General features: G+C 42.8%; 1 protein-coding gene across 1 annotated transcript; it reads right to left on the reverse strand.

Annotated features, from left to right (window-relative positions):
* Nucleotides 1–75,856: 75,856 nt before the first annotated feature.
* Nucleotides 75,857–118,995, reverse strand: LOC147423644 (ras-related protein RABH1e-like). The gene is made up of 6 exons (XM_086502351.1): nucleotides 118,730–118,995; nucleotides 118,410–118,480; nucleotides 76,604–76,692; nucleotides 76,414–76,525; nucleotides 76,243–76,333; nucleotides 75,857–76,140 (listed from the first exon to the last, which is right to left on the reverse strand). The coding sequence occupies exons 1-6, from the start codon at nucleotides 118,856–118,858 to the stop codon at nucleotides 75,994–75,996; spliced, it is 639 nt and encodes a 212-aa protein (XP_086358477.1). The 5' UTR covers nucleotides 118,859–118,995; the 3' UTR covers nucleotides 75,857–75,993.
* Between the last annotated feature and the right edge of the window lie 25,184 nt (nucleotides 118,996–144,179).

A 144,179-nucleotide genomic window follows, 5' to 3' on the forward strand; every position in this document is an offset into this window, starting at 1 on the left:
TCGTGCATATTAAAATACAAAATTGATTAATTCCTAAACAAGCTACGGGCTTGGTGTATGTCTTTTGTAACATACAACTTATGCATAAGCCAGCGAAGTTAGCCACACGTGCCACAAAAGAAAGCTTCTGACACTTCCAAACACACGAAGCAATTGCAAATGAGCTCAACTCTGATGATAAAATCGAATGCAACCCGCATGATATTGATCCGGAATGTTCAGATGTCGAAGAAATTGATGACATGGTGACTGTGATTGAGGGGACGGATGACTTGTAAAGTTTGTACTATATTCTCAATTAATTTTGCAATGCGAAAGTTACGTGGAGTTTAGATTTACAATCCATACCTTTTCTCTCTCTCTCTCTCTCTCTCTCTCTCTCTCTCTCTCTCTCTCTCTCTCTCTCTCTCTCTCTCTCTTCCTCTCTCACCGTCTCTCTTTCTCTCCATCTGCTCTCTATCATTGTTAAAAAGAGGATAGAAGAGAGAACATAACTTACACAATTGCAACAACATCTGTCACGTCCATTTGTTCCAACAAATAGAGATTTACATACCAAAAAGAGGTTTTAATTACAAATCTTGAGATTTAAGATACAAAAAGAGCTTAGTATTGTTTGGGAGTTTAAATTAAATCATGGGCTTGTTCTCCAAAGAGATTAGATACACGAAATTTTGAATTGCCAACTGAATCACTTGGACCGGCATATATTGCCCATCTCTTCTTCGTTAACAGGCCCATACCTTGCCTCGTACCATGTCAACTTTCTTTCTAGCTCTGCTATACGAGTGTGCAACATGGCTGGGATCTCTCCTTGACTTGCCAAATCCACGCCTTGGGTTGCAAGCTTCTCAATGACTACGATTTCTTTGGGCAAATATGTGTAACGTCTCTTGCGAGGAGGGTCTTCTTGATTAGCTTCCCGTGCATGAATCTTCTCGGTTGGGCTCCCTTTGCCAACAACTTCTGTAGTGGGATGATCGTTCCAATAAACTTTGAGCTGCAATACATAGTAGCAATAGCATTGTTGCACAAAGTAAATTGCCACTTAATTATTACTTGGTGGCGATCTGTACACTTGGATAAATCTTGCAAGGATATTTATCGCGAGGACACTGTGTTGCAAATCTGAAACCTTCAAGGGAGCAGAAGCCTTAGCATTTCCACTGACTTGAAATAATGTGTTGCGTACGAAGTGATTCAGGCAAAGCTGTCTGCATTGCCTATAATTCAGTGGCTCCCCTTGAAGTTCTGATTTGTCTTGTTGGGTTGTAGGCAAAGCGCTGAGATCTCCTTGAGCCACCAAAATCTCTTCCTCTTTGTAAATTTGTTGAGACAATGCATGATTCAGCAAAGAATCATTAGGCCACTATGCATTCTGATCGGGAGTAATATCTTCCATAACTGAAATGCAAATTAATAAACTATAGTGAGACAGGTCTTAGCACTTGAAAAAGAGAGATGTTTTAGAGAATTGAGCGATCCAACTTGAAATACTTTAAAACCTCAACTTGAAGAACTTTAAAGACGTAACTGAAAAATATGATTAAAGATGTAGTTTGAATATCACCACACATTGCACACCATTAATGTCAAAAAATTTGATTACTGCTTTAATCATCAATAGGCCTCAAGCCAGATTTAGTTACAATATGATAGCCAACATTATGGCCTCCATTCAAACAAAGGATTAAATCCCTTATCTTTGGTCTATCTAAGGGTTTGGGGGATTTTCCACTAGCAAGATATTTGTTTACATTTTGTAATAATTCACGCTTGAGAACCTCAGTGGGCTCTAGAATACACGCAAGCAAGAGTCTAAGAATATATGAGAGACTATATATATCAGATGCCTTGGTGAATGGAGGAGGATTGGTGCTAATATTTTCACGGGCAGTGCATGGATAATCTCACTCAAATTGAGCTCTACAATGAGGGGTGAGGTTTGGCAGCTTGGAAAATGTTTCCAAAGTGCTTGATGGTGTACTTTGTCCCCAGTCCGCAATGCCAACATACACTCCTCACTCGCCAAAATGGAGTAGAATATTTCTAGTGTGTAGATCATTGTGAATGAATTCGTGACTATGCACGAATTTAATCGTCTGCAGAAGAGCATTGTAGATTGGCAAAATGTTGTCTGGGAACTGTTGTACAGTTCCAGACGTGTGTTTGAACTCTCTGATTGCAGGTTTTCTTCCTTCATGATGACATGCCTGAATCCACTGATGAACTCCATTCCAAATCTTGAAGATCAGCATAGGTCTTTTGCTATACCAAACAAGAGCACGGGGCAATATCATACCACAATGCTGAACAGTTGTAGCAGTTGCCTCCTCTAGCACGATCTATAATGTTGGCTTGCTTCCTATTTGGTCTTTGTATAGCTTCGCCGCATAGACAGGATCTTTGAAGAGAGGATGAGCCACTGATACTTGTTTCACATTTGCAAAACGTCCCTCACCTAATTGGGGTGCTTGCAAATGAAAGATGGAACGCTCGCCAAGTAAGTGTAGGACAGGAGGACACATCGTATCATCCAAGTGTAGAGCTAAGGACTAAGCACCTGATGGAGGAGGTATCCTCTTCTGTCCTAAGATGTTTTGAAGATCCTTTGATCTTATCTTTGCTCTTCAATTCTGAATGTAGTTGTGCTACAAGCTGCATTCACTCTTTGATTCTAGGTTTGGTTTTGATTTATGAACCATACTTTCAAAACTTCTAGTGACCTGGCCTAATAATTGCTTTACTGTGTTATGCATCACTCCATTAGTGCTTAGAGTTGGGTTAAACAAAACTAGGAATGCATTGCACACCTTCAGCCAACACTGTTCCACAAGTTCAATCACAAAATCATCGAACTTTGCCTACAGTGGATCAAATTCTTGTCGCAAATGATCGTCTGAATCTCCATAGAGAGACAAAATCAGAGCATCACTAATGATTTTGCGATGCTGATGCGTTAATTTTTTCTTCACCATGACTGAAGCCTGAAAATACATGAAGGAAATATAAGTAAGGTAAATCCAGAATAGATAAAAATTTGACATATATGATTGTAAATAAACCTAAACAAAAACATTTCATGGACAATAATAACCTCCAACAATGAAAGATCTAGTCATTTCATGCACCATAATAAAAACAATAATAAAAGACGTGATGGTCAAAGCATTCAGGATTGAAGGATGTAAAATATATATCTCCTCCTTGCAGTGCGACATGGTGGTCAGCAACAACTAGAGACAAAGAATTCATTAATCCAATCTCCTTGCAATGCGACGCGATGGTCAGCAACAACCAAGAACGATGGATTTAAAAACTCTAAACCCCTCCCTGTAGTGTGACACGGTGGTCAGCAACAACCAGAGACGAGGAAGCTATTAAATCCAATCTCCCTGCAGTGCGACGTGATGGTCAGCAACAACCAAGAATGATGGATTTAAAAATCATATACCCCTCCCTGCAGTGTGACAAAATGGTCAACAACAACCAGAGACGAGGAATCTATTGAATCCAATCTCCTTGCAGTGTGATGCAATGGTCAGCAGCAACCAAGGATGATGGATTTGACAACCCTAATCCCCTCCTTGCAGTGCGACAGGGTGGTCAATAACAAGCAGAGACAAGGAATCTATCAAATCCAATCTCCTTGCAGTGCGACTCGATGGTCAGCAACAACCAAGGATGATGGATTTAAAAATCCTAAACCCCTCCCTGTAGTGCAACACGGTGGTCATCAACAATCAGAGACGAGGAATTTATTAAATCAAATCTCCTTGCAGTGCGACGTGATGGTCAACAACAACCAAGGATGATGGATTTGACAATCCTAAACCCCTCCCTGCAGTGCGACACGGTGGTCAGCAACAACCAGAGACGAGGAATCTATTTTTTTAAATCCAATCTTCCAATAGTGCGATGCAATGGTCAACAACAACTAGGAAGAAAAGATGCAAGATAGCTAACTCCTCCCTGTAGCGCGACTCGGTGGTCAGCAACAACCAAGGATGATGGATTTGAATATCCTAAACCCCTCCCTGCAGTGCGACACGGTGGTCAACAACAACCAGAGACGAGGAATCTATTTTTTTAAATCCAATCTTCCAATAGTGTGATGCAATGGTCAACAACAACTAGGAAGAAAAGATGCAAGATAGCTAACTCCTCCCTGTAGTGCGACTCGATGGTCAGCAACAACCAGGGACGGAAAGTCTAATTGCACAACCTAAGCTACTCCCTACAGTGCGACACGGAGGTCAGCAACAATCAAGGACGAAGCGTCTAAAGTCTAATTCCCCTTGCAGCGTGTCACGAGGATCAACACAGTCAAGGACGAATGTCTAAACCTATAGACTAACACTGAGCTGTCAACAAAGCTCCACAACAACAGCGCTAGTAAAAAACAAAATACAAACTAGCACTGAGGTGCGAGCAAATCTCCACAACAACAGAGTTATCAAATAAATTACACAAAAAAAAAAAACATAAAACAGTACAAGAAAAATAACCTGCTCTGTTTGTCTCGGCTTGGGTGTGCTCTGCTCACTCTGTAAGGTTTCCAGTTTCTGAAACCTTAAAGATTGTATAAAGCTTAATCAAAGTGATATGATTATTTAAAAAGCAATGTAGAATTGTCCGCCATGGCAAATATTGGTATTTTTGGAATCTTAAGCACAGCAAACCCCGGGCTAGAAATTTTCAGGACAGAATTCCGATAAAATCTGGAAAAGTTACGGGCTCTGAAAGGTTACACTATGAATTTAATTAGTTAAGTAAAACTAGATGGTTTCAGTAATTATTATTAATAAAGACTTTCTTATCCTAAGGTTCTAGAAATTATTGATATTTCCAATTTTCATCATTAAAAATCAGTGAAATTAGTAGAAATCGATTATGGAAGCTAGGAGGGCTGTGTGGAGCTGCGGGGAACCTGCCCGGGACTAGATTTAGTAGCAGGGGACGTTTTTGGAGCTGTAGGGCTGCTTGGGATGCAAGTTACTTCCATTTTCCAGCTTGTGTGAGTGCCCAGAAACCTATAAATATGACCCTTGCTTCACAATTTCAGACAGACTCGGAGCCTTGGTACACTATCTCTCAACTAGAGAGACCGCTATGCAAAAAACAGTAGAGATCAAGCTCTAGCTGGTTAATTAAACGATAATTAGCCTAATCCTTCTTAATTAGCAAAGCTAAGTTAACCTATTTTCTTAATAAATTAAAGATTAATCCTATGTATACTCAAAAATCCTCTCTTAATTAAATATTCTCTGCTGATTATTGTGATTAAGCTTAGAGATACTAAGCAAATTAATTATTATATCATATTAGGACTGAAATTATTCATTTTAATCATAAATAAATGGGAATTGTACTAATTAAGTTTAGATTAAGTTGATATAATGATCAAAGCTGTGTTAGATTGTCTTTAAGCTAGGAAAATTATCTTATAATTTTCTGAGTAATCTTCATAATTAATTAAGCAGAATTACACTGTTTTCTAGAGAAAAATAAAGGGAAAAATAATCAAATTGATTCAAAATGTTTTAAGATAATTATTAGAGGTTAATCACATCTTAGTAAACTCGTGATAATTATGTTAGCCTCATATAATTAGTTTACCTAATTATCTTAGCAGAATTACACTGATTTTAGGACAAATTAAAAGGGGGAAAATAGAAAATTGATTCAAAATGCTTTGAGTTATTTATCAGAGGTTAATTATATCTAAGGGAACCCTTGATAATTATATTAACCTTAGATAATTAGTTTACCTAATTATCTTAGTAGAATTACATTGTTTTTATGACAAATTCAAAGGGGGAAAATAGCAAATTGATTCAAAATGCTTTAAGATAATTACCAGAGGTTAATTGCATCTAAGGAAACCCGTGATAATTATGTTAATCTCAGATAATTAGTTTACCTATTTATCTTAGCAGAATTACACTAATTGATTCAAAATGCTTTACGATAATTATCAGAGGTTAATTACATCTTAGAAAATCCGTGATAATTATGTTAACCTCAGATAATTAGTTTACCTAATTATCTTAGCAAAATTACATTGTTTTTAGGACAAATTAAAAGGGGAAAAATAGCAAATTGATTCAAAATGCTTTAAGATAATTAGTAGAGGTTAATTACATCTTTAAAAATCCGTGATAATTATGTTAACCTCAGATAATTTGTTTACCTAATTATCTTAGCAGAATTACACTATTTTTAGGACAAAAAAAGGGAGAAAATAGGAAATTGATTCCAAATGATTTAAGATAATTATAAAAGGTTAATTACATCTTATTAAACCTGTGATAATTATTTTGATCTTAGATAATTAGTTTACCTAATTATCTTAGCAGAATTACACTATTTTTAGAACAAATTAAAAGGGGAAAAATAGCAAATTGATTCAAAATTCTTTAAGATAATTATCAGAGGTTAATTACATCTTAGTAAATTTGTGATAATTATCTTAGCCATAGATAATTATCCTAGTAGAAAACCACTATTATTGAGGGTAAATTAAAGGGGGAAATTAGTAAATCATGTGCTATGTTTACATGCTATTTATCAAAGCTAGATTATCAAATAAAGAGGCCGTGATAATTATGTCAAGGTTAGAAAAGTAGTATAGATATTTGTCTAAGTCAAATTATACTAATTCTAGCTAAAAACTAGAGAGGGAAATTAGTAAATCATGCTATATGATTACATGCTATTTATCAAAGCTATACTACATGATGAAAAGGCTGTGATAATTATGTCAAGGTTAGAAACTTAGTATAGATATTTATCTAAGTCAAAATATACTAATTTTGGTTGAAATTTCAAGTGGGAAATTAGTAAATCATGTTATATGATTACATTCTATTTATCACAGTTATCTTACATAATAAAGAGGCTGTGATAATTATGTCAAGGTAAAAATAGTAGTATAAATATTTATTTAAGTCAAATTATCCTAATTCTAGCTGAAAAATTGAAGATGAAAATTATATAATTAAGTTAAAAAATAAAAGATAATTACCAAAGGTTAAAAATATCCTTATCTACTTGTGGTAATTATACCATAGTTAATTAGTGAGGTTAGGAATTATAATTGACCAAAAGTCCTATTTTTAGCAAATGATTAATTAAAATAAATAGATTTTGTGGTCAAAAGTTTTTAGGAAAATTAAATTAAGTGTAAACTTATGATATCAAGTTGAGGAAATGAAATCTTTAAGATAAAATAAATAGAATAAATATTAAGCCCACAATAAGTAGATTCCAAGCTTAAAAGTCGATAGGAAAATTAGGAAAAAGATATAGACAATTATAACAAAATTAGGAGAGCTTAGAAAACCCTTACGGAAGCGGTGGGAAAAGTTATCATGCCTATATAGACAAATAAGAAATTACTAGGTCAAGAATTTTCCCATTAAGACTATAAGTTTAACCTTGAATGGGTTACGGTTGAATACAAAGGTTAAGTCTAGATTTCAAATAATTTACCTAATGATTAGACGTCCTTTTTATAAGGATAATAAGTTATGGCACCTAAAAGGACCCGAGAAAATCCTACATCTGATGATGAGGACATAGCTCCAAAGCGAACTAGAGCGTCGCACGACGACGAAGTCGGGCCTAGTAGTAAGCCTACAGAGGAGAGTCTTCAGGCGTCAGCACAGCAACAGATGGCCGATCAGTCTCAAGTGGGTTTCTCATTATTCAATTAAGTCTTTAAATAGTTTGTGTTCTTTTATAAGTTAACATTGCATACGTAAGGAGTGAGTAAGAATCAGAAAAGGAATAATTGGTCAAAAGGTAACTTCCAAGAAACCAACATGCATTTGTTTATAAAGTAGGAAAGAATTGTTTGGGTTAAAACTGGTTGAATTAAGAAAGATACGATTGATCATCCTTAAGACAGCTTGTCTCAAGACACCTTCGACTCCTTGGTATAAATTGATGATAATGATGGCTTTCTAGCCACGGATAAGTCGGTTACCCCCATGAACGATGAGTTTCTACTCTGTGTCACGTCTTGATGTTTCTATATAAGTTAGGATACTGTTTTTTATCCTAGGGGAGCCGCCTGGTTGTATGGGCAATTGGTTTGGTGTATGGGCACCCGGAACCTTGGGTGGGGGTTTATCCACTCCGGATTATGAATAAGGAATGGGTGCCGTTTTTTTTCACCCTTAGGTGGTCTTGAGACAAGAAGAGTACTGATCATGGTTATTATGGACAATGTTTTGATTGACCGTACCATGTCTTAAGTTTAAAGATGTCTATTTACTAAAAGAATGTTTTCAATACTGTTTTCAAGGGCTATTTTAATAAAATCCTGTTATGAAGGATAAAAAGAATCATTCTTTTAATTGTGATAAGAACGTGGTAATAATTAAATAACAAAAGAATCATGTGTGAGTACGGGGTCGTAAGTGGGGATTGACTAAGGTTGTCAATCATGGACTAGTGGATCTGATTAGTCAGGTAACTATCCATCCCTGCGCACTAAAACATTTAGAAAACTTCTTCATTTAGAAGAGGAGTCCACCAGCAGCTGTGCCCTCACATCTATTAGGGGGAAAAAAGCGTTGGTTGAGGATACCTTAGCCCAATTGTGACAGTTATAGGGCTGAAATAGTTTTTTTTGGACTTTTAATACGTTGTCCCGTTTCCGGTGCGAGATAGGACTAGGTCTTCTTCTAAGGCTATAGACCCAAGCCATTGTCAATGGTAAAGGTCTATTCCTTGGATTTTTCTTGTTTAGAGACTCCGATTTTTATCAGACCTAGAGACCTGTCAAGAATCCCATTCCGATCTTGGTATTGGCGAGCTGGGGACCTCACACACTCTCTACTTCTCTCTCTCTCTCTCTCTCTCTCTCTCTCTCTCTCTCTCTCTCTCTCTCTCTCTCTCTCTCTCTCTCTCTCTCTCTCTCTCTCGCTCGAGCAACTCTGTCTCTATCTCTCTCTAGCAATCGCAATTGCAGCAATTCAAACAAACTGCCGCGGTGCCTTTTTTTTATAAGTATAAATATATTTTGATCGAACTATCTTTCAATCGAACTCTAGTTCGATCAAACTACGTTTTATTCGGATATGTGCGTATAATACGGATATACACGTATAACTCTGTAATATACGTACAATTTATAATATACGAGCGTATAAATGTAACTTAGGTTTTGGATAATAGAAAGTGAGCGTACTACTTTTGTTGTTGTTTGTGTCTACATTCTTTCTTCTTCCATTTGTATCTTTATCGCACAATGTGACATTACAATTCCAAGTATAGTCATGCGTTTGCAGGTGAACTCTCTTCCATTTGATGTAAGTTTCTTGCGGTATTGTGTAACTTTGAGTGCGACTATCTACGCTCGTTTTTGCTTATAACACGTGTGTAGCATGTCTAAATCAAATTTTGAGTATAGAAACAAATAGGGCACACTTAGAGGATGTTATAGAGTGCTTTTGGTCCTCGAATCAAGATGCTAAAAATAGGCATGATTTTGCCAAGGTGTTAAAATAGAGATTTATCTACAGGGGGATGTCTGCTAGGATGTGGCCTATTGTTGTAGCAAGTTTGAGCTCATTCTGGATCATGTAGTTGTTGCAAACCATCACTTGAGGCTTGCAAAAAACTAAAGTAGATTTTGATGCTTAACTCATACTTGAGATTAGGACTTTGGATTAGCAAGTTAGGATGGGTTTTATGAGGGATTAGCTACCTCATGTAGCCTCCATGCACTAATTGGGTCAGCTACATCCCGCAGATTGAGATTTATGTGTTTGTGGTTCTCACTTTCCTACCATAAATATAGTGAGGCTTGGTAGCCACCCACATTTTGGTGATGTTGCCTCAAGGACGACGCAACTTAGACTAGGGAAAAAGCCAATGCAATCAGGAGTAAAACCCTTTATGTCCTCTAGTTTCATCTAGAGTAGTTGTCTTTTCATTTTTGCACGGTTTGGGAGAAACCTAATGATTGTGTAGGGTACTAGGGAGGAGGTGACTTGTTAGGGACTTGGTGGCTATAGGCTCATTAGGAAAAGGGGTGGTGGATGATCCTTGATACTGGAGATAATTTGGTAAGGATAACATCGAGTTAGGATTATAAATTTTAGAGATTGTCATTTCTTTATCATCTTGTGCATTTTTCTAGTCACAATAGGAATAGGATAAGTGTAAAATATTCAATGTTGCATCTGTACTTGAATAAACTGCATCTGACCATATTTTGGCCAAGTCCAAAAGAGGTGTGCCTATTTTGGTCAGGTTGGAAGCATGTTAACATAGTATGTTAATTATGTTAGTTAGCATATACAAAGGGCTACTTTTGATAGCATATCTTGAATAGTTTTTATGTGACACAGAGAATATTTGAAAATGACAAGAAAATTTACATCTAATTTTCAAGGAAAAAGTTTGATCATGAAGGAAGACTAGAGTCTGCATGCATGGCATCATTGCTTCACCTCTTTGAAGAAACATCCCTACCAGTGTGTGGGCACAACCCATGTCTTGAGTACACTATGGACGCATGAGGGAGAGTAGTTAAAACCTCACACCTTGGAGTGTCAAGAGTAGAGTTTGCCTTAAATCACCACCCATGTAACGAACACCATAGTGATGAATACATAAGAGAAAGAGGTCCCCACAGATACAAGGAACTCCACATGAACAAGTCCAAGGTCAGGCTTCTTCCCACCAGTTCAAAAGTCCCTTATTGAGAGGAGAAATTCTTTGCCCGACATGCAACCAGTCTAAACTAGTAGGCAAGCAGAGCTAGGCATCTACAACACTCAACGTTGATAGCAACACAGGATCAGAGCGGATGCAGAAGAGGGAGAAGAATGTCTTGAGTCTCTCTCTAGCCACCTGCAGTGAATTTTTAGTGAATTCCTTAATGCTTATGCTCTAATCTTTTCTAGGTAGATGGAGATCTCCCAAGGTGCATTACCCTCTCCGATTAGTAATTTGCCAAAACAGGAAGGTTTTCACATTCAATAAATCCTCCACACATAAAACCAAGACCCAAGGCTACTGAGGGACTCTGATGTCTTAGACGAAGAATGGCTATCAATCTTCACACAAGCAAGGGATGCAAGTTCTTATAGGGTTAAATGCAACAATATTTGGCCGAGTAGTTCAAGGACCTCCTGGTATTTTACAACAAGGTCTACCAAAAGAGACCTACAAATATGGAGGTAAATGTGTCATTTGTGAGAGAAAATGTCTTGCAATTCATTCCACGCATTTTAAAAGCTAGCAGTGCATTAGTCTTTTCTTAAGGTGTTGTGGGTGAAGAACACAACAATGATCTGCACAAATCTGGCCACTTCAACACCCATTACATGCATTGGAAGCTAAACAATGGCATGGGTGAGACTACTTTGGAGAATGTCAAAGTAGAAATGCAAATTGAAGCAAAACCTCTCTCAAGAGCACCTCAAACAAGATTGTCATGCTACTAAAGCTAAAAATCCATATGAAATGCTTGACTTTTCTTGTAGCACATGTGACATGCAGCTCATCTAGGAGGAGCTAGATGTTCTTGTTTGGGAAGACAAAGGGACTCCTGAGTGAAAGGATGCAGCAAATTAGAGAAGGACCATAGGTCAACTACAAATATGGCCAATCTAAAGCCTACAACAATGAGCATGGAAGTGACTACCTTTGCAACTAAGATTGTGGATGTTATTGAGGTTAAGGGTGCAGAAAGACAATGAAGAGGAGCAACCAATGGGGTACAATGTAGCATATGAAGTTGAACAACAAGTGGAGGTGCTGGCACAGACAAATGCAATTATAGTCAAGGTCTTGGAAGACCTCCAAAGTATATGCTTTGACACGAACATAGTCAATGTAGGAGTTGACTCCCCATTGGGCCATCTATTAGGCAAGATAGAAAGGAAGAAGGATCATGGGCACTTGGGCAGTTGAGCGTCTCCTGCAAACAAATGGAAACCCTCTACAAGTACACATAATTGTTGGCCCACTTTTTGCAGCAAAAACACGTGAAACTTTGAATTTTTCCATCTAGTTGTTTTGTGCATCATAGTACTCTCTCGATGTTCTCAATTCAATAGAATCAAGATATTTTTTATGAAGATGTTACCTAATAATGCAAAATTTTGATTTTCATCAATGAGTAAGCAAGTGTATAAATGTCTTAAGTGTTACATTACTATGTGCAGGGCATTGTGTGCTAGTCATGTGGGTGTTTGCACATTTATATGTTGCAATTCATTGCTCCACTGATGGTATAATGGTTATGGTGTGGCTATCAAAAGTTTATTGTCTGTGTTGAGATTCCATGCTTACATTTAGCACTACATTTGTGTGAGTGATCCCTTGAGTGGGAGAAGAATCTAGGTGCTTGGACTAAGGGAGTCGATGCATACGGAAGCTCTTTTTTGGGACACGACCAAGTGATCGAATGGGATAGATACCGGTTTGAGTTGGGGCAACGACAGCCCGATGAGAGACAATGTGCACATGTGTCACCATCAACTGGTAGCGTCGTGCACCGTTGTGATGGGAGATTGTTATGAGGCGTGGAAATGGGGGCTGTGAGGTGGACTTTCTCAATGAAGGGGGATGGGGGAACAGAATATCCCATTTAATAAATGGATTTTCTCAAAAGAGGGAGTGTAACAACATGTTGTTGGAGCAATCAAAAAACTATACAAAACCTATGAGTCTGCTCTAAGGGTAAGGATAAGAGAGAAAGGATGTAGAACTCTTTTGATCACATGTCCCGGTTAGTAGTGTAAATTTCCCTCTTGAAAATGAAAAATCCCAATTCTAATTTCATTGGACCATGAATTTCAAGGAAAAATGGGCATTTTAGTTATAAATCTCAACAAAAACCCAAGTTCCATATGGAATTAGGCAATTTTAGTTATAAATCGCGATGAAAACCCTAGATTTTGACATCAATCCCATTCTTTGTGTGTGAACAATGGTAGGGCTTGGGACAAGGTCTATGGTGCTCTATTTAGTTGTACTTGTACATCTCTTGCATCTCTAATACTATGGTGGCATGCTGGAGTTGCTTCTTCTACCTAGCTAAAAACTCAAAGCTTATGTAAGTATGTATGTATGTACCATTATGGACCATTTGTTCGATAAGAATCAAGGAAGAGGCTTATGGCAGTTTAAGTGAAAACTAAGGGGAAGAAGAAGGGGGGGGGGGGGGGGGGGGGGGGGGGGGGCCAAAAGAAGTTTTGGACAAATTCTCACAATAATTCCCACATTGTGAGTTACCTCAACATCATGAGATTCTGTGAGGGAGGCACCGCATACCTAGCTAGGTACGATTGGGGGCAGGGGACCGCCGGCCCGGTGGGGCGATCCCCTGCCCCCAATCATACCTAGCTAGGTATGCGGTGCCTCCCTCACAGAAGCTCATGATGTTATTGATTGTATGAAAAACACTGGAAAAGACTCCGTTTTCCTACATGAGAAAATTTCTAAATCTTCTTGTGGGGGGGGGGGGGGGGGGGGGGGGGGGGGGGGGGGGGGGGGGGGGGTGTTTGGGGGGGGTTTGGGTTGGGTTGGGATTTTTTCCACTTTATATGAGGAGATGACGTGTCGATTTCATGAGATTACGTTGCAAATCTCTCAACGCACTGCGATGCTGGAGTTCTCTCTCTCTCTCTCTCTCTCTCTCTCTCTCTCTCTCTCTCTCTCTCGCATATAGGGGAATCTAAAATGATTTCCCTTTACTTTTAGGTAGATCTAAAGTGATTCCTCTTTACTTTTAGGGCAAAATGATGTTCAAGGAGGGAGCAACGAGGGCGGTAGTCAATGGAAAATCATTAAAAATATTTCTAACTCTACACGTGTCTGTCTCTCTTTGTTTGAGTGTCTGGCAGATATTTCTCTATGGGAGCACCCATTTCCCTTGGCAACTAAACATAGGGTAAGGGCTTCGAGCTTGCATGTGGATCATCCTATTGAAATGCATGCTGTTGCATCCAAGTAGTAGAGGGTACTGCGTGAGTAGATGGGCACATAACAAGTTTCTCTCTGTATGGCACAATGCAAGGTAGGTGGGTGTAGAGAAGGGCTATGAGTTGAGCTTTCCAGGACTGGGATGCGCAACAAAACGGGGCCTCAAAGCTGAGGACTGGTTCCCTTGGCTCTCGCTCTCTCTCTCTCTCTCTCTCTCTCTCTCGCACTTGCCCTACTGTGCAGATGATGATGACGCTAATTGGCCAATGTGATAGACGTACAAGGTGCAGAGCATGACCAAGGGGAGGGGGTGGATGTCATTAGGGAAGGTGCAGACAGATTTGGCTCATTCTTTAAGGCTTTTTGATCTCCTAACCTATCAGGCATATTGAGGGAGAAAGAGAGAGTCTGCAATACTACTAAACCAGGCCAATGAAGATGAGAGAGAGAGTCTACCTGATGTCTGGCTAGATATGGTGATGGGTCGTCGGGGGGGGGGGGGGGGGGGGGATTTCTGTAGAATGGGTGATGATGACAAGGCTTGTCTTTTGCCTTAGGATTTGTACATTCTATGGTATCTTTGAGATAAATTAATTGATTTTTGCAAAGTAGACCCAGTAGTAGTAGTAGATGATTAGCTTCCAAATCTCACCTCACTCACACTTTGCAAGGCTATTGAATTCCTGTAATCAAATTCCTAAGTAATGTCAAGATTTCTATTGTCAGATGCAAATTTAAGCAAAGCTTGGATGAGTGGCTTAGGGCGACCGTCGCCATCCGATCGAACTTTGCAGTGTGAAGGAATGGACTTTCGATAACAGTACATTAGTAGATACTTCTTTGATGTAACTATCTGACCCTCAAGGCTCGACAAGAGCTTGAGGTTGATTTGTACTTTTTTGGTGGCATTCTAATACAATCACTCACAATTGTGAATTTTGCAAAAATAAATAAATTTCTATTGTTAGATGCAAATTTAAGCTAACACGATGCAATTTGTGAAGTTCGTAGAATTCACGGGTTGTAGCTGTCTTTTATTTTATTTTTTTCCCAAACTCACAACACTGAGTGTATGATTTGTATTAACCAAGATAAAGTACAAAGAAACCTCAAGCTCGTGCCCAGCCTTGAGGGCTAACAAGTTACAATGGATAACAACAGGGCTATTCTACGAGGCAAACAACAATAAAAGGTAAGTTCTTTCCAATCAGAACAACATTATGAGCCTAAACCCAATCATTAGAGCTCTCTTTCAATCTTTTAACAATGCGCATTTCATCAAAGGGTCCACTTTGTCACACCTCTTTATATCGACACAAAAGCCATCCTATGCTCTTTGAATCAATATTGGAAAATCACCTCCATGTTTCGAAACAATCCATGGTAAATATATTGTTGGGCAAGCAAGCTTAAAGAACTCAATAATCCTTGATGAGTTGTTGGAGTGCAAGATCTAATGCAATCTCTTTTAGTTTTTTGTAAAACTCACAATTGTGAGTGAATATATTAGACATGCCATCGATAATTATACGATCAATCTCAAGCTCATGCCGAGCCTTGAGAGACAAATGATTACATTAGAATCCCACAACGAGGCTAACTAAAAGTACAATCACCAAGAGCCCGATCTTTTGCATAACAAGACTTGTCTAGATGGCGAGAGTGACCCTAATCTAACCATCCGAGTTTTGTCTTTTACCTATCAAGCCGTAGTAGTTGGGAGCAATCATTGATATAAAGCTTATGATGTATGATGGTATTGTGAAGGGTGCTATTTTTCATGCATAGTGACAACCCTTATGTTTTTCCTCTTTTTTTAATTAGCAAAGTTTTTTTTTTTTCAAGTGCTCATTCAAGATTGAATTGCCTAATACTTAGAAGGTTACAAAGAGCCCTAGCATATCCTTTGCACAGTTTCAGGAAAAGAATATATGAGAGGGGATGGCCATCTTGAGTACCCTTACTTATTTAATTTGCAATTCTTTTTTGTTTTTAACTCAAAATTGTGAGTGATTGTATAATAAAGTCACAAATAGATATACAAATCAGCCTCAAGCTCACGCCAAACCTTGAGGGATATAGGGTTACATATGAGCTTAGCTCCAAGTGCCTAGTGGCTTATTATTGCAAACATCCCAATCCTTTACAAAGCAAAGCTCGATAGGATGGCGAGGGTTGCCCTAGGACAATCATCTAAGCTATGCCTTTTACTTACCACAAATATTATCTCCTTGATTTCTTGTACAATCTCGGAGAAGCTAGCCACAAAGAGGTCACTATCAAAGACACAATAGTTACTGGCCTTCCAAGATATTACTGAAGAAACAATATCTGACAATTTTAGTATAAAACAAAAGTGCAAAAATTCAAAACTATTTTCCACTAAGACTAGAATCCCTCTTGAAAAACCCTATCTTCCATGTCCTTTGCATCCATTTGCACATCTTTCCTTACAAGGCCTCTAATAGCCAGGCATTCCAAGAAAAGGTGGCCAAGGTCTTCACTAGCCAATCTGCACCCTGAACATCTATCATGTAAACCACACGCTTGAATCTTGATACATGTTTAACTTGCAATTCTTATTACAATGTATTTTCCACCAACATGTTTCTAAAATATAAAGATTTTAACCAACACAAATATAAAGATGTTTCAAAAAAGGGTATGGGAGCTTGTGAGGGTAATGAAGGTGGTTTAGTTGGTACGTGGCACCACTAGTGAGACAAAAAACGTAGTAGTCTAATTGGTGGAGAGTCCCAACACATCAATATAAAAAGGTGCAAAAGGAGGTGCTATGTTTTCTACTTAAAAAGTACCTGAAAGACATTGTTTTAATCAATTATTTATAAAACCAGTTTTAGAGAGAAAAAATCTTGCCTTGAGAGAGAAAAATTTGCACTTTTTTAGAAAGAGAAAATCAATAGATTCTAAAGAGAATCCAAAAATTCAAGTTTAGAGAGAGAAAAATCTCTTCAAATCAACACCCCTCTGAGAGAGAAAAAAGAATCCAAAGATAGAAATTCAATGCATGGCACACAAGATTTTGGTTTTGACCTAGAGATTAGTATGGACCGCCGAGAGAGAGAGAGAGAGAGAGAGAGAGAGAGAGAGAGACTCGCTAAACAAATGCAATGATCAATTGCATTTATGATCTTTTTTTTTAAATCCTAACCCTAAAACTCATCACATCGACAATCATTCCTAGAAGAACCATCACCATCTGCATCTTTGCATTGGCACATACTAAAAAAATTTACATACCATGTAAATTTCTATAGGAAATAATAAGTGTGTTTTAAATTTTGTTACAAAAAAAGTCCACATGGAAAATTACTAATATTCCATGTAAGTTTACATGCCCCCATCTCTTCTAAGAAATGTTGTATTAGTCTAATAAAAAAGAAAATTGAGTTTTGAAAAAAAAAGGTTTGTTTTCGGAGTCTTTGCATGATATTTTTAGCCGGCTAAATGACTCCATGAGGCTAAAGGAAAATGGAAGTAATAACTTAAGGCTCTGAGTCACAACCTTTTAAATGCATACGTTTATAATTGAGCCAATGGGCATTGAGCAACCAATTCAATAGTTTGAATTGTTATATGCACACAAGACATTATTGGAATGTGAAGGTTTTTCAACCGCAGCCACAAACATATTGGGTCAATTGCTACATTCATTAATTAATTGCTCCTCACGTCTGCCATGCAAACATCACTGCTTTCCGCTCTCTTATCGTCTCTCCTCCACGTGCCGCATTCTGCTTTTTTTCCTTGCTAGACATGAGAGCATCGCTTGAGATTCCAACTAACTTGACCTGCTGCCAAAATCGTGGCCACATACCTGCATAGAAAAACGAAATTTACACCCCCAAAAAAAATCCAAAGTGTTGCTCTACATCAGCCTTGTGTAACCAAAATTCAAACGCATTATAACCTTGGAAAAATATAGAGATTTATAAGGCTATGATGGCCTTTGCAAGCCAAATCATGGTGGGTGAAAAAGTGTGTGTGTGTGTGTGTGTGTGTGTGTGTGTGTGTGTGTGTGTGAGAGAGAGAGAGAGAGAGAGAGAGAGAGAGAGAGAGAGAGAGAGAGAGAGAGAGAAATATCTATCTATACTAATAGATAATGGGGGAGGGAATTCCGGCTCCCCCCCCTTGCCACATGGCAGCACCTGCTTGCTCCGGGCAACTTCAGGAAGTGTGGCCTGTTTGAACAGTGACAGTGAAAGAGACAGAGGCGCCACCGGAGTTAACTGTTTCAGTGAAGTCTAGAGAGAGAGAGAGAGAGAGGCAATCAAATCAAACAGTTTGGGGGCTATCGCGCATGAAAACCAGAAATATAGGGTAGCGTAATGCAGGTAGTGCAGACCAAGAGGAGGAGGGCTGCACATAAGCTTCACGCGAGCTAAAGAACGGTTTTCAAAATGCTCGCAGTGACACTCAGAATTAAGGAATGAAGATTGAGAATGGTGTTCTTCATCTGAAGATGAGAGATCAGCATATCTATGCTCTGACGACTGCTCCATAGCAATATCTGCATCACCATGTGTGAGGTGCTGCTCTAAGATAGATTGTTTGTAGTCTTGGCAACGACCTTGAATCGGCGTGGGGTTGCACTGTGCCAAATACTGATGTTGCAGATCAGTTTCTCATGGGCCCTGGCAAGGGCTTCCAAAATGATTGTGGATTGAGACAAGCCTGGCTTTCGTTTGTCAACATGGCATCATTAGAGATGAAGCTAGACATGAGGTGATTGTCAGCAGGCAGAGAGTCTGTGGAAAAATTGGGCCCTAAGCGAGTCCACCATAGCTAATGCTTCTCTCTCGGACACTCCAAAGATTCCACGGTAGAGCTTGCCATGTTCGAATACTGCCTGCAAAGATGTCCTACACGTTGCTCGCCATGCGACAAGCTTAGGGGGTCCCGACGTGAGACACAGATTTTCATGTCGATATCACCTTGAAAGGGGAGAAGAGCACCGGCAAAGACGGGGACAACTTGAAGGAAGGTGCCTCGGAATGGGGGGAGCGGGCTATGGCGTCAGGGAAGGAGCTCCTGCTGCTGCATCATGGAAAAGAAGACGAAGGCAAAATTACAAAATAATGCAGGGGATTCATAAATATAATGAATACGGTAGAGCAGGGTCACGAACGCGGGGGTGTTAGCAGAGCTATGTGTTTGAATTATGCAGTGCCACGCTTGCAAGCACTGAGCTTCGCGGGCTGCTCTTTTTTGAGCGTTACTATAAACTTATAGTAGAGTAGGAAAGCTGGGATCGCGAACTGAGGTGCTAAAAGTGGAAAGGGGGGGCTCTTGAAGAGAAGAAGTGAGGATCAACATGAGGTAGCCAATGGGAGGAGCTGCTTTTGTTGTTGCCGGGCTCTAGAAGGTACAGAACTGAGGCAGGGGGAAAAGTTGACATAGGTAAAAGATTAAGCAGTAAATCGATTTTACCCTAATTTGACATAATTCTCTCTACAATGATTGCTTGCACGAATCGACTACTCGAACGCCTACTATAACAGCCAGGGAAAGAAGGTTGTCGTGCCACGTGGACCGGGGCTCGCACATACGCGGCTGATCTCTATAGAGCGAGCGCGGAATGGGCCTGCTGACATGGGTGACGGTTGGGTTGGACGTCCACACACGAGCAGGCAACAAAACATGATATAGTCCCTTGCTGCCTCCTCATCTTCAACCCCTTCCAAGTTCCTTCCCCAATCCTTTCTTATCCCCTTTTCAATCTATCTATATCTATACTATTATAATGGGGGAAGGGATTCTGGTCCTCCCGCCAGACACGTGTCAATAGCAGTTCATTTCGATTGGTGTGCCCTAGCGCCCGACAGCGAACAGAGACTGCACGAAGAGAGAGAGTCTCGAAGGGATGGGCCTCACTCTAGGGCATTGATTCAAATGATGCAGGTGTCGTGAACTACACAAAGAGAGAGAGTCACGAATCCATGCCCACCCTCCCGTTCGGGCCATGCCCCTCTCGCATTGTGTGTCTGCTCGACCTCAAAATCCCCCCAAACCCCTCCTCATCCCTGCGTGCCTCATAGAGAGAGAGAGAGAGAGAGAGAGAGAGAGAGAGAGAGAGAGAGAGAGGTGTTGGGATCTCCTTGCTAAACCACATAATGAGGCAAGGCCGTTGTGCGGGTGGGCTTAAAGCCCAACATGTCTGTGTTTCTTGATATGTTGCAATGTTTCCACTCACAAGTTGCCCCATGCATGGAAAACCTTGCGTTGATAAGACCATGGATGTTGTGTCGCTTCCCGCTTCTCACTCACAAGCTACCCATGCATGCTATATAAGATGATGATCAACCAGCTGGAGTGGGCTTGCTCCTTGCATCTCTCTCTCTCTCTCTCTCTCTCTCTCTCTCTCTCTCTCTCTCTCTCTCTCTCTCTCTCTCTCTCTCTCTCTCTCTCTCTCTCTCTCTCTCTCTCTCTCTCTCTCTCTCTCTCTCTCTCTCTCTCTCTCTCTCTCTCTCTCTCTCTCTCTCTCTCTCTCTCTCTCTCTCTCTCTCTCTCTCTCTCTCTCTCTCTCTCTCTAGCTTTGGCCGAAGCAACTACCTCTTCTATGTGCATGTGTGTGGGTGTGCAGGAGCTCCTTCCCCTACGCCATAGCCCGCTCCCCCCATTCCGAGGCACCTCCCTTCAAGTTGTCCCCGTCTTTGTCGGTGCTCTTCTCCCCTTTCATGGTGATATCGCCATGAAAATCTGTGTCTCACGTCGGGACCCCCTAAGCTGGTCACATGGCGAGCAACGTGTAGGACATCTTTGCAGGCAGTATTCGAACATGGCAAGCTCTACCGTGGAATCTTTGGAGTGTCCGAGAGAGAAGCATCAGCTATGGTGGACTCGCTTAGGGCCCAATTTTTCCACAGACTCTCTCCCTGTTGACAATCACCTCATGTCTAGCTTCATCTCTAATGATGCCATGTTGACAAACGAAAGCCAGGCTTGTCTCAATCCACAATCATTTTGGAAGCCCTTGCCAGGGCCCATGAGAAACTGATCTGCAACATCAGTATTTGGCACAGTGCAACCCCACGCCGATTCAAGGTCGTTGCCAAGACTACAAACAATCTATCTTAGAGCAGCACCTCACACATGGTGATGCAGATATTGCTATGGAGCAGTCGTCAGAGCATAGATATGCTGATCTCTCATCTTCAGATGAAGAACACCATTCTCAATCTTCATTCCTTAATTCTGAGTGTCACTGCGAGCATTCTGAAAACCGTTCTTTAGCTCGCGTGAAGCTTATGTGCAGCCCTCCTCCTCTTGGTCTGCACTACCTGCATTACGCTACCCTATATTTCTGGTTTTCATGAGCGATAGCCCCCAAAACGTTTGATCTGATTGCCTCTCTCTCTCTCTCTCTAGACTTCACTGAAACAGTTAACTCCGGTGGCGCCTCTGTCTCTTTCACTGTCACTGTTCAAACAGGCCACACTTCCTGAAGTTGCCCGGAGCAAGCAGGTGCTGCCATGTGGCAAGGGGGGGGGGGCGGAATTCCCTCCCCCATTATCTATTAGTATAGATAGATATTTTTTTCTCTCTCTCTCTCTCTCTCTCTCTCTCTCTCTCTCTCTCTCTCTCTCTCTCTCTCTCACACACACACACACACACACACACACACACACTTTTTCACCCACCATGATTTGGCTTGCAAAGGCCATCATAGCCTTATAAATCTCTATATTTTTCCAAGGTTATAATGCGTTTGAATTTTGGTTACACAAGGCTAATGTAGAGCTCCTGCACACCCACACACATGCACATAGAGGAGGTAGTTGCTTCGGCCAAAGCTAGAGAGAGAGAGAGAGAGATGCAAGGAGCAAGCCCACTCCAGCTGGTTGATCATCATCTTATATAGCATGCATGGGTAGCTTGTGAGTGAGAAGCGGGAAGCGACACAACATCCATGGTCTTATCAACGCAAGGTTTTCCATGCATGGGGCAACTTGTGAGTGGAAACATTGCAACATATCAAGAAACACAGACATGTTGGGCTTTAAGCCCACCCGCACAACGGCCTTGCCTCATTATGTGGTTTAGCAAGGAGATCCCAACACCTCTCTCTCTCTCTCTCTCTCTCTCTCTCTCTCTCTCTCTCTCTCTCTCTCTCTCTCTCTCTCTCTCTCTCTCTCTCTCTCTCTCTCTATGAGGCACGCAGGGATGAGGAGAGGTTTGGGGGGATTTTGAGGTCGAGCAGACACACAATGCGAGAGGGGCATGGCCCGAACGGGAGGGTGGGCATGGATTCGTGACTCTCTCTCTTTGTGTAGTTCACGACGCCTACATCATTTGAATCAATGCCCTAGAGTGAGGCCCATCCCTTCGAGACTCTCTCTCTCTTCGTGCAGTCTCTGTTCGCTGTCGGGCGCTAGGGCACACCAATCGAAATGAACTGCTATTGACACGTGTCTGGCGGGAGGACCAGAATCCCTTCCCCCATTATAATAGTATAGATATAGATAGATTGAAAAGGGGATAAGAAAGGATTGGGGAAGGAACTTGGAAGGGGTTGAAGATGAGGAGGCAGCAAGGGACTATATCATGTTTTGTTGCCTGCTCGTGTGTGGACGTCCAACCCAACCGTCACCCATGTCAGCAGGCCCATTCCGCGCTCGCTCTATAGAGATCAGCCGCGTATGTGCGAGCCCCGGTCCACGTGGCATGACAACCTTCTTTCCCTGGCTGTTATAGTAGGCGTTCGAGTAGTCGATTCGTGCAAGCAATCATTGTAGAGAGAATTATGTCAAATTAGGGTAAAATCGATTTACTGCTTAATCTTTTACCTATGTCAACTTTTCCCCCTGCCTCAGTTCTGTACCTTCTAGAGCCCGGCAACAACAAAAGAATCTCCTCCCATTGGCTACCTCATGTTGATCCTCACGCTAAAACCATCCACAAAATTCAAAGAGAATACCACAACTAAGATTGACAACTTGATGAGGACCGGATTTGCTTGAAGCTTGTCCTCCCTCCAAAAGGTCTTTGTATTATAATTCTCCCTTGAAGAGAGCTTTGATTATGACACAACTTGTGTTCTTGCGGAGCTTTTCTCGAACCAAGAAGATGGTGCTCTTCAAGATTCCACGATGTAACCCTCCTTCCCAAGCCCTAAACACCCCAATAGAAAGAAAGAGACGTGGGGTGTCATAAAATCTAATATCTAACCAACCCAAATGATTTTTTCATATTAAATTGATCACTTAATGTGGGAGAATAAACGGGAACAAGGGTTAAGATATAGACATGTGCTTATAGATCTATCTCAGCACGGGGCCAATGCTAAAGGGGCCCAAATGAGAGATGGTATATCAAAGAGCAAGGCTAATCAATGGAGCATAAGACCTTAGGGTTAGCTTCATTGAAGACCTCCAATAATGTGTGTAAAAATCCTTTGACCTTAGGTAATCTAGGGTTGAGCTTGAGGTGGGAACCCGACCCAACCTCAAGGTGCTTGTCCTGCTTGAGATGCTTGTCATGCTTGAGGTACTTGTCGTGCTTGATTAAGGTACTTAAGGTGATTTTTTGTGCTTGCTTGATATGCTTGTGGGAACACCCCCAAGCTAGAAGTGCTTTGTCATTCTTGATGAGTAAGGTGCTTGAGCACCTAAAGTAAAAAAGGAGCCCTACATAAGAGGAGGCAAGCCCTTATTGTAGGGGTTAGTGAGAGAACACACACACACACACACACACACACACTCAAGGTAGCCCCAATCCTTAAGAGGCATCAAGGACACATGTCAAGCTCTTACCTATGTTACCCTCTTGGTGTGCCTAAAGCCTATTGGTTGGTCACCCAAGGGATCCAATGATAAATTAGGAGATTTAATTAATTGATTTTGCATTTATCAAGTCCACTCTCTCAAAGGGAAAAGGGGGACACTTGTCCCAAGGCTACCCTTGTTGCTTGTAATGCCTCCTGCTTGTGATTGGCTAGGCCTGGAGGGGTCCAATGAGCTTCAAGCATGAGCTACAAGGAGGGGTCGACCAAAGCAAGCTAGGGGGTTGCTTAGGGGGTATACTCACCCACACACACTCACAAACACTCTCATTATGCAATGTGCAAAGTGCAAGAGCTCCCTCTCCTTCTCCAAGCAAGTAGAGGTTGAGAGCCTACACCAACACTCTTGGCTATGGAATGCAAATCCAACCAAGAGCCATGCTTCAATGCTTAAGCTTGCCATCTCCTTCTTCTTCATTGCTATGTTATTATGTATGCTAGCAAGAAGAGTTATGACAAGTGAGAAACTAATTCTTTCTCCTATGGAATGTTTCTTCTTCCTCTTCCCTACCCTCATTCCCTGCTAGCTCTCTCCACCTTTGAAGGTGTTTGAGGTCTTGGGACTGAGGCTTGGGATAGTTAAAGCTTTCTTCAAACTTTATGTTATGTTTGTGATGCATGAAGCTTTCCATATTCATTGCATCACCTAGGTCACAAGGAACACAAAGATTGTATTGTAACTAGTCTCTCTTAATGGGAGAGATCATAATACAAATGCCTATTGGAGGGGGGACCGGCTCCACATAAATCCAGTCCTCAACTGTTATCATGTTCTCTAAATTCTCTATCTTGCAAAAGTATTGTTCATGCCAAGTTAACTAATTGTTATGCCTATGTTGTTATCTTCAACTATGTTCACCCGCTATGCTCACAAAGTAATTCTCAAAAGTACTCTCATTAATTTCAGCTACTCTAAAGTTAATAGGCCAATTCCATTACATGGGGTGAGAGGTAGTTGAGAGTGAAAGAACAAGTAAAAGAATTTTTACTTTGTATATGCTTACTTTTTAGGCAAACTCTTAGCATAACTTAGCATAATAGAGTAATAGAGATGATGAAGAAGAAGAAGATATTTCACTTGCTTGGATTTGCATCCATAGCCAAGCTCTTGAGCACAGAGTCCATCTTTACAGCTCCCATATTCATGTGTGTGTGTGTGTGTGTGTGTGTGTGTGTGTGTGTGTGTGTGTGTGTGTGTGTGTGTGTGTGTGTGTGTGTGTGTGTGTGTGTGTGTGTGTGAGAGAGAGAGAGAGAGAGAGGGAGAGTTTGCTTGGACACATTTAGCACTTCAGAGTATGTGAATGAGGGAGAATAGGAGAGAAAAATTCCCAACGCCCCTTGCTTTTACTTCAGACAAAACTTTCTATAATAAACTTCAAATGGAATGCCTAATGAGAAGTAAACACTCCAAATATGAGACAGAGGGAACTGACGCATGCAATTCTCCACCCAACCACACTATATATAGGCCCTTGGCTTGCCAAATATATCCCCCTAAACCGCATGAGCATCCGAGCCCTTAGCCTACTATCTAGAGCTACCTTAGGCATCACATAACTCCCCCCTTGGAGAAGCATTTTTGTCCTCAAAAACAAAAGTGGTGGTATCTTTGTAAGAACACTAATGTTTTCCACAGTAGCATCCTTCAAAGATCCAATTGTCCATTTGATCGGAACACGGTTCAGCAAGAGGTTCAATGAAATCAAAAAGAGCATCTCAATATTTTACATTGTTGTCCCTTTTGAACCGTTTTGTGTAATCGGTCCATATTCAACATAGCGTATAGACTCCATTTAGAACTCTCTTGAGTATGCTAAATGAGCTACCACAACTAAGAGGTGTTTAAAAGCATACATCTTCTCACTTTCATGAAAGTACTACTGACATAACTCATCATCAAAGGATAAGTCCTTGACTTGTTATCATTCTTCATTAGTAGACAACCCCACCATAGCTGGTGTCCGAGGTTGAGAACCTGACCTAAATATGAAGATACTAAACTTATTGCAACATGTTTTGCCTCATGGTAAGAAAACTCCAGCTAGAGAGATAATATTTTTATTTGGATTACTTGTTGATAACGTACACTTGTATCCTTTAGCACAAGATTATTAACACTTGTAAACTACCTATCCACCTTTGAATGTATTCACACCATTGAGTTGTGTTTCCCAATTGTTTATAAACACTCATCCAAAAATGACTGGTAAGCGTGGGTCACTATTCCTTGCAGCATTGTTGAATAATCAACAATGGTATGAACAACCAACTTGGTTAGTTGTACAAAGTTTAATCATTGATCTACAAGCACCCAAACCGAGCCATGACCTCTAATGGTGATTGGTACACCCACAACTAAGCTCGTAGAGATATTGCACATGAAGTGAGATTGCATCAATTTCATGAATTCTCACGCCGTTCCAAATCATCTTTTCCTAAACACTAGGGTGCATGCCTTTAGCTAAAAACTAATCCAAACTTGCATTTTCATGACTATAACTGCCAATGCGAATGGTGATGTGATGCTCTTAGCACACATGAAAGAGGAGGAAAATGGTTTTGAGAAAAACTAAATCCTTCCTACTGCAATTACTTACAAGCATTGTTAAAACATTTGAACTGTAATAGAATATGAAACATAATTCACATCTAGGTACAAACAATGAAGCATTTTCATTAACAATACATAGCCTTGCTATATACATAAAAATCATCCATTAATGTTGTTTAGTAACAACACTTGTAACCTTAACAAGTCTTTCTAAATACCTGAGAACTTTTGGCCACTCAAATTGTTCATGATACACGTACTCAAAGTGGTCTACAAAACAGATTTGACTAGCACTTATTAGGGAGTCTATCAAAACTTCTAATTGAAATAACAGGTGCCAGTGTCTGTCCCAGAGACTCATATTCTCCACTTGTGGAATATGTCTCAGATAAGGAGGTCCAAAAAATTGACATCCTTCAAGTACGAGATGTACTTGTGTGTCGAGATAACTATGAACCCTCAACAACATGAGTAACAGGGATCCTCACAAACCTTGCTCCACACTGGTAAATAGACCGAACTCCATGAGTTCCTAGACCATGTTTCTCCCCCTGTGACAACATGTGCCAAACAAAACCTACCATATAGGTCTATAACTGCATGGTGCAAAAATGTACCAAGTAGACTATTGTCCCAAATTATGGCTCCTACATGACCTTGTCATGTGTCTGAAGATCAAAATGGATGAAAGAATTCTAGCTTATACATCCTACTTAGAAAACTTAATCAAAGCATATGCCTAAAGGAATAAGACCAAATCATATATGTTCCAAGAGGTTGAACATAGAGTTCACTTACCCATAGTCAACTACACTTTGCAAACCTAAAAGATACAACTTGAAAGGTGCCTTACCAAAAAGCTAACCTTATAAGCTAGTACGTTGTTGACCTATTGAACACTAAATGAAATATTAGTGAACATCAAGAAGTGTGAACTGGTAAACCTGGGTGTTTCCGTGGCACTCCAAACCACATGGCTAGACTCTGCAATGTCTTACTCCTTGGTTAGACTGCATGAAACTACTCAAACTAGCTGTCATCTGTCATAAAAACGAATATATAATACTCCCAAATGATTTTCTCATGTTAAACTGATCATTTAATATGGGGAAGTACCAGGGGAGTAAAAGCTAGAATATTGGTAAGGTTGCCAGCTGTCAAGGATCTAAAGGAGGGAAAATAGGAATCCAAAGGGGGATAGTCTGCAAAAGATCAATGTGCTTCAATGGGGCTTAAAAGACCTAAGGTTCAACTTCATTAAGACTTCCATAGGCTAAGGTTCCAAAAATTAATTCATTCATCCAATGGCCAAAGCAAGGGGAAAATTGGATGGTCATGTGAAGACTAAAATGTCTTCCCACATCCCTAGGAAGGAGGGGGCGAGCCCTTTTAGTAGGGGATGAGAGAGAAACACACACACACACACACACACACACCAAGGCTCCCCCTTTACACAAAGGGAATATTGGACACATGTCAGGTTCCTAGGCTAGTTGCCCCCAATCACCTCTCAAATCCTATCGGATGGCCATAGAGGTGGACCAATGAGAACTAGGCTAGTGTAAATTTGTGTAATCAATTTAAAGATTCTTGATAAAGAACTAATAGAAATTAAGCTCCCTAAAAGACTATTGGACAATCTACCAAGGGGTCCAATGAGCATTCAGCGGCCCAATGGCTTGTCTGATTCCTATTGTCCAGAAGACTAAGAGGTCCAATGAGAGTTTAATTGAATTATTTAATTAGCTAAAGCTCTCACAAAAGGGGAAAGGGGGACACTTGTCAAAAGGCTATCAACTATGCTTTTAATTAGTGATTGGCTAAGCTTTGCAGGAGCCAATGGGAGACCAACATGAGCAAATAACAAGAGGGGTCGACCAAGATGAGAGAGAAGGCTGCATTTTACTTCAACACATTGCCACACACACAGACAACTCATGTGTGCAAGAAGAACTCCATCTCCTTCTCCAAGCATTGAGAAGTAGAGGCCTACACCAACAACTCTTGGCTATGGAATGCAAATCCAACCAAGAGCCAAGCTTCAATGGCATGCTCATCTCCTCTACCATGCTAAGTACTAAGCTAAGCTATGCTATTAGAGTGATTATGTGAGGAGAATACTTATTTCTCATAAGATACCTCTTCTTCCTCTCAAACTATCCTCATTCCCTGCTAGCTCTCACCATTTTTGAAGGTGTGTGAGGTCTTGGGACTGAGGCTAGGGACACTAGGTGTGTTTTTCAAGCATAATTTGGTGCATGAAGCTTCCATCTTCATTGCACCAACAAGTTTTATCAAGGAACACAAGAATTGAAATGTACAAAAGTCTCCTTTGATGGGAGAAGCTATAATACAAAGCCTTTATGGAGGGGGGACCGGCTCCATGTAAATCCGGTCCTCAACTGTTGTCAATTGTTCTATTTCTCTCTCTTTTTAAGTATTGTCAATGCCAAATTAGCTAAGTGTAAATTGCTATGTTGCTTTCTCAAATTAAGTACTCTCTCTATGCTCAATAGGAACTTATTCTTAATGAAATGCTCACTATGTTATTAATTTTTGCTATACACAAGTTACTAGTGCATTAAATGTTACATTAGCGGTGACCAACACAGTTTATTGTGTCTAATATTGATTGGAATCAACTTGGAAAGTTGAACTTGTCCAATATCCCTTTTCAGATTGCAAAATTCTTTCCTTAAAAGTACAATTGTGATGAGATCAAATTGTGAATATCAACACATACGAGGTGATTCTGTATTAGCTGGGTTGTACCCCTAAAATTACCACTCCAAGAGATACAAGCAGTGTTGCAACTAAGCAATAGATTTTCTCAAGTTGAAATCTTATTCACAATTGGTGTTGGGTATGCAATCCCGTGTGCGTCTAGCCTGTGGGAAACTCCCTTTATGGAGCATGCACGTAGCTTCAATTGGAGTTCGATTAGAGTCAAGTGGTGCATGGCAATTTTTGCCTTTTATATGTAAGGTTATATCAATTAAGCATAGCGTGTCCTTTTTTTTGTTTTTACTGTACCAAATTCTCTCTCTCTCTCTCTCTCTCTCTCTCTCTCTTTCTTTTCTCTGCAGACCGAGCTCCTCACCATGGCTCTTCTTTCCCATTGATTGCATCCTCCATAGACCTGCAACCTATCATATGGTATCAGAGCCCAGATGGGCCACCAAAGTAAGGAGGTGTTTGTGCAAGCATGGAGTGAGGCTGCAACATATGCATTGGTCCATCTTAAAACGCTACAGATGGCAGCAATTATTCCTAGCACCTGTCTGTGCCAGCATTCCAAAGCGATGTTTAGACAGTAAAGGTAAAAAACGACGCTACAGGGCTTCCTAATTTCCCATCTGCACGATTTCTGAGCCCGTCAAGAGCATTGCAAAGGACGTCGCTTTGACGTTTAAGAAGGCCATGAACAGCAGCGCCCCCATCAATAGGTTCGCCACGACCTTCTAAGGTGCAACCGTCACCACTACAACACTTTCAATTCCGCCTCGTCTGAGGTACTTTGGAGCAAAACATTATCAGCGTTGTTGTTTGAGCTACAGTGTTCACCATTTTTTTAAATATTTCACACTATTTACATGGTCGTCTTCTGTGAGCCTTTGCTTAGAAGGTCTTCACACCTTTGGCTCGGTATTCGGTGCTCAGTGCCCATTGAAAAGGCTCACAAAGTTGGCCTCATAGGCTACAAATTGGCCTCGAAAGCTATTTGTTTAGCTTGCCATAGTATTTCAAGACACACCTATTACTACAAGGTGAGCATCATACAAAATTTTTGGTCATTGATGAAGAAAAGCATGAGGACGACTCCAAAAAAAGCAAAGCTTCTCGAGAAAGAAAGACAATGGTGATTTTTCAATCATTTTGCTTCCAGCACTCAATACATCAACAGATGCCATACATGAAGAACTACTTCAAGATTGTGGTACCAGTTTCACAAACTATTTTTGCCAGTTTGGTCTCAAAGATATTTCAGCTTTAATCTATTGTCAAAACAATCATACTCTTTTTAGTCAAAGCCTTGTTGCCAGTTAATGTCATACTTGTCAGTTGTCATCACGTCAAAAATTGTACGGGTTATAGACACTTCCACATAAAAAATGGTAAGACCACCCCTTTGTTGTTTGGTCAGGTTCTAGTATGTCTCACACTGATGGTTGTTTGAGGGAAGTAGTCAAGGGGAGGGGGGACCTTCTACTCATGGTTTCACGTGAATGAACTCTGCCATGGTCTGTCTGTCTCAAGTCCATTGTCAGTGGTTTGGGCTTGAGGGGGAGGTTGTTGGGTATGCAAGCCCTTGTGCGTCTAGCCTGTGGGAAACTCCCTTTATGGAGCATGCACGTAGCTTCAGTTGGAGTTCAATTAGAGTCAAGTGGTGCATGGCAATGTTTGCCTTTTATATGTAAGGTTATATCAATTAAGCATAGTGTGTCCTTTTTCTGTTTTTACTGTACCAAACTCTCTCTCTCTCTCTCTCTCTCTCTCTCTCTCTCTCTCTCTCTCTCTCTCTCTCTCTCTCTCTCTCTCTCTCTCTCTCTCTCTCTCTCTCTCTCTCTGCAAACCGAGCTCCTCACCATGGCTCTTCTTCCCCATCGACTGCATCCTCCATAGACCTGCAAACTATCAACTGGATCATGAAAGAATTTTATCTCTCCATAAACAAAACAGAAAAATATCTAGCACCCCAAATAAGGTAGTCGTATTAAATTTTTTGGGTGTTTAAACAAGAGATCCCCTACTTTGAAGCTCTCTTAGATTATTCATGTCATCTCATGGATTAGTTACTTGGTAGCTAAGCCATGCCTACTTACTACCAAAGAAATCAGCATTTATGTCGGTTGCACTTTGTGCATAGAGTCAATGATGGAAAGTTCTTGCCGTTGTTGATATATACAAGAATCACAAGCCAAGATATCAGCCTCATTTCTTCTTGAACAAAGTAGTTGATGTTATAGCGGAAGTGTAAACAATGATTCAATGGAAAGAATCCCACTGTACAAGCACACCATGCATGGATATCAAAAAAATAAGGTAATAAGCCCTTGGCTTCAATGATGGTCTCAATAGTGTGATTCGATGCCATACGTGCCTTGCATTATGTGTATTGGCATGGCTACATCACAGTTCATCATTGCCAAATGTGACTGTGATCTTATATCCTGTTATTGCCAATTTGCTAAACCTGTGTGCCATCTCTTGATTCTAGGTCAATGGATAGCATTTTGACACAAAATAGAAGCCTTGCTTTTAAGTCTATCAAAGCACTTTGCTTTGTACCAGAGGGAAATCTTGCTCAAATAGAATGTTAAAGATACAAAAAAACAAAGAGAATCGAGAATTGTCTAACCTTGTCAACCTTCTAAGAGCAGTTTCCTTCACTTGAATTTGACTTGTAGCCATGGATGCTGATAGATTTAGAGCTATCGGATGTACCATGCATGAGCTCGTGGCTTGGTTCATAATGATCTCTAGTGAAAAATAAGTAGATAAGTTGCCAAGTTTCCCCAAGCTGGTATGCTAATAGCATATTCCAAAACTCTAGAAGATTCTAAGAAATATGCCCAAAGTAAAGCCTTGCTTCACATAAATTCCTCGAAAAGATGTGATGGAATGCAACGTGAGGGCTCATAGCTTTGATACACAAGTGTCAAAGAAAAAGAGAATTGACCTTGGTGAGCTTGCATAGAAAATTGGCCTTGCCGAAGCATGCATCTTATTGAGAATCCTTAGATTGCCCAATCTTGAAATAGATAGTTGAGGAAGATTTAGCTATCAAATTTCATCTTATTGTCAATCTCTACTTGACCAAAGCAACATTTTTATTATCAAGTTGGCAGAGTAAAAATTTTGCAAGATTAGTTCAAAACTGTAAACTGTAACTTTCTTGCCGTCTTGCTTGAAGTTCTATCAGTGGTACTAGAACCCGTTGCACCCCTTGGTGATTGGCATATTTGAGGCCTAAAAACACCTACAATAATTGCAGAAACAAAGCATACTTGAGTTGCCCAACTACTACCTGCATGCGTCCGTTGCCAATCACTCTTGAAAATTGGTCGGATTTAGTGTGTTGATAATGGGTTGATCATGACTACATCAAGTTTAGAAAAGTTTCCTAGGAGCCATGCCCTAGCAAATCCAAACCTCCAACTAGAAAGAAAGATGCATGTCGGCTTCTTGAATAGCAAAAATGGTCGGTCCTATTGAATACCTTTATTGTACAAGACATAGGTTTACCTTACAAGCCACAGGCCTTGCCTCTGCTTGCGTTACTACAATTAGATAACTTGCCAAATGTTGTTGATGACTCTAACCGCTATAGGGCTAGATTGTATGCTTGAAATTTTTAAACATTACATTAATACTTACCTCCCGTTTTGAGGAGTTCCCCAATGTTGTAGATCTTGTCGTAGTCGTTGCCCATGGAAAACTCGAACAAAGCCTTGTTCCTTTGTCGCAATTATGAACAATCTTTAGAGACATGGGAAAGAGATTCGTACTATTTGCGTCAAATTTGAGCATACCCTTGCAACTCAAAATAAAATTAAAATAAAATATAGAGCTTTCTCTCAACCTATCGACCAACTTGACCTCATGTATTCAAAGGCCATGATCATGTTGAGATTGTAGTGCTTCTTGGATACTCTTAACCATGTCGACCAACTGGACCTCCCGTAGTCAAAGGTCATGCTCACATCCAGATTGTAGGGCATCTCCGTGATCAACTCAACTGCATCTTGAAGCATGGGTATAATTTTTGGCCGTAGCAATTTTTTTTGCATATGAGCTTTAGAAACAAATGGTAAAACGTGCATGTGGAGGTCATTTTGGGGCATGGATATCCTGTGCCTGCCTTCAACTAGGCATCCCTTGGCCAGACTTCACATGGTGGGAGGGGCCCCTTGGATTGCCCCTTGGGCGCCCAAACTTACAAATAATTTGGAAGAACATCATCAACAATGGCGAATTGCAATCGGCAGCAACCTGTGAGATCCAAAACTTATTACGGTGTAAGCTACAAAGTCCGTCGGATGAAGATGCAAAGGAAACAAAAATCCCTGCTTGCAACAAGATGATGCTTTTTGGTGTGGTTTTTTGTGTTTTGTGTGCAGGTCTAGCTGCCCTTTCTTCCTCACAAGAGCGCTCGTCCACTCTAAGAGAATCTCGAAGAGGCCTTTATCTCCATACAAGCAGCTCATCCCGTGTGGTTCACCCAATTCTCCCTCTACACCTCCACCATGCCATAAGTGCTTCACATCCATGGGAATTACCAAACGGCGAGCGAAGAAACTCGAGTGAGGTAAAAAAAAAGAGAGCGATAAAATCGAGCAAGCACCCTCCATTTTTATGACATGACCAATTTTGTACTCCTTTGCTCTATCTAACAACAACCAGTTAAGATGCTATTGAGTGGACTAACATTGTACACAAATACTAAACAATTGATTATAATTAACTGTATTGAAAATAGATAACATTTTCTCTCTTCTACACACGTGGTTACGAGTAATTAGGTCTCCCCAATCTTAGAAAAATAAAAATTCTCTCAAAACATATCAAGTGCATAAGTGAAGGGTGAGTTTAAGAAATGAAAAGACGAATGAAAGTGGAAATTCAAGAGACATATGAAGGTGAAAAGTCAAAAGACGCATGAAGATGGAAAGTCAAACGACGCATGAAGATAAACAGTCAAAATACCTTTTCTGTCCATATAAATAGGTGTTTCTCTTCTCCTTTATTTTTCCTTTAGCGTTTTCTTCTCTTCAAAGTGTCCCTCTCTCTCTCTCTCTCTCTCTCTCTCTCTCTCTCTCAATGTTGCATCCGTCTTTTATATCTAATACTATTGCAGGTCTGCGTGCTTCATCATTGCCCATGGCTACGTGCTATAGACTAGCACATCACTCTTGTTGTTAATGAGGGAATCTTTGAATTAGGAATACCTTTTAATTTTTTAAAAGCCATTAGTAATACCTTTTAATTTTTTGAAGTAGGTTGTAGATATGTCTTCTTTTCTTTTTTTTTTGCAAAACTCACAATCGTGAGTGGATAGTATTAAGAACAGAAATACACACCAATCCTCGAGCTCAGACAAAGCCTTGAGGGTCAAAGGATTACAAGTTGTCTGCTTGGCAGAGCAACCATTCCTACTCCTCGGCTTTACTTATTATAAGATGTTATATATACGAATACCTCCATTGATGCAACTAGTATGTGACCCATGCATTGCTGCGGTAGGAAAAAAAAACATGGCCTTTATTCTTATGAAACTAACTTCTGTTCCAAAGCACAAAAAGATCAATGTTGGATTTATGTTATTGCCATGTAATATCAATTATACAATGGATGCTCCATCAATGTATAAAGTTTTTATTATATATAGTAATACATTTTTTAGTCTACTTAATGACCATAACACCAACACGCCAAAGAAATTAAGGTGGAATTATGCACCATTGCATGCACTCAAGTATGATATATGGTCACATTTGATGAAGATCATAGAAGACTCTCTCTCTCTCTCTCTCTCTCTCTCTCTCTCTCTCTCTCTCTCCACACACACACCTTGAGTTAAAGAAGACTTGTTGGCTAGATCTTTGAGGTCACTTGTAACAACTCTTAACTTCAACACTCATAAGATAATACATAAGTTCTATTAAAGATTTTTCAATGAAGCTCTCTCTCTCTCTCTCTCTCTCTCCCCCCAAGTCCAAAACTTGAGTTCAAGATTTATCAAGTGCAACTTTCAAATCTTTTGGAATTGTTCCAACTATATTGGAGTATCTTTTCTTCTTCTCCTCCTTCTCTCTCTCTCTCTCTCTCTCTCTCTCTCTCTCTCTCTCACACACACACACACACACGTGTACTTCTCCAACAGTTAAATTATGTTTTTAAAAAAATCTTATTTTTCCTATTTACCTTAGTTAATATTCCTAGGTTGTACCCTAAAAATATCGTTTGGGTCCTTCTTTTGGGGGGGCAACCCTCTTCCTTCTATCTTCTCATGGGTACCCACCCCCTAAGGATATTATGTGAGGATCGTGGGTTTCATTGCTACCGTGACCTTCATGCCTTTTCTCTCTCTGTCCCCTTGACTGTACTACAACACACCACAGCCTACTACTAACTCCTACACACACTCTCTCTCCCTCTCAACTCCAAGTACGCAAGCAGGGTGGCCATAGAGGCGGCTTGGGAACCTGTAGCCACTAAATACTCTGATCGTGGGGCGTCTTCTCACCTGGAGAAAATCGAATAAGCTATAAAAGGTGAGGGTGCTTTGACCCCTCACCTGGAGAAAATCGGATGAGCAGGGGTGGCCATAGAGGCGGCTTGGGAACCTGTAGCCACTAAATACTCTGATCGTGGGGCGTCTTCTCACCTAGAGAAAATTGGATGAGCTATAAAAGGTGAGGGTGCTTTGGCCCCTCACTTAGTCTATGGGTATTTCTCTCTTTGCATGTGTATTTCAAAGTAAGGTGTGAGGGCTTTGACATTGTGCATCTATGGAGTTTGTTGGACTACCGTCTCAGGTCAGTATTCTCCTTGTTAATGGTACCTTGATGACATACAATAATGTTTTTTTACCTTCCCGTTACTATGACAAGTTAAGGTTGTTTTCTGCTATTTGCACAGTTATCGCCTGGCTTGACGGGTTTTTTTAAAAAAAGATATTCTGTCGTGACTGCATACTATGCATGAACTGATCGTTTTAAGGATGGATGGTGAAAAACTATGGCTTGTTGTACCCGTGTTTTTTATAAAACTGGTGATGATCATTGAGGGGATCAATGGTTTTTCAACCCATACTGATTACGCTAATTACCTATGTTTTTTTGGCTTTTTTATGGTAGGAAGTTGGGTTTTTCATACAGTGGGTTATGACCCAAAAGTAATTGGTAACTTGTATATTGCCTTAATGCATTGTGGTTGGGCTTTTGGAAACCCATGCATAATCTTAGTCCTGGTGCTAGATAATTCCATGTTCAGACAACAAAATAAAGGGGACTTTTTGGTACTTGGTACTGTCGTAAGTCTGATATGTCTTTATACTATGCAACCTAAATTTTTTCCCTTGACACTAGGTAGAATGGTAATCATAAAGTTGGCCCCAAAGGACAAATATTATGTGAAACAAACTGTGGGGAATATGGTTTGCATACTTTGGGATAAAACATTGATACCACATTCATATCAAGCTATTCTTCCGCTTAAAAAATGCATGTTTAAACGTTGTTTACTAGTGTGTAATTAGTTTCAAGCTAGGTAGAATAGATTTAGCAGATTTCTCTCTTATTTATCACAACACATATCAATATAGATTGAGGTAAGTCGGATTCTGTATGCCCCTATGCGCCTGCAAGTTTTGGTTTTTTGCTTGATGACATAGCCTAAATTGATGCTTTAACCGAACAATGAATTTTCTTTTGGTCCATATCTCAAGTTAGGTTACTTTATGCTTTATGGTACTTGTGAAAAGAGGAATTAGGCCTGACAATATGGCAAAGAAATCTTTGAAAAACTAACCTATGGGCTAAAATAAGGATTAAGACACTTGGATCAAAAGGGGTGATGGATTTTTGATCAAAATAATATATATGTTAAATATCTATTTAAGGTCTTATAAAAATTGGGCTATATAGAAACCATACATATAATAACTTTCAATAAATGGGATAAAAAACTTTTTCTACAATAAAACTTAAAGAATTGGAAGACATGAACACTTTGGACAGTGGTTTTAAGTTAAAAAGAGTTGTAAGTTGGACATGGATAACAACTAATATAGTCCATTGACACATGTAATACACATCCAAGTCTAACAAAACTGTTGTCTTATTTGGATGAATGCAAGTGAGGACTCTATCCTTTCTTGGATTGTTTTTTGGCTTAAGGCTATTGTGTGTCCGAGAATACACTTGCTCCTACCACTTGGGAAGTAATTCTTTATTGGATCACCAATATTGTATACTAGAATGTGGCTTCATTCTCATATGCCATGTACAAAGATAATTCTAAGACTGAGTTGTTTTTTGTACTAATTTTTGCCTTTCCTCTAAAGCCAACTGTCTTTTGAATGTAAAAGTTCATTTATGTCTTATTATATAAGTTAAAACAGCCACACACACACACAGTGCACTTGAGTTCAAGACTATGGATACAAATTGGAAAGCACTTACGTTTGTTCTTCCAATGTCACTCTGTGTGTGTGTGTGTGTGTGTGTATGTGTGTGTGTGTGTGTGTGTGTGTGCATTTGTGCACTCAAATCGTCAAAGACTTGTAGCATAGATCCTAAGACCTCGTGCTATTGTTCCTAGTACTCTTTTTCAATCCCCCCCCCCCCCCCCCCCCCTCTCTCTCTCTCTCTCTCTCTCTCTCTCTCTCTCTCTCTCTCTCTCTCTCTCTCTCTCACACACACACACACACACACACACACATACTTACTCATTTACAATGAAGAGATAGAGGCTTCGTTCCTCCAGTATGCTTTTATACATATTAATTGTCTTATTATATAAGTTAAAACAGCCATACACACACACACACACACACACACACACATACAGTGCACTTGAGTTCAAGACTATGGATACAAATTGGAAAGCACTTACATTTGTTCTTCCAATGTCACTCTATGTGTGTGTGTGTGTGTGTGTGTGTGTGTGTGTGTGTGTGTGTGTGTGTGTGTGTGTGTGTGTGTGTGTGTGTGTGTGTGTGTGTGTGTGTGTGGTAGTAGTAGTAGTAGTAGTAGCAGTAGTTACAAATGGACACTACATGTCCATAGACCAATACATCTAGACAAGTACATAGGAACTTGTACAAATGATTTATTTGCTATTGAAGATAGATTTTGTACAAAGATGAGGGGAAACCCAGTGGGGGTAAAGGAAGGAAGAGATCTTCTTGGATGGAGTTTTGCCACTTCATGATTTTTTAAAAGATGAACTTCAACTCAGCAACCATAACAGAATAGTATATGTTTTTCATCAAAGAAGGTAGCCCTCACCTGCACCCATAGAAAACAGCAAAACATTTTGTTAGCATTGGCTCTATATACAGGTGATGCATGGGGCATCCCAGTTGTTATCCATGTCACAGTGATGTAAAAAATAGCTTACTGTTCGCAAAGTAAAAAATCATATGTGCAAACAAAAGTCTTAATTTGGAGAATCATTCTTCTTATGTCTAATTGCAGCTTTTAGTAGCATAATCTAGCAGCAACAATTCCACAGATTTACCAAATTTGACACATAGCAATAGACCATATAGGTATCCCATATAGCCAAAAAAAAAAAAACTTATCTAGACGCATTATCAACCGACTTCATTTCATTAGCTAACTCTTCTTACAAAACAAACTTATTCTAATGATCATTAGACAGTCCCTAACATTCCAGGAGAAGGTAGATCTCAGCATGACTGCTGTTATGTCAGATGGTTGGACCACCCGTCTTTATCATGTAAGATATATAAAAAAACAAACTTAGCAAAGGTAGTAGTGTCAATTTTTTAGTAAGATCAGTAACATGTCAGATTAGTATGGCTTCAGAAGCTCTATGTTCATACTAAGCTATCTTTCAAGGTAGGAGTGGAGATACGAATGCCCATGCATTCTATCCTTAAGAGAAGCCTCAAACTTAGAAGACTATCCTTCATGTATCTATCACAAAAAAACCAACACAATAGTTTATGCAGTTACAACATTTCCAAGACCTTTGGCTCAACTTGGGAATCTATTACATCTGATATTATTTGCCATGATACATCCGCAGCTTATATAAAAGAACCTAGCTATGTTACCTCTACCAAGTAATCGGTCTGGTTTAACCATGAACAAACCATGAGGTCCATTGACATTAAGTCATAATCTTGTGTCATGACGTTATCAAAAAATCCGTCAGCGTTATGCCACTAAGTTGCCTTCTACTTATGCAAGTGTAGGCTCATATCCACCACATCAAGTCTCATCATCAGATTTTAATTGTGTATTAATTTATCAGATTCATAGATTTCAAAATACTGTAATCCAGCAAGAGAGAATCATGTACCAACAATCATCATGAACCAACATATATGAAGTTGGGCATGTACCATAATCAACCAAGATTTATATGCGAGCACTAGGCAGACAAGCAAGCAACTCTCCCCATACCATCGTATGTTTTTACATTGGGTCACCCTGCTATCAGTAGGAAAAAAACACAGTTCTCTGAGCACCTAGAGCAATGACTATTTAGTAAGATGATTCAACTATTCTATGATGCAATTTAGACCATTTCCAACTATCTACCTAGGTAATCAGAAAAAGCAGTATACCCTTTAAACCAACTTTGACAAAGTTGGTACAAAATTTCCATCTAAGCTTCCCAAATGTATAAGGAAGTAGGGGATTATGTATGAGCATGAGCAGTTTACAGAAGTTGAATGCTTGCCCTACTTCCATGTCAGTATTTAACAAAGGTGTGTATATGTTCAATAGAGCAGAATCTATGCAAGAATTCGCATGCCAATAGAGCAGAATAAAGCCTAGTTCATCCTCATCCCAAGTCATATAGCCCATGTATAAGTGTCCGCAAATTCGTTGAGTCCTACAAGGTATGTATATAACGAGTGCTATGTTGCTACCATCACACACCTATGTACTTTCAGGTTTACTGTCATATAATTGAATAGTATATACAAATAAGAGCAGCAATGAACAGGCTATCTTTCAATAACCAAAAAGTCAAACAGTATCCACAATTCCGACCCGAAGAGAAGCCACTGTAGGTGGACCAATCACCATTAGCATGCCTTAGACGCTTCCCATAATAGAGACAAACACATAGAGTGCCAACAGTACACAAAGAGAGTACCATATATGTCCGAACTCACTATATTTACACCATAAAGGTTTTCCCAGAAGCAAACAAAAGCTTACATCAAGCTATCCATCAAGTTAGTTTATTTAAGCAGAATCTTCCAAGTTCCATCCATGAATTCATGCAGTCATTGCAGTATCTAAAGAAAGCAAATAGGTTTTAATAGTTGCCCACTATGTTGCACCAAAACAACCTCATCAAGCAAGGTATTTAGGTCCAACCATGCTATCGGTTAAGCTCGGTAGACATCCCATATTACAGTCAAAATCAAAACTCAAAGAATGAACATTATCTGTAAATATACCTAGATCATAGGATTCCTCTATGTCTAAACAAACCAACCTAGACGAATCCAGGAGAGAGTCAGGAAACACCCATAAAGAAAAATGCATCAATCAGCTTATGACAGTCCACCATGAGACAAAACACCTATCAACCTCATTATGTAAACCCATACATCCATGGAAACATTCTTCAAGGAACTGATGTCAATGAATCAACATGATTACAGTCACAAAAAACATCTCAGGAGGTTAACATGAATTGTTGTCATATAGAATGTTTGGCAATTCTTATATCGAATTCTTGGCGATTCTTATATAAGCCTAGTGTTAGCGATTACGGATGAACCAGCATGATAACAGTCATAGAATCCGTAATGCAAAATTGAAACTCATATGTATGAGGAAGTTTTAGAACCTAACACCCAATGTAGTAGCTATCATACAGTTCCATTGGACAAAGTTATGCAAAAATAAATAACCTATAGACTCCGAAAAGACGACAACTCCACCACAGTTTTTTCCTTTCCCTTAGGCATGTTGCAGTCTTAACTTCTTACAAGGTAGACACAAGCTGAATACACATGCTGAAAACACAGAACAACAATGCTAAGTGAGTGTAGTACTCACCTGTTCAAAATTTGTGAAGGTTTTATAGAGGTTGATGCCCAGCTATAGCTGATGGGACCCAAAATTTGCAGCTCTCTCTTTATCGCAGGTTTTCTTCCAAACTTTCCTGCATTCGAGATATCTCATAAAGCCACTGTTTTTTGGGATTTCATCAACGCAAGATCCAGTAGCGCATCCTGTGTGTTCTTGACATCGAATCGTGTGCGATGTAGTTGCGTATTTGTGAATGCTCAATTCTCGTGCAGAGGGTAACGTGCGACAGAAAAACAATACGCCTCATTTTTATGTTGCAGAGGGCTAAGAACATTAGTAAAGCTATGAGGTAAAGAAATATATTTGGTTGAAAGTAGAAAGTAGAAAAAAATATAGATGAATCTTTCTGAAAAGAGGCTTCAAAGAACCACCCCCTTTTTTTGCTAGAAGAGACAAGTAGTGAAAATTTGAAAACTAGTAGTAGTCACTTGAACTCATCAGGCTATTTTTAGCCAAGTTGATGCAAGGCTCGATTTAACATAAAAAGCCTTATGAGGTATAGTCTCCAAATCTGGCTGGTCACAGAAGAAAGAATCATAGTACCAACATTTCTAGAGAGACTATTATAGGTGGACGGCCAGTTGGGTCAGTTTCTAGGAGAAACATACGCTAAGCAAACAAAGGTGTGTTAATGTGTTACTGGATTCCAATAAGTGTGGGCAAGTGTGGGTCTATATACGGCAAGAGTCAACATTTTACAAGTTTCTGTGCCTTATACTTCATCATCTATGACTTATAATCAAGATCGGGTATTAGCGATGTAACATTTAATGGCCTAATAACCTGTGTGTAGCGGAAATGAGCAGGTGGAGAGAGCAACAAAAAGCATAACACCTAGTTAGATAGCATCGACAATACTTTCAAAAGAGAGAGAAATTAAGCTAATGACAACATATGAGGACCGGATTTGCATGGAGCCGGTCCCCCCTCCAAAAGGCTTTGTATTATGGTTTCTCCCATCAAGAGAGACATTGTACAATACAATTCTTTGTGTTCCTTCAAGACTAGCTAGTGCAATGAAGATGAAAGCTTCATGCACTAAGCGAAACACTTAGCAAACACAACTTGAATTATGCCCGTTCTCAGACCCAAGACCTCACACACCTTCGAAGATGGTGAGAGCTAGCAGGGTATGAGAGTAGATTGAGAGGAGGAAGGAGTATCTTACAAGAAAGATGTACATCTCCTCACATAATCACTTATATTAGCATAGCTTAGCTTAGTAATTAGCTTGGTAGAGGAGATGAGCATGCATTGAAGCTTGGCTCTTGGTTGGATTTGCATCCACATGCCAAGAGTGTGTTGATGTAGGCTTCTATATCACAAGCTTGGAGTAGGTGATGAGCTCTACATTAAAGCTTGGGAAGAGATAGTCTTCTCTTTCTTCACACATGAGATTGTGTGAGTGTGTGTGTGTGTGATAATGCCTTGCAAAAATCAGCCCCCTCTCTCTCTTGGGCGAGCCCTCTTGCTATTTGCTCTGGTTGAGCCCTCATTGGCTCTCCCCAAGTCAAGCCAATGACTATTAAGTAGCATAAGTGATAGCCTTCTAACATGTGTCCCCCTTTCCCCTTTTGTGAGAGATTTAGGTAATTAAATAATTAAACTAAACTCTCATTGGACCCCTTTGCCTCCTGGTCAATAGGAATCAGGCAAGCCATTGGGCTCCTGAATGCTCATTGGACCCCTTGTCAGACTGCCCAATAGTCTTCTAGGAGACTTAATTCTCATTGGTTTCTTTTATTAAATGTTTTTAAATTAATTAAACTAGATTTACTCTAGCTTAATTCTCATTGGTCCACTTCAAGGGTCATCCAACAGAAATTGGGCACACCTTGTGGGCATCTGGCCTAGGGAGCTGACATGTGTCCCTCATTCCCTTTGTGTAAAGGGAGCCTATGTGTGTGTGTGTGGCTTTCTCTCTCATCCCCTAGAAGAAGGGCTCGCCCCCTCCCATGTAGGGATATGTGTTGACTGTGGAGAGCACACAAAGCATCCAATTCCCCCTAAGCTTTAACCCTTTGGACACAACCTTTGAATTTTGGAACCTTAGCATTTTGGAAGTCTTAATGGGCTGAACCTTAGGGTCTTTTTAGCCCATTGTTGCACATGGCTCTTTTGCAGATGGCCCCCCCTTTGGATCCCTATTTTCCCCCCTTTGGATCCCTACTGTGGCCGGTCTGCTAGCTTAACCAATATTCTAGCCTTTTCTTCCCTGGCACTTCCCCACATTAAATGATCAGTTTAATATGAGAAAATCATGTAGGAGAATTAGATATTGATTATTATGACATTACCTCTCTCTTGAAATCATAGTCGTCCTCGACTATGGTGTAGAGAAGATAAAGCATATTCATGAGTCCTTTTCTTAGCGGGTAGAGGATCCCTATGTTACCCTACGACATCATTCCACAATGGATGACTAGTCCATTTGGCGCTTGAGAGCCTTAGGCTGCCACAAGCATGTCTGCACATTAGTCTTATCAGTCTTCCATAATAGAGTGACAAGCTCTACTTGGTGTTTGGGAGACGTCGTCTCCGCAAACTTGATCTAAGCATGCATACTACTTCATTTTTGTGCACAATAAAGAAAAAGAAAGTCTTATAAGACAAAAAATTTATTCATTTTTAACATTTTGTACATTTGCTTACTCATTGGGAAGCATTGTAAGCATTGACAAGGTTTAGGTTATCCTTTAATTGTATGCCTTGCATCCATCTAGCATCTTCAAAAGGATAATTCTTAAACTTAATAAGATATCGTCGGATAGTCTTACTGCCTCTTAGCACCTTGTCTTCATGTCGGAGAATGGACTCGGGTTGCAGCACCTCCTCTTGGTCCTCGATCTGCGGCGGGTCTTCAATAGTTGGTTCTTGAGGTGGCTCTCCTTTGTAAGGCTTTAATAGGCTCACATGGAAAGCATTGTGTATGAGCCAATGATTGGGCAACTTGAGTTGATAGGCCATCTCATTGATTGGCCTAAGAATCTCAAAGGGACCATAGTACCTTTTTGCTAGTTTAGCATAGTACTTTTGGTGGCCCGTAGGATTCTTGCCCGTCGTGTGCCTTAATCGAGCCTTGGGAAACTTTAACAAGACCCAATCGTTTTCTTTAAAGGCTTGGGCTCTTCTGTGCTTGTCAGCAGCCTTTTGCCTTTGCTGTGAGATAGAGATAGCATCCTTAATCTTTTGGAAAGATTCTTGTAGGTCTCGGCTATACTCATCTGCAGCGAAGATTTTCCCATGTACCTTAAGTAGCAAGGGACTTTTTGATCTTCCCTCAATTACCTCGAAAGGTGCTTTTCCCGTGGAAGTATGTACAGTGTTATTGTAAGCATACTCCACTAAGGGTAAGTACTTCTCCCATTGGGATCTTTGATCTACTTTCGTTACATAGGCTTTTAGTAGATCGAGAATGGTTAGGTTAGCTATTTCACTTTGGCCATCCGTTTGTGGATGATAGGCCGAAGAGAAGTTTAGCCTTGTCCCTAAATTCTCAAAGAGACCCTTCCAGAAATTACTGGTCATTCTAGGATCTCTATTCGACACTATGGACATTGGCAAGCCATGGTACTTGAAAATTTGTGAAATGAAGAGGGTTGCCATTTGATGGGCTTTGATAGTCTTTTTGATAGGTATAAAATGATCTTGCTTACTGAACCTGTCTACTATCGTCCATATTCCCGTATTCCCATGGATAGACTTAGGCAATCCAAAGATAAAATCCATGGATATGCTCTCCCATGGTGAATTAGGGATTGGCAAGGGTTGAAGCAATCCAAGTTGCTTCCCTCTATCAAATTTTGTCTTTTGGCATACCACACATTTAGAAACATACTCTTGTATGTTCACTTTCATGGTAGGCCAATAGAAATATGTTTCAATTCCCTTTAAGGTAGACTGAATCCCTCTATGCCCCGCATAAGGTGGAGCATGAGATTCATACATTACTTTCTCACGTAGTGAGTTAGTAACGCATACTCTATTGCCATAGAGAAGATAACCATCTTGTAAGGTAAATGGTTCTTCTTTCTTCCCTAATGCAAGGGCTGAAATCACATCTCTAAAATCGGGATCAATAGCGTACTCATCTATCATTGAAGACAGATCATTGTGAGCTGCTATGGAAACCGCATTCACTCTCGGCTGTCTTGAGAGTGCATCAGCTACTTGATTATGCTTGCCAGCAATGTGAGCAATATGAAAATGAAATTGCGAAAGGAAATTTGCCCACCTCATTTGTTTGTCGGAGAGCTTGGTTAAGACTTTGGTGATCCGTTCGCAGAATGAAAGGAGTCCCCAATAAATAGTGCTTCCGTGAGTCTAAGGCATGTAGAACTGCAAGGAGTTCCTTTTCATATATGCCTAGAGCTTGCTCAACAGGGTCGAGCCTTCGACTCTCATAGCCTATGGCATGCCCTTCTTGGAGTAAAACAGCTCCAAGGCAATCACCACAAGCATCACATTGGACCTCAAATGGTTTTGAGAGATCTGGTAGTGTAAGCACAGGTTGAGAGATAAGCTTTTCTTTAAGATTTTCGAAAGCATTGTTCTCCTTAGCAGACCATGTATAACTAACGCTTTTCTTTGTTAGGTCATGTAATGCTCCCGCAATTTGTGAGAACTTTTCTATGAAGCGTCTATAGTATTCACACATAACTATAAAGCTTCTTAGTTCATGAAGATTCCTTGGTTTAGGCCATCCTTTTATTATCTCTAACTTAGATGGATCCATTTGGATGCCATCTTGAGAGATAATATGACCTAAATACTGAATCTCTTGCAAGAAAAATTCACTTTTCTTTCGATTAACATAAAGTTTATTCTCTCTTAAAACTTGAAATATTACCTGGAGGTGTTGCTTGTGTTCCTCCAATGAATTAGAGTAGATGATAATATCATCAAAGAACACTCCAGTGAAGGTTCGATGAGGCCTGAACAGCTTCTCCATCAAGCGGTTGAATGTGGCTGGTGCATTGGTCAAGCCAAAAGGCATGACAATGTATTCGTAAAGACCAAATGTGGTGCAAAATGCGGTCTTTACAATGTCTTGCTCAACTATCCTTATTTGATGATAGCCACTTTTTAGGTCAATCCTATTGAAGTAGGTCGATCCTTGCAGCTTATCAAATAGGTCTTCTACCCATGGAACGGGAAACCTATTCTTGATAGTGATCCTATATAGTGCTCTATAGTCAACACACATACGATATGTGTCGTCTTTCTTTTGCATTAATAGCACAGGTGAGCAAAATGGAGATGAGCTTGGCCTAACCATACCCTTCTCAACTAACTCATGCACTTGCCGCATAATCCCCTCTTGTTGAGCTTGAGAAACTCTATAAGGATGTTTGTTAGGCGGTGAACTTCCTGGAAGAAGTTCGATTGCATGGTCATCATTACCTCGTTTAGGAGGTAGCTCACAAGGGATGTCGTCAATAAAAACATCTTGAAACCCCTTGAGAAAATTGGATAACTTTAATTCCTTTTGGTTGCTTTTATTTTCTTTTGCTAAAGCATTAGGTTCATTTTGAGAGTCTTTAACAAAAATCATGTACGCGGAAATAGAGCTCTTTATTGACTTGTTGAAAGCTGGTGTATGTACAATGGGGATAGTGTTACCCATTTCCTTAGCATCTATATACATGTCTTTTTCCCTGAACTTAAAGGAGATTCTCCTTTCAGGAAATTTAACATCGGCAGCCAGGCGGTCAAACCATGGTGCCCCTAGGATTACATCCTCATGCTTGAGAGGAGAGATAAAGAAGTCCTCTTTGTCCACATAGCCTTGGACATGAAGCCTCAATTTCCCGATTAAGGGAGTGACTGAAGCTTCTTGCCCCTTGAAGGCACTGTCTGCGGGTAGGACATCTCCCATCTCGTAGGATTGTATGCCTAGCTTGGTGGCTAACTCCATAGATATAAAATTGTGAGTAGAACCAGGGTCAAAGAGAATAAAAGCATCATGTTCTCTTACCTTTCCCCAAGCATGGCATAGAGGAGATCCTTTGTGGTGAGTTTGGTGTGTCTCCTCCTCTTGGATTTCAACCAAGGAAGCTCTAGGAGGATCTTGGCGGTTGTTCTTTTGGGGACAAGCGCGGTACGCATGCCCTTGTTCGCCGCACTTGAAACACCGGTTATCCTTACGATAACGCTCAAGCTCTTCAGGAGAGAGTTTATTCTTACCTTTGTAAACTCCCTTCTCTTTAGCTTTGTTGGAGTTGCCCTTAGGAGACTTTTGGACATTGTCCTTCCCCTTAGGCTCATTGGAACCCTTGTTTTCCGGGGGCTTATTATTTCTTTTAGCCCCCGTTTAGAAATTGATTCGAGAGGCCACCATAGTATGGTGTATTACCGCCGATATGGTATGTGGCCTTTGGGAGTTGACATACTCCGCCATTTCTTCGGTTAAGCCCGCACAAAATTGTTGCTTTTGCTCTCCAAAATCCAACTTTTTGAAGACAGTGGCTTTGAGTTGTAGGTCCCAAAACTTGTCTACATATTTGTGGATGGATTCATTGGGGAGAGCTTTAAGCTTCGCCATTCGGTGAGTACTTTGTCTTTGCATCGGTGGCCAAAAACTGCTTCATAATGGAAGCTCTTAAAGCTTTCCATGTTCGTGGAGCTTCACCGTTGGCTCGTAGGCTAGACCACCATTGTCTAGCGGACTTTTGAAAGTGCATAGCTACATGGCCTAGCTTAGAGGACTCCGTGAAGCCCTCATCTCCAAACGCCGCATCGAATTGCTGGATAAAGGCCAAGACTTTGTCCGTAGCACCAAAGGTGCCATCATAAGTAAGGAAAGAGATGCTCTTCCCTCCCTCTTTGAATTTCTTCAGCTTGGACGACCTCTTCCATGCGGCATAGGATTTCCTATGGCCTCTTCTTTTTGATGGTTCAAAGGTTGCACCATCACTTTCTTCAGAATGTGAAGAATTTGAAGAAGGTGGAGAAGAGGGTGACCTCTTTCTCGCCTTTTTCTTGTCTTGATCTTTGTCGTCTTCACCATCACTTTCATAAGAGGAAGAGGATGAAGAAGATGGAGAAGAGGGTGTCCTCTTTCTCGCCTTTTTCTTCTCTTGCTTTTTATCATCCCTCTTTGAATTGTGGTGAGGAGAAGAGTGTGATGGTCTTCTCCGCTTTGGTGGTGATGGAGAGCGTTTAGCCCGCCGTCTTCGTGGAGCCATCTCCGCCGAGGTGGCGGGAGACTCGCTTCTTTCTCGTTCCTTCGGTGGAGGCTCTTGAGTTCTCCTTTGGGAAGGAGATGCATCATCAAGAAGTAAATTCTTGAGCCCTTCATATGGATTCTCTTCTTCTTCCCGAATCGGAGAGAGACCTCTTTTGGTAGTCTCACAAGGAGGCTTCCTAGGTGTTCTCTCGTCATGGTGATGAGCTTGGAGAATCCCGTGAGCACGGAGCTGCCGTTGCACTTCACTTTGGAGAGATGGATTGCCCATGGCTTGTTGAAGCCTAGAAACAAGATAGTTAACAAGCATTGAAGCATCATTAGTAGCTTGCTCATGAGCAAAATCAAAGTTATCAACATTAATTTCACTCTCTTTACTATTGTCAGCCATTCTAACAACTTTTAGGTGTAAACTTTTTAGGTGTACTTTGGCACTTCAAGCCCTAGTTGCTACTCCTCTTTACCCCTTTAGAAAAAGCACTCAAGCTACTGTACCCGCGGCTCGAATACCATTAATTGCAAGGAATAGAAGAGAGGGTCTTTCAACACCAAAACAGCACCGGCTCCTGTCAAGCTTCTAATATCTCAATAGTGGTTAAGCCTTAGGCAAGCCCCGTAGGACTCCACTATTAAGACCATAGCTCTCGACGGTGATGCCCCGTTAACTGCACAAAGGCAGGCGCACTGCAAGGCTGAAAAATCCCTATTCTACTTACTCACAGGCAATTAATAATACCAACCATTTGTAGCTAGCTTGAGGACCTCCCTTCTTGAGCAAGAAAAGAGAAACCTTGTGCTCTGATACCAATGTAACATTTAATGGCCTAATAACTTGTGTGTAGCGGAAATTAGCATGAACATAGTGGGCATTTCATTAGAATAGATTCCTAATGAGAATTACAAGAGTGCTTGGGTGGAGAGAGCAACAAAAAGCATAACACCTAGTTAGATAGCATCGACAATACTTTCAAAAGAGAGAGAAATTAAGCTATTGAAACAGTTGAGGACCGGATTTGCATGGAGCCGGTCCCCCCTCCAAAAGGCTTTGTATTATGGTTTCTCCCATCAAGAGAGACATTGTACAATACAATTCTTTGTGTTCCTTCAAGACTAGCTAGTGCAATGAAGATGAAAGCTTCATGCACTAAGAAAAACACTTAGCAAAGACAACTTGAATTATCCCCGTTCTCAGACCCAAGACCTCACACACCTTCGAAGATGGTGAGAGCTAGCAGGGTATGAGAGTAGATTGAGAGGAGGAAGGAGTATCTTACAAGAAAGATGTACATCTCCTCACATAATCACTCATATTAGCATAGCTTAGCTTAGTAATTAGCTTGGTAGAGGAGATGAGCATGCATTGAAGTTTGGCTCTTGGTTGGATTTGCATCCACATGCCAAGAGTGTGTTGATGTAGGCTTCTATCTCACAAGCTTGGAGTAGGTGATGAGCTCTCCATTAAAGCTTGGGAAGAGATAGTCTTCTCTTTCTTCACACATGAGATTGTGTGAGTGTGTGTGTGATAATGCCTTGCAAAAATCAGCCCCCTCTCTCTCTTGGGCGAGCCCTCTTGCTATTTTCTCTGGTTGAGCCCTCATTGGCTCTCCCCAAGTCAAGCCAATGACTATTAAGCAGCATAAGTGATAGCCTTCTGACATGTGTCCCCCTTTCCCCTTTTGTGAGAGATTTAGGTAATTAAATAATTAAACTAAACTCTCATTGGACCCCTTTGCCTCCTGGCCAATAGGAATCAGGCAAGCCATTGGGCTCCTGAATGCTCATTGGACCCCTTGTGAGACTGCCCAATAGTCTTCTAGGAGACTTAATTCTCATTGGTTTCTTTTATTAAATGTTTTTAAATTAATTAAACTAGATTTACTCTAGCTTAATTCTCATTGGTCCACTTCAAGGGTCATCCAATAGAAACTTGGCACACCTTGTGGGCATCTGGCCTAGGGAGCTGACATGTGTCCCTCATTCCCTTTGTGTAAAGGGAGCCTATGTGTGTGTGTGTGTGGCTTTCTCTCTCATCCCCTAGAAGAAGGGCTCGCCCCCTCCCATGTAGGGATATGTGTTGACTGTGGAGAGCACACAAAGCATCCAATTCCCCCTAAGCTTTAACCCTTTGGACACAATCTTTGAATTTTGGAACCTTAGCATTTTGGAAGTCTTAATGGGATGAACCTTAGGGTCTTTTTAGCCCATTGTTGCACATGGCTCTTTTGCAGATGGCCCCCCCTTTGGATCCCTATTTTCCCTCCTTTGGATCCCTACTGTGGCCGGTCTGCTAGCTTAACCAATATTCTAGCCTTTTCTTCCCTGGCACTTCCCCACATTAAATGATCAGTTTAATATGAGAAAATCATGTAGGAGAATTAGATATTGATTATTATGACATTACCTCTCTCTTGAAATCATAGTCGTCCTCGACTATGGTGTAGAGAAGATAAAGCATATTCATGAGTCCTTTTCTTAGCGGGTAGAGGATCCCTATGTTACCCTACGACATCATTCCACAATGGATGACTAGTCCATTTGGCGCTTGAGAGCCTTAGGCTGCCGCAAGCATGTCTGCACATTAGTCCTACGTTTGGGAGACGTCATCTCCGCAAACTTGATCTAAGCATGCATACTACTTCATTTTGTGCACAATAAAGAAAAAGAAAGTCTTATAAGACAAAAACTTTGTTCATTTTTAACATTTTGTACATTTGCTTACTCATTGGGAAGCATTGTAAGCATTGACAAGGTTTAGTTTATCCTTTAATTGTATGCCTTGCATCCATCTAGCATCTTCAAAAGGATAATTCTTAAACTTAATAAGATATAGTCGGATAGTCTTACCGCCTCTTAGCACCTTGTCTTCATGTCGGAGAATGGACTCGGGTTGCAGCACCTCCTCTTTGTCCTCGATCTGCGGCGGGTCTTCAATAGTTGGTTCTTGAGATATTGATTATTATGAAAAGCGATAACCATTGCTCATCTGCAACAGTCAAGAAAGTCCATCATGAGAAACTCCATACTTCGATATGAGTGTCTTCTATTCCCTCTATTAGGAACTTCGGTTGTGCAGACAAAATGGTGGACATATCAAAATAGAGTGACATGGGTGACCCTTTGGGGTCGAGAACACTTTCAAAATAATATCCGTCTGGCAATGGTAAAGGAAGCCCTAGGCTTAGGGCCACAATATTATTATGTGGAACATTTAATGAAGCATGGATTTTTTGAGCGGTTATATTTGCTAGCGCAGTTTCTACCACATTGTAAGATATTTTTGTCTCCCCATTTTGGCCCACCCCTAAGAGGATTTATTAACCACTCACCCCAAACCAGGGAGTTTAGTGTAATTTTAGCGAACATATCTTACCTTTGGTTGAGCATCCAAATTTGTGTTATTATTGTGACACCTACCTGTGTGATCACCGCATCACTCCAGGGGGGGGATTTGTTACCATATACATGTGGTAGTGATGTGTGTGAACACACTTAGGACCGCCGGGGCATTTTTTCCCTCACTAGGAGGTTTTTCCCCCCATGCATTGTATATACGCCCATCACTCTAGGGCTATCTATCTTTCCATTGCACGCTAAGTAAAACACTCTTTATTGTGTGCCTTGAGCTTCCTTTGTCTTCTCCAAGCTGTGTGTTTTCTTGTAACCCTAACTCCAACATATCGTTAATTACAAAGAGTAGTGGAGTGGGTTTAATAGTGCTAGCTTGGAATCAGTTTCTATCGAGCGATTAATAGCTCAAAAATGGTTAAGCCATAGGCAAGTCCCAAAAGACTCCATAATTAAGACCATTGTTTTTTATGGTGTCCCATATATTCTGTAAACAGGTATATCAACCGAGATAATAAATCCTAGTCCACTTACCCTATTGCAATGAGCAACTCCAACCTTTCATGAATTACTCAAGGACCTCTTTTATAAGGCAAGAAAAGAGAAACCTCAGCTCTAATACCAATGTCTTACTTTAGATTTAGCGACAATTCAACTTATAAAAGGAGAGAATTTTCCTTAAGAGAAATCTTTAGAGGAGACTAGAGGTTGTGTCGAGCTGATTTCTTTATACATTTACACATTAGAACACTAACATCATGCACATAATCCAAAGAGAACACCACAATTAAGATTCACAACTTGATGAGGGTTGGATTTTCTTGGAGCCGATCCCCACTCCTTGTATTTTAATTCTCACTCGAAGAGAGCTATCAATACAACACAACTTGTGCTATTGTGGAGCTTTCCTTGAACCAAGAATATGGTGTTCTTCAAGATTCCATGGTGTAACCCTCCTTCCCAATCCCTAAAAACCTTAGCAGGGAGGAAGAACTACGAGGTAAGAGGTAGATGAGGGTGAAAGAAGTTTTTCTCAAGTAAGAGAATTTTTACTTTGTATATGCTTACTTCTTAGCATAGCTTAGCACTATAGAGTAGTAGAGATGGTGAAGAAGCCTAGAAGATATTTCACTTTCTTGGAGTTGCATCCATAGCCAAGCTCTTGAACATAGAGTCCATCTCTAGAACTCCCATGAGAGAGAGAGAGAGAGAGAGAGAGAGAGAGAATTTTCTTGGCCACAATTAGCACTTGAGAGTGTATGAAGAGAGAGAAGAGGAGAGGAAAATTACCAACGATCCCTTGATTTTAATTTATGATAAACTTGCTAATAAACTTCAAATGGAATGCCTAATGAGAAGTGAACACTCCAAAGTGCAAGTAATGCATACTCATACACTTGTCCACACTAGCTAAGCTTAAACAAGTTGACTCCTCCTTCCTTGGACTCATCTTGGTAAGTGTGCACACCACACACACTCATACACACTTACTGACTTCACATAAAGCAAGCCGTTGCTACTTGGACATGTGGTCTAGCCAAGCTTAGAAAGGAAGGACTAGAGTTTCTAAACAAGGAAGGGCTGATCTAACCTTAGACTTTAGCTTTTTACTCACTTATCAAAACCATAAAATTATCCTTTAATTTAAATACCTCAAGTTCAAGACATTTGCACAAACCTTGGAGGCTTTATGAAGCTTGTTAACATACATATGTGGTAGTGATTCATGTGAACACACTAAGGACCGCCGAGGCATTTTTTCCCTCACTAAGAGGTTTTTTTCCCTCATGCATTGTATATACTCCCATCAATCTAGGGCTAACTTATCTTTCATTGTGCACTAATAAATACTACTCTCTATTGTGTGCCTTGAGCTTCCTTCGTCTTCTCCAAGCTGTGCATGTTTCCCTGCAACCCTATTTCCAACAATTGGTATCAGAGTAGGTCAGAGCATAGTTGTCAGCATTGGCACGTCAACAAATACTTCAAGAGCTCGTAGAGCCTAGTCTCCTCAAATTTTCCATTCAGGCTCGTTTCGGCCTCCATTTCCACTACAAGTATCACTGTGCAGGCAATTTTTTCATTTTGGGCAGAGTTTATGTCAGTGTCATTTTCTGCAGAACAGGTCCCTTATGACTTCCATGGGTTGTGCAATATTGCTCGAGTTGGTCTCGCTTCCTTTTTCCTCTTTTTGGACAATTTTCACATGATGCAGGCACTCACCATGGCTAACAACAACATAGATGTGTTCAAGATGTTTGTTTTTGAGGATAAATTGAATGGGGACATTTACTCAATGTGGGCTTACATGATTCAACATGTACTTGTGTCAAAGGGAGTTTGGAATTTTGTACAAGACATTGATGTATGTCCCGGTTTAGAGGATACATGCGATGTTGAGTATGTTGCAGGTTTTGATGGCAGGGTTGCTGCTGCTAGAGTTGTTTTGCCTACAACTGAGCTGGATTGTTGGGATGTTAGAGATACACAGCCTCATGCATTAATTGCATTATCTGTGAATTGCACTATCACTCCTCACATTCACTACGCTAAATCTATAAAAAATGCTTTGGATATTTTGGCTGGTCTTTATGCAAGTCGCAATGAGGCTAAAATTGCATTGTTGCGTAAAGAGTTGGAGTCAAAGATTATGCATGAGGAAGATGAAATGGATACTTTTCTTGTTGGTATCAAGGATATAAATGAGCAACACATTTTTGTAGACGAAGTCATTTCTAACAGTTCTCTTGTGCAGATTGTTCTTGATGCTTTGTCTGATTCTTACCAGACTTTTGCTAGTACTTGGAGACTTATGACCCAAGGAAATCCAAAATTTGTCGAGTTTGATGCATTATTCACATTGTTGTTGCAAGAGTTGCTTTCAAGAAGAAAACAGGACTAAACAGCATACAGTTGCACATTCCTTTATTGTTGCTCAAAGGAAAAGTAGTAATAGCAATGCAGCCACTTGTCATGGTTCTTCTGTGAGTGGTAAATCATATGTTCCTAAAGCTTCTCTTCTAGAAATTCTCTTGAAAAAGGAAAGAAAAAGATGTGTTTCCATTATTGTAAAGCTAATGATCACTTAATCAAGCAGTGTTTGAAATTGAAGGCAAATGTTGGAGGAGAGATGGGGAGAACTATAATGAGATTGATATTTTATTATCTAGTGCAGGTGACAGGTGGAAAAGGATAAGGGTTATGCAAAACGATATCATCTTTATGGAGATTTCATCATTTAAATTCTCTTTATGAGGAGCTAAGGCCATTTATGATCCGTCGGCCAGTTTGTAATCACTTTGACCATTCAAGAAATCTATAAAGTAAATACGTGCAAGAGGGAAATCGTCACTCTTGCACGGGGGGAGATTGCACCAAATGTCTTTGTCATTCTTCTCCTCCCTCACTTATCCTCTCATCGTGCCGGCATAGCACTCCACTCTAGGAGGTGCGCCTGCACGTGCTCTCTCGCTCTCTCCCGCTCTCTGTCTGTCTCTGTTCGCGAATATCATCAATTATGTGCTTGTGGATGTGTCAGGTATGCAATTTTTATCGGTTTTATGGCTTGCAACATGTTCCATTTGAGATTTTGCAGGGCTTTCCACGCATCCATTTGTAGCAGTGGTATCAAAGCCTAAGCTACGCTCCAAGACTAAACAATTTGACAAGCAGGTCAAAGGACGTTGTCTACAACCCAAGTTAAGCATTTTTTTCTTTAAAAAATATAATAATAATAACAAGATCGATGGTGAAATTATGATCAAATGTTCAGAGGTGGCGTCGCAGCAATGCGTGCAAAATGCACTCAAATATTAAAAGTTTCCCAATTGATTCTAATGCCCCTGCTTGCATGCACGGTGCATGAGACTCAGGGAGTTTTTAGCGGGGGTGTCATGACATTGTCGTTGACGGGCCATGCCCTGTAAGCTTGATAGAAGCGGACATTGACGAAGCTTGGCAGAGACCGCTGCTCAAACGATGTCCAATGATCCATGCGCCTCGACGATGATGATGACGATTTTAGTCTGATGCTTTTAGGGTTTTTTTTAGTCTTTCACTTTACTACATTTTATTTTAGTATCCAAACATTGGATAAGATTCACACTGATTGTATCATTTTTGACTCAAATGTAATTTTGACCTTTGAATGCATTTAATGTAACATTTTATTTCATTTCACTTCTCGCTTTTTTCCCCTCGTCCGTTGCATATGAGACCTCCACAACAGTGCCCCCCCCCCCCCCCCCCCCCCCCCCCCCCCGCCCCGCGCCGAGACTACTTACAAAAGCACACAGCGATAAAACTCTTCGGTGATCAATGCAATACTTTCTCGGACAACACTCAATGCCAGGCATCCACGTACACTGACGATGATCATGATATTTTTAATGTGGCAATTTTAGGCTTTTAGTTTAATATATTAGTCTTTTACTGTAATTCATTTTATTTTATTGACTATACTTTATTTTATTTTATTTATACACAGGCATTGATACACAAGGATTGTACCACTTTGCTTTCATACGTAATTTTGGCATTTTGAAGACGGTTAGTATAACATTTCATTTCATTTTCTCTCTCTCTTTCCCCCCTCAACCAAACTTCAGGCTCTACCTTTGTATTCAATTATCCACAACCTCTCAAGCCGATGACTTTTTGGCACCCACACAAACACTCACTTGTCAATTCGAATGCTATATGCATACACACACACACACACACACACACATCGAGAGTGTCTCGTTAATGTGCAAACCAGAATTCTACTTGATGGATCCTTCTTCTTTTACTCAAGCTAATTGCCATTTACTTCGCCCTAATTTTGAATGATAGGGCTATACCGCGTGTGGTCTGAATTATCTGACTTTTAAGGCACAAGCTACAAACTCCCATAATACCTACTACAATTTTAAACGAGAAGCTTAAGTATGTGGTTTTGCCAGGCATTCTCTTGATGCACAGAAAACCTATATTATCTTACCTAATTTTATGTCTAATTGGCAATGCATGTCGTAAATGGAGACTTCCAGGAAAGAGCAGCTACGATCAAATTAATTTTGCGTTGTTTTTTGTTGGACCAATCTATTGTTTATAGTATGGCCTTTACATGATGGATGCTTGTGACATCCTCAGTAAACACTAGTCAATGCCCTTTACACTAGTCCATATTGTGCTCCAGTTTAATTTATTTTTAACATTGCCACCATTGTCAAGACAAGGTGCCAAAATTGTACATTCTAAATGTGCAATTAAATACTTATATCAAATCAAATTTTAGATAGGAGGAATATTATTTTATTTCATGGCCAATCATTAACACAAAATTAACACATTTTGAATTTGTTAACTATACTTTGGTGTAAGTTTGATAGCTACAGCTTTCTCCTACTTGTACCTCTTCTGCCCACGCACAAACTAGTATATATATTTTCAAATGTAGTACATCATCCGGGTACTACATCCAATACCTCCCTGCTTTTCTTTTTTCATGTTATCTTTTGAGCTATGAACCTAGCCATCTCTCATATTGTGGCTTGCACTTTGAACTAAATTGAATTGTTATTGAGAGCATTTGACATTAAGCTATGTCCATACTCACACAAGCTGAGGTACTTTCCATAATCAACAACACTTTGTAAGTACTTTGATATACTCCAAAGTGGTGTCAAACAGATAATATATATTTTTCTCTTTTATGTTTGTCTAGTCCATTACACAATATTTGTCGATTTAGGCAGTGTCTCAATGCTCATCATCCTAGTGTAGATTCACCGATTTAGGCAACACCACTTGTCAGTGCAGATTCGTTGGTTTAGGCAGCACACTGCTAAATAAGACATTTATTGTTTCCAACAATATTAAGTGCAGATCCGCCGATTTAGGCAGCACAAGTGCAGATTCTCAAATTTAGGTAGCATGTCGGGTGTAGATTCATCAATTTAGGCAACACCGATCACAAAAGCCGTGACTGGCCCCCACCGTCCTGAGCATGCTTTTGTTACTTGGGTATACAAAATAATTGATATTTGGATTTGGATTTGAAATGGGTATATGATGATTTTATGTCGCGACAGTATTTATGGAATTTAAGTTGAGATTGATGAGGATGGATTATTGCATGATGAATGTGACCAATGCTATCCTAATTCATCAAGGTATGACATATACTATTTATTCTAGTGGTATGGGACACTAGAATAGGTAGTATGTGCCAGCATGCATAAGCAATGTTATTTCGTTCCATAAATTTTTCACTTTACAATGTGCTATTCTGACACAGAATTTTAATCATTGTTTTTGGCAAGTATGGTTTGCATATTTTTATCTTCGCAACTGGACAATTTCTTTCTAACAGAGAGGTATCTAATGAAATGATATTTTATTATCTAGTGCAGGTGACAGGTGAAAAAGGCTAAGGATTATGCAAAAGGATATCATCTTTATGGACATTTCATCATTTAAATTCTCTTTATGAGCTAAGGCCATTTATGACCGGCCGGCCAGTTTGTAATCACTTTGACCATTCAAGAAATCTATAAAGTAAATCCGTGCAAAAGGAAAATGGTCACTCTTGCACGGGGGGAGATTGCACCCAGTGTCTGTGTCATTCTTCTCCTCCCTCACTTCTCCTCTTGTCGTGATGGCATAGCACTTCGCTCTAGGAGGTGCGTCTGCACGTGCTCTCTCTCTCTCTCTCTCTCTCTCTCTCTCTCTCTCTCTCTCTCTCTCTCTCTCTCTCTCTCTCTCTCTCTCTCTCTCTCTCTCTTTGTTCGTGTATACCATCAAATGTGCTCGTGGATGTGTCATGTATGAAATTTTATCGGTTTTATGGCTTGCAACGTGTCCCAAAATTCCAATCTACAAATCATCATGCACTCACTATTAATAAAAATCAAATAGACAACACATGATTGATATTAAGCCACCTATCCCAACTGCAGTTAACCACATGCAACTAGAGGGTGCCCAGCAAAAGAGGCTAAGAAGAATGAGGCTGGTTCCACTACAAGTGCATCAATTGTAGAGTCTTCTATGAAAGAAGACTGTGATGCTGATGTAGATGTAGAATGGGCCTTTAGTGCAGAGTGCACTTATGATCCTTTTGTCCATGATGATGTATGTATGTCAGTTGCTGCAGATTCTCATGGGTGGTACTTTGACAACGGTGCTACAAGGCACATTACCTCTGATCATGACTTGTTTACCTCTCTCGAGGATATCATGGGAATACAGTCATTTGTGCCAACAATGCCTCTTATCCAGTCAAGGGAGATTGAAAGATTGTGTTGACTACTACAAATGGCAGTTCTTTCACACTTGTTGATGCACTTTATGTACCTAGAATCAAGAAGAACCTTTTGTTTGTATCTGCACTTGCTAGACTTGGTCTTGTTGTCAAATTTGTGGAAGACACATGTACAGTTCATGATCTCAATTTTGGTGATGAAATTGTTATATCTGGCAATTAAATACCATGGGTCGTATAAGCTCACTTTGTGTGACAAGTGTGGGCAGAATTTTGCAAATTAAGTTGTGGGTTTAAAGGTTGTTTCAAATGCAAAACTTTGGCATGCAAGTTTTGGGCATTTTAATTCTGTTAGAATGCTGCGTTTGCAGAAATATGACATGGTTGCTTCTTTGACGCCTCTTGAAATACCTATGAAGCATGTTTATGAAGGCTGTATTTTGGGTAAGATGCAGCGTTTGAAATTTCCAAAGAATGGTTCAGTAAGGGCTACATGCAGATTGCAGCTTGTGCATAGTGATGTTTGTGGGACCATGTAAACTCCTTCCTTCGGCAATTACCTTTACTTTGTGACTTTCGTTAATGATTACTATAGGCATGCATGGGTGTATCTGCTTAAAGCTAAGTCTGAAGTGTTTATGTGCTTCAAGAAGTTTTGGCTATGGCTGAAAATTTCTCTAAATGTACTATGGGCACCCTCTGTTCAGATCGAGGGGTGGAGTATATGTCTCATGAATTTAATGCATTTCCGACTAGTCGTGGGGTAAAACACCAATGTACAGTGTCGTATACACCTCAAAATGGTGTTGCTGAAAGAAAAAATGGGTCGCTTATGGAGATGGCACGATGTATGGTCAAGGATCAAGATTTTCCACATGGGTTCTAGCTTGAGGCTATCATGTGTGCTACTTATGTACTTAATAGATTTCCTACAAAATCTTTGTAGTATATGACTCCATATGAAGCATGGCATGACAGAAAGCTAGTCGTGGGATTTGTCTAGGTGCGGGTAGTCCGCATTCTTACAGTGTCGTATACACCTCAGCAAAATGGTGTTGCTTAAAGAAAAAACAGGTTGCTTACGGAGATGGCACGATGTATGGTCAAGGATCAAGATTTTCCACATGGGTTCTGGTTTGAGGCTATCATATGTGCTACTTATGTACTTAACAGATGTCCTACAAAATCTTTGTAGTATATGACTCCATATGAAGCATGGCATGTTAGAAACCATCTATTGATCATATGCGCGTTTTTGGTTGTTTGGCTTACGCTTTGGTGCCACAAACGCAGTGCTGAAAATTGGACGATAAGGTTGTCAAATGTATTTTTGTTTATTATAGTACTGAAAGCAAAGGTAACAGGTTGTACCATCCACAAACAAAGCATATCTTGGTTTCACAACATGTTGTGTTTGTGGAGGATTTTGTTTAGCCTTTGTCGTCATGTCCTAGAGTTAGTAATGTAAGCTCACAAGACATTTATGACAGTTTGTTGCGTCTTTTCAGTGGTGGAAACTTAAATGTAAATTCCAACGAGACAAATGTATAGCCTATAGGGGTTTCTGACAATGTTATAGATCATCCAATTTTGGATGCAATGTACATGATGTACTTGATGAGGAAAGGGATGAGAATGAGCAAGCTATAGGTATGCCAAAATGGTTGGTGCATACTTTTCATGGAAGGTAATTTGGATGCACCTTTATCTAGCCATACTCGTTCAGGTTCTCACCATGCATCTTATGCATCAAATTGTTATGCTTTGGCTGTTTCTAGCTTACGTGATGTAGAGGAACCTCTTTCTTTTGATGAAGCACAAAATCCAAAAAATTGGATGGTTGCCATGCAATCAGAATATGATGCACTTATAGAAAATGACACATGGACTTTATGTGATTTGCCTCTTGGCAAAAATGCCATTGGTACAAAGTGGGTTTACAAGTTGAAACGCAAGCCGGATGGTGAGATTAATCGCTATAAAGCTCTACTTGTTGCAAAAGGCTATGCACAGCAGAATGGCATAGATTACGAAGAGACTTTTGCTCCCACTTGTCACATGACTACTGTGTGTTTTCTTTGTGTATTTGCAACTCATTTTGGATGGGATGTACATCAATCAGACATTGCTACTGTGCGTTTTCTATGTGCATTAGCAACTCATTTTGGATGGGATGTACATTAATCATACATTGGCACTGCTTTCTTGAATGGTGACATATTTGAGGAAGCTCATGTAACGCAACCTCACGGTTTTCTCAAGAAAGGATAAGAGGATAAAGTGTGCAAATGTAAGAAAGCTTTGTATGGGTTGAAGCAGTCTCCTTGTGCTTGGTATGAGAAAGCTGACACTCATTTGTATGGGTTGAAGCAGTCTCCTTTAGCAACTCATTTTGGATGGGATATACATTAATCATACATTGGCACTGCTTTCTTGAATGGTGACATATTTGAGGAAGCTCATGTAACGCAACCTCATGGTTTTCTCAAGAAAGGATAAGAGGATAAAGTGTGCAAATGTAAGAAAGCTTTGTATGGGTTGAAGCAATCTCCTTGTGCTTGGTATGAGAAAGCTGACACTCACTTGGTTAAAGGAGGCTTTCGTAACAGTCTAATAGAAAGCACTTTGTGTGTAAAGCATGAGGGGATGTACTTCTCATCGTCGTTCTATATGTGGATGATTTGTTGATCATTGGTCTGAATAAGACGCATATAGCTGAATTTAAGGCTGATTTGAATGCTACTTTCAAGATGAAAGATTTGGGGTTGTTGCATCATTACTTGGGCATACATTTTAAGCAGTGTGATGGTGGTATTGCCTTGTGTCAAACAAGTTACATAGAGACATTGCTATGTAAGTTTGGACCTAAGAACTGCAAGCCTATTGCCACTCCCATGGAAACAGGTTTTAAGTTGAGTCTTCACGATGATGGTGATCATGTTGATGTCACTCTTTACCAAGTTTTTTTTGGATGCCTTATTTATGTATGCAATACGAGGCCAGATATTCATTTTGCGGTCTCACAGGTCTGCAGATTTATGCATAGCCCAGGGTCTAAGCATTGGCAACCAATGTAAACGTTTAATGGCCTAGTAATTTGTGTGTAGCGGAAAATAGCATAAACATAGTGAGCATTTCATTAGATCAGATTCCTAATGAGCATAGCAAGAGTGCTTGGATGGAGAGAGCAACAAAAAAGCATAACACCTAGATAGATAGGCATGAACAATACTTCAAAAGAGAGGGAAATTAAGCTATTGACAATAGTTGAGGACCGGATTTTCATGGATCCGGTCCCCCCTCCAAAAGGCTTTGTATTATAGGTTTCCCTCATCAAGGGAGACATTTTACAATACAGTTCTTTGTGTTCCTTCAATTACTAGCTAGTGCAATGAAGATGGAAGCTTCGAGCACTAAGCAAACACTTTAAAACACAACATCAATTCCCTCATGGTCTCAGACCCAAGACCTCATACACCTTCGAAGATGGTGAGAGCTAGCGGGGTATGAGAGTAGATTGAGAGGAAGAAGGAGTATTCTTACGAGAAAGAAGTATATCTCCTCTCATAATCACTCATAATAGCTTAGCATAGCTTAGTAATTAGCATGGTAGAGGAGATGAGCGTGCATTGAAGCTTGGATCTTGGTTGGATTTGCATCACAAAGCCAAGAGTTGTTGATGTAGGCCTCCCTTCTCACAAGCTTGGAGTGGATGATGAGCTTTCCATTAAAGCTTGAGAAGGAGAGAGAGAGTCTTCTTGCTTCATACATGAGATTGTGTGAGTGTGTGTGTTATAACGCCTTGCCAAAATCAGCCCCCTCTCTCTCTTGGTCGACCCCTCTTACAATTTACTCATGCTGGCATCCCATTGGACCTTGCAAAGCTTAGCCAATGATAATTGAGAAGCATAAGTGATAGCCTTGTGACATTGTCCCCCTTTCCCCTTTTGTGAGAGCTTTAGGTAATTAAATAATGCAATTAAACTCTCATTGGATCCCTTTGTCTTCTGGCCAATAGCAATCAGGCAAGCCATTGGGCTGTTGAATGCTCATTGGACCCCTTGGGAGATTGTCCAATAGTCTTCTAGAGAGCTTAATTTCTATTGGTTCTTTTATCAAGTGTTTTAAAATAAATTAAACTAGATTTACTCTAGCCTAATTCTCATTGGTCCACCTCTATGGCCATCCAATAGGATTTGAATGCACCTTGGGGGCAACTAAGCTAGAGAGCTAACATGTGTCCCCTATTCCCTTTGTGTAAAGGGAGCCTGTGAGTGTGTGTGTGTGTGTGTGTGTGTGTGTGTGTGTGTGTGTGTGTGTGTGTGTGTGTGTGTGTGTGTGTGTGTGTTTCTCTCTCATCCCCTATTAAAAGGGTTCGCCCCCTCCTATGTAGGGATCTAGGAAGACTTTGTGTACACTTACAAAGCATCCAATATCCCTAAGGTTTGACCATTGGACTTTACATTGAATTTTGGAACCTTAGCATTTTGGAAGTCTTAATGGGCTAAACCTTAGGGTCTTTGAAGCCCATTGTTGCACATTGCTCTTTTGCAGATGGCCCCCCCTTTGGATCCCTACTGTGGTCGGTCTGCCAGCTTAACCAATATTCTAGCTTTTTCTCCCTTGATACTTCCCCATATTAAATGATCAGTTTAACATGAGAAATCATTTAGGAGAATTAGATATTAGTTATTACGATAGGCTTTCAAGAGGATCTTTTGCTACTTGAGTGTCACTTTACATCTTGGTTTGTTTTATCCCAAGGGGGGATCATTGCCACCAAATTTACATGCTTTTTCGGACTGAGATTGGGTTGGTTGTTTTGACACACAAGTGTCCACAAGTGGTTTTTGTTCCATACTTGGAAGTTCATGCATATCATGGTTGAGCAAGGAGCAACCTACTATGGCCATGTCTAGTTAGGAGGCTGAGTACAGGGAAGTATTCATAGCTATGGTTGAGTGTGTATGCCTTATGGTTGATTTGGGTGTTGGACAGGACACTGCCAACATGATCTACTTTGACAGTCAAAGTGCATTGGCAGTTGTGAAGAACCCAATTTTTCATGCTTGCACAAAGCACATTGAGGTGCATTATCACTATGTCAGGGAGAGATTCTCAACAGGAGGGATCAGCTTGGCTTATGTACCAACACAGAACAACCTTGCAGATCTTTTCACAAAGGCATTGTCTCGTAAGAAGTTCGAAGCTTTCCGCAAAGCTTTGGGCTTACTCCCCTTTGTGGATTGATCATGTCCTCGGGGCATGGCGCTTCCCATTACTCTTTGTGCCAACTCTTGTTCACCACATCACTCCCAGGGGGGAATTGTTACCATACATATGTGGTAGTGATGTGTGTGAACACACTTAGGACCACCGGTGCATTTTTTCCCTCACTAGGAAGTTTTTTTCCCCGTGCATTGTATATACGCCCATCATTCTAGGCCTAACTTATCTTTCATTATGCACTAAGCAATACTACTCTCTGTTGTGTGCCTTGAGCTTCCTTCGTCTTCTCCAAACTATGTATGTTTCTCTGCAACCCTATTTCCAACAAAGTTAACCCAGGCTACAACCTACCAAAGTTCTTGAAGAAGATGAAATGGAGCAAAGAAGACCCAAGAGGATGCATAGGTCCTAAGTGGGTCACCAATTTTGTCCTATTTTTTCCTAAATGCCATGGTTTTGCCTAAAGAAAACGTAATTACTTAAATTCTTATATGTCCTAAATCCTTGTAATAAAACCCTAATCTAGAATCAAGGTTCCTTGGCAGAGGATCAAGAAGCTTGAAGCCATTTCTATGTATCTTTTCCATGCTCACAAAGCCCAGAGCTACGTGATCATAGCATTTTTTACATGTTAAATGTGAACCCTAGTTCTTTACCATCATTATTGATGATAAATAACCCATATCATGTCACTTTAGGGCTCCAAAGGTGAGAAGCCCATCACAACTTGAGCTTAGAAGCTTTATGAACACCAAGGAGCTTCATAGCTTTGATACCTATGTTGAAATTTTGGAATCATAAAATTACACAAGTACACAAAGTGAACTCAATGCGTGAAGCAAATGAACTATTGAGATATATTCATTAGAATGAAGGAGAGCTATATTTACAAGTACATAGAAGCATCTTGCATAAGCAATGATGTAGGATTTACAATATATCCCTATGATTGGTAGTACTTATCCCAACAAACCCTCTCAATTGATATCCAATCATGCCTCTATTGGATCATTAAAGTGTGGCTCTACCCCCAACCAAGCATTCATGAGTGCTCCATTAGGACACGGCTTATGGGGAAAGAGTATATAACGATAGGGTACGGTAGGAGAATTGAAAGGATAATATACACCAATCAATAAGGAACATTCTAAGAAATCTTAGAAAGCCCAAACCATGTTGGCCCCTTCTTCGGCATACCCCTCCTCAATTTATCAAAACTAAAATCGAAGTGGTGCTAGAAGCATTCTAACCCTTGTGCAAAAAACATATATACAAGGTCGAGCAAAAACCAAAAAGGGGAAAAAAACCATGTTCTCTCTTTCCTTTGTTGTTAATGTGTCTTGTTAGTGCTAATCAAGAAAGATTGCTTGTTTTGTGCTTAATCAAGGTTTCCTGTGTCAATCAAAGTCTCTATTTGTCATTTAGGTTGTGCTTTACATTAGGAGAGGAGTAGAGAGTACCATTCAAGGTTTCACTTTGTGCGCACACATTGAGTCTCCCTGCATTCAAAGAGAAGTTTTGGTTCCAAAGGTAGTAGGCATAAAAGTGAGGGTGGTTGAGTTTGCAAGGTTTTGCATGGTGGCACTCTCGAAGCATCCAATGTAGAGGATGGTTTAGATAAGTTTCCGCACTGGGATAGGATTAACTTCCTTGTTCCCTAGGAATCTAGTTGGTTGTAGCAAACTCTATATTATGGTGGTCGTACACCAACTTCTTCTTCTTTGGTTAAAAGTCAAAGGGTACCCACACTCCATTAGCCCCCGCCCCCTCGCCCCCGGTCATAAAGTGTATATACACTAAGGCCCCTCGCCCCCGGTCATTGTCAAAATGCCATTTTCATCTTTCACTCCAAACTTTGACTAGCCTATTCCATGAACAAACGTCTCTCTCGATGCCTTGCTTCCAATTGCAAACCGATATGTTGGCCCAATGTTCCAAAGCTTGTGAAATCCCTCTCCTCTAAATCCACTCCCTTACCTCTCTGGACCACCCTTGATTTTATTACTAAACCCTTCCTTTAATGGCCTCTCTTTGTTCAAAAGCATTATAGTTTTGCCAAGCCAATGATATGTTGGCTCGATGCTCTAAACAAATGGCTCTCCTCTAGCTTTGCTCCCTTCTCTCTCTAGATCACCCTTGATTTTTACTTCGTTAGCGTAGTGGGCAAAATCTCAAATCTGGAAGCACATTCATCCACGTGGCTGATTCCCAAGCTCTTTTAAAGGGAAAATTACCAAAATACCCCTCTAACTTGTAGAAATTCCCAAAATACCCCTCAAATTTCAAAACTTCCCAAAACACCCCCAATATTATGTCACAAATTCCCAAAATGCCCTTCAATTTTTCCGACAATCGGTCTTCTTATGAAAAGATACAAAAAAATTCGTCTTTCAAGAAATTTAATCTCACGACCAGGGATACTTTGGGAATTTCTATCAATACAAGATGCTGAAACTAGAATTTGGTTATGTTACGTAGGCTTTGGAGATAAATTTCTTCATTATTTTTAGGGAAAATTACCAAAATACCCCTCTAATTTGTGGAAATTCCCAAAATACCCCTCAACTTTCTAAAATACCCTTTTATCTATTTTGGTTCGATTGTTCAAGATTTTTTAATCTTTATTCCTTTTTTATAATTGAGATCCGTTTTTGCATGCTTAACATGTAATTTGCCACAAATTACCTCGCAAAAAAAGGCAATTATGTCTAAAGATAATGAACCAATTCATCTCCAAAGCCTACATAATCGACTCAAATTCTGGATTTAGCATCGTATATTGATAAGCAGTGAGTCTTCTTATGAAAAGCTACAAATTTTTTAATCTTTGGAGAAATTGAATTTCACAACCAGGGGTACTTTGGGAATTTTGGAAAATTTGAAGGGCATTTTGGGAATTTATGACAAAATATTGGGGGTGTTTTGGGAATTTCCACAAATTAGAGAGGTATTTTGGTAATTTTCCCTTATTTTTAGACATAATTGCCCTTTCTTCGAGGTAATTTGTGACAAATTACATGCTAAGCACTCAAAAACGGATCTTAATTGTAAAAAAGAAATAAAGATTAGAAAATCTTCAATAGTGCAACCAAAATAGATGCAAGGGTATTTTGGTAATTTTTGAAATTTGAAGGGTATTTTGGGAATTTCCACAAATTAGAGGGGTTTTTTGGTAATTTTCCCTTTTTTTAATGCAAGAAAAAAAGCTCTCCCGGAATAACGTTGCCCTCGTGCAGCCTCCAATCAACCTCCCGCCCCCGCTCCTGCACACCTCAGTCCTCCACCTTTTTTGCACGCAGCGTGCCCCGGGGGCTGACCGACACCAAGCACGCTGGGCAGAAAGAAGCCATGCGCACATTTGTTTTGTTTGCCCATCTGGTTGGTTCTCATGCCCTTTGCTGGTGCAGATTGGAGCCCTGCTCTGCAGAGTGTCGCGCTTCCCGTCCAAGATGTCGTCTCTCTCTCTCTCTCTCTCTCTCTCTCTCTCTCTCTCTCTCTCTCTCTCTCTCTCTCTCTCTCTCTCTCTCTCTCTCTCTCTCTCTCTCTCTCTCTCTCTCTCTCTCTCTCCAGGACAATTTGGAAAAAGAATTTGTGCTTGGAACTGCTTTGGTCTACATGCCTATTGCATTTGGTGCAGTCGCGAAAGCACGACACCTTCTTGGTGAGCTTCCTACAGGATTGGGATGGGATGCGGTCTCTTGGTATGCACTTATTGTTGCAGGACATGTGCCAAATGGGGTGTATATTCATGGGAGAGCCTATGAAATCACCTATGCATGCATCTTGAAGGCATGTGGATGCTGATATGGACACAAAAAGATGTTATGCTGATATGGACACAAAAGTCAATTATGTTGTTTGTCAGAGTCTGTTAGAAAAAGTTGTCATGCTTGGCACTATCTTGGTTGATATGTATGTCAAATTTTGTGCGCTTGAGAAAGATGTCGTGCTTGGCATTGTCTTGGTCGATATCTATGCCAAATGTGGTGCACTTCAAAAAGCACAGAAAGTGCTTGAGGAGCTTCTTGTCTGGAATGTCGCCTCTCGGAATGCACTGATTGGAGATGTGCACAACAAGAGTAGCGCCAGAGTCCGGAGTGTGGACTCTTGGAATGTAGTGATTTCAGAATGCTCTAGATTGTTCTCAGCAGATGCAATCACCTGCGCATGCATCTTGAAGGCATGTGGCTCTATGCACAACAAGAGCAGGGCTAGAAATATTTCATGCTTGGCACTACCTTGGTCGATAGGTATGCCCAATGTGGTGCGCTTGAGAAAGCACAAAAAACTACTTCAGGAGCTTCCTGTCTGAAATGTCGCCTCTTGGAATGCATTGAATGTAGGATGTGCATAACAAGAGCAGAGCCATAAAGCTCTAGGTTGTTTTCGGTGGATGCAAATTCTTGGAATGCATTGGTCGTGGAATACGCACTACAGAAGCAGGGCGAGAAAGCTCGTTGTTGAGAGTGTGGACTCTTGGAATGCACTGATCGCAAGATTTTCCCAAAAGGGACAATGGCAAAAGGCTCTAGTCTGTTTTCAGCAGATGCGAAGCGAGGGACTCTCTCCAGATGCAATCACCTATGTAGGCATCTTGAAGGCATGCGGATCTGTCGCGCTTTATTCATTGTCGCAGGCAGAATCCAGATGGGAAGTGAAGGCCTCTCTCTAGATGCAGTCACCTATGCAGGCATAGATGCAATCACCTATCCAAGCATTGCATGTCACAAGCTTTTTTAATTGCACGTCGATCGCAAGAGTTGACGAATTTCAAAACTATCATGCTCCCTCCCTATTAGGTGTTATGTTCAGAATGTCATGGTCGATAGTATGCTAACTATGGTGCGGATGAGAAAGCACAAAAAGTGCTTGAGGAGCTGCTTGTCTCGAATGTCTCCTCTTAGAATCGTCATGGAATGTCCCTCTCAGTTGCAATTGTCCAGTGTTCTATTCAGAATGTCAGTAGATGTGAAGCGAGGGCCTCTCTCCGGACAAGCACAGGGAGCAGGGCCGGAGTGTGGACTCTTGGAATGCACTGATTGCAGCAGGGCAGAAAGCAAGCTGTTGAGAGTGTGGACTCTTGGACTGCACTGATTGCAAGATTTTCCCAATAGGGACAAGGGCAAAAAGCTGCAGTCTGTTTTCAGCAGATGCGAAGCAAGGGCCTCTCTCCAGATGTAATCACCTACGTAGGCATCTTGAAGGCATGCGGATCTGTCACGCTTTTTTAATTGTTGCAGGTAGAATCCAGTTGGGAAGTGAAGGCCTCTCTCTAGATACAATCACCTATCCAAGCATCACATGTCACAAGCATTTTTAATTGCACGTCGATCACAAGCATTGACGAATTCCAAAACTATCATGCTCCCTGTTAGGTGTTATGTTCGGAATGTCATGGTCGATATGTATGCTAATTGTGGTGCGCATGAGAAAGCACAAACAGTGCTTGGGGAGCTTCTTGTCTCGAATGTCTCCTCTTGGAATGTCTTGGAATGTCCCTCTCAGTTGCAATTGTCCGGTGTTCTATTCGGAATGTCAGTAGATGTGAAGCAAGGGCCTCTCTCCGGATGCAATCACCTATGCATGCATCTTGAAGGCGTGTGGCTCTATGCAAGAAAAGTGCTTGGCACTGTCTTGGTTGCCTCTAGGCAAGATGTTAATATAGGCACAAAAACTCAGAAGTATATTATGAGTCAGAGGCTCTTGAAGAAAGTTGTCGTGCTTGGTAGCACTGTCTTGGTCGATATGTACGTCAAATGTGGTACACTTGAGAAAGCACAAAAAGTGCTTGAGGAGCTTCAGTCCAGAATGTCGCCTCTTGGAATGCACCGATTGCGGGATACACACTGATGTCCGGAGCAGGGCTAGAAAGCCCTAGGCTGTTTCTAGCGAATGCAAAGCCAGCTCTCCCTATATCCTCATGCAAAGATCACTTGGAACGGCATCTCTTGGAATGCACTGGTCGTGGGATATGTACAACAGGAGCAAGGCCAAAAAGCTCTAGGATGTTTTCAGCTGATGCAAGGCAATTGTATTTCTCCAAATTCAGTCACCTATACTTTCGTCTTGAAGGCATGTGGCTCTACGCAAGTGCTTGAGGAGCGTCTTGTCTGGAGTGTGGACTCTTGGAATGCACTGATTGCAAGATTTGTCCCACGGGGGCAGGGCCAGAAAGCTCTAGTTTGTTTTCAACAGATGCAAAGCGAGGGCCTCTCTCCAGATGCAATCACCTATGCATGCATCTTGAAGGCATGTGGCTCTGCACAAGATGCTGATATGGGCACAAAAATTCACAATTGTGTTGTTAGTGAGAGGCTGTTGAAAAAAGATGTCGTGCTTCGCAGTGTCTTGTATGCCCAAATGTGGTGCACTTGAGAAAGCACAAAAAGTGCTTGAGGAGCTTCCTGTCCAGAATTTCGTCTCTTGAAATGCACTGATTGTAGGATGTGAGCAAGAAGAGTAGCACCAAAAAGCTCTAGGTTTTTTTCAACGGATGCAAAGCATCAAAATGCATTGGTTGCGGGATACGCACAATAGGAGCAGGGCTAGAAATCTCTACGCTTTTTTCAGCTTCCTATTGGGAGTGTGGACTCTTGGAATGCATTGATTGCAAGATTCGCGAGACAGGAGAAAGCTCTAGTCTGTTTTTAGCGGATGCAAAGCATTGGAATGCATTGACTGCAAGATTTGCCCCACAAGAGAAGGCTCTAGTCTGTTTTCAGCAGATGCAATCACCTATACATGCATCTTGAAGGCATGTGGCTCTATGCGAGATATTGGTATGGGCACAAAAAATTCACAATTATATTATTAGTCAGAGGCAGTTGAAAAGAAAAAATATGCCGTACTTGGCAGTGTCGTGGTCGATATATATGCCAAATGTGATGCGCTTGAGAAAGCACAAAAAGCGCTTGAGGAGCTTTTCGCCCGGAAACTTGCCTCTTGGAATGCATTGATTGCGCGATGTGCCAAACATCAGAGGAACAAGCAACCTCTAGAATATTTTGAGGTGATGCAAAGCTAGCGCAACTCTCTACAAGAAACGAGCACGTCTCTCTAGATGCAATCACCTAGGCTTGCATCGTGAAGGCGTGCCGCAATTTGGAAGATGCAAAGATGGACAAAAGTCATGGGCTGTTTTGAACAGATGCAAAGCGAGGCCACCTCTCCACTCGGTGAGCACTGCCATGGTCAATATATATGCCAGATGCAGTACGCTTGAGAAAGCACAAGAAGTACTTACGGATCTTCTAGTCCGAAATGTTGTCCCTTGGAATGCACCAAAACGTGGGATGTGCGCACTAAGAGCAGGGCCACAAAGATGTAGGCTATTTTTAGCAAATGCAAAGCAATCTCTCTCTACATCCTCATGTAAGGATCACTTGAAATGGCGTCTCTTGGAATGCAATGCTCGTCTCGCAGGAGGATGCGCACAATAAGAGCAGGGCCAGAAAGCTCTAGTGTCATGCCAAGGGTAGGACCAGGCACGGCTAAGGGCCAGGATGGACATGCAGTCAAGGGGGTCCCTATATTTAGAAGGCCAAGGGTCTATATAAGGCATGGCTGGGTGATGATGAGCATGTTTCAGTTCCCTTGTCCTTTCACTGGTATCAGAGCTCAGGGGGGAGGAAAGAGAAGAAGGGTGGAGGGCATGGAAGCAAGGTAGGGTCTCACATCTCTCTCTCTCTCTCTCTCTCTCTCTCTCTCTCAGCGGTCTTGGAGCTCGTGGAGACTCAGATGGAAAAGGATGTGGGCATAGCCCCTTGAAGACAACGACAGCAGGGACGAAGTCCAGGCCGGCAAGAAGAAGATCCGTGGGAGTAGCTGCTTGCAAGGAGTGGGCCTCGACAGGAGAAGCCGAGGCCAAAGTCGACCTGCATGAAACTGGGCCGTGTTGGTCTTGCTAGGTTCGCCTTGTGCCAAGGATGGCAACTCGTCGCATGGCCATGGCGTGAGAAGCCCTACAGTGTCCATCACCTCCGCGGGACTCTCTGCGCAGTCGGCCCGCCACGACTGCATGAGGGGTTTTCACATTATTTTTGTATTTTTGAGTTGGGCACCCTATTTTGGGCCCCCCTACTTATTTTAAGCCCTTTTTCCCACAGTGGCAGCAGTCGCAACAGTCGGAGCTGCATACAACAAGGCATGCTAGCGGCATTATAATCACGGCCATAGTACCGTTTGTAAAGCCTGCAAAAAATTGCGCCGTGATTATTTACGATAGCCATGCATGGCATCAGTTTGTTTGGCAATCTTGACAAGTACAAGGCCAATATCAACAAAGCAACGATGAAGCTCGATCCAAAATCTAGTTCTGCCACATTGGACAGGCAATTATTGTTCGAGTTTGGAATATCGATCGGGTCGAGGATCTAGGGATATGCATATTGCCATGAATGTTGCCGCCCACGACTAGGGTCCGTCAAGCGGCATGCAAGGCTACCAAAAAACTCAAGGACATCCGGAAACCTGCCAATGCTAAAGCCTATCTTTTGATATGGAGCACTTTCAGTACGAAGGTATTGGCAAGGCAATGATATGATCGTCAATATTTGAGCAAGGCTTTGACTTACGATTGGACATGGTTCGAGGTTCAAGGATGCTCGCAAATGCAGGCACTGTGGTCGATACGAAAAATTGCTCGAAGGCATTTAACAGGTACACAATAGGAGGTAAATAAAAGCACATAAATTTCTTGATGAGCAAGGAAACTTTGTGTTGCTTTCATTTGTGGATGCGACGAAGGGAAGAGCTCTCTCCAAATGCAAATCGCCTATGCTTGCACCTTTCAACCTTGTGGCCTTACTTACACAAGACATCAACATGGGTGAGAAAATTCACCGACGAGATCTCCAATCAAGGTCTATTGAAGAAAGTTGGCATGCTTGATAGTGCTTTAGTTTATATGTATGCCAAATGTGGTGCCATCAAGGAATCATGAAAAAGACTTGATTGGCATCCTCTCGGTAGTGTCACTTAATTCGTGGAGTTGTCAAAATAGGACTATGTCAACTCAAGGTAATAGGATTTGTGAAAAACAAAGCACAAGCTCTCTCGCTCTCTCTCTCTCTCTCTCTCTCTCTCTCTCTCTCTCTCTCTCTCTAAAATTTTCTCTTCTAGGTTCTTGTTTTCTCTTACCCTCGGACTCACTTCAATTCAATACAAATCCAGCTAACGAAGCACTCTAGTTTAACTAACCCCTCCCTTAAGTACCCTTCCTTTGTTAAAAAGCATTATAGTTTTGCTAAGGTTGGATGCTCCTTATCCCCTTGATTTGCTAGGGAATTGATTTGCTAGGGAATGGTACCTTGTTAGTACTCTTTCCCTAGCCCCTACTTTTACTTCTCATGAAAGTCTTATTGCCTACTTAACTCATGGATACTCCCCCTCCTCCCCTTTTCTTTTGACATGTCCCTTTGTCTAACACACTTGGTACATCCCTTGTATTTTTTAATCCCTCTCGTCCCCTTGCAAGATAGGAATTCTTTGCATATTTTTCCTTCAAAATGCACCTCACTTTCTTATCCCCTTAGATAATAGGTTAACTTGACAAAATTCTCTCCTAGAAGGAAATTTTAGCCTCCTTTAGACTACCCTCAACCTTTCATAGTCCCTCTTAAAGATAAGGAATTTTTAAAAAGGTGTAGCTCCCTTCTTCCCCGACTTCTTTTTCTATAAAGCCTCTTCTTCCTTTTTAAGAGTTAACACTACTGAGGAGCCATGAAAAGTGAAACATTTTCAATATTATCTATTTGCAAGCAATTGGTATACATCCTCCCTCTCCCTCTTAATGTGCCGCCTTTTACTCCGATATAACTACCGTGTGTGTCTTCTTGCAATGTCACTTTGCTTGCTAAGTAACTTGAAACTTTGTCAATTTTGAACTTGGTGTTTGCCCATGTTCTAGCCTACTTCTAGTTGCTACTTCATAGCAACTAAACCTAAAGCATGTCCATTATGTTAAGAATGCTCAATACAAACTATCAACTACATGCATATTCTCACCAAATTTGTATTTTGATGAGAGTCTTAGCAAATTTTATTGATTCAAATTCATTTTCTCACAACCTAGATTATTTAAAAAAACTGGAAACTGAAGCTTATAATATGATTTCCTCTTTCTGAATTGAAGCTATAAATACAATGATAATGGTCACGCGAGCAAACTTTGAAATGAAGCTAGAGCCAAAGCCATGAAGAACATGTCTATGCCATTAGTGAATAATAAAGCAAAAATTCTCTCTAGGCTAGATCGAGAAATGTATGAACCCTTAAATGGGCTACAAAATCATTATGAATGGTAATACCAAGCCTAGGATGTCTTAAGGACTTGGAAACATTCATAAACTTCTAGGAAATACACTAACCTTTATAGGAAACCAAGAAGCTTTAAATAGTCTGGATGCACTTTTTTAAGATCAAAATGGCTCGAGAATGACCCAAAAAGTTTATTTGCATGTTGGAGCAATCACAAAACTACACAAAACCATACGCATATGCTATGAGGCTAAGGATCAGAGAGAGAGGAAGCAGAACAATAGTGCTTACATATCTCGGTTTGTAATGTAAGTCCCGGTTGAAAATAAAAAATCATGGTTGTAATTCCATCGGATTATGATTTTCAAGGTACAAATTTGAGCATTTTAGTTATAAATCCGAGCAAAACCCTAGACTCTAGCATCAATCCTGCTATATGTGTGTGAGCAATGGTAGGGCTCTATTCGGATGCACTTGTACATCTCTTGCATCTCCATTCTTTTGTTCTCAAGTATACCTCTAATACTATGGTGGCAAAGAGAAGGTGTTCTTGGCATGCTGGAGTTGCCTCTTCTATCTAGCTAAAAACTTAAAAGACTATGTGATTAGCTTCCAAATCTCACCTCACTCACACTTTGCAAGGCTGCCAAATCCACGTAATCAAATGCCTTCGACTAAGTGATGTCAGAATTTCTACTGTTAGATGAAAATTTCTCTACAGGTCATGATTACTTACAATGCTCAAAGATATTTGCATTACCGCTTGTGGTGTGATGAGGTGTAGTTAAGAATATGCATAGTAGAGAAAGTATTAGACAAGAAAATGCATACTAAAGACTCTGCAACTGCCAAATTGGCAGCAAAGTAGATGCATTTAGGCCTGAAGAGCGCAATGCACGTGTACATTCAGAAGAAAAACAAACCGTAGGAGCCAAATATCTATGCAAAACACTACTAGCGCCTTGACCACATTCATCACATGGGACTTAACAAAGGTCAGTTGAATTGCAAGAAACCCAACACCAGCATGAGCGATTCTCCAAAATTACCTCTAAAACCAACTTGAATGGGGAGTTACATCACAATTAACATTGTTAAGATCATATGGTTAGAAAAGTAGTAGCCAGATAATGCTAATTTCTCAATGAGTTGTTAGCAAAGACAAGACAGACAACACCGATCTTCAGAGAAGGTATATGTTTGAATCCAAGTACCAAGGTCTGATTATTGTCAGTAAAAAAATAATTGCCATGTTCATAATGAGAGTATCCGCAAAATTGTTGGCATAATAAAGATTACCGCTTACAAGGTCTTTATAGATTCGCTCTTCATCCTTCCCCTACCCACTAGCTAGCTTTAGAACTACCCAAAGATGAAGCATCCCCCATACCCCCATGTTGTCAAGAAAATCCACCGGAATTTGTTCATCGACAAAAGCCATATGTATTCACTCGTCTCTACAAAATGAAGCCCGAACTGCCCACTTCTTTTCCCACTCTGTGTACATAGTGTTCAAGCATGACTATCCCTCTGCTGCCAGAGGGATACATGTCGATGATAAGGAATATTTGGAGAGATGACGCTGTGTGAGCAAACTTGCGAAGCGTGGAATGCTCAACATGCACAACCACTAGCCGGCTTATCACCATCCGGTGTTGAATTCTCTGTAGGATTAAGCTTGACATCGACGAGGCCTACTTGCTTTGCTGATGAAAGCACTTCCATGCCAGGTAAAGCAGCTGCAATCTTGCGAAACAAAGCCTACATGCCACTTAAAGCTTATCACTCATGCACAAAGCTGTGCCAATGACTTCAAAGAGAACAAGGCGTGACAACTAAAGAGTGAATGTTCCAAATTCAAACCTTAATGTTGAAGCCGGCCTTGGCACTAGTCTCAATAAACATAACACCAAACTCTTTTGCTTTATTATCCCCTTCCTCTATTGACACTTGCCTGACACAAGCCATTATAGAGCAGTGAATTTTGGCTTTTAACTTGATTGCAAGGGTGACATCAAAATGCCTGAGCCATACCTTTTATCAACTAGGTCTGTCTTGTTACCGACCAGCATGATAATAACATCACTACCACGTTCTGTACGTACTTCCTCTACCCATCTGGCAGTATTCAGAAAGGACTGCCTGTCTGCAGTCAGAATCAATCCTTTGTTAAGAACATGAGTGGTTTCAGATGTTACTAACCATCACAATATTTGACACCTACTCGCAACATCATATACAATAACAGCCACAGAAGAATCTCGTATATAGCTTGGAATCAAACTTCGAAAACGTTCTTGTCCGGCAGTATCCCTGACTCACATACAAAAACCGATGATATTCATGAGAGAATCACAAAGCGATATATTCCTTTTTATGAAAATTATTGAAGCACCAAAATTTCATTGGAATACAGAATGCTTAACGGACATCTTTATATGTTAAAAGGCACAATTTGACTGAGCAAACAAGGAGTACTTCCATCTCCCCCAGCTCAAAGGGCATCTACACTCTCCCGCACCTCCTGTTCTCCCGCTATTTTCCATCACAAGCCATTCTTTCCTCCTTTTTAATTGCAGGAAGCAATTCAGTATAGCAGTTTTTAACAAACAAGTAACGCATGCCTTAATAGGGCACTTCTATTTGCCATGTCACTGTAGTAGTTAGTAATAACTTCAACGCCTGTATTTAGCTCCTCTTTCAGAAGGTTGGTTGGTTGAATAGATTAAAAAAATGCTCAATCGGACTCGGTTTCAGGTGTATCAAAAATCAATGTCATAGTATGAAGAAACGAAGGTGTAGATGGCTGCATACCTGAGTACGCGGGCTCGTAGGGGGTGCATTAGTATGCTAGGCATTGCTTGGGATCATGCAAGTTAATGTTGCAAACAGATGTGGCTAGTGTGATAGTTCACAAAACCACCCCTCAAACCGGCACTCAAGAAACCTCCTACTCCAAGGATGTATACAGAGCAAGAATTAGAAGAGGTGGTTGATGCGTGGATTTCTCAGCTTTTTGACGCACAGAACAAAGCAAAAAAGCACGACAAAAAGCAGAAGAAAGGAACTGACTTCCCGGGTTATTTGGGTCGTCAGTCTACATTTGCATCGGCAAGAAAGCAGAAGAAGCATGTTCGATTTGAAGGAGTACCCAATTCTTCTTCTTCTTCTTCTTCTTTTGAGAGTTCTTCTAGCTCCTCTGACTCGAGCGAAGAAGACAGAAAAGGCAAAAGCAAAGCTTCGGAAAGGGCAAGAAAAAGGCAAAGAAGTCTAAATCTCGCCCAGTTGTTGACAATTCTACAGAAGACTCGTCTTCGGATAGTTCGGACTCTAACGACAGCAGCTTTTCACGCAAAGAAGAAGAATTTATATAAAGCCAACCAGTATGACTTTCTGGACGATAAAAGTCCCTGGTAGCACTGTGTCTTTGGACAGTGCTCGGCTGCATAGTCGCTTCACCACCCGCTTCTTCGACACAGCAGTAGACATAGATGGAGGCTCCAACTCCGCCACAGAGGCACTCGTCCGAAGCCCCCTCGCCCGGCCCCGTTGAGCCCACCATTCAACTTGCTCTTTCGCCGACAGAGCAAGCGAGCCTAGCCGCAGAGGTAGAGCGCTTGCAAGCGACTTCTGTCATCTGCAAAATTCTCGGCACCCGACCTAACAGAGGAGAGCTGCGTGACCTTCTCCAGGCCCGCCTTCTCGCAGAGGTGGGCAAGATCTTGGACGTATAGATACTCGGACGAGGTTATTATCAGATCGAGTTTGAGACCTCCAAGATGGAGTCCAAGGTCATCGCCATGAGTCCATTGACCATCCAAGCAACACGAGTCCACTTTCGACAGTGGAGACATGGTTTCGACCCTGCTTCGGATATTCTAGTAGAGGAGGTAGACATCCCCATCTCCGTCTGCTTTTAGGGTTTGCGGAGGGAGTACTTACCACTTTTGTCCAGGATCGGCTCAGCCATTGGAACTGTCCTGGAGACACCTCGCACGGCAGCCTCAGTAGCTGCCAAGGCGGCTGGCATTCCCTCAGTTCGCGTTTTGGTCAGAGACACTCACACGCTCCCGAAGGTTATTCTTCTACCTCGGATGATTGGGGGTTGGTTTAGACAAAGCGTGGAGTATTCGGGCCTCCCGAACGAGTGCTTCATTTGTCGACAAATGGGCCATCTAGCGAAGGCCTGTCCACAGAGGCCTCGACCTACACCACAACCTCAGCCCCAGCCTGCAAGGGCTGGCCAACAGACACAGACAGACACGGCGCACACATGCAGAGCCACCCTCTGAGCCTGAGGCTCCAACGGAGGAGGGATGGCAGCAGGTCCGTGGTCGACAACGCCAGGGGCCACAGCGATAGCCTGGCACTCAGAGTCGTCCTCAGGCACCTACTCAGCAGCAGTGGGTTCCCACGGGAAACCGGTTTGGTCATCTTGAGCAGGATGAGGTCCCTGCTCCAGCTCCCACCCCAGCTTCACCCTCGACAGCCCCTCCCCCTTCAGAGTTCCCCCCCTCTTCCTCATCCTCCCCCCCGCCTCTTGCTCCCGCCGCCTCTTCCTCCCGCCCCTCTACCTCTGCCACTCCCCCCCGCCCCTCTTCTCCACCGCTCCCCCCTGCTCCTGCTCCCCCCTGCTGCTTCTCCCCCCCCTCCCGCTTCAGTTCCACGATCGTCCCAAGAGGTAGGGCCTTCTCCGACTGCTAGGAGATCTCTTGGCAGCGCCTTTGCCACAAGTTGCTTGGCGAGAGAGGGACAGCCTTTTTTGCGGCCCCCTCTACAGGTGCAGACGTCCCCCCTTGCAAATATCCCTCGAGGTCTGACGAGCATTGACATCCGGCGCCGATGGGATTTCTTCGACTACGACTTCACTCGTTTTCTCGACGACCCCTCAGCAGACCATGAGGCAGCCTGCTTCAGGGTCCATGTTTTGTTCCTTGCAGCTAGGGGGACAGAGGCCTTGGACTCAGCAGTTGGCTTCGCCTTTCCCTTCTGGGCATGGACCAGACAGAGTGGACTCTCAACTCAGTGTTGGGATGGTTGCACACACAGGTCCTAGGTTCTCTCACCACATGGGAGAACTAGGAGTTACAAACTTACTTCAAACTCTGTGGCCATTGGCCAAGTTTGCGGTGACACCTCCAGATTCAGCAGGATGTAGACACATTGTGGTTTACTTCTTTACTGATACATAGTGCTTGCCATGCTACGTATACATTCATGAGGACTCCTGGAAAGAGGAGGTTGCTTTACGTGCTCGCTCTGCTTGGGCTTGGGCAAGACACTCGTTGCAGTCACGCCTGTCTAGAGGACGCTCGGATGCGGATTACTCCCCGTCTAAGCCAGCCTCGAAGATAGCCCGTCTAGCTGCTGCGGCAGCATCTGGTCTCTCTCGCTCCCCATGAGGATCGTCTCATGGAACGTGCAGGGACTAGGTGGGCCCCAGTTTCAACGTCAGTGGGGCCGACTGCACCAAGAGCTTCAGCGCTGCCTTGTGGGAGGAGAGATTGATATCCTTATGCTTCAAGAGCACCATCTGTGTGAGAGCCGCATTTGACGTTGTGGTCAACTCTTGTGTGGACGATATGACACTTTTTGGTCGGCTGCTTTTGGACCTGGAGGCATCTAGGGTGGGGTATATATGACTATTGCGGACTCTTTGTAGCAGGCCATTGTGGGCAGAGGGATTATTGTGCCAGGCAGGGCTCAGTGGATTACTATGCAGGTTCAGGGTTGCCTAGTGGGCTTCCTGAACATCTATAAGCCCAATGTGGCGATTGTTCGAGCAGAGTTTTGGTCACAAATAGTTGAGTCTCTGCCGCAGGCAGAACACTGGTGCATAGGCGGGGACTTCAACATGTTGGAGGACCCTTCTGACAGGATTGGTGTTAACCACGCTACTGTGGATGGAGTTGAGCTGGCAGCTTGGGAGAGGTTTTGTATGACTCTGAGGGTCTCGAATGTTTGGCAGCACTCTGGTTTTGTGAGGCCCCCAGACAGCCTTGCCTTCTCTCGTTCGTACCGCAGAGTGGGAGGAGTGAATCTATCGCGGATGGATCGCTTCTACACTAGTGACCATTTCAGTGACTTGGGAGGGACAGTGTGCATTCTGGCAGGGACTTCCTTCTCGGACCATGCACCAGTGATCCTCACAGCTTTTGGCAAACAGGCAGAGGAGTGGGAGCACGATGCTTCGCATCCCAGAGAGGGTCTTGTTGGACTCAGCACTTAGAGAGCGGGTAGAGGCTCTCTGGACAGAGAGCTTGGACAGGCAGGATTCTCTTACTGACAGAGTGGCCTCAGACCTAGCTCAGATTAGTCGTTTTTTTTCTCCAGGAGTCTCTGGCTCGCCAGCGTCTCAAACGGGGCATTGCTTCGCTACAGAGGATGCAGGAGCAGCTTCCAGACAATCCTTGGTTGGAGGAGCAGCTACAGCAGGCTCGTCAGGAGCTTGTTAGCACAAAGGAGAGGAGACATGAGTTTGCTTTCCACCGACAGGCAACTCTGTGGACCCAGGTGGGCGACAGAGTGACAGGTGCTTTCTTTGAGGCACTGGGACCTCGGCATTCGCATGCCAAGGTCAGTCAGTTGAGGAGGCCCGACGGGTCAATTGCTTCCGAGCCCGAGGATATGCGTGCAGTCACTACTGACTTTTACCGTGAGTTACTGTCTGCAGAGCCCCAGTCAGAGGGTCAGGATGCATGCAGGGAGCAGGTTTGCGCACAGATGCCTTGTCTTGTGACTGAGGAGATGCGTCAGAGGCTTGAGCTACCACTTCAGCTTGAGGAGCTGCACACGGCTCTTAGGGCCCTTCCCCGTGGTAGCTGTCCAGTTGAGGATGGGCTGACTCCAAGTTTTTTTCTTGGAGTACTGGACCTGCTTGGCCCAGATCTCTGTAGAGCTTTTCAGTACATTTTGCACACAGGAGTGATGCCTGACAGCATGAGTGAGGGCCTGATCTACCTCATTCCCAAGGAGGGTGGCTCCTTGGATGAGATGCGACAATGGTGCCCCATCACCATCCTCAACTCAGCCTACAAAATTCTTGCCAAGGCTCTGAGTTTGAGGATTCAGCCACTTCTAGAGAGCCTTATACATGGGACTTAGACAGGTTTTGTCAAGGAACGCAATATCCTTGACAACATCTTTACATTTTGGGAGGTTTCTGCCATGGCACGGCTCCGTGGTGAGGACCTAGTGATTCTTCTTCTCGATTTTGAGAAGGCATACAACAGAGTTGACTGGGACTTTCTAGAGGGCACTCTACACAGGATGGGCTTCTCAAATGCTTGGATCAGAGGGATGTCAGCTTTGTACAGACAGGCTCACAGTCAGGTACTTTTGGCAGGAGGTAGAGGTGATCGCTTCATGCTCACATGTTCGGTCAGACAGGGCTGTCCTCTTGCCCCCTTCCTCTTTTTGTTCTATGCGGAGGCGATGAGCAGGTTTTTGGTGTCGCAGCAGGTTGGTCTACGAGGCTTAGCACTCCCTATTCGGGGAGATGAGCTTCTGGACGCTGAGTTTGTCGACGACTCAGCCTTGTACTTAGATGGCCAGGAGGCCAACCTTCACAGGTGTGAGCAGGCTCTGGAGACCTTCTGTTGTGCATCGGACGCACTGATCAACTGGAGAAAGACAGTGGCTTTCTCGGTTGGTAGTGCTCTTGTACCCGATCGGATGCCAGGAGAGGGTTTTAGGTGGATTCCCCCAGGGACTACAGTTCGGTACTTGGGCTGTCAAGTTCGTTTGGACTTGTCTCCCGAGCAACAGATTGCTCCCCTTCTCCTATCTATCAGGAGAAAGCTGTTACATTGGAGCTCAGCACGACTCTCTTTGGCTGGCAGAGTAGTAGTGGCCAACCAGGTGTTGTTGGCGACTATGTGGTACATCACTTCTTGCTGGATCTTCTCGAGTTCTTGTATCAGCCAGGTAGAGAGGCTGATCAGGAACTTCCTTTGGTCAGGACGTGACACTCAGATAGCCCGAGCCAAAGTGGCTTGGTAGGTCATCACTCTTCCTTGTTCACAGGAAGGGCTTGGGATCATTGACCCAGCACAGCACAGCAAAGCCCTTCTTGGGAAGTTCGTCAGAGGACTTCTTCCAGGTGAGGAGCCCTGGAAGGAGTTCTTGCTACAGCGGCTTCGTGCTAGGGTGCCTCACACAGGAGGCCCCTGGCAACCTTCGACCAGATGGATCTTCACAGAGATGCGTAGAGTTGGTTTGAGCAGGAGACTGGAGGACCGCTTCGCTGTGAGTCTACTTCGACCTTGGGAGCTCTTGCGGCGAGGCCTGGAGCAGAGACAGCCTACTTGCACGGAAGAGTGCCTATGGAAGCTCCTTGTCTGGAACCCCATGGTTAGCACTCAGAGAGGCCACTTGGTTGGTAGTCGGCCTCATGTTTCCTGGGGTCCAATGGCAACGGGTCCAACGCACTCTTTAGGTGACTGGTTAGAGTTCACAAGCTTGTCAGAGGAGGTGCAAGGGTTCCAGCTTACAGGGCATGAGAGGGGTATCTCCGTCAGGGCCTGCTCAGAGACTGTTCCATCCCTTTTCTTCGAGCTTCAAGGTGGGGGACACCTACAGCGAGTTGCAGTAGAGGCCCCACAAGTGGCAAAGTGCTGTTTTCAGAGGATCCGAGTAGTGGGCATTTGTGGGAGGACGTGTGTCATAGATCCTGACCCAGCAGCTCTTGAGACTGGACACTGGAGGCTGTGGGCTTGGGAGTGTTGTCCATTGGCACGAGTTCAGTGGGATCCTGGTGAGTGGCTTTGGAGGGACCCCTTCTCTTCTGCAGACCACCCAGGAGTCCCTTTCTTTCAGTACATTGTTCGACTGGGACGTCATATACTAGCAGCACAAAGAGAGGCCCGCCCCGCTGCAGCACCTCATTGGTAGGAGGAGGATCTTACAGCTGAGTTCTTGGCAGCCTTCTGGGAGCCGTTGTGGGACTCCAGACAGCCGAGGCGAGTCACCTTGTTTCAGTGGTTGGTCGCACTCAGAGCTACAGCAGTTGGGAGTTGGCTAGTGCATAGTGGTCTCTCGACCGCATGTGCAGCTTGTGACCATCTTGTGGAGAGTCAGCGTCATTGTCTTTGGGACTGTCCCTCGGCCCAGCAGGTGTGGCTACGAGTTCTTCGCTTGATGCCTACTCTCTCCACGGCTCAACAGTACACTTGGGGAGCAGCAGCTTGGTCCACCCTCACGGGCCCGGCACTTCAGTTTGAGCTATCATCCACCAGCATGATGATAGTGATGCAGGAGGGGCGACCTACACTCCAGCCTGCTACAGAGCTTACTCCACATGAGTGGTGCAGTGAGAGAGAGGAGTGTTGGGAGCTCGTCAGTGGCCTGACACTCTAGTTCATATGGCGGGCCCGTTGCTTCCGCATCTTTGAGGCTCGCCCTGTGCCACCAACAAAGACTGTTCGCGATTTTTTGCTAGAGTTGATCCATACTCTCAGAGGACAGCTTGAGGGACTACAAGGCAGCTCCGCATGCAGGAGCGTAGAGAGGCTTTCCTTCGACTCTGGCGTCCTGGGCCTTTTTACACCATGGTCCAGGAAGTACTCCGATGGCATTACCGACCACCTGTGTGGCTTTTCCCTCCTCCCATTTCTTGATTTAGCCCCATTGTACATATGCTGGTTTTTTCATTGGGAGAGTCTTCCATCATGGTTTGTTTAGCCCTCTCTTGAAGAGGTGGTTGTAGCCCTATGGGCAGTTCCAGTAACTAATAGAAGGATATTTTTCTCGGAAAAAAAAAGGCAAGAAAGTCCGAGAGTTCAAAGAAGGTGGACAGTCACTTAAATTTGACACGTTTTCTGGTTATAGAGATGCTTCGAAGGATTTGGCTTTCATACAGCAATTTGACATAGCTTTCTCTGGAGGGCGTTACTCAGAGCACTCCAAGATTCGGAGGGCTACCTCTTACTTCAAGGGAAATGCTCGAACTTGGTGGTCCACGCTTTTATTGAACAAGACAGTGCCAGTTAAATGGCTGAAATTTAAAAGGCTTTTTATTTCTTCTTGGTTGACTCGAGAGTACAAACACGACATACGAACTGCTTGGAACCATATTCGGATGACCAAGAAGGATACATTAGACGCATATTGCAAGAGATTCTAGAGCTTTTTTCTACCAGCCTCTTCATTTAAGAAGATCTCGTTCAAAGAACAACTTGAGCGGTTTACCTTGGGACTTCCTACAGAGATCCAAGATCACTGCTTAGAGCAAAAGTCAGATTCCATTCAAGAACTGGTAAGTCATGCGAAACGGGGTTTTGTCATTCGCTCGGACAGTTTAACCTACCCCACAGATGAAATCATGACGCAAAGGACTGAACAGACTTCGAACAACGAAAGTAGAAAGAGAAAGAGCAACCCAAAAAAGAAAGAAAAGGATGCACGACCCAAACTTACTCCTTGAGAGAGAGCTCTTTACATCAAAGAGGGGAAGTGCTTTGGATGCGGTGAAACTGGGCATATCTCTGCGAAGTGCCCTAAAAAGGCACCGAAATAACAGAACGACAAGGATGAAGACAGGCCAGAGGGTTCGAAAGCAGCTGAGGAACGTGGACGAAAAGGCAAGATGAAAGCAGGACTGGTTCCAGATTGCATGGGTACTGACCCAAGCACGATTGATGAGAGTACAGAACTTTGCCGAGCTTGGGGCAATGTCACGTGACACATCCAACCCTATGTGTCCGTGGACAAGCTACAGCATGATCAGGGTTCAATCAATCCAGTCAGTCTAGATTAGAAGTGATCTAGATTAGAAGTGATCTGGCACAAAAGATTGTAGTAATCCTTGTGCCTTATGCTCGCTGCTGCTGCACGCTCCCCCCCCCACCCCTGCGCCATCGTTGCCCCTCACCCCCCCTCTCTCTCTCGCCCTCGCGCTGCCTCCAGCCCCCCCCCCCGCGCTGCCACCCCTCGCCCTCGCGCTGCCTCCCCTGCCCCCCCCTCTCGCCCTCGCACTGTCTCCCTCGCCCAGCCCAGCCCGCCACCGCTGCCCGCCGCTCTCGCCCCTAGCTGCCCTTAAACCCACTCGCTGCCCCCCCATTCCCTGGCTGTTTTCTCCCCCCCCCCCCCCCCCCCCCCACCCCCCGGCAGCCTTTTTTCCTTCGCTCGCCACTGTATCCTTCCCTCCATCCCCCCCCCCCCTGTCCGCATTGCCCCCGAAGGTTTTCTGCACCTGGCTCTGCATCGCTTTTTCTTCGGACTAGTGTTCGGCGTACTCGGTTGCAGTTCTTCTTCACCATCCGCTTCTTCGACTCAGCAGTAGACACAGATGGAGGCTCCAGCTCCGCCACAGAGGGACTCGCCTGAAGCCCCCTCGCCCGACCCCGTTGAGCCCACCATTCGACTTGCTCTTTCGCCGACAGAGCAAGCGAGCCTTGCCGTAGAGGTAGAGCGCTTGCAGGCGACTTCTGTCATCTGCAAGGTTCTCGGCACCCGTCCTAGCAGAGGAGAGCTGCGAGACCTTCTCCAGGCCCGCCTTCTCGCAGAGGTGGGCAAGATTTTGGATGTCCAGATCCTCGGACGGGGGTACTACCAGATCGAGTTCGAGACTTCCAAGATGGCCTCCAAGGTCATAGTTATGAGTCCACTGGCTATCCGAGCATCACGCGCCCACTTTCGACAGTGGCGACATGGTTTTGACCCGACTTCGGATGTGCTAGTAGAGGAGGCAGACATCCCCATCTCAGTCTGCTTTCCGGGTTTACGGAGGGAGTACCTTCCACTTCTCTCCAGGATTGGCTCCGCCATCGGGACTGTCCTGGAGACACCTCGTACGGCAGCATCAGTAGCTGCCAAGGCGGCTTGCATCCCTTCAGTTCGAGTTTTGGTCAGAGACACCCACACGCTCCCGAAGGTCATCCTTCTGCCTCGGGTGAGTGGGGGTTGGTTTAGACAGAGTGTGGAGTACTCGGGTCTCCCGAACCAGTGCTTCATTTGCAGACAGATGGGCCATTTAGCCAAGGCCTGTCCACGGAGGAGGCCACGACCTGCACCTCAGCCTTAGCCTCAGCCCCAGCCTGCCAAGGCTAGGCCGCAACCACAGCCAGCGGCACAGCGTACAAATTCTGAGCCACCCTCCGAGCCTGAAGCTCCAGCGGAGGAGGGATGGCAGCAGGCCCGTGGCCGTCGACGCCAAGGGCCACAGCGGCAGCCTGGCACTCAGAGTGGCCCTCAGGTGCCTACTCAGCAGCAGTGGGTTCCCACGGGGAACCGCTTTGGTCCTCTTGAGCAGGAGGAGCCCCCTACGCCAGCCTCCACTTCCGCTTCACCCTCGCCAGCCACCCCACCTTCAGATTTCCCCTCTTCCTCCTCATCCCCTCCCCCGCCCTCTGCTCCCACCCACTCCCCACCTCGCCCCCCCTGTCTTTGTCGCCCACCCCGCTTCTCTTCCCCCCCCCCCCCCCCCCCCCCCCCCCCCCCCCAGCTCCTTCCCCCCCTCCTCCTGCTTCAGTACCACAGTCGACTCAGGAGACTGGTCCCTCGCCGGCGGCTAGGAGATCTCTTGGCAGTGCCTTTGCCACGAGTCGCCTAGCGAGAGAGGGTCAGCCCTTCTTGCGGCCCCCTCTGCAGATTCAGACATCTTCCCTTGCAGCTATCCCTCGTGGTCTGACGAGCATTGACCTCCGACGATGCTGGGATTTCTTCGATTACGGATTCACTCGCTTTCTCGGCGATTCCGCAGCAGACCACGAGGCAGCCTGCTTCAAGGTCCACGCTCTGTTCCTCGCCGCTAGGGGGACAGAGGCCTTGGACTCAGCATGTGGTCGGACCGAGACAGAGTGGTCCCTAAACTCAGTGGTGGGATGGTTGCATACACAGGTTCTCGAGTTCTCTCACCACATGGGAGAACTTGGAGTTACAGATTTGCTGCAGACTTTGTGGCCACTAGCCAAGTTTGCGGTGACACCCCCAGACTCAGCAGGATGTAGGCACATTGTGGTGTACTTTTTTGCCGATACGCAGTGTTTGCCTTGCTATGTATACATTCATGAGGACTCCTGGACAGAGGAGGTTGCTTTGCGCACGGCTCGCTCTGCTTGGGCTTGGGCCAGGCACTCACTACAGGCTCGCCTATCTAGAGGACGCTCGGATGCGGATTACTCCCCATCCAAGCCTGCCTCGAAGATAGCCCGTCTTGTTGCTGCGGCAGCATCTGTTCTCTCTCGCTCCCCATGAGGATCGTCTCGTGGAACGTGCAGGGATTAGGTGGGCCCCAGTTTCAGCGACAGCGGGGCCGATTGCGTCAGGAGCTTCAGCGTTGCCTTGTGGGAGGAGAGATTGATCTCCTTATGCTTCAGGAGCACCATTTGTCTGAGAGCCGCATTCCGTGATGTGGTCAGATTTTGCGGGGACGTTATGATACCTTTTGGTCAGCTGCTTTTGGACCTAGAGGCATCCAGGGTGGGGTATGTATGACTATTGCGGACTCATTGCAGCAGGCCATTGTGGGCAGAGGGATTATTGTGCCAGGCAGGGCTCAGTGGATTACTTTGCAGGTTCAAGGTGGCCTTGTGGGCTTCCTGAACATCTATGCGCCCAATGTGGCGAGTGCTCGTGCAGAGTTTTGGTCACAGATTGTTGAGTCTTTGCCACAGGTTGACCATTGGTGTGTAGGAGGGGACTTCAACCAGAGTTACCGGGGAACGCCCCCTAGCCCCCGTTCCGACGTTCCGGGGGGCAGTTCCCTTCCCGAACGTTCCGAGACGTCCTGGAACGTTTGACGTTCCGGGTGGCCAGTGCAAACCGGAACGGCCATTCCGGAACGTTCCGGAATGCCCCTGGAACGGCCAACGGCTACAAACAAATTTGGCAAAAATTGAAAAAATTGAAGTAAATGTTTGGGCTTTGTTTTGAAGTGTGCAAGGCCTCAAGGACTCATAAAATGCACCCCCCTCCCCCTTTCTCTCCACAAGCTAATCCTCAAGGCTCAAGCTCTCTCCCTCTCACACTCTCAAGATCTCACACTCTCAAGACTCACTCTCTCAAGGCTCAAGGCTTCACGCCTTCAAGCTCTCTTCCTCTCCCTCCCACTCTCTCAAATCTCTCCCTCTCCCTCTCACTCTCGAGTCTCTCCCTCTCTCTCTCTCTCTCTCTCACATCATCATCTAGTCATAGCAAGGTTGAATGGTCTTCAAAACGAGTTTTTTGTGAGTATTAGAGTCAAAGCACTCTAATACTCCTTGTATTTAAACACAAGGAGCTAAAATTGCACTATTTGGGTGTTTTTTATACCTCCCGTTCCGCGCCGTTCCCGTTCCGGACCCCTAGCCGTTCCCCCGTTCCGCAGGGATCCCATCACCGTTCCCGTTCCGCGTTCCGGGTAACTATGACTTCAACATGTTGGAGGACCCCTCTGACAGGATCGGAGGCAGCCATGCTATTGTACATGGAGTCGAGTTAGCAGCTTGGGAGAGGTTGTGTATGACTTTGAGGGTCTCGGATACATGGCAGCATTCTGGCTTTGTGAGGCCTCCAGAGAGTCTTGCCTTCTTTAGATCGGACCGCAGAGTGGGAGGAGTGAATCTATCGCAGATAGATCGCTTCTACACTAGTGACCACTTCAGTGACTTGGGGGGATCAGTGGGCATCCTGGCAGGGACATCCTTCTCGGACCATGCACCAGTGATCCTCACAGTGGCAGACAGGCAGAGGAGTGGGAGCACGATGCTTCGCATCCCAAAGCGTGTCTTGTTGGACTCAGCACTCAGAGAGAGGGTAGAGGCTCTCTGGACAGAGGGCATGGACAGCCAAGCTCTACCTGCAGACAGAGTGGCCTTAGGCCTAGCTCAGCTTAGCCACTTTTTTCTCCAGGAGTCTTTGGCTCGACGGGCTGCAACGAGAGAGGAGGAGCAGCGTCTCAGACGAGGCATTGCTTCACTACAGAGGATGCAGGAGCAGCATCCAGACAGTCCATGGTTGGAGGAGCAGTTACAGCAGGCTCGACAAGAGCTTCCTTGCACAGAGGAGAGGCGCCATGAGTTTGCCTTTCACCGACAGGCATCTCAGTGGACTCAGGTGGGTGACAAAGTGACAGGTGCTTTTTTTGAGACAGTGGGACCTCGGCACTCGCATGCCAAGGTCAATCAGCTGAGGAGACCCGATGGGTCAGTTGTTTGTGAGCCTGAGGATATGCGTGCAGTTGCTACTGACTTGTACCGTGAGCTACTGTCGGCTGAGCCCCAGTCAGAGAGACAGGATGCATGCTGGGAGCAGGTTTGGGCGCAGATGCCTTGTCTTGTGACTGAGGAAATGCGCCAGAGGCTAGAGATACCTCTTCAGCTTGAGGAGCTGCACACGGCTCTTAGGGCCCTCCCTCGTGGTAGCTGTGCAAGTGAGGATGGGCTGACTCCCAGCTTCTTCTTGGAGTACTGGGACCTGCTTGGCCCAGATCTTTGTAGTGCCTTTCAGTACATTCTCCACACAGGAGTGATGCCGGATAGCATGAGTGAGGGCCTGATTTACCTCATTCCGAAGGAGGGTGGCTCCTTGGATGAGATTCGACAGTGGCGCCCCATCACCATCCTCAACTCAGCCTACAAAATTCTTGCCAAGGCTCTGAGTTTGAGGATTCAGCCACTTTTGGAGAGCCTTATACATGGGACTCAGACAGGTTTTGTCAAGGAACGCAGTATCCTTGACAACATCTTCACTTTCTGGGAGGCTTCTGCCCTGGCACGTCTCCGTGGGGAGGACCTTGTGATTCTTCTTCTAGATTTTGAGAAGGCATAAGATAGAGTTGACTGGGACTTTCTAGAGGGCACGCTTCGCAGGATGGGCTTCCCAGATGCTTGGATCAGAGGGGTGTCAGCTTTATACAGACAGGCTCACAGTCGGGTGCTTTTGGCAGGAGGTAGAGGTGAGCGCTTCATGCTCACACGATCGGTCAGACAGGGTTGTCCTCTTGCCCCCTTTCTCTTTCTGTTCTATGCGGAGGCGATGAGCAGATTTTTGGTGTCAGAGCAGGTTGGTTTGAGGGGCTTAGCACTCCCTATACGGGGAGATGAGCTTCTGAACGCTGAGTTTGCAAACGACTCAGCCTTGTACTTAGAGGGCCAGGAGGCCAATTTACACAGATGTGGGCAGGCTTTGGAGACCTTCTGCTGTGCATCGGGCGCACTGATCAACTGGAGAAAGACAGTGGCTTTCTCGGTTGGTAGTGCTCCTGTGCCAAATTGGATGCCAGGAGAGGGTTTCAGGTGGATTCCTCCAGGGACTGCAGTTCGGTACTTGGGTTGTCAGGTTGGTTTGGACTTGTCCCCCGAGCAGCAGATTGCTCCTCTTCTCCTGTCCATCAGGAGAAAGCTGTTACATTGGAGCTCAGCACGACTTTCGCTGGCTGGTAGAGTAGTAGTTCCCAACCAGGTGTTGTTGGCGACTATGTGATACATCACTTCTTGCTGGATCTTCTCGAGTTCTTGCATCAGCCAGGTAGAGAGGCTGATCAGGAACTTCCTTTGGTCAGGTCGCGACACTCAGATTGCCCGAGCCAAGGTGGCTTGGTCGGTCATCACACTTCCTTGTTCGCACGGAGGGCTTGGGATCATTGATCCAGCACAGCAGAGCAGAGCCCTTCTTGGGAAGTTCGTCGTCAGAGAACTTCTTCCAGGCGAGGAGCCTTGGAAGGAGTTCTTGCTGCAAAGGCTTCGTGCCAGGGTGCCTCAGTCAAGAGGCCCTTGGCAACCTTCGACCAGCAACCTTCGACCAGATGGATCTTTACAGAGTCGCGCCGAGTTGGTTTGAGCAAGAGACTGGAGGACCGATTCGCTGTGAGTTTGCTGCGTTCTTGGGAGCTATTACGGCGTGGCCTAGAGCAGAGACAGCCGACGTGCACAGAGGAGCGCCTACGGCAACCCCTCGTCTGGAACCCCATGGTTAGCACTCAGAGAGGCCACTTGGTTGGGAGTAGGCCTCATGTTTCTTGGGGTCCCATGGCAGCAGGTCCAACGCGCTCTCTAGGTGACTGGCTAGAGTTCACAAGTTTGTCAGAGGAGGTGCAGGATGTCCAGCTACAGGGCATGAGAGGGGTTCAGAGCATGTGTCAGGACATCTCAGAGTCAGTTCCAGCTGAGTGGCTCACGCCTCTCGAGCCAGTAGCACCCCGGTGGATGGGAGCCTTCACACGACTGGAGGTTCTCATTTCAGTCAGGGCTTGCTCAGAGACTGTCCCAGCCCTGTTCTTCGAGCTTCAAGGTGGGGGACGATTACAGCAAGTTGCAGTAGAGGCCCCGCAGGTAGCAGAGTGTTGTTTCCAGAGGATCCGAGTTGTGGGCATCTATGGGAGGACTTGCGTCATAGACCCTGACCCAGCAGCTCTTGAGACGGGACAATTGAGGCTATGGGCTTGGGAGTGCTGTCCACTGGCACGAGTACAGTGGGATCCTGGTGAGTGGCTTTGGAGGGACCCCTTCTCTTCTGCAAACCGCCGAGGAGTCCCTTTCTTTCAGTACACTGTTCGGCTTGGACGTCATATACTTGCAGCACAGAGAGAGGCCCGCCCCGCTGCAGCACGTCATTCGCAGGAGGAGGGCCTCATAGTTGAGTTCTTGGCAACTTTTTGGCAGAGGCTATGGGACTCCAGACAGCCGAGGCGAGTCACTTTGTTCCAGTGGTTGGTTGCACACAGAGCCACAGCAGTAGGGAGCTGGCTTGTGCATAGTGGTCTCTCGACCGCATGTACAGCCTGTGACCAGTTGGTGGAGAGTCAGCGACACTGTCTTTGGGACTGCCCCTCGGCCCAGCAGGTGTGGCTACGAGTTCTTCGGTTGATGCCTGCCCTCTCCACGGCTCGACAGTACACTTGGGGGGCAGCGGCTTGGTCCACCCTCACAGGCCCGGCACTTCAGTTTGAGCTATCTTCCACCAGCAGGATGATAGTGATACAGGGGGGGCGACCTACACTCCAGCCTACTGCAGACCTTACTCCACAGGAGTGGTGCAGTGAGAGAGAGGAGTGTTGGGAGCTCATCAGCGGCCTAGCTCTCTGGTTCATCTGGCGGGCCCGTTGTTTCCGCATCTTTGAGGCTCGCCCTGTGCCACCAGCAGAGACTGTTCGTGACTTTTGGCTAGAGCTGATCCATACTCTCAGAGGACAGCTTGAGGGACTACAGGGCAGCTCCGACCGCGTGCCGGAGCACCGCGAGGCTTTCCTTCGACTCTGGCGCCCTGGGCCTTTCTACACCATGGTCCAGGGGGTGCTCAGATGGCACTACTGTCCACCTGTGTGGCTCTTCCCTCCTCCCATCTCTTGATTTAGCCCCATTGTATATATGCTGTTTTTTCATTGGGAGAGTCTCCCCATCATGTTTGTTGTAGCCCTCTCTTGCAGAGGTGGATGTAGCCCTATGGGAAGTTTTCATTAACTAATACAAGAATCTTTTTCTCGGAAAAAAAAAAAGAAGTGATCTGGCACTTTTGTGAGTCTATTCGTAGACCGTGCATGCCCAGTCACTTAGTGTAGATGCATATCCTCTAGAATCAATCAGGGGAATTTTCCAGTGCATTTAGCCTATTTTCCCTATTTTTGACATTTTTCACTTATTATTTTTAAGTGACTTTTCTAGGTAGGGCAATTTTGCTAAGTTTGTATATAAGCAAACTAGAGCTAGCACTATTTGGCAGAAGAGGCAACAGGAGCCAAGCTCAGCAGGCAACTTCTCAACAAGACCCCTTGGCGGTTTCCCCCTCCAAGCAAGAAGAACCTTCCCCCATTGGCGTTTTCCCTCAGCTAGCGTTTTTGCATCAAGCAGATCATCGCCAGAAGCAAGCCAAGTCTAGCGTTTTGCATCAGCATCATCGCCACAGAGACCCTGCAACCTAGTGTTTTGGAGACCCCAGATCCTAGCGTTTTCTAAAGTCTGCATCCCTAGCGTTTTTGACATTCCTAGCGTTTGCAGATTCCAGCCTTTGCAGATTTCAGTCTTCGCCATTTTCAGCAGTAGAAAGACCAGCAAGATTCAACCCTAAGTAGCAGCAGATTCAGCCCGGAAGACCATCAGTTTCAGCCTTAAGAAACCTCAGTTTTCAGCCCTAAACCTGCAGATTTTCATCGACAAAGTTCTACAGAAACAGCCCCAAAATCAGCGTTTTTGAACTAGTCGCAGATTTCAGCCCATACCATTTTTGGACAGCAGTTAAAAGATTGCAGATTTCAGCCTTTACGTCGGTGTCGTCATCCCGTCATAGCCTAGACTTGCATCAGTCACATGCATTCAGTTTGTACCGGTTTGTGCAATCAGAAGAAGACCACTCTCGCCGATGAGAGTGGGGCCTTCGGAGGAGGGTTTTACGTCGTCTCTGGTGTCGTATCTCTCTTCTCTCTCTATCTCTCAGTCTCATACACTTTCACGCACAGTGTCCATTCACTTTGTTTGTGATCATAGCAATCTCTCACTAAGAATGGAAGGCTCTCCCTTCCATAAGAACAAAAGGAACCTTGAGCACAGTTCGGAGCACTCATCTTGAGCAAAGCGCAAACATTCATTCCGCTACACCTTACATTGGTAAGAGCTTTGGCAGTGTTCTGTATCACTCAAGGAAAGAACCACAAGAATCACAAGAATTTTTTTGCTTGTTGAGGTCACACGAACACAAGTTCACTTGGGCGTGTCGATTCCTAATCGTGTTTTTGAAGAGTGACAGGAATCCCAAGAAAGAAGGGCTTGTCCAGCCTCCCCTTGTGCCTCTTTTCACTCATTGAGAGCGGACCGTGCACTTAGCGGCCGGCCAATCGACGTGAGGTGGGAAAAAGCGACCTTGGTGTGAGCGCAAGGCCGCCAAGGGGTGCGCCCGCGGAAAAGAGCAGAACTCCGATGAAGAGAACATCCTTCTCTAACACAGATTGCAAGCAAAAGAAGAACCTCAAGAACTCAAGACGCCCAAGAACCCAAGTTCCTCGTAAACTTAAGAACCCAAGACCACAAGAACCCACGACTTCAGAATGGTCATCACTCGAAGCGAAATGGATACTTCGCTTAGAGGTGATGAGCATGAGAGAGGCGAAGAAGAATTTTCCCCACCAGGAGGTTTTTCCAACCCTCCCCCTTCCCCATCTACGTCAAGGATTGCACTAACTCTTATGGAAGAGTTGGAGCTGATGTTTATGGAAAGGAAGTTAGAACGCGAAGCAAGAAATGCAGAAAGAATGGCAGAAATGAATCACAGACACGCAGAAAGAAAAGCAGAAATGGATCGCAAGCACGCAGAAGACAAAGCAGAAAGAGAAGCAGAAAGAAAGACAGAAAGAAAGGCAAGACAAGAACAGAGCGAGCAACGCATGCAAGAGTTCTTGCGACTTTTTTCTCAAGTGCAGGCACCGATGCAAGAGATTCGGGAAAAGGAGACTCTCTCAGTCTCTTCTTCTTCAAAGCATGAACACATGATTTGCATGATTATGATAAGCATGATGATTTAAATGACAATGATTTGCATGATGATTTGGATGACAATGACAAGCATAATGATTTGCAAGATGATCAAGATGTGATTTCTCACAAGCATGATTTGCATGAAGATAATGTGATTGTTCACAAGGATGATATGTTAGTTGATGCTTTTTCTAGCGAAGCTAACCTCGTTGCAGATTCGATCAATCACGAAGGATCGATCTTGGCTCTCGAGCCTAGGTCCATAGAACCCCCTCAAGAAGAAGCGATCTTGGCTCTCGAGTCTCGGTCCAAAGAACCCTCACAGGAAGTATTATGTGTTCGCATGATTGATACGCACGCATTGTTTGAGTGTTTCATTCATGATCGTTTCCTGTATTTTAGTCAGCGTCTTTATGTGATCCCTTTTCCTAGGCATGACATATTGTACGTTGAGCACCTTTCACTCATGAATGAGCACGAATGTATGCGGATTTTTCATGAAAAGCTGAAAAGTATGCAATCAAGGAAGTCACATTCCGTGTCTCTTCCTTGGCATGACACAGTACCTGAAAGATTCCATGAAAGTATGAGCACCAAGCATGGGCATTTCCATTGTGAATTGCCACAGTTGATTGCTTTAGATCAAAAGAGAAAGATTCGATCTCATTGTTTGCGTGTGTGTGGTGAACGGTTTGGCACTCCGTCTATTGGTTCATCTACATTGCATGCACAGTCTTTGAGAAGGACAAGATTTTTTCCATTCACTTCACATGGAATGGGTATGTTCATGGTTTTGTGTTGGAAATGGTTTCAGGAATTTTCAGCCATGGAGATTCTTGAAGAAGAAAGAAGCATGACTCTCGAGGAAGTTGCAGCATCAAAGGAGCCACAGAAGTTTGTCGCTTTCGGCGCGGCCCAAGGAAGCAAGCATTGCAGACCTTTATGAAGTTCCAAGTACCGCACGACCCACACATCAGAGTGGGCCGGCGAAGAGTCCCTTCCAGGATTCCGATGATATTAGCGATCTCCATCGACGCCATACAGTTCGGTACCAATCCCTCACTTTGAAAAGGAAGAGATGTCACGTGACACATCCAACCCTATGTGTCCGTGGACAAGCTACAGCATGATCAGGGTTCAGTCAGTCCAATCGGTCTAGATTAGAAGTGATCTGGCACTTTTGTGAGTCTATTCGTAGACCGTGCATGCCCAGTCACTTAGTGTAGATGCATATCCTCTGGTTGCACACAGCATGATCATAAGCATTCCCATTAGAATCCATGAGAATCATTTAGGAAAATTTTCCAGTGCATTCAGCCTATTTTACCTATTTTTGACATTTTTCACTTATTATTTTTAAGTGACTTTTGTAGGTAGGGCAATTTTGCTAAGTTTGTATATAAGCAAACTAGAGCTAGCACTATTTGGCAGAAGAGGCAATAGGAGCCAAGCTCAGCAGGCAACTTCTCAACAAGACCCCTTGGCGGTTTCCCCCTCCAAGCAAGAAGAACCTTCCCCATTGGCGTTTTCCCTCAGCTACCGTTTTTGCATCAGCAGATCATCGCCAAAAGCAAGCCAAGTCTAGCGTTTTGCATCAGCATCATCGCCACAGAGACCCAGCAACCTAGCGTTTTGGAGACCCCAGATCCTAGCGTTTTCTGAAGTCTGCATCCCTATCGTTTTTGACATTCCTAGCGTTTGCAGATTCCAGCCTTTGCAGATTTCAGTCTTCGCCATTTTCAGCAGTAGAAAGACTAGCAAGATTCAGCCCTAAGAAGTAGCAGATTCAGCCCGGAAGTCCATCAGTTTCAGCCTTAAGAAACCTCAGTTTTCAGCCCTAAACCTGCAGATTTTCAGCGACAAAGACCTACAGAAACAACCCCAAAATCAGCGTTTTTGGACTAGTCGCAGATTTCAGCCCATAGCGTTTTTGGACAGCAGATAAAAGATTGCAAATTTCAGCCCTTAGGTCGGTGTCTTCATCCCCGTCGTCATCGTCGACATAGCCTAGACTTGCATCAGTCACATGCATTCAATTTGTACCGGTTTGTGCAATCATAAGTAGACCACTCTCGTCGGCGAGAGTGGGGCCTTCGGAGGAGGGTTTTACGTCGTCTCTGGTGTCGTATCTCTCTTCTCTCTCTATCTCTTAGTCTCATACACTTTCACGCACTGTCCATTCACTTTGTTTGTGATCATAGCACTCTCTCACTAAGAGCGGAAGGCACTCCCTTCCATAAGAACAAAAAGAACCTTGAGCACAATTCGGAGCACTCATCTTGAGCAAAGCGCAAACATTCATTCCGCTGCTCGAGATCACACCCAATCGGATGGGACCACTAGCAGAGGCAGTTCTAGAGGCACTCGGCAGGGACGTAGCCATTACACTTGTCATTGCCAAACTTCGGTTGCATTGTCAAGGTATTTGGGGCATGAGGACTTCTACATAATGCCCTTGGAAGGTTGTGATGTCCTCTTGGGAATTCCCTGGTACCACAAGAACAACGCCATGGTCGACTATCGGGCGAGAAAAGCGACTTTGACTTTAGAGAAGGGCAGAACCATTGTACTATATGTAAAACTTAAGGGCGAGTCTGTCCCTATTGGATTGGCTTCGGCCATTTCAAAATTAATGAAATCCAGTCTGTTTGTTTACTCAGTCTTTTTGAAAGAGTTGAATGATGAGGATAGGACAAATATGTCTGAACTTGATAAAGAACGTCAAGATTTTTCCACCCTCATGCCGATTGCTTTTCAGAGGGCCTGCCAGGCGAGTTACCACCCGCTCGTCCTGAGGATCATACCATTGATCGAATACCTGGAAGCACACCACCGAACCGACCACCTTACCGTGTGAGCCGAGCCCCAAACGAAGAAATTATGAACCAAGTGAAAGACCTCTTTAAAAAGGGTCTTGTCCAGCCTAGTACTTCACCGTACTGCTCTCCAGTGCTGTTGGTTTTGAAGAAAGACGAATCTTGGAGAATGTGCATCGATTATAGAGCTCTCAACAAAATCACCATCAAGAACAGATTTCCGATTCCTAGGATCGATGATATTTTTGACCGACTACAGGGATCCTCGTGCTTTAGCAGGATCGACTTGAAAAGTGGATATCATCAGATCCGAATCGTGCCGGAAGACGTCTACAAGACAACTTTTGGGTTATTTGAGTTTTTGGTGATCCTAACCAATGCTCTTGTGACATCTTACCGCATGATGGACAGGATTTTTTGAGAGTATAGACTATTTGTTGGCACTTTCTTTGACGACATCATTGTTTTCTCCAAGGATGAGGCAGAACATAGAGAACATCTGCTTCAGGTCTTTCAGGCATTACAAGATCACAAGTTGGTGATTAATGCAAAGAAAAGTGAATTTTTCTACCAGAGATACACTTTTTGGGACACATTGTCTCAGCAGCAGTGCAGATGGACCCGACCAAGATAGAGACTATCCGTGATTGGCCCGATTTGAAGAATGTCCATGAAGTTAGAAGCTTCTTGGGAATGTGTTCGTACTACAGGCAATTCATTAGAAAGTTTACAGGTTGCTTCCCCTTTGCATATCTTGACACAGAAAGGAGTCCCTTTCTCGTGGGGACCCACAGAGGTAACTGCCTTTCAGACATCGAAAGAGAAATTGACTACAAGACCAGTTTTGACTTTACCAGACTTGCAGAAGTCATTTGAAGTATATTGTGATGCTTGTGGTCGTAGTCTGGGTGCGGTCTTCATGCAAGAAGGCCATGTCATTGCCTACGAGAGCCGATTGTTCTCAAGGCCGGAACTGCAGCACAGATTTATGAGAAAGAGCTTTTGGCGGTTATCCATGCTCTTACTCAGTGGCGACATTACCTACTCGGAGCGGATTTTACTGTCTTCACAGACCATCAGAGTTTACGCCACTTCTTGTCACAGAAGCACTATTAGGTGTAGCGGAAGTGACTGTTTAACTTTGCTCAAGATGAGTGCTCCGAACTGTGCTCAAGGGTTCCTTTTACCTATGGAAGGGAGAGCCTTCCGTTCCTTTAGTGAGAGTGCAATGGACACAAACAAAGTGGTGAACACTGTTAATGAAGGTGCTGAGACTGAGAGATAGAGAGAGAAGAATACGACACCAAAAGGTTGTCAAAAACTCTCCTCCGGGGGCCCCACTCTCTATGGCGAGAGCGGTCTACTATTGATTGCGCAATTCTCTACAATGCTTGGACTTGCCGACGATGTCGACGACGATGAGGACGACTACGAGACGGGCTGAAATCTGAAAATGCTAATGGCTGAAATCTGCAATTTGTTATCTGCTGAATTTTGACTCTATGTCGGTGACGATGTCGATGCCGATGATGCGACGACGACGACGCGCTGAAAACGCAGATGCTGAAATCTGCGTTTTCCGGGCTGAATCTACAAACTACGCTAGATCTAACCGTGCGGCGAGGATCTCCTGCGGGAAGGTGAGATTTGACTTGGAGTGTCCAAGTTTGTTACACAAAAAATGCTATATCAAACTGTTGAATAAAGGCTAAAGCCTTGGGAGCATCTCGGAACCCTGAAAAGGTCTCAAACTTTACTGCTTGTCCACCCTCTTTGAATTCCTTGGCCTTCTTGCCCTTGTCGTCGAGAAAATCGTACTGATTAGCTTTGTATAAGTGCTTCCTTTTTTGATAAAACTGTCACGTGCGCACTTCACTTGCGCCACGTGGACATGCTTCTGCCATAGTCTAGAATGAGTCTTAGCTTAGGACTAAGCCTAGCACCTTGTGAGCCTCTAGCAAGACATGCATGTCCAGGCCGGTCACAGTTGCATACCTGCTCTTGCACAGTACACTCATTTCAGCATGAGCATTTTCCAGAGCATAGAACCCTATTTGCCAAAGTACACATATTTCCCCTTATTTATTAATAAGTGACTTTTGTTGGAAAAGTAGGTAGGGCAAATTGCTGAGAAACTATAAACGAAACCCATTGGGCACTCAATAGAGGCAAAGGAGGCAGAAGAAGGTGGTGCACCACGTGTTGCACCCAGCAGGTGGTCTCTCTCTCAACAGTACCCCAGTAGACTAGCGTTTTTGGAGCAGATTTCAGCCATCGACGTTTTTGCAACAGTACCATCCGTTTAGCCTCGTCGCATCCCTGACTCCATTCTCGGCAATAGATCCTCGCCGGAAAGCCATCCATCGCGATAGATTTCAGTTTTCAGACTTAGCGTTTTTCAGCCTTGATGTCGTCGTCGTCGACACCATTGTCGGTCCCGGACTTGACGACGACCCATCATCGTCATCGTCATGGTCCCATCGTTGTCATCGCCCCGACACTGTACCGCATTTTCAGCCCTTACATCAGCGCCAGTTCTCAGATCAGCCAACGTTTTCAATTTTCAGCCAACGTTTCAGTTTTCAATTGACATCGTTGTCGGCGGCGGCGGCGGCATAGTACCCGATCACAACAAATTCCCAACGATCTCAGTTTTCAGCCCTAGCGTTTTCAGATTTCAGCCCTAGCCTCGCGTTGCCATCATCGTCACGGCATCGTTGTGTCCGTGATGGTCGCCGTCATCGTCATCGTCGTCGACATCATCGTCCTCGACATAAACCAGTAGTACCTGTCGTTGACGTCATTGTCTTGGACATAGACGAGCAGTACCCCTTCGGTACCTCAGTACCCGGTACCCAGCATCAGTAGCATCGATATCCATTAGCATCAGCATCTCAACATTTAGTCGTTGTATCAGCATTGTGCAAGAATAAAGAAAGTACTTGCTCTGGCAACAGAGCAAGGGGGGCCTTGAGGGTTGGGACCCGACATCCCTGTGTCGTCTCTTTTCTCTTTCTTTCAGTTCGATTCAATTCTTCCAAGTGAAGTAAAGCAACACTTGTGTTTGTGTGCGGAGTACTAGATCCAAGCAAATCCTTTTTCTCTTCCGTTGCACCTGACATTGGTATCAGAGCTCTGTGCGTGCTTCGTCTTCTCAAACTCAAGGGAAGAACCAAGAACCTAAAGAAGAACCATCAAGAACCAAGAACCCCAAGAACCCAAAGAACTCAAGCAGAACCAAGAATCCAAGGAACCTCTCCCATTTTTTGTCCTGAAGAATCTTTTGAGTCCCGACCATGGACTTACCAGATCCCATGTTCATTGCCATGTCTTTGAAGGAAGATCGACATCAGATACACAAGAACCCAGATCTTGAAGACCATGATCTACTTGCCTCTCATGCGGATAATGGAAGTAGTTGGAGACAGGATCCCTAGCCTCTTCTTGTCACGCGACACATCCAACCCTATGTGTCCGTGGACAAGCTATAGCATGATCAGGGTTCAGTTCAGTCCAATCAGTCTAGATTAGAAGTGATCTAGCACTTTTGTGAGTCTATTCGTAGACCGTGCATGCCCAGTCACTTAGTGTAGATGCATATCCTCTAGTTACACACAACATGATCATCAGTATTCCCATTAGAATCCATCAGATTCCATCAGGGGAATTTTCTAGAGCATTTAACCTATTTTTCCTATTTTTGACATTTTTCACTTATTATTTTTAAGTGACTTTTGTTGGAAAGTAGGTAGGGCAGTGTCACCAGCGTGTGACTACTATCTATCCTTTTTGTTGATTTCTTTCTTATTATCTATTTACTTTCACTTTTTGGAAACACCCCTCGGGAAATCTAACTGCCCTGCATTGCATAGCTAGTGTGGAACTGTCCAGAGGGAGTCCAGGCCTGAGGGCAAGAGAGCACTAAGGTTGGACAAGGACTATGGTTAGCCAAGTGGGGTCATTGACTAGCCAAAGTGGAATCCTTTGCTACAGAGGCTACATTTCAGTTCTGGATGTGGCCGCAGTGTACAAAGAGGGTCGGATGACCTAGAAAGATACAATGGCAGCATCTCCTAAAATTTAGGGAACTGCTATTTTGGGACCTGAAAATGTCTTCGCGTCATTACGTGCAGTTTGACATGGGGATCATTTTGTTACTCTGTGGCCAAGTCAACAGAGGCTGCAGGTGAGATATTTTTAGACCCGAGGGTCTAAAGCGGGAAAATGCACAAATGAGTGACACTTGGCACTCTGAGGCCAGTTTACTACTTATAGAGAAGGCAAAAACGTGATTTATAGCTGGGAGGCTCATTTTGCAAGTCTCTGTCACAGGTTAAGAGCTATGGAGTGCTTGCTTTCCCTCTTATGCACAGTGCGGTGCCAGGAGTGATGCCCTGCACGCTACGCACTGCCCTCTCTCTCCCCTTTGGCAGTATGTTATGCCCCTCTAGTGGGCTTTTCATTTGACCAATGTACAGTTGTGTGGGTTCATGCGCGATTGCCGAGGCAAGAGCCTCTTGCACAGGTACTGGATTAGCTAGCGGCTAATCCCCCCGCAGGTACAGGTGAATTCGGAGAGGTTTCACGCCAGAAATCTCGTCCGATTCAAAGGGCAAGTAGCCCTACAGGTGCGGGAGCTCGAGGACTTGCTAGGGATGCGACCGGCACGCGAAACGGAGCCCGAAACAGTGAATTACAGCCTGCTGTGTATTTTTGCAGGTTTAGGGTTTTGGCCCTAAACGGACCCTAATACCCCCAGGAGGTTCGGGGACGCAAGGGGACCGCTGTACAGGCGATCTGGCGTATTTTCAGGGCTGAAAACAGAGAATTCAGCGTGCTGCAGATTCTCGCCAGGTTTTGCAAAGTGCCCGTATGCGTCGGGAAAGTCAGTCAATGCGTGGGAATACTGACCGTGAAGGGTTCTAGTACAGTTATGCTGCCGAAATCGGGCTGGAACAGTGGAAATTCAGCCGAGTTTGTGCGGGGCAGCTTGTAGGAACCACAGCATTTATTCCCTCTTTTGAACAATAAAGAAATACCGAAAGGGGCGCCTAAGTTAGGGGCCAATCTGGTGTCTGTCCACTCATACAGGTGCAATCTAGCAGCCTGTATCCCTCTCCCCTTTGATGTGTCTTGAAAGTACAGGTAAAATAGACGACTAATAATGGGTGAAAGCTAAATCAAGGTTTAAAGTAAAGTCTACCGCCCTTTTTGGATTGAACAGGCCGGTTTCATGGTTCCATCGACGGGATTAAATCACTTTTTTCCATAGAAGTGAGCCTTGGTCAGTTTTCGGCTTGAAGACACAGGGGATCATAGACGAGACACAGGGAATTGTAATTATGGCTGACAGACCAGATGATGTGACTGAAGAGGTTTCCTCTTCACAGGGTCAACAGACACATGAAGTGGGTGAGTCCTCAAGACCACCACAGACTGATGATGATATATTCAGGACCCAGTTGGCTACTGCTGTGGCTATGTTCACACAAGTAATGCAGAACCCAAGGTTTTTAGCCTTTCTGCAACCTCCTGTTCCGTCTCAGCAAGTTGGGTCACTGGATCATATTCAAAAGCCTGTTAAGGCTCGAGCACAGGTGATTCATACCGCACAGTCAATGGAAACACCTGTACACTTGACGGAGAACATGCAGTCTCCACAACGTATGCCTAAGGTGCAAGAACAGGTGGCTGAGATGCCAGTTTTTCAAGCTGTACCAATTCAGCCCGCCACCTTTCAACAGCCTATAGCTGGTTCTAATGGGCAGGGAAGCAACTTACAGGCTATGCAACAGGTCTTCCCACCACCTTCAGTACACCCTGGCTATTTTGGAGGTGGATCGGTATTTCAGAGCATGGCTGGTCATGCACCTGGAAATCAGTTTTATACGCCAGGAACAGTGTTTGCGGGTGCTCAAACGATGATGCCTAACCCCATGTACAGTGTCATGGGTATGCAACCAGGGTTTCAAAGCACTCAGGGACAATTTGGGATGCCACAAGCAAATTTTGGTATGGCTGGAATTACAAATCAGCAGCCAAATATGGCATTTCCAGGTCAAGTTAATAGCGGCCAAGGAACACAGATGAACCCTAATAGTGTTCCCATGTTTCAGTCACTTCCATATGACAATTTAACGCCGCTGGAGAGGCCAACTCCGTACAAAGAAGGTGGCAAAGGAGTGTCATTCACGACCTTTACAGGGTTTGATGATAGGAAGAAGGCTCTTTCATTCCTCCAGCAGTTTGATAAGGCCTATGCAGGGGGAAACTTTACAGAGGCTTCAAAGGTCCGCAAGGCAGCCACTTTCTTGACAGGGAATGCGGGATAATGGTGGACAACTTTATTGCTTCAAGGGCAAGCTCCGTCCACATGGATTTACTTCAAGCAGATTTTTGCAGCAGCATGGTTATCTGATGATTTCGAAGCAGATGTCATGACAGAATGGCACCAGCTTAATGCTGCCACTTGCAGAAATCTGGATGATTACAATCGGAAGTTTTGGAAAGCTCTACTTCCAGTAACTTCCTATAGGTTTGTGCCATTGACAGAACAGATTGAAAAATACTGTTGTGGCCTACCCAAAGGATTGAGAAAATACTGCACGAAGACAAAAGTCACTACTTTGACGCAGCTCATCGAGGTAGCAAACACTGGCAATGGTTTGCTCAAGGGAGAAGATTGTGAATTTAACACTGGCGTCAAGGCAGGATCAGGCAAGAAAAATTCAGCCAAGAAGCACGTTCCCAATGAGGCTCCTAAAGGGACTCAGGAGTCGGCCAACGCAGGGAAAGACAAAGCTACGGCTGAATCAGAAAAAGGACCAGCAAAGAAATGGAAAAGACGTTTTCCTCGCAAGTCAGAAGAGCAAAAGAAGGTCCTGAGGACAGAGAACAAATGCTTTATATGTGAGCAGCCTGGCCACATCGCTTACAACTGTCCTACAAAGAAAAGGCCAGCTGATTCTGAAGACAAGGAAGACAAGAAAGGAAAGAAGCCCATGGCTGGTCTAGTGCCAGATATGGTGGGCGACAAGCCAAATTCAGATGCAAGTGAGCTTTGCAGAGCATGGGGAAAGGTTAGGGATCAAACAGTGCTTATCTTCTTTGATCCAGGTGCCAAAGCCAACTTTATTTCCCCAGAATTGGCTTCAAAGTTGGGAATCAGACCTGAAGAGATGGGGTATACAGCAGAGGCAGGTTTGGCATGTCCTGGCCATACAGAGGCTGTGACACCCATCATTGGAAAGTTGCGTCTACATATCCAGTCCTATGTAGATGCTGAAGAATTTTACATCATGCCACTGGACGGATGTGATGTGTTGTTAGGTATTCCTTGGTTGTTTCGTGTACAGGGAATCATGGATGCCTACAACAAAAAGATCACTGTACAGAGCAGGGGAAAGACTCACATTCTGGATGTAAAGCTTAAAGGGGAGTCTATTCCTACTGTATCAGCTTCTGCTATTACTTCTGTAATGAAAAAGCATCTTTCTGCGTACTTGGTTTTTGCACGTGAAGTGTCAGATTGTGATGAATCAAATTTATCTGTGCTAGATAAAGAAAGGTCAATGTTTTTACAACAGTATAGTGACTGTTTTTCCGATTCATTACCGTCTCAATTACCGCCAGAGATGACCATGCAGGTCTATGAGAAAGAGTTACTGGCTGTGATTCATGCGCTCTTAAGTTGGAAACACTACCTGCTAGGTGCAGACTTTGTTGTCCAAACGGACCATCAGACCTTGCGATACTTCTTGACACAGACAAAGTTATCTGAGAAGCATATGCGATGGGCAAATATCTTGTCCATGTTCCATTTTCAGATTGTGCATGTGGAAGGCAAGAAGAACGTTGTGGCTGATGCCTTGTCAAGGAAGCCACAAATTTCAGCTGTGTCGATTCCTTATCATCATGAACTTGATGATATGAGAGAACAGTATGCAAATGATGAAGATTTTGCAAGGGTCTTCGAGCAACTAATGGATGGACAACATCATGAACACTATCTTCTTAAAGATGGGTTCATGATGATGCATGGCAGATTGTGTGTCACAAAGCCATTGCGACGCAAAGTTATGGAAGAGAGTCATGTCCCACCGTATGCAGGGCATCGTGGTATCGATGCTACAGTTAAAGCGGTAGAGACATTCTTCTATTGGCCTACATTGAGAAGGGATGTGGATGCCTTTGTGCGAGAATGCCTAATATGCCAAAAGGTCAAGTTTGACAGGCAAAAGGCACCAGGGTTATTGCAACCACTACCTATTCCAGATAAACCATGGGAAAGTATTGCTATGGATTTTATCTTTGATCTTCCAAGAACGCAGACAGGAAATGATGGTATTTGGACCATTATTTGCAGATTCAGCAAACAGGCTCATTTTATTCCTGTCAGGAAGAAGATAAAGCCAGATCAGATGGCACGCTTGTTTATGAGCAATATTTTCAAGTATCATGGCATGCCACAGTCGATTGTTAGCGACCGTGATCCACGCATGACAAGTTTGTTCTGGAGAGGCTTGTTTGAGAATATGGGTACCACGCTCAAATTCTCTTCGTCATTTCATCCTCAAACAGATGGGCAGTCGGAAGAGGCAAATTCTACTGTCCTAGATCTGCTGAAGTGCTATGTGTCAGAGCATAAAGGAAAGTGGGAGCAGTATTTGCCATTGGTGGAGTATGCATACAATAATACAGTGCATTCATCAACTGGCAAGGCACCTTTTGAGATAGTTGAAGGTGGCAAGAAAGTTCCTCCCATACTGCATACAAAGGACAAGATATTTGAAGCAGATAAGTATGTTCAAGACATGGATGAAATGTACAAGAAGGTCAAAGTGGCCTTAGAAAGGACTCAGGCAAAGCAAAAGAAAGCAGCTGATCGTCACCGTCGTGAAGTGGTATATTCACTTGGTGATTGGGTGCTTCTACGGTTTGAAAAGGCAAGGTTAAAGAAGATGAAGGGCAAGGAAAGACTCTTTCCAAAGCTCAGCATGCGTTACTATGGGCCTTTTCAAGTATGCGACATAATCAGTGATGTTGCATATAGGCTGAAATTGCCTGACAGTTGGAAGATTCACAATGCGTTTCATGTGAGTCTTCTCAGACCCTATGTGGGTGATGTGCCAGAAGCTATTCCAGCTGAAGATCAGCCGGAAGTCGAGGAACTTGACGAGATCTTGCTCCCTGAACAGATTTTGGCACACAAAGAAAGGAAAGTGAAAGGCAAGGTTGCTAGGCGTTACTTGGTAAAGTTTAAAAACTATCCACCAATGGATGCTAAGTGGATGGAAGAAGGTGAACTTGCAGAGTCACCAACTGTGTTATCACTTTACCTGGAAGCCTTCGATTTGCAACCTACCTTGACCCCTTGAGTTTCAAAGCTACATGGATTGTCAGTGTGACAATGGCTTCTGAAACAAATGATGTACATGGTATTTAAAGTGAGCTCAAATCAAATACCTGTTACATGAATGTTAGAGCTGTACAGATTGTCAGTTTGGCAATTGCTCTTATGGAATGTCCAAAAGTTTGGTTAGTGCTATAGAAGTGAGTATTTCTTGTCAGTCTGTCAAGGATACAGTGATTGCTTCTATTAAAGAGTACATGTGTAACTGCATTCTTAAACTGTCGGTTTGGGTATGCTCGAAAGTGTTACGGGATCCAACGTGTACTATAAGACAGTGGCAAAATGTGCAGCTACCATTTTGTCATTGGAAAGTTAGTGACTCAAAGCAATGGCAGAGTGCGAAGCTACCACTATGTCATTGGGACAGGGTTCACACGCAGGCAATACATGAGTCGACGAGGTGTTGAATACACCAGGGTTGACAATGAGCATGTATGTGTCGTATATGTGTCGACAGGTGTTGAATACATCAGTGTTGACAGTAAGCATGTACGACATAGATGCAAACGAGGACGTTTGAGATTTCAGGGGGGGGGTATGTCACCAGCGTGTGACTACTATCTATCCTTTTTGTTGATTTCTTTCTTATTATCTATTTACTTTCACTTTTTGGAAACACCCCTCGGGAAATCTAACTGCCCTGCATTGCATAGCTAGTGTGGAACTGTCCAGAGGGAGTCCAGGCCTGAGGGCAAGAGAGCACTAAGGTTGGACAAGGACTATGGTTAGCCAAGTGGGGTCATTGACTAGCCAAAGTGGAATCCTTTGCTACAGAGGCTACATTTCAGTTCTGGATGTGGCCGCAGTGTACAAAGAGGGTCGGATGACCTAGAAAGATACAATGGCAGCATCTCCTAAAATTTAGGGAACTGCTATTTTGGGACCTGAAAATGTCTTCGCGTCATTACGTGCAGTTTGACATGGGGATCATTTTGTTACTCTGTGGCCAAGTCAACAGAGGCTGCAGGTGAGATATTTTTAGACCCGAGGGTCTAAAGCGGGAAAATGCACAAATGAGTGACACTTGGCACTCTGAGGCCAGTTTACTACTTATAGAGAAGGCAAAAACGTGATTTATAGCTGGGAGGCTCATTTTGCAAGTCTCTGTCACAGGTTAAGAGCTATGGAGTGCTTGCTTTCCCTCTTATGCACAGTGCGGTGCCAGGAGTGATGCCCTGCACGCTACGCACTGCCCTCTCTCTCCCCTTTGGCAGTATGTTATGCCCCTCTAGTGGGCTTTTCATTTGACCAATGTACAGTTGTGTGGGTTCATGCGCGATTGCCGAGGCAAGAGCCTCTTGCACAGGTACTGGATTAGCTAGCGGCTAATCCCCCCGCAGGTACAGGTGAATTCGGAGAGGTTTCACGCCAGAAATCTCGTCCGATTCAAAGGGCAAGTAGCCCTACAGGTGCGGGAGCTCGAGGACTTGCTAGGGATGCGACCGGCACGCGAAACGGAGCCCGAAACAGTGAATTACAGCCTGCTGTGTATTTTTGCAGGTTTAGGGTTTTGGCCCTAAACGGACCCTAATACCCCCAGGAGGTTCGGGGACGCAAGGGGACCGCTGTACAGGCGATCTGGCGTATTTTCAGGGCTGAAAACAGAGAATTCAGCGTGCTGCAGATTCTCGCCAGGTTTTGCAAAGTGCCCGTATGCGTCGGGAAAGTCAGTCAATGCGTGGGAATACTGACCGTGAAGGGTTCTAGTACAGTTATGCTGCCGAAATCGGGCTGGAACAGTGGAAATTCAGCCGAGTTTGTGCGGGGCAGCTTGTAGGAACCACAGCATTTATTCCCTCTTTTGAACAATAAAGAAATACCGAAAGGGGCGCCTAAGTTAGGGGCCAATCTGGTGTCTGTCCACTCATACAGGTGCAATCTAGCAGCCTGTATCCCTCTCCCCTTTGATGTGTCTTGAAAGTACAGGTAAAATAGACGACTAATAATGGGTGAAAGCTAAATCAAGGTTTAAAGTAAAGTCTACCGCCCTTTTTGGATTGAACAGGCCGGTTTCAGGCAGTATCTAAGCAAACTTAGACTAGCACTATTTGGAGAAGAGGCAACAGGAGCCAAGCTTAGCAGGCAACTTCTCAACAAGAACTTGGTGGATTCCCTCCAAGCAAAGAATAACCATCCCCCTAGCCTAGCGTTTTCTTTCCACAAGCATCCCTAGCGTTTTGGATCATCTTCGCCGTCGCTTCAAGCCATTGGTGTTTTCAGCAAGAAGACCATCGCCACAGTACCCCCATCAGCCAGCGTTTTGAAGACCTTCCCTAGCGTTTTTGGAAACACATCAGTCTAGCGTTTTTGCATGTCCCAGTGATTGCAGATTTGCAGCATTTATGACCTCAGCCTGCAGCGTTTTTCAGCCATGAAGTACTCGCAAGTTCAACCCTAAGAAGGTAGCAGATTCAGCCTGGAAAGACCATCAGTTTTCAGCCTTTAAGACCCTCAGTTTTCAGCCCTAAACAGATTTTCAGCAACAAAGACCCCACAGAAACAGCCCCCAAATCAACGTTTTTGGATTATAGCAGATTTCAGCCCATCGCGTTTTTGGACAGCAGTAGAAAGATTACAGATTCAGCCCTAGTGTTGGTCTCGTCATCCCCGTCGTCATCGTCGACATAGCCTAGACTTGCATCAGTCACATGCATTCCCATTGTACCAGTTTGTGCAATCAATAGTAGACCACTCTCGCTGACGAGAGTGGGACCTTCGAAGGAGGGTTTTACAACGTCTCTAGTTCGTATCTCTCTTCTCTCTCTATCTCTCAGTCTCATACACTTGCACGCACAGTGTCCATTCACTTTGTTTGTGATCATAGCATTCTCTCATTAAGAACGGAAGGCTCTACCTTCCATAAGAACAAAAGGAACCTTGAGCACAGTTCGAAGCACTCATCTTGAGCAAAGCGCAAACATTCATTCCGTTGCACCTAACATTGGTATCAGAGCTTTGGTAGTGTTTTGTATCACTCAAGGAAAGAACCCCAGGAATCACAAGAATTTTTTTTGCTTGTTGCGATCGCACGAACCCAAGTTCGCTTGGGCGTGTCGATTCCTAATCTTATTTTGAAGAGTGACAGGAATCCCAGGAAAGAAGGGCTTGTCCAGCCTCCCCTTGTGCCTCTTTTCACTCATTGAGAGCGGACCGTGCACTTAGCGGCCGGCCACTTGACGTGAGGTGGGAAAAAGCAACCTTGGTGTGAGCGCAAGGCCGCCAAGGGATGCGCCCGCGGAAAGGAGTAGAACTCGGGTGAAGAGAAGATCCTTCTCAAACACGGTTTGCAAGCGAAAGAAAACCTCAAGAACCCAAGGACCAAAGAACCCAAGACCATAGTGCATGGTCATCACCCGAAGCGGAATGGATACTTCGCATACAGTTGGTGAGCATGAGAGAGGTGACGAAGAGTGCTCCCCACCAAGAGATTTTTTCGATCCTCCCCCTTTGCCATCTACGCCATGAGTTGTACCAACTTCTATGGAGGTGATGGTCAAGTCGATGTTGGAGATGATGGCACAACAACGAGAAACGAATCGAGTTGAGTTGGCATAACTAGCAAGAAAAGCAGAACAACAGGAAGCCAAGGACCGCGAGCGCGAAGAAAGAAACGAAAGAATTGCCGCACAACAAGAAGCAAATCGCATTGCTTTAGAACGCGAGCGCGATGAACGAAACGAAAGAAAAGCAGAAAGAAAGGCAAAGCGTGAAGCTCAAAAGTAGCCTTGGAGGTCGAGCGTGAGGCTCAAAGAGAACTACGCACTCAAGAATTGGTTCGACAAGTACTTGCCTCGAAGTCCGAACCAGCCAAATATCCTGGGAGTTCCTCAAGTGGCGCAAGCCACAATGCAGATTCCAACCACCCAGTCACAGAGAAGTTGACTTTCAGTAAGTATGATGGTAAGATGGATGCTGCGGTTATTCATTCTTGGTTGCATCAATTTAATGCTTATTTTGCGACGACTAAGAAGCCAGGAAATAGCAAAGTTTTGACGGCAGCCATGTACCTTGCCGGTGATGCCATCAATTGGTACCACGCATGGCAAGAGGCACACTTAGCCGCGCACCTAGAGGAAGCCGGCAAATTCACGCCCCTTTCCTTCAATTGGGTTGATTTCCAAGACAAGCTCAAGCCGCGGTTTATGCCACCTCAGTACCTCGCACGATTGAAGGACGATTGGCGCGCTCTCAAGCAAAATGGTATGCCGGTTATGTCTTTTTCTAATCGTGTTTTGCAGCTAGGTACCCAATTACGCAAGTCGGATGATGAACGCAAAGAGGCATTCCTTTTTGGATTAGACGACTATATCAAGTTTGATGTAAAAGTCTTCAACCCAATAGATCTCAACAAGGCGGTAGCGATTGCTGTCGCACAGAAGATGAAGCACAACAAGGGAAAGCCTAAGGAGAACAAGACTTCCACAAGTACCTCGCAGACTTCTCAAAACCCTCAGAACAATAAGAACGGTAAGAATGGTAAGAATGGTAACTCTTCTAACCAATCTTCCAGCAGTCTCTCAGAAAAGAATTCTTCCAATGAACCTAAGGGTAAGGCTAACACAATTGCTAAACCTAAGCTTACTCCAAATGAAAAGATAGCACAAGGAATTGTAGGAGGATACATCACGTCAGAAGAGCAAAGCACTTATTCTAAGGAAGGTCGTTGTTTTCATTGTCACATTAAGGGTCACATAAAAAGAACATGTCCTAAGCTTGAATCGAATGAATCTAAAGAATCCACAGAACCTACTTCCTCTGTCAATGCAATTAATGATAACAGGAGTGTGCCCCAAGTTTCTCTTGACCCTCCCATTGATGATTCTCTCATTAAATGTTATGGTCAGGTGTCGGGGTAGCGTTTTGTCATATTGTTTGACCCAAGTAGCATGCATGATGTGATCAGTCCCTCTCTTGTTGAGAGAGCCCGCCTAGAAGTTAGTCAGAAATCTCCTCTCGAGGTCTCTGGCTTTGTTCCCAGTATGGATTCTCTCATCGCGCAGGAGTGTCTTGGTGTTTTGTTTACAATTCAACAACAAGCTGCCTTCACTAGAAGATTTGTTGTCTCTCCTCTCTCACGATGTGATATGATTTTGGGCATTCGATGGTTTTATGATCTTAACCCTCTAATTGATTGGGAGGCTAACACTTTCACTCTCCATGCCAAAAGTGATTCTCCTATTGTCATTCGTGGAGAGGACATTGTTCATTCTCCTTCTCTCATTGCTAATATGCAGGACAAGATTGAAAGGATTCAGGAGAAGGAGACTCTCTCAGTCTCTTCTTCTCCAAAGCATGACACACAGGATTTGCATGATTATGAGGAGCATGATGATGATTTGAATGACAATGATAAGCATGATGATTTGGATGATAATGATAAGCATGATAATCAAGATGCGATTTCTCACAAGCATGATGAGTTGCATGAAGAAGATGTGATTGTTCACAAGGATGATGTGTTAGTGGATGCTTTTTCTAGCAAAGCTAACCTCGTTGCAGATTCGATCAATCACGAAGGATCGATCTTGGCTCTCGAGCCTAGGTCCAAGGAACCCTCTCAGGAAGCACCAATCTAGGCTCTCGAGCCTAGGTCCAAAGAACCCTCACAGGAAGTATTATGTGTTCGCATGATTGATTCGCACGCATTGTTCGACTGTTTCATTCGTAATCGTTTCCTGTATTTTAGTCAGCGTCTTTATGTGATCCCTTTTCCTAGGCATGACATATTATACGTTGAGCACGTTTCACTCATGAATGAGCACGAAGGTATGCGGATTTTTCATGAAAAGCTGAAAAGTATGCATTCAAGGACGTCACATTCCATGTCTCTTCCTTGGCATGACACATTTGTAGAAAGAGCACATGAAAGTATGAGCACCAAGCATGGGCATTTCTGTTGTGAATTGCTACAATTGATTGCTTTAGATCCACAGAGAGAGATTCGATCTCATGGTTTGCGTGTGTGTGGTGAACGGTTTGGCTCTCCATCTATTTGTTCATCTACATTGCATGCACAGTCTTTTAGGAAGACAATATTTTTTCCACTCACTTTACATGGAATAGGTATGTTCATGGTTTTGTGTTGGAAATGGTTTCAAGAATTTTTAGCCATGGAGATTCTTGAAGAAGAAAGAAGCATGACTCTCGACGAAGTTGAAGCATCGAAGGAGCCACAGAAGACTTTGTGTCGCTTTCGGCACGGCCCAAAGAAGCAAGCGTTGCAGACCTTTATGAAGTTCAAGTACCGCACGACCCACACACCAGAGTGGGCCGGCGAAGAGTCCCTTCCAGGATTCCGGATGCTATTGGCAATCTCCCTCGACGCCATACAGTTCAGTACTAGAACCTCACTTTGAAAAGGAGGAGATGTCACGTGACACATCCAACCCTATGTGTTCGTGGACAAGCTATAGCATGATCAGGGTTCAGTTCAGTCTAGTCAGTCTAGATTAGAGGTGATCTGGCACTTTTGTGAGTCTATTCGTAGACCGTGCATGCCCAGTCACTTACTGTAGATGCATATCCTCTGGTTACACACAGCATGATCATCAGTATTCCCATCAGATTCCATCAGGGGAATTTTCCAGTGCATTTAGCCTATTTTTCCTATTTTTGACATTTTTCACTTATTATTTTTAAGTGACTTTTGTTGGAAAGTAGGTAGGGCAGTATCTAAGCAAACCTAGACTAGCACTATTTGGAGAAGAGGCAACAGGAGCCAAGCTTAGCAGGCAACTTCTCAACAAGAACTTGGTGGATTCCCTCCAAGCAAAGAATAACCATCCCCCTAGCCTAGCGTTTTCTTTCCACAAGCATCCCTAGCGTTTTGGATCATCTTCGCCGTCGCTTCAAGCCATTGGCGTTTTCAACAAGAAGACCATCGCCACAGTACCCCCATCAGCCAGCGTTTTGAAGACCTTCCCTAGCGTTTTTGGAAACACATCAGTCTAGCGTTTTTGCATGTCCCAGCGATTGCAGATTTGCAGCATTTATGACCTCAGCCTGCAGTGTTTTTCAGCCATGAAGTACTCGCAAGTTCAACCCTAAGAAGGTAGCAGATTCAGCCCGGAAAGACCATCAGTTTTCAGCCTTTAAGACCCTCAGTTTTCAGCCCTAAACCTGCAGATTTTCAGCGACAAAGACCCACATAAACAGCCCCCAAATCAGCGTTTTTGGATTGTAGCAGATTTCAGTCCATAGCGTTTTTGGACAGCAGTAGAAAGATTGCAGATTTCAGCCCTAGTGTCGGCCTCGTCGTCATCGTCGAGCCTAGACTTGCATCAGTCACATGCATTCCCATTGTACCAATTTGTGCAATCAATAGTAGACCACTCTCGCCGACGAGAGTGGGGCCTTCGGAGGAGGGTTTTACAACGTCTCCAGTGTCGTATCTCTCTTCTCTCTCTCTCTCACTCAGTCTCATACACCTGCACGCACAGTGTCCATTCACTTTATTTGTGATCATAGCATTCTCTCATTAAGAACGGAAGGCTCTCCCTTCCATAAGAACAAAAGGAACCTTGAGCACAGTTCAGAGCACTCATCTTAAGCAAAGCGCAAATATTCATTCCGCTGCACCTAACACTTCTGCATTCACATTCGCATGTAGCGTGCATCCACTTCGGTCGATGAAAAACCCTTAGAATTTTTCTCCGAGCACCCTTACCTTTCAGCTTCACCCGCAATGTTTTCACGATGGGACTATTCGGGTGGTAGTGCTTGCTTGCATGCAGAGTCAGCACAAAGGCTAGTATTCTACAATAGTAGTAAGGCTACCTAGAAACTCGTATGGTCGGTATTTACATCGCAGCAGTACCTACACCGTAGTATCCACCCGTTTGGGGGAATTTTCATTGATGATGCATCCACAGCATCACAAGCATTCATCAGTCAGCATCAAAAGTACAGATAGAAGTTCGACAATTGAGCCTCACTTTTAACGAGGGGGATGTTACGTGCGCACTTCACTTGCACCACGTGGACATGCTTCTGCCATAGTCTAGCATGAGTCTTAGCTTAGGACTGAGCGTGGCACCTTGTGAGCCTCTTGCAGCACGTTCATGTCCAAGCCGGTCACAGTTGCATACCCTCTCTTCCACAGTACAGCCATTTCAGCATGAGCATTTTCCAGAGCATAGAACCCTTTTTGCCAAAGTACACATTTTTCACTTATTTATTAATAAGTAACTTTTGTTGGAAAAGTAGGTAGGGCAAATTGCTAAGAAACTATAAAAGAAACACATTGGACACTCAGTAGAGGAAGAGGAGGCAACAGAAGGTGGTACACCAAGTGTTGCACCCAGCATATGGTCTCTCTCACAGCAGTACCCCAACAGAGAGCAGATTTCAGTCATCAACGTTTTTGCAACAGTACACAGTACCATCCCTTTAGCCGTGTCGCATCCCCGATTCCATTTCCGCCAGCAGATCCTCGCTAGAAAACCATCCATCACGACAGATTTCAGTTTTCACCCTTAGCGTTTTCAGCCTTGACGCCGTCGTCATCGCCATCGTCATCATCGTAGGTCCAGACTTGACGACGACCCATCGTCGTCATCGTCATCCTCATCGCCCCGACACAGTACCGCATTTTCAACCCTTACATCAACGCCAGTTCTCAGCCTTACAAATCAATCAACGTTTTCAGTTTTCAGCCCTTAGAACAGCAATCGTCGTCGTCGTCGTCATCGGCACAGTACCCAATCACTATAGATTCCCAGCGATCTCAGTTTTCATCCCTAACGTTTTCAGATTTCAGCCCTAGCCTCGCGTCGTCGTCATCGTCGTCGTGTCCATGACAGTCGCCGCCGTCGTCAACGTCGTCGTCGTTGTCGACATCATCGTCTTCGACATAGACCAGCAATACCCCTTTTGTACCTCAGTACCCGGTGCCCAGCATCAACATCTCAGCATTTAGTCATTGTATCAACATTGTGCAAGAATAAAGAAAGTACTTGCTCTGACAACAGAGCAAGGGGCCCTTGAGGGTTGGGACTCGACATCCCTGTGTTGTCTCTTTTCTCTCTCTTTCTTTCAATTCGATTCGGTTCTTTCAAGTGAAGTAAAGCAACCCTTGTGTTTGTGTGCGGAGTACTAAATCCGAGTAAATTTCTTCCGTTGCGCTTGACAAAAACATATAGTCCGCTCCTCGTTTCTTGCCCTTTCTGTCCTCGTCACTAAAGTCAAAAAAGGATGAGCTATCCGAGCTGTCAGAAGAAGATGAGGACGAACTAAACAATGCTTCGAAGCGTACACTTCTTCTGTTTTCTTGCTTTCTCAAACGAGGATTTTCGGCCCAAGTAACCATTCCCTTGTTACGTTTTTTCAATTGCTTCTCCTTTGACCCAAATAGTTGGTTGACTCATTTTTCAACAATGTCCTCGAGTTCATCTTCAGTAAACATCCGTGGGATAGCAAATTTCTTGATTGCCAGTTTAATTGGTGACTCAATGACTTTCTGCCATCGAGTGTCGGGTCAAAAATTTGGTATACTGTGGATCCTTGGCAAACTGAAGCATCTGCTTTGCGCACTCGTCAACAGCAATACTCGTTCTCTGCTAATCCACTTGAATTTTCCATGCTGCCTCCCGTTTCCAAGGTGGCAGGAGGAGTCAATTGATTCTTTCTTAAATCCATGTGTGTCGCGAGAAGAAGAATCGGATTTCCCAGTAGAAGAGAAATCTGTCGTGCTCTTCTCTGCTAATCCGCTTGAATTTTCCATGTTGACTCCCGTTTCTGAGGTGGCAAGAGGAGTCAATTGATTCTTTCCTGAATCCATGTGTGTCGCAAGAAGAAGAATCGGATTCCAGTAGAAGAGAAATTGGTCGTGCTCTAATACCACTGTCACAGGCTTGGGCACCCAAGTCGGGAATCGACCTCGACACGAAAGAGAATCACCTAAAAATACTTCAAAACTTTAAAATCACAGTTCAATTTTTGGTCGACACGGCCCAATGTAGTTTCGTGCCCAGAGAGATTGGCCCCAAAGACTGGCGCCCCTCTCGGTATTTCTTTTATATTAATGTTTGATCAAAGTACCACTCCTGCGGGTCCTCGGGTCTCAAGACTCTACGTCCCGATGCTCTGAAGAGTGAGGCCCTTGGGGCTTATTTATTGATACAAGGGATGCCAAAAGCAAAGTCCCAAAAGCAGTAAGTTCACGCAATTGATTCAAAAGCTACTCGTCCCAAAAGCTGGCAGAAAAAGCCACCAATGTAATTTACAGAATTCCGTATAAGCTGCCACGTCAGCACTGCCAGCGCAAAAAACGGAATTCCGTATTGTTCTGTCACGTCACCTGCCGTACTGTCCAGGCAGTACTGCCACGTAATCAGTTTGTGACAATGTGGCTCTCCCCCATCTTGGAGACTCTATCTATTGACAAGACATGTCACAAACGGATGAAGTAGCACGACCGTATTAGACCTAAGGATAGGGCACATGGACTAGAGTCGATCGGACCACCGCCTTGACGGAGGGCCAAATTCTAGCCGTATAGACCCCGATTTTGCAGCGAGATTCATGCAACGTTTGCTACCAAAAACCCGGCTAACATGGGAGTTACTGAAAGCGATTGGCTTTTGTAGTTTCTGGGTTATTAAAAGCTGAGGGCTTCTTATCATGGAAAAGCAGGCCAAGGGCCTAAAGCGTGTCTTGGGGGAGTTATCTTCACTCAGCACTTGGCGAGTGGCTCTCCCCGGCAGTTGTATCTGTGAACAGCAATAATAAAGAAAGGCCATAAGGGACGCCTAGTTGAGAGGCTGGCGCACCTTGGAGTGGAACTCCACCACTCCGCATCTCATCTAAGTGTGAAGTTCTTTCAATTCAAGTGTTTAAAGTGTTAAAAATCTATTCCACATAAGAAGCTTGGAGCTTAATTGACACTTGCTAGCACTTGTCGTGGTTTACTACCGAACAAACATCAGCACACCAAACCAACCATAAATCCAGAATGCATTGATCCAATCCCACTCAAAATGAGGATGCTTGTTTCTTATACGCAACCTGGCTGTTAGGAAATTGGATAAAGCTATAGAATGACAAACAATTGACTTTTTATACTATCCACCTTGAAGCTCAGCTAGTCAGCTTCCGTCATTGCACTTGGCCCAAATCCAGCATGCGTTTCCTTTTGATAATGTGCTATCCACAAGTTGAAAGCCACTTTACCACAACTATATCTGTCCCAAGGGAAGCCTTGATAATTTTCACCTATTCTAAACCTCTCTCAAGGTGTAAGTCCTTCCACCTTCAGAGTATAGGATCTCAAAGTCTATTATGGTAACTCACAGGAGTAAATTGAAGTTGTTCAATCTCAAAGTGCCAAAATAATTTAAAATTTAGCAAACCATAGCTGAAGCATGCATGAGCATCACAGCACAAAAGGGGAATAAACTTCCAAGAAGTGACGTTTGCACTCACCACAATTGCAATCGTACTGTTCGATCCTCCAGATACATTGTTTTGGAAAGGAAGTCGATGCCGATAGTTGCCTGAGGAAGACAACAAAGCTAGGATTCAGCTCTAATGGACGACAGACAAGATAAGCTAACTGCTCAGATTTAAAATTAAAAATAATGTCAAAAATAATAAAGATTGACACAAATCAAATGGCTGCAAGAAAAATGGAATGATAAACCATCCATCTGCGTTTAAAGAGTTTACGCAAATTTAACAAAAGCATGCAAATCATCAGATCTACATCACCATAGCTTTGAATTGATGACTCAGGAGCAGGAAACCTGATAAGTGTTGTCGAACTTGTCGTACATGAATCTGGTGATAATGCTAGTTTTCCCCACCGATTGATCGCCCAAGAAAACCAGCTTGTATTTGGCCAACGGAGACACTGTGGTTGTTGCAGTTCCCATAGCAATCGCTGATCAGATCAAGGGGAGCGCAATGTGAGAGAGAGAGAGAGAGAGAGAGAGTTCTCTCGCCCTGCGTGTGTGCGTGCGAGCGTGCGTTTGCGTGTTGGGTGAGCGAAAGTTTTTCTAACATTTCTTTTTCACTGAGGCTATATCATGCATTCCACATGAATATCTTTTGAACTGCTGCTAAAAGCAGCCCTTGAGAAGAGTTCAAACTTCAAAAGGCGTACTCTCATGTTAGCCCGACAAGCGGACGATCCAGATATTATGTATGCAGCAATTTAAATGTATTTGAGGATGCAGCAATTAAATGTATTTAAATGTTAGGGGAGTTGCCGGCGTGCAAAACATGTGGCATGGAGACTAGCCGCAGGCCAACTAGTTGAAGAAGGGCCATAGGTATGGATTGTGGAGGTGCATGCCAAAGGAGGATATGCATTTTTGTTCCTTTTTCTCACATGCCCAAATATTAGATTTCTATAGAGAGGGAATTGTGAAGGTGGCAGTGTGGCCACACTTGTAGCCATGGATTGCAGATCATATGAGAGAGAGGGGAGAGAAGGGGGGGGGGGGGGGGGGGGGGGGGAGGATATTTTTGTGTGCATGTGGGTGTCTTGAACTCTATCACTATTGTTGAAACTAAGGAGGTGAAACCTTTGAATCTAGCACTAGCTCAAAAGACAAAGGATTCATCTAGGGACAAACTTAGATTGGTGGCTTCCACACCGTGAACAAGATAAAAGTATAAAAGAAGATGTTTAAGAGGCTTGTGGACCTAAAGTTGAATGTAATTTTTTCCCATAAAGCTAATAGGAGGAAGTTTGCACCTTTTGAGTTAATAAGAGAGTTTGATTAGTTTGTTTAAGCACTTCTATAAAAGTTGGGTGCAAAAAGAGGCATAGTTTGTGTGCAAGAGTCGAGGGACTTAGTGTTAGTAAGGTCATATGCTTGTTGACTCCAATTAGTACAAACAAAATGGAATACAAACCATTCATTGTGCTTAATAGAACGTGAAAGAGGCACCACATCAAGAAAAGAGGAAAAAAGAGCTTTTCTAGGCAGTTACAGGAAAAAATGTATTTTCTTCTTAAAATAGCTCCAAAAGTTCAATTTTTTGAATTTTGCTTAGACACATGTATTCATTGGATGTTAGAAAGCTAGTTTGTGTTGAGAAATTGCATGCTTGTTTATGGATACTCACACACACAGATATTTGAGCTATTGAAAAGACAAACATGGGCTTAACAGACAGAAAAAAGACATCCAAACTTGACCAGAACTAGATGTATAACATTGTTTGAGATTGCTAAGTACCGTGCAGTTGTCAAAAGCCTGATTGGACTCAAGGGAAGTTGGGGGGTAGAGAAAACAACACTTTTTTTTTTCAACACTCTACCATAGGAGTCAAAACTTAACAAGATTGGAACAAAGGTTGTTTTTAACCCAAGAAAGGAAGCCATCAAATCAAAAGTGAGTTTGGACACTTAGTGTGAGTGCGAGGTCAAAATCCCAGCTCTCAGGAGAAATTGCTAAAATTGAAGCTAAACTCAAATCGGTCACCCAAACATTGTGAAATTTTTTGGGTGTACTCTTGAAAGTGGGTAAAACACTTCAAAATTGGGAAAAATTGCAAATAGTTGCCAAAAGTCCCCCTCTCTGCTCGCGCTGTCGGCCACTTTCTGCACGCCATGCAATGGCTACACAGCTTTTGTAAAAGGTGTGGCCTTAGTTAAAACTATTGGCCGGCCACCCAAAACTCAAGAAAAATTGTCCCCCCCCCCAATTATTAAGAACATATACACCCCTTCTCTAACTCCCTTGGTCGATCTCCCCCTCTTCTCCCAACTAGTAAAGGAATCAAGCCACCGACTCCCTTGGCCGCATAATCTCAAAAAAAATCTCTCTTGCTGTTCAAAGGAAAAATTGGCCGCCCATTCCTCGCCGATCATCTCCGACAACCTTTGGTTGTTCACTCTTCGTCATTATAGATTCCAGAACTATGCTTTAACCAAAGATAGCCGACTCTATGAACCGAATTTTACAGTGAAAGCTAAATTATTTTGCCGATTACCATTATTTTTTGGGATACGAGAGATCGGGCGCCACGAAATTCAACCGACTCGCTGACGCATTGTCGGACTTTTCTTGTAATTTTCTAGCGCATCGCCATTCCGGACTGGACGCCGCCGCAATTTCTCAGCTAAGTACATTACATTTCTATCATTTATTTTTACTCTCTTGTTCTGCATATTGCATTTGTAAATATCACCAAATAGCCCTTTTAAGCATTACTATTTAAAAACACAAAAAAAGGAAAAAAAATTAAAAACACGCAATCATAGCACACCTTCCTCGGGCACCGACGATTGCTGAACAACTTCTCAATCTGTAACAATCCCTCACATATGAACGCATGCGAAGGCAAGAACTTGAAGATAAATTATTGCATTCTGCACGCACAGAATCTGCACCGACACCCAAGCAAAACAAAATTAGCAGAAAAGCCTTCACTTTCAAGGATTTTGATGGCACTAAAGATGCTAGCATGGTTCTAGCATGGGTTAGTCATCTAGATGACTATTTTCATGATAAAGACTTCCCCGAGCGTGAAATGGTAAAATGTGCATCAAATCATCGCACTAGCAGCATTGCACTGTGGTGGAACGCCACCAAACAGCATGGGAAAAGACCACGTACCTGGCATGCATTTAAAAAAGTGTTTTTATCTCAAATTTTGCCCACACATTACAAACTAAAGCATTACGTCACTGGGATTTAATTCAGTAGGGTCAAAATAAAGATGTACAGGGTTACATTGATCGTTTTTGGAACTGTTTAATTCAATTGCAAACTATTGAGCATGTTAGTCGTAGGAAATTGAAGCGTAAATATATATTAGGCTTGGCACTACAAATTGGTGCTGAGGAAGATATGTTCCAACTAGATTCTCTATCAAAGGGTATTAATTTGGATCTCAATGAAAAAAAGAAGAAAAGTGGACAACCCTCTCACACTGATCAAACTGCTAACACTAACCGTAACAAGAGACCTCCTTTCTCTACTAAATTTGACAAAAACAAACATCAAAGCCGTATTTTTTTCAAGAAACATAGATTTGACAATTCTCCTACAATTATTCAACCCCATAGCAACAACACGCAGCAACGAGCCAACCAAAATTCTTTCAATCAACGTCCTACTCCAAATTATAATGGCATGACAAGGTGCTCAAATGGATACATTATAATTTGCTCAAATGCCATTTGGACCTTATCACATAGATACAAACTCAAATCATTGGTTTACTTGACCGAGGCCTAATCCGACCTAGTAGTTCACCATATGGAGCTCGAGTACTTCTTATTAAGAAGAAAAATGGAACCTTTCAAATGTATATCAACTACAGGGCTTTAAACAAGGTCACCATTAAGAATAGGTTTCCTATTCCTAGAGTGGATGATCTATTAGAGAAACTGAAAGGGGCAAACATCTTCAGCAAAATTGACCTTAAATCAGGGTATCACCAAGTCAAAATGCTTGAACATGATGTCTAAAACTGCTTTCAGAACACAAACTGGACACTATGACTTTCTTGTCATGCCATTTGGTTTGACAAATGCACCAGCCACATTCACACGCATCATGAATAGAATTTTCATTGACCATCAAGATTTTGTGATCGTATTTTTTGATGACATTCTGGTATTCAGTAAATCTGAAGAAGAGCATAAAGAGCACTTAACATGTGTATTTGGTCTGCTTGCACAAAATCACTTGTATTTGAATCCGGAAAAGAGTTCATTTTTCCAATCTGAAATTGAGTATTTGGGACACATTGTATTAGGTAAGGGAATACATGTAGACCCCAAGAAAATTAAAGCCATTCAATCATGGCCTAAACCCAAAAACTTGCATGAGCTACGTTCTTTCATCGGTCTTTGTAGCTATTACAAAAAATTTGTTCGAAAGTTTGCTTACAAATCACATTATTTGACTCTCCTGTTGAAGAAAAACACACCTTATGAATGGACTGATTTACAAGAAAGCTCATTCAATGCGCTTAAACATGCTTACCTGTATTGCAATTGCCTGATTTTGAAAGATCATTCTTTGTGGTAGTCACTGATGCTAGTGGAAAAGGTATCGGTACAGTCCTTATGCAAGATAACCATCCACTTGCTTTTGAAAGTCGTAAATTCAAACCCTTTGAAACAAAGTTCAGTATTTATGTTAAAGAATTGAATGTTGTGGTACATGCATTAAAAATTTGGAAACATTATGTAATGGGTATTGATTTGATCATTAAAATTGATCAACAAAGTATCAAATATTTACTTTCTCAACCCTTGATAGATTATAGACATGTTAACTGGGCCGCTTTTATTCAAAGTTTTCAACCCACGATTCAATACCAACTTGGTAAAGAAAACATTGTAGCTAATGTTTTGAGTAGAAGACCCTCACTTAATCATCTATCAACCATTACAGAAACTTCATTTGACATTATGCCTGACACTTATGCACATGATGATGACTTCAAAATGACATGGTTTTATATGCTTGACAATTCTGTGCACACATTTCTCAAATACACTATTCAAGAAAACTTTCTTTATTTCAAACAAAAATTGTGTGTGACTAAACCATTTCGTACATTAATTATTGAGGAATTGCACAAACCACTCTATGCTGGCCATAGAGGATTTACTGCCACTTTTCAAAATTTATGTCGTGATTTCTATCGGCCTACTATGAGAATTGATGTTAAACAGTATGTCTCAACTTGTTTGATTTGTTGAAAGATCAAAGCAGCACAAAAGGTAAGAAATTGGGACTTTTACACCCTCTCCCCATTCCTGAAAGACCTTGGGAACACATTTCAATGGATTTTGTTATTGGTTTCCAACTCACAATGCACAAGCATGACATGATTTGGACTATTATTGATCGTTTTTTCTAAACAAGCGTATTTTATTCCTTGTAAGAAAACACTCACAGCACATCAAGTTGCACTTTTGTTTCTTATGACTGTTTTCCCACATCATGGTTTGCCTAAAGTGATTATTTCTGATTGAGATTCAAAATTCTGTAGCGCTTTTTGGACTACTGTGTTTGAACATCTTGGCACTACACTTGACTTCACTTCTGCATTTCATCATGAATCTAATGGTCAAATCGAAGTAACCAATCGCACGATTATTGATTTGTTAAAGGCTTATGTTTTTTCTCAACCTAAGAAATGGGATGATTGTTCTACAATTTGTATATAACAACACCACTCACACTGCCCACAGGTAAATCTCCATTTGAAGTTGTATATGGTCACTCTCTTCCTACCCCTGCTTCATTTCTTTCTAATGTTGTGCTTGTCGCTGATGATTTCACTATGATATTTGTGCAAGTGTGCATTCTACCATTAAACACTCACAAGAACTTTACACTAAGTATGCTAACAGGCACCGCAAGGTACACCAATTCAAATAAGGTGATCATGTTTTACTTCTCATTGAAAAACGAAGGATCAAAAGTGTTGATACCAATGTCTTTGTTAAACTTGCTTCTCGTTTTTATGGACCTTTTAAAATTTCAGCTGTCATTAATGATGTTTCTTTTCGTTTAGACCTACCTGCACATCGGCATTCACAATGCATTTCACATCAGTCTTCTACGACCATTCAGAGGACCCCTACCTACACACCACATTTATGAAGACCCACCTTCACTTGTAGACCAAGAAGAGCAACTCATCCCTGACAAAATAGTTGATCACGAGACCATCACTACACACACTGGCATGGTCTATAACCGTTACCTTTTGACTTTCAAGGGCCACCCTAGAGAGGATGCCAAATGGATGCCTAAAAAGTTTTTTTGCAACTTCCCCGACCTTCTCCACAGTTTCCATCACTCACGGTCCAGTTGATTTCTCTATTGAGCAACTGAGGATAGTTGCTATCTCTAGTGGGAGGGATGTTATGAGACTGGGCACCATCCTATTGTAGTGGTTAGCAGCAGCTGGGATAGCTGGCGTAATGGCTAATTATGTGATGTCTATTTATTTTTTTAATTGAGTTGATGATGATGATTTTGTAGAGTGGAATGCGGGGAGTTAATGAAGAGGTGCTGGCAATTACTCTTGGCCATTTTATATTCGCATAGTATTTTAGAATTTCATTTCAATAAGCCACTGTGGCTCTGTAAATAATTGTAGTGGGAGCTCCCCTTATGGGTCATGCAAGAACTAATGAGCTTCACTCTTTACAAAAGTGAAGTGGTTGTAAAAGAGGCCTCAATTTTTGACACCTTAAACTCACAAATAATATATTAAATACCAACTCCACAAGAGAGGTGCCGTGGAGTTTGAGGCTAGATTTAGGCCTTTCTCTTACAGATTCTCTTCTCTACTCTCTTATGCTATGTTCTATTTGTTGTGTACTCTCTAATCAAGTCTCCATCCCTTACAATTCTCTTACATACTCTTACAAGCTTGTTTATGTCAATTCTATGTTCTGTATGTGTGTGTGTGTGTGTGTGTGTGTGTGATAGTTTAGGTGTGTGTGTGTGTGCTTGGAAATTGGGAAAAGAGATGGACAAGTTGATGGTGATGTTTGTGAGCATGTGTTGAATAGCTTAAGCACTCTATCTCCCCCTCTTCTCCCAACAGAGAGAGACTAAGAGTGGGTCTCATTAGAAGAGAGCATCAATCAAGAACTTATAGCAGAGCCTATAGAAGTCCTAGAACCTATCATTGAAGACGATGTGTCTGATATGACTTCAAAGTATTTTGGTTTCTACAAAATGGCTTCTAATCTACACAAGAAAGTACTTGGGATAGCTAGCTCTAGTGGAGTGTCACTGAACACGATGGATTACAACATGACCTTAGTGTACCAATTTGACAACCAGTTTGAGGCAAAGGTCTATGCAGATCCCTATAATCACTTTGTTTGTCGAATTGATGATCGTTCGATGGAATTCAGTGAAGAGCCGCTTTGAATTATTTAAATGATAGATATGTGGACTGCACTAGTATTCCTTATAAAGTGGTAGAAGATCCAGACCTAGTAGATAACCTAGGACGGGTGGTATCTGAAAATCGGAGAGATGTAGTGCTTGAATCATGGCCATTGCCATCTTTGGAAGATCTCATGCAAGTCCATTCCTTGAAGACAAAATATGCCTTGACAAATGATACGTCCATAGCTCTCTATTGGGAATCCATAGGAGAAGATATCAACATGTACAAAGAAAAGTCCATTGGATACGAGTACTCATGAAAGAGAAGATCCTATATGTTTTTTCTTCAATAGCTATAGAGAATGTGTTGATCTTAAACAAGTTTGGATACAAATTTAAAGTGGTATCAAGATTTATTTTTTCAAAATATTGCTTTTTTTGGGATTCCAATGATTGACCAATAGACCATACCTAGTGCTCCTAGTGTGAACCTAGAGCCAAGAACTTTAAAAGCCAAAATTGGAGTTGTTGAAACACCAACAAGGCTGAGAGAAGAACTAAGCATTAGATGAATAGATTCTACCACAAGAACAACCAGAGTGAAGGATACTCATCCAGCGAGAACTGCAGATAGAGGTGGCTTTACGGTCATTATAGGGTCATCTATGCCACAACATACCGAGCGAGTAGTGCCAGATGTGGCTACGAGAGAAGTACTAAGAGTTGTACCTAAAGCACCATCACCTATAGTGTATGAGGATACTTTCCTAGGAGCTCTGGAGGTGGTGAGATATGTTGTTGAGCCAAGGCCCATGCATCCATCTCAAGTCACAAAATGCATGGCATCAAAGTGCAATAGATCACAGGATCCACATGCACATTATGCATCGTTTAGACAAGTGTTGAGAGCTAAACACATCACAAATTTCCACATTCGCTTTGAAGGTTTTGGATTAAATTTGGAGGGCACCACCCTTACATGGTTCTAGCCTTTGAAAAGGAAGACTAAATAAACATAGAAGCACTATTGCAAGACTTCATGGAGTAGTTTTCCATGCGGGGAATTAAGCACAACACATTGTCAAAATTCCATTCTTTCAAGCAAAAAGACAATGAGAGAGTAAGAGAGGCTACCTTGTGATTTAAGCAATATATCGAGAGATGTCCACCATGAGAGAAACCCCAGGAGGACAAGCAAGTGTTTGAAGAGCTCATTAAGTCGATCAGACATGATTGTACATGGTGAAGCAAGGCTTCTACACATATGAGGCATCATGCATAGGCAAACTGCACCACGTGGTGATATGAATTTTGATGCCAAGTTTTGGTGACTCACGCAAGTTTTAGCAAGTTAAGTTTAAAGTTTACAACTTTGAACTTATAAAATCTTACAAATTTTCTACAATGCCAACTTGGCAAGCAAAAGCTGCTTTGGTCAAGAATAGTTTATAAGTTAAAGGCAGTTTGATAGCTAATTTTTGTGAGCTACCTCCTTTAAACATTGGGAAACCTAAGGAGCATCTATTGGCTATGATCACAAAGGCTTCATCATGTTTTATCTTCCAATGTACTTATGTGAAGCAAAGCTTCAATTTTAGGCATATTGCCTAGCAGCTTCCAAAGTTTAGAATATGCTATCAGCATACAAACTTGGGAGGACTTTGCAACGTGTGTGAATGGTATTTTGCAGGGTGTTAGTATGAACCAAGCCAACAGGGTATACATGGTATATACACTATTTCTCTATCTGTTAGCATACATGGCTATGAGCCAGGTTCAAGCAAGAACAACAAAATTAGATTGAAATTCACTCTCAAGTGAGCCTTTACTTCTGAATTTCACAACAACTGGCCATAAAGGGGTAACAAGGTTAGACAATTCAAGTTATTCTTGTTTTCTTGTGTTTTAATTTTTACTTTGGAAAATATCTCCTCCTTTGTAAAGCAAAGTGCTTTGAAGGCCATCATGAGAAGCAAGGCTTCTACCCCATGCCAAGGTAGTGCTCATTGACTTGGGATCAAGGGCAACGGCATACATGTTTGGGGCATTGGAATGAATTCCACCTCATCACTGTTTGAATGAATTCCACCTCATCATTGTTTAAAGCTTTTGCTCTTACACTAGCTACTCTCTCAAGGACACCCTTATCCGTCTCATGGTCATGGTGGATTCCTGCATTGGAATCGCACTTTACAACAAGGTAAGATCTTATTTGTTTCCAATGACTTTCAAGGGTTCACTCCCTATTGAAACAATTATAGGACTACATGGTAGGGGTTTTGTTTGGCACATGTTATTAGTCATAAGGTGTGCAACATGGTCCAGGAATTCATTGAGTTTGGTTTAGCCATAGTGGAGCAAGGTTTATGAGGGTCCCTCTCACTCATGTTGTTGAGTGTTTATATTTACCACCACACATTAGTACATCTCATACTTGATGGATGCCATTTTTCCTGACATCACTATATGAGACATATTCCACATGTGGAGAATATGAATCTTTAGGACTAACATTGGTACTTGTTTCTCTAATTATGTGTCACGATAGAGTCCCTCGATGCTGGTCAAATCCATTTGTTAGACCAATTTGAGCACCTCGTACCAGGAACAATTTCAATGAAAAAAATTATCAGATACCTAATAAGACTTGTTCAAATTACAAGTACTGTTGAATGACATTAACAAATGGGTGTTTATGAATATAGCAAGGCTATGTATTGCTGACAAAAATGTTTCATTGTTGGTACCTACATGTGACTAATTTTCACATTCTATTATGGTCCAATTGTTTTAGCAATGCTTTCAAGGAAATTGCAAGGGAAAGTGTTTAGTTTTTTTTTTTTTGTAGAGCTATTTACCCCTTGTATTCCCTTGTCTTCCAGGGGAGCTATGGGCATAATATCTGCCATAAGAATTGGCGACTAAAGTCATGAAAATACATGTTTGGATCAATTTTTTACTAAATGCATGCACTATAAGTGTTATGGGACCTAGTGTTTAGCAAAGTCAGATTTGGAGCAGCATGCAAATTCATGAAATTGATAGCTTATGAATCATTTCACACCATAGGTGCAATATCTCTATGAGATTCATTGTGGGTCTACCAACCACCATACAAGGTGATGGCTTGATATGGGTGCTTGAAGATAAGTTGCCAAAACTTTGTAAAGTTTATTCAACTCACGATTCGATCTCTACAATTAACCAAGTTGATTGTTTATAATTTTTATCAATTATATAGATTATTTAACAATATTGGGAATAATTGTGACCCATGTTACCAATCATATTTCTAAAGGGTTGTCTATAAACAATTGGGAAGAAACAATTCAATATCAATATTGCACTCATATTGAGGGATGGATGGGCATCTTGCAATTATTAATCTAGTGCTAGAGGATATGCTAAGAGCGTATGTTAGCAAGAAGCAATTTGATTGAAAAGATTCCCTCTCTAATTTGGAGATGCTTATCATGATGCAAAGCATGTTGCGACTAGGTTTAGTCCCTGCATGCATTTCAACCTTGATCACTAGTAATGGTGAGGGACGTTGTCTATTGATGAGGAATGACAACACATCAAGGAATTAATTTGTGCTGATGAGATTTTTCAGCAAGTCACTTTCATGGACATTTGAGAAGAGGTATTTTTACACGTTCCAACACCCTCAAAAAGTCTAGAAACTGGTCATTCATTTAGTTACCTCTTAGTTGTGGTAACTCACTCAAGTGATTTATAAATAGAGTCTACACATATGTCAGATATATGCAGTTTACACAAACGGTTGCATAGGGACAACAATGTGGAAAATCAAGATGTTTTTCTTGGTTTCATTGAACCTCCTATCAAACCATGTATCAATCAAATGGACACCTAGACCCGTGAGACCGTTAGGTCGTGAGGGGTGCAACTATGGGAAACATTAATGTTCTTACAAAGATATCACCACTCTTGTTGTCAAGGACCAAAACACTTCTTCAAAAGGGGAGTAATGTCAAGCCAAGGGCTAGGCCAAGGGCGTGGATGCACATGCGGAAAAGGGCTCTATGTATAGCTAGGGCCAAGGGCCTACATATAGGACAGTTGGGTGGAGAAGTGTCAAAGTCGATGATGCGTAAGCGTAGAGACCAAAGAGAGAGAGAGAGAGAGAGAGAGAGAGAGAGAGAGAGAGAGAGAGAGAGAGAGAGAGAGAGAGAGAGACTCCTAAACCAATCAACCTTGGCAATGAATAAACTGATACTTGTATAATGGGTGAAATGGGCTCCATATATATCCATCTAAGTAAATTGCCTTACCTAGACTTTGACAAATAAATCTCGCTACCCAAGTATTGTATTATGATTTTGTTGTTACATGAGGTTCTCGACATTTAGGAGAACCTAGTAGGAAAGTCATATATATGAGTAGACGACCTGGAATTAGTCTGATAGAGAAAATTGCATTTTTTCCAATGTTCAAATTGTGAGTTTGATGACCCAATTCTATTCCGGATAACTTAAAAATGTTGTCTTTGAGTTAAGTGGGGCATTTTCACATACCGAGTGATGCCTTTTGGGTTGACAAATGCACGTACCACCTATCAAAGACTCATGGCTCATGTTTTCAGAGAATACTTGCATATATTTTTAGAAATCTTTATGGATGATCTATGTGTGCATCAATGTTATGTGAAGACCATGTAGAGCATCTAAAAAACGTGTTCAAAAAATGTCACATCTATCGGATTTGCCTTAATCTTTAAAAATGTGTTTTCATGGTTAAACATGGCAAAATCCCAGGACATATAATATCCGCTAGCAGAATATCCATGGATCTGGATATAATCAAGGTGATTGTGGACATGCCACAAGTTCAATCATACATGGGACATTGTGGATACTATAGGAAGTTTATCGACTTGTATGCAGTCATTGCCAAACCTCTTTATGGCTTGATTGTGACCTTTGAATGGACCAAACATTGTGAGGAATCATTTCAAAAACTAAAACTAGCATTGGTATTGGCATCAATCCTTAAATCAGTAGATTGGAGCACGATCTTTTATGTACATGTTGATGCCTCTGCTTTTGCCATTGGATGTATCCTTGCACAACCTGGAGAAGAAACTATGGACTTTCCCATATGCTATGCTAGCCATCAATTGAATAGTGCCAAACAAAATTACACAATCACTGAAAGGAAAGGATTGGGAATGGTTTATGATGTGAAAAAATTCAGGCATTATCTCTTACCCAATCAACTCATTTTCTTTGTGGATCATCGACTTGCACTATTGTATCTTGTTAACAAGCCATGCAACATAGGCAGAATAGTAGATGGTTCATCATCTTGCTTGAATTCAATTTCAAAATTGTGGTAAAGAAGGGGACAACCCATCAAAGGGTTGATCACCTTTCTTGGCTAGTAAATGGAGAGAACCCGGAAGGAGTTGAAGATGATTTTCTAGATGCATATCTCTTTAACCTAGAAATGATACTTAGGTGGAATGAGAGTATAATTCCAATTTGACCATAGGACAATTGTTGATGGACCGAGTGAGGATAGTTGATAGGAGATTGATCGAGCAAAGTGATCCTTTTCAACTGCTCAACAAATGACTATATCATAGAGATTTGGATGGTATCCTATGGTCGTGTATCAAAGCCTTTGATACTCCTTTGTACCTAAGGGAAGCACATGTCACAATGAACTTTGTCCATCACGAGAAAATGAGAACCTACCAAAACTTGATGAGAATAGGAGTTACATGTATGTTAAGAATGTCAAATAATTACAAGAAGAGCCCTATCACCCACACTAATGGTCAAGCCGAGAGTACCAACAAAGTCTTATGCACAGTTCTAACCAAAATTATAAATGAAAATAGGTCGGATTGGGATCAAAAGTTGTCCTCTTACATTTGGGCCTATAGAGTTGCATACAAGAATGTTCTAGGGACTACACCTTATAACATGGTATTTGGACTTAATGCAATTTTACCCATAGAGTCTTTGTTCCAACCCTACGAATAGCAAATAAACTTGAATGCATTGGACATGAATGGTTTGACATGTTGGACGACCTAGAGAAGTTGAATGAAACTAGGTTAAAGACAGTCGTCACAATATACGCCCAAAAACAATGCATGAAAGAGTTTCATGACAAGTATGTGAAGTTTAAAGACTTTTCTCCAAGAGAATTATGTGCTTGTCTACACTCTTAAGCAAAAAACAAAGAAATTGAAAAAGCGAGGAATGGGACATTCATGATTCATTCCCTATCACCTAGTGGGGCCATTAAGCTTGCTATATTGGATGGACAAGAAATTCCCACTTGGATTTGTGGTTGCAGGTTAAAGAAACATCACTTGCTACTGACTCAAGAGATGCTAAAAAGAGCCCATGCAGTCACAAACACACAAGAAAAGCACGATCTTGAGGTTTTACATGCACAATAAGAGGCTAGAGAGCTGGTAACAAAAAGAAAGCAGAGAAAAGAAAATTTTGAGACTCGTAAGACTGTGCGTATTTACCAGATTATAAGCATTGAGAAAGATGAATAAAGTTTGGACCCATACATTTTTGCAAAACTAGGAGCCAACATATTACGTATTCATGCGCTTGTCAATTTTGGGTGAATACAATAAGTTGGGCTTTGTACTAGCCAATTCTAGAGTTGGTCCTCCAACCATTGAAAAGAACATTTACAGATTCAATGGAACTGTCAGTATTGCTACAGGTTATGTGGAGCTCATGATACACATCAATGGATACACATGTCCCTATAATTCCTTTGTACGACCTCCAATTTTGCGTGATAATCACCCAATACTACACCATGGCAACGCAAATACAAGGTGTATATACGTTGGTTAGAAAACCAAGTGCATTTTACAACTGACCATCATGTGAAATTTGTCGATTTTGCTTCCATGGAAGATACCAGGTACCTTTTTGAGAATGCCAGTGCAAAAAAAAAAAAGGCCAACAACTTCAATGCAATAGAGGCACAACAAGTACCACTAACCATTATAGGAAATGGTAGCTATAGGGTCTATTGATAGCCTTGAAGGTGTAACTGCGAGTAATTTGCTCCCTTCAATACAAGTCATGAACGACCAATCAACTGTTTTGGAAGCACAACCACCTATCACCAAGACAGTCTAAAAAATTGTTAGCTCAACATCTTCAAATAAGTCAGTTTGGAATAAAGAAACCAAGCAAATGTGGATACGAAAACAAACGCGTGCTCAAGTCAAGCCAAAGCAACCAAAAGCCCCCTCTAACGACAGATTTAGATACCTAAAGGAACTCCCTGAATTGAAGTAAACTTCATGTGGATTCCCAAACTCCGACTACAAGGCTTATTCCCAAGAATGCGACAACAATTTTTCCCCATAGCTAAATGAGAAAATCAGAGTGTCATGCGGCCTACTCAAATTCCAAAACCACAAAAACTTAGATACAGACAAGTGTGGATACCTAAAATCATTACAATGCCACAATCAACAAAACAAAAGGGGGTTCCAAAGCAAAGAGATTCCATGCAAGCCACAACCCACACTGATGTTTCAAAGCCACCACACTACTCTTCAAAGTCAGAACCCACTACATTGGTGTAGCGACCTAAACCTCAAAAACAAATCCAACCATATAAAAGTCAGAACCTTTTGACAATTTTTTGACCAGCTATTGAGCTACAATGCTTATTACATGGTGTACGTTCTCCTCGGGGGGTTCACTATTCAATACCCCCCTATATAACGTGCATTCGCGGGTATTAAGAAAACCCGTCTTTTAACATGTTTGAATGAATAAAATGACCCCTTGTTTTAGGAAAATTTTCCAAAATTGAATATAAAAACCTCTTATCTTAATGTATCTCTGTTAAATTGCCTAAAATTTTTGCATTTTAAAACCCCTCCTCTTGAACTGACATTATACATTAACATGATTACATAATGCACCCTCGAGACGTTCTCTAATGCAAGAACAACTAAAGCTCCCCATTCTATGTACTTATGCAATTTGCTTAAGACCCACTTCTCGCACATCATTACTTTTTTCATGCACTGATCAAGTATGCATACGTAGGGCCCCTCACATGGCCTTGCATAAGGCACTGTTTTGATGACCATGCAAAACACAACCTTGATCATGCACCATTTTTTAGGAGTACTCCGACTAGGAGGGGGGGAGGCACTAAATGCAGACCTAGAAATAAAAGAGAAAAGGGTATAATTGCTTTATCAACATTTGTGTTATAGTTCATGTTTGACTTCTCATTTTTGAAACAATTTCTAATTTTGTTGCATGCAATTCTTTCATATAAACGACAAAAGGCAAGGCCACTACACAACACCAAACCACACAGTCACTACAGCTTACACCTGGGCTTAGCAACATAGCACACCTGTGACAATGAACTACAGCTTATGCCTGGGCTTACCAAAAGAGCACACTAGTGACAATCAACTACACCCAGTACATCCTTGAGATGCTCACCAGAAAGAAAAAGCACACAGAACTAACCTACTTATCAACTCCAAAGGTACTAACAAGGATAACATATCAAGCAATTGGTGGTGCCCAAGATTTGCCAGAGGGTCCCTCTCAAAATGACTAGATCCAATATCAAGAAGAGTCAAGTGATGAGGAAACAACAAAGTTGGGATTCACTTATACTACAACTTGCACCGGATCAAAGAGGAAGCTGCAAAAATTCCAGTCTATAAAAGAAGAGGCTATAGATAGGAAAGGCAAGAGACCAATTACAACCGACAAACCTGGTAAAGAGGAGAAAGCTCAGAAGAAAGCCAAAGAGGAAAGATTGGCCAAAGAATTCAAAAAGGAAAGAGTGGATGAAGGGGACTTTGCAAAAAAGTGGGTTATGCATAAGATACACACAAAGAATCCCATGGCCACGCCCATTACTATTGAACAATTGGAAGAGATCTGGGATCACATGGAGTGAGAAAAATTGGCATAAGAATCCAGGGTGGCAACATAGGCTAAAAAAGCTAAGGAGAGACCAGAGACAGACAACTTTACTGCAAGCTCACATTCCCATTCAAGGGGACATTCATATGGGGATTTCAGACATGAAACCGCACAAGCAGAGGAATCTCAGCCTAAGGCATCCCAAGCTCAAGAGACTCAAGAGGAATCGAAGGACCAAGATAGTTGCCCAAAGCCGCAGAATCCCCTGCAATGTAAGAAGAACTAAGGTGACCTATCCCCATACCAAGCACGTCAACTCGACAGTGGAGCAACATAGATCCATACTATCAAGCTTTGCAAAGAGTAGCTGCAGATATTTACAATGTTGCAGTGCAAGAGCATACCCATGACATGAATAGTAACGTGGCTCTACAAGGTGAGTTAACTGAAGCCTACGTAGAGCTACACATGCTCATAAATGAACATGAAGAAACCATTATAGAGGCTCAAATAGCAAGATAGGAAGTACAAGAATCAAAGGACCAACTGCTACCATAGCAAAAAAAATTGGCCAATGCTAAGGTGTCATAGAGGATTTACAATTGGTCTCACAAACATCATCAAACAAGCAAATACTGTAGAGAACCAATTGGCAATAGCTGAGATTCAATTGGTGAGTGAAAAAGAGGAATTGATGGCCCAATGACACTCAGTTGAGAAGATCAAGGCCAATCCTCGACTGACCCAACTAGCAAACACCGATGCTACACCTTTTGGTACGAGTGCCATAATTTTGAAGCTGGAAAGAGCTGTCAAAATTCAAGAACGCACGCAGCAAGATGCCACTGCAAAAACACTAGCACGAAAAGAAAGTCTCGAAGCAAAAAATGCCGCTCTTAAGAAAGAAATGAAGACCTAAAAGCTTTGATAGCCGCATTACAAGCAAAACTCGACTGCAGGTAGCCCAGGTTTACCTAAACAGATGATCATGGCGATCATGTCCAAGGTGGATAGGGAGATACACAAAGAGAGTCTGATGCACAACATGGTCAACCATAGATAGAGCAAACCAAGTCATCTTTTGAAGTGACACACACTGCACCCATTAGTGGTCAATACACAAGGAAAAAACAAACTACTCAAGAAGCACATGAAAAAAGTATGGCTCCAGAGACAAGAGCAGGGGTACAAACGAGCTTATAGTGCCTGAAACTTTAGCTGAAAGAACACACCGGTAAACAGAACAAGTCATCATTGAAATGAAGGAATAGGTTGTACATACAGAGGAAGAGCATTGGGAAAAATCACTAGAATGGGAGATTTGAATTCTCCATTCAATTAATCTACAGCTTCGTGACAATCAATGAAGATTGGTACATTCACTCACTATCGCTTCCTCTGATAAGATATGAATGTCTTTGTAGGAAAGCTGCCAGAAGTGTCAAAAGCTCAACCAAGTGAGCAACAACCAAAATGGAGAATGGCATGGCTTGAAAAGCATCCAAAGTGGAGAATCACATGATGAGGCCACCCACTCCACTTGAAAGAGATGTCACTTTTTGCTCAATGCCCCGAGTACAGACTTGGATTTAGCACGAAACATTAAAAAAATGACACCGCAATTGGCTGAACTACCCAGCTCTGCCAAGGCCCAAAGACAAAGAAAGATTAGATAAGAAGTATATGCTAAATACTCTCACAACAGCAGTCAAGCAGTATGAAGGACTTCACAATGCATCTTGTCAAATGTTCTAGAAAACATGCACGATGATGACTGCCTGCACCACCATGTACCATAAACCATGGATCTCAAAAATTTTCCATGGTTATCATTCTGGGAAGGAAACAAACGTCTAGTCTACGGCCTTAATAAGTGTCATAAAATCTAATATCTAACCAACCCAAATGATTTTCTCATATTAAATTGATCACTTAATGTGGGAGAATAAATGGGAACAAGTGTTAAGATATAGATATGTGCTTATAGATCTATCTCAACACGGGGCCAATAGTAAAGGGGCCCAAATGGTAGATGGTCTATCAAGAGCAAGGCTAACCAATGGAGCATAAGACCTTAGGGTTAGCTTCATTGAAGACCTCCAATAATGTGTGTAAAAGTCCTTTGACCTTAGGTAAGCTAGGGCTGAGCTTGAGGTGGGAACCCGGCCCAAGCTCGAGGTGCTTGTCGTGCTTGAGGTGCTTGTCTTGCTTGAGGTGCTTTTCATGCTTGAGGTGCTTGATTAAGATGCTTGAGATGCTTGACTGGCTCCATGCTTGAGGTGCTTGACTTGGTGCATGATTAAGGTGCTTGAGGTGCCTTGAGAAGCTTGCCTGAGATGCTTGTGGGAACACCCCCTACTTCAAGTGCTTAGTCATGCTTGATGACTAAGGGGCTTGCTCATCCAAAGTCAAAAATATCCCTACAAGGAGGGGGGCGAGCCTACAAGGGGGGGGGATGAGAGAGAACACACACACACACACACACACACACACACACACACACACACACACACACACACACACACACACACACACACACACACACACACACACACACACACACACACACACACACAAGGGAAGCCCCAGCTTGAAGAGGCAGCAAGGACACTTGTCAAGTTCCTCCTCATGTTGCCCTCATCGTGTGCCTGAAGCCTATTGGTTGGCCACCCAAGGGGTCCAATGATAATTTAGGATATTTAATTAATTGATTTTGCATTTATCAAGTCCTCTCTCTCAAAGGGGAAAGGGGGACACTTGTCCCAAGGCTACCAATGTTGCTTGTAATGGCTCCTGCTTGTGATTGGCTAGGCTTGGAGGGGTCCAATGAGCTTCAAGCATGAGCTACAAGGGGGGGTCGACCCAAGCAAGCTAGGGGGGTGCTTAGGGGGTATACTCACCCACACACACTCACAAACACTCTCATTGTGTACTATGCAAAGTGCAAGAGCTCCCTCTCCTTCTCCAAGCAAGTAGAGGTTGAGAGCCTACACCAACACTCTTGGCTATGGAGTGCAAATCCATCCAAGAGCCATGCTTCAATGCTTGAGCTTGCCATCTATTTCTTCTTCATTACTATGCTATTATGTATGCTAGCACAAGAGTTATGATAAGTGAGGAACTAGCTCTTTCTCGTATGAAATGTTTCTTCTTCCTCTTCCCTACCCTCATTCCCTGCTAGCTCTCTCCACCTTCGAAGGTGTTTGAGGTCTTGGGAATGAGGCTTGGTATAGTTAAAGCTTTATTCAAGTTTAGGTTATGCTATGATGGTGATGCATGAAGCTTTCCATCTTCATTGCTTCACCTAGGTCACAAGGAACACAAAGAATGTATTGTAACAAGTCTCTCTTTATGGGAGAAATCATAATACAAATGCCTATTGGAGGGGAGACCGGCTCCACATAAATCTGGTCCTCAATTGTTGTCATGTTCTCTAAATTCTCTCTCTTGCAAAAGTATTGTCTATGCCAAGTTAACTAATTGCTATAATTATGTTGCTATCTTCAATTATGTCTACCCGCTATGCTCACAAAATCATTTCTTGAAAGTACTCTCATTAAATTCCGCTACTCTCAAATTGAATAGGCAAATTCCATTACAATAAGCAATCCGACGAGCAGATTCTACACGGCTTCTTTGCATGCCTAATATTCATGCCGTCCTACTTCATGAACACCTTTGAAGAAGCATTCTATACAAGAATTTTCACAATGAATACCACTCTCTTCGGACTAGAATTCAACGACATATGGGCGAGGTTTGTGAGTTACCATGCAATGGAACTTCACCAAACTGACACCATCAGACCCTTTTCCCCTGAAGACAAAGAGCTTTCTAGCAAGAGGATATCAAGAAGGACTACAAGAGCAATCAGAGTGCTACTTACAAAGGACGATCACCTCGATTTTGACTCATGTCGAGGATGGCATGCAATAGGAGGGGGGAGTGTTGGAAGATTCCAATAGCAAGGATAGTCAACTATGTACCAAGAATAGACTTTATCTTTGTAATCCAATCGATTATAATATTTTTGCCAAAACCTGTACCCACTATTGTTTTGTAATTCTAAAGACATCAATGTTATGAGCTTGAGATGTAATCCCCGTTAATATTGTAGCAAATTTAGCCTTTGTACATAAAACCTGGATCCAAGGTTTAAAAGGCAACTTTGTAAAGTTTTTGGGCATTAGCATTATTATCAATAAAGCGCAAAAATAAGGTTTTCTTCTATACATCACATATTTTCTTTTACTGTGAGCTTTATCTCTTTGCACTGCACTGCACAATTGTCGTATTGGAATTTTGAGGGCACCATTGTGTTCATCTCATCAAGCTCTATGTAAGGGTACCTACATTGCAAGTGTTTTGCAAGAATCAAGTAACAACTTCTACAACCTTCTAGGGGATATATTTTACTATTGAGTGTTGTATTATGGTTTTGTTGTTACACAAGGTTCCCAACACCTAGGAGAACCTAGTAGGCAAGTCCGATATATGAGTTGATGACCTACAATTAGCTTGCTGGAGAAAATTGCATTTTCCTAGTGTTCAAATTGTGAATTTGCATGTGGATGTGTGAAGGGATTATAGAGAAGATTATAGGTTTTCGATAGGTAGAACATGCAGTGAACATCAAAGTGGAGTGTACCATATTCAGAAAAGAGATTGACAATCTCTTGGTGTGCCTTCATGATCTAGTTGAGTCACTTGCTTCCTAGGATCGACATTTTGGTCTTGGTTCCATCTCTTTTTGAAATGTGATAGATGTTGACCGTTGGGTCTCAAGAATATCTCACCAAAACGGCATCAAAAGTATAAACATACATTTAGTGTCTCATTAGACAGATCCACAAATGGTATACATGAAATGCCAAAAGCATGGCAAAATAGTTCACTGAATGAGTAGCTTTGTGGATGATTGCATGTGTCCAAGATTGTCGTAAACTTGTGAACCTGCTACCTACGAGCTATACCTAGATCAAGCTGTATCCGCATATGCATACATTATTAGCATAGCTGCACAAAACCGTGTTAAAAGCACTCTCTAGAATGCCCCACACAATCATACATGAGCACTACATGTGCCGCATAATTTGCAAATGTATGCACAGCTTGTGAGCAAAACGCATGGAAACCGGAGCACACTACCTCATCGATAAAAAAAAATGTTGAGACACAAAACACAACAAGCCGCCTGTGATCGCAAATGATGTCCAAGGTCTGAGCTTGCTCAAGGGAAAATCACTCCAAAATTTGTGTGGGAGGAAAGTTGATGAGGAGCCTACGTCGAAGGAGAGACAAACTGTTCTTGCTCGCTTGCACTAAGTCAAGGTCGAGAAAAGAGGAAAATCACTCCAAAATGTGCATGGGAGGAAAGTTGATGACGAGCCTACATCGAAGGAGAGCCAAACTGTTCTTGCTCGCTTGCGCTAAGTCAAGGCCGAGAAAATGCTTGATGCCCCCTTCTGTCTCACCGAACGAAAGACGCTATCCAAAATTGTAGCCGACTAATCATTGTAAAACCAATGACGAGCCTGATGCTAAAGCCAAATTAAAATGTTCAAAAATCAAGGGTGTAATGGTTGAATTTGTATGCACGCGAGACGAGAGCCAATGCACTCTCTCCCCCTCACTTTCTCTATGCTGAGGTCGTCAAAGCCGAAGCCAAAGCCAAACCCTAAGAGCCGATGTCAAGAAGAAAACCGCCAAAAGCTAATGTTGAGAAGAAAAATTGTCATCAGAGGATGTCATGTCAATGCTAGGGGGAATCCAGACTTGGTCGTTTGCTTGCCCCATGGTGGATTTTGTGTCATGCGTGGTAGCTCATGCATATCTTGGTTAAGCAAGAAGTAGCCTACAATTTGAGACTGAGTACATGACATCTTTCATAGCTATTGTTGAGCATATGTGGTTTAAATGCCTTATGATTTGACTCCTTAGGATGGGCTTGTTGATGCTCTTTGCATGTGGTTTTACCTTTTTGACCCACCCATTGGAGCACATCATTTTCTTGTCTTTGTTTTTTTCTCTATATCAATTGTGTGGACATGTATGTGTGTAAGAAAGCATATGTGATTGTATAGTGTGTGACAAAAACTCTATGCTTTTTAACCTAGATCAATATAAATAGAGCGGGAGAGATTGAATGTACTTGTGGTATTGTGTGTGCATGGAGTGAGAGTGAGAACTGGAGAGTGTGTTTGTGTGTGTGCATTGACAAACACACACACACACACACACACACACACACACAGACAAGATCGAGGGAAAAAGAGAGACATAGAGTGTGTATACACACACGCATGAGTGTGTGTGCGTTTGTGTGACCTGATGGAAATAGGGTTGCAAGAATACACAGAAAGATAGAGAAGGTAAAGGAGAAGCTCAAGGGCATACAACATATAACATAAAATTACTAAGTGTAGTGATACAAAAAGATAATGCTTTCCCTAAAATGATGGGTATTTTTACAAGCTGGAAAAAAACCCTCCTAAATGAGGAAAAAAATGCCCCCATGTTTGTAAGCATGTTCACACATTACTACCATAGTATGGTAGAAAAGCCCCTTTGGGACTGATGTGGTGGACATGAGATGGCATTTATGTATGGGGAAGGGCTAGAATCTATGTGATTCATTCAAAAAGGGCGCCCAAAGCTTTGTAGAAAGCTTCAAATTTTTCACAATGCAAAGCCTTTGTGAAAGACCAATAAGGTTGTCTTTTGTAGCCATATAAGTCAAGTTGAGCCTCCTTGACATAACGATAATGCACACCTCAATGTGCTTTGTGGAAGCATGGAGCGTTGAGATCTTCACAAATACTAATGTACTCTCAAAGTCAATGAAGATAATGTTGAGACATCAAACTCAACTTGAATCACTGTACTTGACCTAACTCTCATTCTATGGGAATCATCTCTAAGTATGGCATATTCATATGACATCACTGACTAGGTCATACGTAAATACATCATTGCTTATGCAATATGCCCCTTTTCACTTGTATAAATATTCCCTCTTTCATACTCAAATCGATCTAGTTGTGCTCAATGGGTGTGGTCCCTTGAGTTTTGTTTAACGGCCCTCTATTGATCCTTTAGATTCAACATGGTATCAAAGATCAAGGTTTAGAGAGCTTATTGATAATCTCCATTCTAGTCCCTAATTAGTTCCTTGATTAAGCATGGCATTTGAAGCTTCTTGTTAGCAAGTCGCCCATGATGGATGTCTACAACATAGCTATCTAACACTAACATATGTCAATACTCAGGGAAGCGATTCGCGATGGGGCACAAAGACTCTTTGAGATTGTGAGTCTCAAGAAGTGAACTTACGAAACTAAGCAATCAACTACTTTTAGAAAACCTATCACTCTCTTGTCTGGAAACCTACCTATGTCCAGTCCCATCACTCTAGGTCATCACACCTTTTTGGCATCCAAACTGTGTCAGAATGCGACAAAACTTAAGGAGGGGTATTACAACACCTAAAGGCACAATCGTACCAAGTACTGTGGTCATCCGAGGAGGTACCAAAATCACGATCCATCCCAAAAAATGTGCAAAAAATTGCAAGAGAACTATTCAGAAAGGTAGCTCTATAGCATAGAAACACTCGTCCAAGGTCAAAACATAAAAAACAACCATTTTAGCACTCAAATCCACACATTTAGCTCACAAATAGGTTTTCACCAGCCACATCAAAATTGAGAATGATTGCACTTAGATTGAAGAACACGAGATAAGGAACACAATGCACTAATCGGAATCGATTTTTGATTATTAGTCAAAGAGAAAAATTGATTACAAGACGTAGCAGACTTGCAGCTCACAGTCCACGCCCAAAAAGCTCTCTTGAGATAATGATAATGCTACTTTTGAAACTATGAGTTTTGACCCAAAGACTTAGGACCCTTTCCCACAATCATTGGCCACTTTACAAGGTTGTAGGTTCTAAGCAGGCAATAGAGAATAATGGGCTAGATGAATACACTTCAAGAATCATTACTCTCTAACTTTAAGGGTTCTTTGAAAAAAGATAGAATACAATGAAGTGTGGCATGTAGCTGGCTCTTTAGGTGTTGGTCCGCTGCATCCTCCAAACATTCCCCCCTTCCTATTCATTACACATCCTCCTGCAAACTACATCTGTCGGTCTTTGCATGTTTGGGCTTGTTTGGGCCAATGATTGGAGACTTTAGTAGTCCGGTATTATTTTTTGCAGCGTCCCTGTGAGTCGGATGAACTTCTCTGCTCGTGCTTCGATCTTGATTTTTGTTGCCAGCTCCTTGAATGGGTTATTGCTGAGAGTTCTTAGGTATGCAATATGTCGAGCATGCAATTCCTTCCTCATGAGGTTGAATATTGATGAGTCAACTTCAAAAAATTCAGTCATGAATGCCTCCTCAAAGGTTTGCATGTAGTGTGAGGGCAAAAACATGACTCATGCATACAATCCCATGATGATGTCTCTGCTTGGAACTTCAGTTTCCATATTCTAGCATAAGCCTCTAGTTCCTTCCACAAACAACTGCTAGGGGTACTTTGCTTCCTCAATATTGTTAAATGATGTGATGCATGTGACTAGCATTTTCACAATTTTTACAAGCATTTGGCATGCGAGATCTGGAACCTCCTTCATTATGTTGATGACTTTGTCGAGTGTGTGAATCATATATTTTTCTAAGGGGAGAAGATTATTGGTTGGCTTTGTTATTATTGGGTATATTAGTGGGTAGTTGAGTACTAGTGGTCTTTTGCCTTGCCAGGAATAGAAACTATCCCAGGATCGCCTTCTGTTGATGGGACAATAGGTTGGGTTCATTGTGAGATGCTGTGGGGCATTCATGTAATAAGTTTCATTTATTGGACATCACTCAAACCATTTCTTTTGCCAGATGGGCTGATTATCAATGATTGTTTGTACTGGTATAGCAGTTACAACCCGTTCTAGTTGGGCTCAATTGTAGGCAACATTTCCTCTTCCATAGGAGAGGCTCTTGTCTTATCAATTGAAGTGCAACCATTTCATACCCCAGATTCTTCACAACCTCATCATGTGTAATCATAAGAAGGGCAGCTAATTCCAACACCTTGAGTTCATACTGTAGATATTCTTTCAGTGAAGGATCACACACTTCCGATATTCGCCACTGAATTTTGTCTCTGGCAATTTTGGGGATTTGTGTTTTGGCTGGATCTTCAAACTCATGCAATGTTGTTTCTGTGCTTGTATTGGGCATCTCTATATGTTGAAATTCCTATGCCATATTTCCCTGTCGTGTTGTGTGAGAGACTTCTACAGGGGTTAGCTGGGCTTGCATTGTCTTTATGGTTTGATCTTTTTGTTGTAATGCTACATGATGTGCCGCGATTTGAGCAGACATGTCCTCCTTTGCTTTGGAAAGTTGTCTTTGGATATATTCAATCTCCTCATCTTTGGCTTTTTG

Source organism: Adiantum capillus-veneris, chromosome 26 (genome assembly GCF_014529385.1).
Source record: "Adiantum capillus-veneris isolate H3 chromosome 26, ASM1452938v2, whole genome shotgun sequence".
In the NCBI taxonomy this organism is placed as follows: Eukaryota; Viridiplantae; Streptophyta; class Polypodiopsida; order Polypodiales; family Pteridaceae; genus Adiantum; species Adiantum capillus-veneris.

What these genes read in the sequence shown, in the direction of transcription:
- LOC147423644 (XM_086502351.1), bottom strand. Translation starts at nt 118,858, where the DNA reads ATGGGAACTGCAACAACCACAGTGTCTCCGTTGGCCAAATACAAGCTG. An exon ending in AGTTCGACAACACTTATCAG is followed by an intron (nt 118,481 to 118,729) that starts GTTTCCTGCTCC and finishes TGTCTTCCTCAG; the next exon opens with GCAACTATCGGCATCGACTT. An exon ending in ACAGACCTAGTTGATAAAAG is followed by an intron (nt 76,334 to 76,413) that starts GTATGGCTCAGG and finishes GGCTTGTGTCAG; the next exon opens with GCAAGTGTCAATAGAGGAAG.